Here is a 139,157-nt window from a genome sequence, read left to right as displayed (position 1 = left end):
CTTTTATTTAATATTATGATATATTAACCGATTTTTATGAAATTATATTTTTATATTCAGAATGGAAAGAAATTGAGTCCGAAAAGAGAAGGTGGTTATTGTATTAAGTGTGAGAATGGAAAGGGAGGAGGACACACTGATCAGCTTACCCAACAGAGTGCTATGTCACATTCTGTCCTTCCTCCCAAATACTAACGCCATCGCCACAAGCTAGCCTTCTCTCGAAGTGCTGGCGGGCAGGCGGTGCGGCTCTCCGTCCTCGACCTCGACGACAACCTTACTCCTCCTTCCTTAACTGAGCATGCCCAAGTTGCTGAGGGCAGATATATATTTGTCATAACGATGGCTTCGAGATTTCTCTCAAGGTGGTGTGTAATGTGAAGTATCTGTGGTTCTACTTAACAGTGACGAATCCTAAATCCTAAGTCAATGGATACAAATTATAAAAAATAAAATCAGTGAATTCAATTATATAAATATAAATGAAATAAAATATAAAAATATAAGATTTTATTTACAAATTTGATAAATTTTAAAAAATGAGGGGATGCAAGTGCACACCCTCACATGACTGGAGGTCCGCCAGTGTTACTTAGAGGTTTGCTGATTTGTTTTCTTTTTTTAGATAAACAAGTACTAAAATATTGCCTGAATATTCATGTTGTCTTTACAACTTTTGCAGCGTCACCAATAGTGTTTTCCTGTGTTTCATAATTTGATTCGTTTGGAGCTCAACTTTAGGAGCAATATTATATGGAATTTGATGTTTGAAATGCTACAGCATTGCCCCAAGCTTCAAACTTTTGTTCTTAATAAGCTTTTGTCTTTGCACTCGTCTCGTCCGAAGATTTGGGCTTGCCCACAATATGTTCCTAAATGCATTGCTACGAGACTTAAAAGGTGCACTATTAAGAATTATGAAGGCAAGGAATGAGAGCTGCAATTTGCAAAATATATAATGCAGAATTCAAGAGCTTTACAGATCATGACAGTCTACAAGAGATATTCCTCAAATCGACGATACAACCTTGAAATGCTACAAAAATTGGCCATGTGCCAGAGTGGCAATTCGACTTTCAAACTTTTATTTGAATGATGGTAATTGATAGGCTTGTAGGTAGTGCAATTGTTTCCGGATGATTACATTTTTTATTGGCTTCTACATAAAATGCGACTCATGGTTTTGGAGGATTGGTAGTATATTGTTATGAACTTGTGATATAGTATATTACATATTAAATCTAATTTTGGTTACACATATTTGTGTTTGTGTGTACAATATAGGTTAACTCATTTAGTGTCTATTTTGCTATTCATCTGTTTCATTTTGTATTTAATCTGTTTGTTATTCAGTACATAGGACTGGATTTATAGCTCTGAACTTTGAGTATGCTTCAGCATGTCTACAATGTGGATCATTAAATTAACCTCAAAATATTTTTGAACTCATTACCACTGAGGCTGACCTAAGATACAAACTGCTTAGAATATGTTATTTTCTTGTGGCTCCTCAACCCCCTTCTCCTCTCCCACTTCTATTGAAATTTCAGTTAGGTGCGACTAGCTAGCATGTATGTTTGACACAAAAGGTTATGCATTTGCTTTTGAAGTTAGCGATTGACTTGGAACTTAGCGGAGTGCTCATTCAAGAAAGTTGTGTTTAAAAGATATAAGGGAAGATAAAGTAAACTAAGAATACTATATGGTTAATTTTGTTTTTAGTTTGTTGGTAATTTCCTCTGCACATATTTTCAACTTTCCAGTGGCACAAGAAAATATAGCACCATGGTTTTTATGCCCCTCTCCTGTAAAAATATGTTTTTTTTTCTTTTGGTAGGGGACAGGATAATTGCTTTTTTAGGTTTAGCATTTGATTTTTCCTCCAAATTGTACTAGGAGATAATTCCATGCTTTGTATTTGAACTCAACCATTATTGTTTTCTTGCACGCAATTGATTTGTTTACATTTCCTAGTATGTTATATGTTGGTTAAATTAATTATTTAGTCATTTAATTTATTTTTTGGGTTTGGTTCTTTAATTTATTTTTTATTCAATTTAGTTTTTTAATTTTTCAAATCAATTTAATTTAGTCTTTTAGTTTAAATTATAAGAAATCATATTTTGTGATATTCAAAATCACTAGCAAGTAATTTTAAACTGTCATAAAATTCACATTAAAAAAAAATCAAATTTAAAAATTAAAGGATTAAAATCAACCAAAAATGTCAATTTATTATTTTTTTTAATGTTGAATGTAATGTCTTCCATGAAAATAATTATTTGGAGCCACTTTAAAAATAGGGTAAATAAATAAAGAATTAAACTTAATTTTTTTAAGATGATAGATCAATCTAAAAAGATAAAATAAGAGTAAAAGTAAAATTTAACCTTAAAAGTATTAATTAACTGTTTGAGATACGATCAAAATATTCACAAAAAAAGATCAAGATATCATTATTTATTTATTTATTTATTAAACTATATAAGATAAGATGTCCAAAAAAAAAATCATCTTATTGGATAGAATTTAATAATATATCATAAGTGATTTTAATGAAATTGTACTTTATTTTCACAAGACAAAAAAAAAAAAAATGGTTATAAAAAAACATCAAAGAAGAAGAAGAAAGAGAAGGTAGTTATTCTACTCTACCTTTCTCAGCGCGCCTTCCCCTGAATCGCAGAATGGGAGAGGAGGACAAGCTGAGCGCGTTGGACGACGACGACCTCGACCTCGACGACAAAGCCTTTCTCCAAAACGACAAACCCTACTCCTCCTTCTTTACGTTCGCCGACACCGCCATTCACTCACTCATCCCCTCACGCGCTTCTGCTTCAACTCCAGCATGTTCTGAGACCGCAACGACCTCTCTTACTCCCACATAGAGTCATGGCTAAACGTCGTCGTTCAGCAGCCTCGAATTTCCGAGCAGCGTCTTCAACTGCACAACGCTCGTCGTCCAGGTACACCACCATTGGGTCCATTCACCTGCCCGCGCTCAAAACGCTACATTTCGATTCTATTTTTGCCAATAATTGGGATTTATGCTGTGTTTATTTATCACTGCTCGTCGTCCAGGTACACCACCGCGATTAACGAACTTTGTTTTTAGTTCCTCTGTGGTTTCCACTGCACATATATATTATCAACTTTACAGTGGCATAAGAAAGTAGTACTACGGTTTTTATGGCCCTCTCATGTAAAAAAAAAAATTCGCCACAGGAATGGATAATGGCTTTTTTTTTAGGTTTAACATTTGATTTTGGTACAACTGGTAGTCATGATATATACATTAAAAACCAACTACTGCAGTCTTATTTATCTATTTGTAATGATGACAGATAGAAGGTGATAATTCCATACGTTGTATGTGAACTCAATATCGTGTTCTTGTATGTAAAATGGATGGTTTACATTTCTTATTATGTTAGATGTTATATGTCCTTTTCTTTTTTAGTTAAGTGTATGAGATGTGATTTGCTTTAGTGTTAATTTGTAGCATGCTTCCTTTCATTTTGATGAGTTTTTGTTCTGCTGTTCTTGAATTTTATTAGAAAGAAATTCTGATAAGTATAAAAAGGTCATTTGTAGGTCTGGATGGATTGATATCAACATTTTTTATTTACAAAGACAAATAGTCTAAATGATGCCATGGACTCTTTAGATTTTGTTTTTTGAATTAATTTAGTTTTTATACTAGGAATGGTAAGAATGTCCCTTTTAATATGATGAATTGTTCTGATGTTCATAGTGCTTAGTTTACTAGATAATCCTTTATTTGCCTAAGATAACACCATTGGATTTGAGAATAACACTTATATCCTCTGAACTACTAGGCTAGGCATCTATACACCATGGCTATATTGGTGGTTGTTTTGTATATTTTTAAAACTGTAGAATCTAATGACAGGAATGCTTAATCATTGGGTTGTTTGTTCGCCTTCTTTTGAAATTTCTGTTATATGTGAGGATCATAACTATATTACTTGTTCGTTAATTTTTTTTATCTTATTTAATTGTGGTCCATTCTAAGTTCATGGGAATATATTAGTTAATCTCAGCCAGTCAAAAAACAAATATTAGTTAATCTCAGGATCCAATTGCAAGGTAAAAAACTTGATATCCATCGGGGTAGGTACTGATATTTTTAGTGGCATGAGCGAACTGAAAAATTATACCCTCATAATCATTTAAATTTTATTTTGCATTTTTGTGACAAAATCAATAATAATTTGTGGATAATCAATTTTGAAATAATCATATTCAATAGAAATCAAAACAAGTTTCTTTAATCTACCTTGAGTCATAGTTTCAAATAGGATTTTAACAATTTTAAATTTGACAAATTAACTTCTTTTGGTGTATGCAATAGTAGCAAAAATAGTTAATATTATTTTGTAAATTGTTCATGCATTAGGAAAACAATTAAATATTTTTAAATAACTCAATATCATAAAGTTTGATTTTAATTTGTTGTTGAAGTTTGAATCATAATCATTATAATTTTTTCTTCAAGAACTTTGTTTATATAATTAAGTTAAAAAGCTAATAACAATGGAAGGAAATAATATGTCATATCCTTCTTCTCTTTTACTATGGTGGAGTTTAAGTAGAAGTAGTAGCAGGTCATAGGGGTTGAAATTGAATTTAGTTACATGGTTTGTAGAATTAGTTTTTTTTTTTTTTTAAATTTGAGGGGAGTTTGTAGAATTAGTTAAGGGACAAAAACAACTAAACAAATGTGAAGATCAAATTACGCTATTGCGTTTATTAATGTTATAGATTATAAATGAATATTTATCTTAAATGAGTATTTATAGGAACTAATCTTGAATAAGAGCATTTTTATAGGGTTTTTTTAGAGCAGTGTTATTTCCTCCGAAAGTTGGAGGCCTAACAGTCCGTTGAACCTTTAAAAAATGGACACCTGTCAGACAGTTTTATTACAAAAAAATTATTGAATTTAACATTTTAACTAAAATTTGTCTCTTTCCAAAACTGCTATGAGTCTGACCCATGACCAAAAAAAGTTTGACCCAAATGAATTTCACATGCTGATCAAAATAGTGCAGTTTTATTAGCGGACGCCTAGAAGTATCTTTCCTTAGGATCTAGTTTTTTTTTCATACAGAATAAGAAAAATGATTTTCACATATTAGTTTTGAAATTATTATTTTATTCAAACTAAAAAATTTATAATTAAGTCCTCTCAAGTTATTATTAATTTTTTCGTCTAGCTACTAGCTCAATAAGTTGATAGTTTGTGAACGATATTGAAGTCCAAATAATTTCCATTACAAAAATTCTTATTCCTCTATCATGACCCAAATTACATACATCGTGGTATCACTTTTGACATGCCAGTCATTACATCTGAACATGGTGAAAAAATGAAAATTTTAATGGTGAAAAAACAGAAGGAAAAAAAAGAGGAACTTATATTGCAGATTAGTATGATAAGAACCATTTACTGTATGTTTCATTCAAAAACTAGCATGAAGTTGTACAATGCAATCTTCCAAGCTAAGCTGCCATATGTCTTTTGTTCACAAAAAGGATAACCTAAAATTTTTCTAGCTCTGGTCTTCTAGGAATGCAAGGTGATTGGTTTACATATTGCACTCATCTAATCGGCTTTTATGCAGCTGAAACGCAGGGTTAACCCAGGCTCCACAGCTGCACTGCATACCGGCCCAGTTGAAGTTACCCAAACGAGCATTACAACCCATACAGAGAAGTTTATCCTCCACATGACCTTCGTGTACTTCAAATCCAATCCATATCCAGTGTTAGTGTGAAGTTTGACAAAATATTTTATGGCAAATAAAATATGAGGGGAATTTTACAAGTACCTGCTTGCATCCATTTCATGGGCTCAACAAATACTGAGGTGCAATCAACTGATTGCTTTTCCGTTTCCCAGGATTGACTGCTTCTCTTTTTCCACTTGAAGCTTGATTCTCCTTTCCCGTGCTCATGGGAAACTATATTTTCCACTGAAGCAACAATTCTTCTGCATTTCTTACACCGGTATATAAGTTGAGGAGGTTTGGTCGTTGTCTCCGTCTGAGAGCTACCAGCTTCAGCCATTTGTATTAAATGATCAAATGATATTGTGATTGATGCACTGCAAATTTATAAGCAAAAGAATATGGAGAAAATCTTATCTTCATAAGAACTCATCTAGGCATAAAATTATAGTTGGAGGAAAAATAAATTTAAAGAATCAGAAAGCATAATTAATGAAAGAATTTGATGTCCAAAATTCACAGGCAATTAAAATTGCAATTAGCATGTAGAGTCATATAACAATTTTCACCAGAGCAATCTTCTCTCAGGTAGAGCACATTAACTGGATTTGCATCTGGCCATAATTATTTCTGAAGTTCAGAACAGACATACCAAGAAACCCACAGTTCATATAGGTTTTAGATTTTATTTCCATTGTGTGCATTATAAAAACACCTATGAATTAATTGTGATGCAAATTATATACTGGATGTGGAAGCAAAAATAATCAGGTAGCAGTGTAGCACTGTTAATATTAATGACTGTTGAGTCTAGAGGTACCTCTAAACACACAAGTAAAACAATGAAGATACAACATCTATATCCATTGTCTGAGCAAGCACATGCAAGGAAATGAACTTAAACTGCTAAGTGTTCATCTGAAGGAAATAACAAAACAGTGCTGAATAAGTGATAGAAGCCTTGAAATATATCTCTTGGTATGAATTTATAGAGATTTTGTTTAATGAACATTAACTCACATAAACCAGCTCAGACAAGGCCATAACGCTGACCTGCAGCATAACATGGATCCCACCAAAATTACCCATTCAAATGTTTTCTCACTTGCTTTATTCCCTTCCTTATTCATGCACAATATTCTCTTTGTTATGTAACTTTGACCCACACACAACACAGTACTGTAGTTATTCTAAGTTGAAGTTGGAGAAAGAAGGGAAATAAAACTATATGCTCATGAGAATAACCAGACGAAAATTTCACAAAAATGAAAGTTTCAACAGCCATTCCTATTCTAGATACACAGATTCACTTCGATGAATCAGCAAGCTATGGCAAGATGAGATGGAAAATAGGACCAAACATTAATCACCAGAGTCATATTGCAAAATGCACTGAAACGGATCTAACCAATTACAAAACCAAACATAAAAATTATGGGAGTAAACATCATACAAGAATGATGGTAAAAGTTTTGATTAAAAAACAAACCCATATTTACTACTGGTAATTAATCACCTAACTAACCAAATTCGTACTCAAATAGCTTATGAAAAATACTACCAAAATTCTGTTTGTACAGTGCAATAGAGAACACACCAATAATAATACAGACAAATCAACTTATGTAAAGGATCTGTTAAAATCACAAATGCAAAATTGTGGGGAAAAACACTTCCATTTAAAGTCATAACCAATTTACAACATATCATACACCTCTTAACCCACCAGTTATCAAATAATGTTGTCTAAACTACCAAGATGCTATCCTAGGTCAGTGTGACTTGCTTCAAACATATTCGCACAAACCATAAGGCAACCAGCATCCATGATGCATCTCAAACCGAATCAGAAGATTAAAATGAACAACTCGCAAGACAAACAGAAAGTACTAAAATGTTCTAAAGTCAACTTAATAACACTAAAGAAAAGGCTACCCTACTGTTATGTAATCAGCACAGGTTCAAACCAAAGGGGGCCCACAACGAAGCAATATCCAAAACCAAGAGAGATGGACGAAATGTAATACAAAGTAAAGAGAGCGAAAACTCAGAGTTTGTGAATAATAATAACTTTGATCTTTTAACTCAAGAATGCTTAAACCAAAGTACATAAACCAAGTAATACAACTCAACGAGTAACAAACTTATAACTAACTAACTCTCGTTCCTAACACGCAAATAAACATATTCACATTGCAAACGATCACCTAAAGTTGGCATTTTATCAAACACTTAATACACAACTACCATCACGTTATAAATCAAATTTAAATTCACGATATTGACAGGGGCGTTCAACTCAGATTCACAAAAATTTAAATTCCGTTCCCACACAGAGGCCATTTGCGAGTCATAGATGAATAAGAACAAAGCATCAGAGAAATTAAGAAAGATAAAAACAACAAACTTATCTGATATCTCTATAATTTATACAAAACAGAAAGGAAAAATGGGTTACCATTAACAATGAATGCTTTCCTCTGAGGGAAGGAAAATTGAGTGTCTAGAGAAGAGAAGAGAAGAGAGTGAGGACGACGTTGTTTGGCATGAGAGTTCATTGAATCAGTTTGTTTAAATTAAAAAAAAAACTAAAATAAATGATTTTTATATAAGTATTTTTTTAATAAAAAATACTTTAAACAAACACATTAGAAATTATAATTAAAAAAATAAACTTAAATAAATTTTTTGTAAAGTCCTGTTTAATCATAAAAAATATTGGTATAACGAGTTTTAATTTGTGTTTGGATTAAAATTATTAAACTTAAATTTGGAAGAGTATTTCAATTTTCAAGTTTCGTTAATTGAGTTTTAAAGATAAAAATTTATTTTCAAATATATGTTTAGGTAACGAAACTCCGCACATTATCCTAAATTAATCTTACTCTCAAACATTTGAAATGCTCCGATCGAAAATCAAAACATATTATTCTTTATATATTTCCTCCATCCTAATATAATTATTGTGTATGAGAAAAAAATAATAATTATTTTATTTTTAATGTAACACTAAAATACTAATTTTTGAGTTTTAGTTTTTTATATTTTCTTTTATTTTTATTTTTAATATATTTACCCAATTTTTTTATTATCTTCTTAAAAATAAATTATAATTTTATCATTTTATCTCATTTTACACTTTTCAACTATTTCAATAATTATTTTTTTAACACTTAAATTTACCCTCTACTTTCCCATTTATAAGATATTTTCAACCAATTTATGTCTCAAGAAGTAGTTAAGTAATTAATTTAATTAATCATATTAAATCTGTTAATTATTTGTATCAACATTATAAAATTATTCTTTTTTTATCTCTTTATATATCTACTTAATTGATTTTCATTAATGTTTGAAAAAAAAATTAAATATGAAGAAAAAAATAATTAATACATCTAAAAATTAAAAAATAATTTTATAAAAAAGACCAAATAAATTTGTGAAAATAATTTTATCATTAGGAACAAAGGGAGTAATAAATTAACTTTTCAACTAATTTTATCTAACATCATCAAACTATTCCATTGTTAACAAAATAAAATTAGACATTTCAAATGTTAAACACCTCTTGAGAGAAAGAAAAAAAATAATATAAATATGATATACCATATAAAAAGACAAAAAGATATAAGAAGTGTTCACCATATGTTTACAAAATAAAATGTGTAAAAATCATTCCTTTATTGGTGATGGTATCGTGAATTAGTGTTTGATGTAGAGCACATGGTTGGAAAAGATGATGCATTTATCAAATATTATTTTGTGCTTGAAGCATAGTGTTCAACAATACTGATGAAAATGATGTGAAGCAAATCTAGAGTTCCAAAACAAAAGTTCAACCATAACCATTAACATCAACCATGGATATTCTTTTGTTTGAGGGATTGAACAAGGGCAGTGAGATTATTATAAGAGGAGCCACCCTTTTGAATAGCTTTATGTGCTTTTTCTTGCATATCTTTGGCTCGTTTTCTAAGTGACCCTCCTTCATCCTTCATCACCCTCTCCACAGCATTCTTAATTAGTTCCCAACCAACCACCTTACTCCCTGCATCATAAGAAGATATGCTCCACTCACACTCCCCCACCTCAACCCCAATTTTGTGCACTTCAGTCACCAACTTCTCATTCAAAAACTGCTCAGCGAATCTTGGCATGGTTATCAGTGGCACCCCAGCACTAATCCCTTCTGTCACTGAATTCCACCCACACTGCGTTAGGAACCCTCCAATCGCAACATGCTTCAATATTAACTCTTGATGGACCCACCCTCTCACTACCATTCCTCTGTTATTTTCCTTAGTCCTTTCTTCAAAACCATGTGGCAACCATTCTTCAACCTCAACATGCATATTTTTAGGAAACACCCAGAGGAACTCGTGCCCTGAGGCTTCAACCCCATGTGCTATCTCCAATTGTTGCTCTTTATTGTGACGACACAAGGTCCCAAAGCATATCTACAATACTGAATTGGGTTCCTTGGAGTTAAGCCAATTGAGGCACTCCTCGCTAATCTAAAAGGGAGGAGTTAGATAAAGAAAAATAATTAGAGTAGGCAAATTAAAACATGACAATGGATTGATAAATATGAAAAAAAAAGTTAAATTAATTATTTAGAGGTTGAAATGATCATAAGATGTGTGTGCTAAGAAGGTGTTCATCACAATCCGTCGCAAAGGAGAAATCTCCAACGTTGCTGCAATGTTGGTGCTCATAACCAATATGAACCATTACCAACTATATTTCTTGATAGTTAAGAAAGAATGTATCGATCGATAAGAACCCTTTTGTATTTATAAAGGTAGTATAGGACTAAAACTCATTTTGTTTTTTTCTTCAGAATAATTTTTAAAACAGTATATAAGGATCAAATAATTAATTTTAGTCGCAACATTGCTGGGTGTCAACCAATTAATCAACTACAGCTTAACAGTGTTAACAAAGATGTAATGGCAAGGATCAATCGTGAACAAAAAAATGCAGGTATAAGGACTAAAACTTACGTTTCTAATATTTAAAGTAGCATCAAATGTATATAGGAAATAAATGGATAATTTAACCCAAGAAAAATTTAGATGAATTAATGGCACAAATGATTAACATCACTGAGGAAGTGTCAATAAATGTCATTTGCCCATTACTTTGTAGAGTTATGCAAGTGTCAATAGTAAAACTCTAATTCAAATCAAAACAATTATTAACATTAATAAAAGTCTGACGAAGAAAGCCATTAAGAATATTAGGAAAAAAAATCAGTTACTAATGTTTCATATACAATAAAAGTACGACATGCTTGCCCATCACTGAAACTAATTTTAAGAAATTATAAATGAAAGCTATTAAAAATGTTTATTACATGAAAATAATATTTCTTAATAAAATATTTTATTTTTAAGTACTTAAAATGAATTAAGGAACATAATATATCCTACAAAACCAAGTAACTAAATTTGGAATAGCTAATCAAAATGAGAAATTTTGTCACTACCTTTATTTTTATTGTACATCCACATATTTCTTGATAAAAATCATGTGTGAAAAAATTAAACTTGAGTGTCTTACATTACTTTTTTGTTTTATAAAAAAGAATTATAATCGTCCCACTAAGAGTTGCCATCAAATGTTCACCTAAGACACTTAACCACTTATACGTCAAACCAATTTATAATTATTAGACATTTCAATAATCCCAGTGTGCTACTAATATTACTCATGAGACAGTTTTTTAATCATATGTTGGAATGAAGTCTTGCCTATCAAAAGCAACAATATTTTTTTGTCGGAGACTTTAAATATATACAAGATAGATATTTTTCTTTCAATATAAATTATTTCATACTAAAAAGCCATCACAATTCTATACTCATGAGGCATTTAATCATTAGAGTCAAAAGTATATATCGATAATTATATACACATATTCATTTATTCTAAACTATTTATGAGACAAAGTTATTTGTCATTAAATTATTTCAAAAATTTCATGACATTATTACGAATATGTTCAGATAAACTTCTATATAATCAGGAAAAGAATACAAAAAAAATGGAAGAAATTTTTTCATAAGTTCAAATTAATTTATGCATAAATTAAAAATAAACTTTTTGAAAAAAATCAGGATGAGAAAGCTTATATAAATCAGTTTATACATAAGTTAAAATTTTAATTTGTGAAAATTTATTTTATTTATTCTTATTATTTTTATAAGTGTTTGTGATTTGGAGAAATTTATTCAAATATATTTAAATATAAGGACTCTAACATCTTGATTTTTGACTTTTTGATTACTCACATTCCATTGTGAAGATAATTATTATAGGTCATTAATTTCATGATTACTCCAAATCAATAATATATAATTAAAATTCTTAAATAATAGACTATTAAAAAAGTAGATACATCTCCTTATCCAAATAATATTAATTAATTTTTTAGGTCACTCTTTAACTATATATCTAATATTTCTCTTATTCTGATTTAATTCAATTAGGACGTAACAAGAACCACAAGTATAAATTCATAATTATATATATACTTTTATTATAAGAGATGAGATGATTAAATAATAGTCTTTAAATCAAAATAGAAGATTAATATTATATATGCATGAGAGAATCAATATTAAATGTTAAATAGAGAATCAATATTAAATGCACCTGGGTCCATATCATTTACCAGCAATGCTTGGGTTCGGTATGGAAATGTAACACGACAATAATGCAGATGAAGATAAGACTAAATTAAATATATGATTTGACATGGAACAATCCATTACTCGATTTGATTTTTATTAGATTTGTCTCCCGGTGCTAAGATAAAAAGGATAAGTTATACCCATAAAATGGATATGCCACAAGAAGACTAACAATTAATATAATGAAAAAAGTTAGAATAAAACACTCAGTTTTCATTTTTCATGAAATAACACCAACTCTCCTTGCTTTTCATAAATATTTTTTTTAGAACATATGCAATTAATATACACGCAGGCACCCGCATACCTGATCCTTTTGTGATGTGCATGCCCTTTTCTTGGTAAAATTGAGCATGAGTGAAGTCATGCCAACGTGCCACACTTTAACGCCGGTGAGTTTTTGGTAACACTGCGTATACCCATCTTCGAGCTCCTCAAAGGAGTTGACAATAATACCATGTGTGTTGTTATGCTTGGTGTGCAGAAAAAGCTGAGCCAAAGCATCAAACCCGGGTGCTGATGATGGGTTGAAATCAAAGGTGATAGTGTGTGGGAGAACAGCAGGGACAACAAAAGGAACAACCGAAGGCAACACTTGGGGATGGCTATAAATGGCCTAAAAAACGCAATCAACGAAGATGGGCATGGGGGTGAAGAGCAGCGTGGGGACTCCCAGTTTCGAACTCCATCTAAACATGAAGTCTGAGATCAAAACATGAGGAGGGTTTTGCTGCACTAGGGTTTCTATTTGTGGTTTCAGAAGCAGCGCGGCCTTCAGAATCTTGTGGGCGGTTACGCTGTCTCCGGCGGAGGCTGCGTTTTCGAGGCCGGAAGGGAGACCAACTTGGTCGGAGGGGAAATCAAAGGTGTGGACATTGAGGTTGTTTGGGAGGACTTGAGCGTTGGAGGGAGTGGTGAGGATGGTGATGTGGTGCCCTTTTAAGGCCAAAATTTGAGCCAGGTTAATGAGCGGGATCGTGTGTCCTGGCGAAGGGAAAGGGAGGACATACATTTTTAGAGCCTCTGACCCTTCCATCTCTAATTGATTTTCCATGCCACTCCTGTTTATATACACACAGATCAACTTGTGTAAAGCATCTATTAGTCATTTCCAATTCAAAACGGATACAAAAATTTTATGTTGTCAGAAGAATATTTATTTATATAAATTTGTGAATGCAATATTTATATTATAGATTGATTTTTTAAACTAAAATTATGGGAAGACATTATATTATATTAAAAAGAACTTGAAAACTAGTAGTGATATCAAACATTGTTATCGGTGCGGCTTGACTTGCTTCAAAATACATAAGACAAACAAATAGCATCCACAATATTCTGATCTAAAGCTAAAATAATTAAAATTTGAGTTTTAGACCTATTCGGTCTGAGATCAAAGGCAACAGCAACTAAAACCAAAAGAATCTACCTTACCATCATCTAGCAACTCTGAAGGAGTTTGTGAAACATACATAATTTCGATATTATAAAATCATAACATAAATTCCTTTCTCCTACAGAGCAATGCAAGTAAGAAAAATAACAGAAAGGAATAGTGGTTTTACAAATGAAACCTTTTTCCTAAGAGATCAAAAAGAGGCCGAACCTGATAGATATCTCTGTCTTCTGATTCGTCTTTTCCCTTCTTTGTGTATTGTTATAATTTTTGTTGAGAGTGGGGTTATATATACCTATAACTTACTGCATCAGTGATCAATCTCCACCTACCCACGGTAAACCATCTTATTCTTTTAAACATATTTTTAATACACGTGGAAAGCATGGGAATTAATCACAGGACTAATACTGATCAATATTTAGTTGAAAGACTTTAAAAAAAAATATAAACACTCATTTTATCTTAACCCTCATTATTCCATTTACCCGTCAATAATGTAACGAGACTATGAGAGAAATAAGGAATCTGGGTGGTCCCATTCAATTTAAAATTAATTAACGTGCCGAATCATTATTTCTGTATGCTATAACAAACAGAGCCTTAGGGATGAATTTGCTGCTTCAATATTCATCAATCGATCTTTCAAAATTTAGAAGAAAGCAACGGACATTGATGCATAAGGATTAATACCTTTCCACACTTCCTTGTTTTATGTGAAATAATTCTCTATGATCTGATAAATGAGTCTGGACGCTTTTGCAACTTCTTTCATTTTTTGGACTCAATTCAATTGTGTGCATCAAGTCAAGTGCTAGTCCAAATCTCCAATAATAAGTTTTGTTTTGTCCCTTAGTGTGGGTCTAGGGTTTTTCTTATTAGTATGGAGGGGTTGCTATCCTTTACAATTCATTGCTTAATATCACATTTTTTTTTATTATATTGTGTTGAGTAGATCTATTTTCTCAAGTTAATTTTTCTTATGAGATTTTGGCTTATAAAAAAATTCTAAAAAATTATAGGTATTTGATGTGAAAAAACCCTAATGCATATGTATACTTCTAATTTCATTTTTTTACCTCACTAATCGCATGCATTAAAACATAACAATTGTACTAAAAAGATTAATTAAAACAAGAAAATACATCAATTCATTTTGATGTGTATATTTAAATTAAAAATAATATAATTTTATCATTCAATGTAGAAAATACATTGGATAGAGAAAACAAATAAAAGAAAAGAAAGACAAAAAAAAAACAAAGTATTAGGATACAAAAAAAAAACATCTAAGAAAAATAGAAAAATTAAGAAAAGTTCACTAAGTAGTATTGGAAGTGAAAATAAATTAATAGTAAATGAAAAGAAAGAAAATGACTTGCTGACACAAGTTATAATAATATGTGTTTATTAATCAGAGAACGAAATAAATCAAATTAAGAATAAAATATCTACATGTGCTAACGATAAAAAAAATATTGAAAAAGTTACTTAATTTTAAACTTTATTATAGATTTTTTTAAGACGCCTTTTATTATACATACCATTATTTTTAAGGTAAAATTATAAATTTGGTCTCCCACTTTGTCTTTAATTTTGAATTTGATTTCCCAGTAAATTAATTCACAAATTTTGTTCTCCTATTTTCTAAAATCATGCAATGTTGATCCCCAGACCACAATTAGACGTTGACAATTAGTAAGTGATGTTGACTACCATGTGTTACGTTCTTATTGGATAACGACTCTCACGTGCCATGTTATGATTATTAGATGCCAACTTCATGAAAAATGAGATGCATTGTTGTTTTCATTGACCATTCAAAATATGACACGTGACAGTCGTCATCCAATAAGAACGTGACATGTGATAGTCAATTTCACTTGCTAACGCTCAACGTCCAATCGTGTTCTGGGGACCAACATTATATGATTTTAAAAAATAGGAGGACAAAATTTGTAAATTAATTTACCGGGGAACCAAATTCGAAATTAGAGACAAAATAAAAGACCAAAAATACAATTTTACCTATTTTTAAGGATAACATTAAATTATATGAAACAAATCTAGGGTTTCAAACCAAAAGTTCAATAACAAAACAAACTAATGAAGCATTATCTTTAATAATGATGATGAAATTATATGAAACGAGTTCCAAATCAAAAGTTCATTAAAAAAACAAACTAATGAAGCATTATCTTTAATAACCATGATGAAATTATATGAAACAAATCTAGAGTTCCAAACCAGAAGTTGATTAAAAAAAGAAACTAATGAAGCATTAACATCAACCATGAACATTCATCATCCGTCTGAGTGATTGAACAAGGGTAGTAACATTGTCGTAAGAGTTTCCACCCTCTTGAACAACTTCATGTGCTTTCTCCTTCATTTCCTTGACTCGTTTGTTGAGTAAGCCTCCTTCATCCTTCATCACCTTCCTCACAGCATTCTCAATTCGTTCCCAACCCACCACCTCCTTCCTCGCATCATAAGGAGACATGCTCCACTCAGACACACCCAACTCCACCCCAAGCCCAAGCACCTCAGTCGCTTGCTTCTCACACAAAAAATGGTCACCAAACCTAGGCATGGTGATCAAAGGCACCCCTTCACAAATCGCCTCCACCACCGAATTAGCACCACAATGCGTTAAGAACCCTCCAATGGCATCATGCTTCAATATTAGACCTTGCGGGACCCACCCTCTCACTACCATTCCTCTCTTCTTTTCCCTCATCCTTTCTTCAAAACCATGTGGCAGCAACAATTCTTCTTCTTTCACGTCGTCATCTTTCGTGTTCTTGGGCAACACCCAAAGGAATTTGTGCCCAGAGGCCTCGATTCCACGTGCTATCTCAAAATTTTGCTCCTTGTTGAGACGGGCCAAGCTCCCAAAGCATATGTACACCACTGAGTTGGACTCCTTGGTGTTAAGCCATTTGAGGCACTCGTCGTCGACCTACAATTAAAGGGTAGGGTCAGATAAAGAAAAATTAGTATAGTAAGCAAATTATAACTTGAGAAAAGATAGATATACCTAAAATTGGTAAGTGGTCTTTTTGTCCGTGTAACATTCATGTGGTGTTTATCTTCATGTTTTAAAAGATTTGAATATATTTTTTATTCTTTAATTTAATGTTTTTTCTTTCATTTTTCTCTTTAAAAAAATCGTTTTAATTCTTACAAAATTGATTTTTTTATCTGTAAAACACTTTAAATAATATTTTTTTTTACTTATTAGAACATTTTTTTAATGTTCAAAGTATTATTTAAAATATTTTAAGAATAAAAAATAAAATATACCTATTTTATATGAAATAATTTTTTTAATTAAAAAAGCACTAAATTAGTGTCAACGAAAAAAGATATTTAATCATTTTGAAATAACTGATTTTAATTCCCACTTTTTGAAATGCAATGAAATTAATTAATCATGGTCTTGGACAGAGATACCATAAAAAAAATCCATGCCCTCGATACTCTTAACATGTTTGCTAGCCTGGCACGACTGACACGCAATTTGACACAGAGTATTTGAGCAAGTTACTAATATTCCTCATATATATACAAGGTAGGCTCAAGGAGTTAGGAGTTAAGAGATAAATTTAAAAATGAAATATTTTATTTATTTATAAAATAATTTATTAAAATTATTATTGTTTTATTTAAAATTAAATTTTCAAATTTGTTGTGATATAAAATGATCAATTAAATATAATTTTATAATATATTTTTTTGAGATATATTAATATCAAAAAAAAATTGGGACCTTTTTTTTGAAGGGTCTAAAGCTTTTGTTTGGGCTGTTTGGGCCTTAAACCTATCCTACATACAAGAGTATGCTAGAGTTTGTGGTCTTAGCTCCTTTGTCCCACATCGCTTGGTTTGTAAAACTTGTGTGGTCTTAGTTCCACATCGCTTGGTTTGTAAAAACTTGTGTCCCATTAGTGTTATATATAGAGACTTCTTGTAAGCTTTTATGTGCAAGTAATAAAGAGTTCTCCTAGTGTAGCCGTGGACGTAGGCACATACATTGTGTGTTGAACCACGTTAAACTTTGTGTCTTTTTCTTTCTTCCCTTTATTCCTTTCTCTTCTTTTATTGCTCTATACTAACAACTGGTATCAGAGCCGATGGTTCAAGTTGGTGACTGGCTCAGACGAGTATGCAAGTACCGCAGGTGGCCAGAATGGCTAACGGCACAGCGTGTTCCGCAGGTGGAGCGGGGTGGCCAGAATGGCTAGCGGATAGGGCAAGTACCGCAGGTAGCCATGACTATACTCGTGGATGATAAAGACTTCCGTTCGAGGGGGAGACTACCATGTGGAAGAGACTCACACTTGAGGGGGAGATGTGTTGGGTTACAAGTGTGAGGTGAAGTCCCACATCGGGTAGAAGTGGAAAGGTTGAGCACCATATAAGTGAGGAGAAGACCCATAAACCTGAGCCTTAAGGTTTTGGGTTAGAGTGTGGTGTCAGGTTTCCTTATGTGGTGACTCGTGGTCCACAGATGTACCCCTCGAATCTCCCCAACAACTGGTATCAAGAGCTTTTGATTACTCCACGGGATTTCCATAGTTTAAAGGAATTAGTGAGAGTCTTCTCAGTTTAGAGGAGGCAGTGGGAGCAATGACATTAAAAGAGGGGAAGGTGAAGATCGAGAAGTTCGATGGCAGAGATTTCAGCTTTTGGAAGATGCAGATAGAGGATTATCTATATCAGAAGAAGCTGTATCAGCCCTTATCAGGGGTTAAGCCAGAAGACATGAAGCAAGAAGAATGGAACTTGCTAGATCGACAGACTCTTGGCGTGATCAGATTGACATTAACCAAGAACGTCGCGTTCAACATCGTGAACGAGAAGACTACTGCAGGCTTAATGAAGGCGTTGTCAGATATGTACGAGAAGCCGTCGGCAGCCAACAAAGTATACTTGATGCGCCGGTTGTTCAACCTCAGGATGGGAGAAGGTATCTCTGTAACTGATCATATTAATGAATTTAATATTATTCTTGCCTAGTTGGAATCAGTGCAGATTAAATTTGAGGATGAGGTGAACGCATTGATTCTATTGTCATCACTACCGGATAATTGGGCTGCAACTGTTATTGCAGTTAGTAGTTCTACAAGGGAGAACACATTAAAGCTTAGTGACATCCGTGACTTGATCTTAAGCGAAGATGTTCGCAAGAGAGATTCAGGAGAATCTTCTAGTCATGTTTCCAATTCAACATTGAATACTGAAGGCAGGGGAAGGACTACCTAGAAGGGTCAGAATGGTCGAGGCAGATCAAAGTCAAGAGGGAAAGGTCAGAGAAAATTTCAAAGTGACGTTACTTGCTGGAATTGTGACAAGAGAGGTCACTTTAGCAATCAGTGCAAGGCACCAAAGAAGAACAAGTTGCACAAAAACAAGAAGCGCGATGATGATGAATCCGCAAATGCAGCAACCGATGAACTTGATGATGCATTAATTTGCAGTTTGGATAGTCCTGTTGATTCATGGATCATGGACTCAGGTGCGTAGTTCCACACTACTCCCTCTAAAGATTTATTGTCTAACTATGTTTCTGGAAGATTTGGAAAAGTTTACCTTGCAGATGGAAAATCTATTGACATTGTCGGAAGAGGTGATATCAACATCAAGACCTCCAGTGGATCCCTATGGACATTGCACAATGTCAGACATATTCCTACCTTAAAGAGAAATTTAATATCTATAGGGCAGTTGGATGATGAGGGACATCACACCATTTTTGGAGATGGAGCTTGGAAGGTAACAAAAGGCAATCTCATTGTGGCTCATGGAAAGAAGCGAGGATCTCTTTACATGATTGCAGATGAGGATATGATAGCAGTTATTGAGGCTGTCAATAATTCAACCATGTGACATCAAAGACTTGGACACATGAGTGAAAAAGGAATGAAGCTTATGGCGGCAAAGGGTAAGCTATCAAGCCTCAAGCATGTTGATGTTGGTGCTTGTGAACATTGTATCCTTGGAAAGCAGAAAAAGGTTAGTTTCTCAAGGGCAGGGAAGACTCTTAAAGCTGAAAAGCTAGAATTGGTGTACACAGATGTTTGGGGGCCAACCCCAGTGAAATCTGTTGGAAACTCACGCTATTATGTCACCTTTATCGACGACTCTACCAAAAAGGTATGGATTTATTTTCTTAAAAATAAATCTGATGTGTTTTCTGTGTTTAAAAGGTGGAAAACAAAAGTTGAAAATCAGACAGGTCTAAAGGTTAAAAGTCTGAAATCTGACAATGGCGGGGAGTATGATAGTCAGGAGTTTAAAGACTTCTGTTTAGAACTTGGGATCAGAATGATCAAGACAATACCAGGAACACCTGAGCAAAACGGTGTTGCAGAAAGGATGAATAGAACCTTGAACGAGAGAGCAAGGTGTATGCGGATCCAATCTGGCTTGCCTAAAGCATTCTAGGCAGAAGTAATAAACACAACAGCATATCTCATCAATAGAGGACCATCAGTTCCTTTGAATTATCAGTTGCCCGAAGAAGTATGGTCTGGAAAGGAGGTAAAACTTTCACATTTGAGAATTTTTGGTTGTGTTTCATATATACTGACAGACTCTAATAGTAGAGATAAATTGGATCCAAAGGCGAGGAAGTGTTATTTTATTAGTTATGGATCTGACATGTATGGCTACAGGTTTTGGGATGACCAAACCAAGAAAGTTATCAGAAGCAGAAATGTTACTTTTAATGAGAACTTATTTTATAAGGACAAATTTTTTGCAGAATCTACATGTGCAGGTAAACTGTCAGAAATTTCTGAGAAAGCAACACTTGAAGAAATTTCAAAAAGTGATGCAGCCAACAGAAACCAGAGTACAGGCGTAGAGGTTGAGTCAGAACCAGAACCATCAACTCCTCCAAGAAAATCTAGCAGAATTTCAGTACCACCAGATAGGTATTCCCCTTCATTGCATTATTTGTTGTTAACTGATGCTAGTGAGCCAGAATGTTTCAGTGAGGCTACACAGGGGAATGACACTATTGAGTGGGAGCTAGCGATGAAAGATGAGATGACATCCCTTCAGAAGAATAAGACGTGGTCTTTAACTAAATTGCCAGAAGGAAAGAAAGCGTTACAGAATAGGTGGGTCTATAGGCTAAAGGAAGAATCTGACGGTAGAAGAAGATACAAGGCGAGACTTGTGGTGAAAGGGTTTCAGCAGAAACAAGGAATTGATTTCACAGAGATCTTCTCTCTAGTTGTAAAGATGACTACCATCAGAGTTATTCTGAGCATGGTAGCTGCAGAGAATCTTCACTTGGAGCAGTTAGATGTTAAAACTGCATTCTTGCATGGGGATTTAGAGGAAGACATCTATATGACCCAACCAGAAGGTTTTGAAGTGCCAGTCAAGGAGAATCTTGTATGCAAGCTTCACAAAAGTTTATATGACTTGAAACAAGCACCGAGGCAGTGGTACAAGAAGTTTAATGAGTTTATGAGCAACTCAGGATTCAAAAGATGTGACATGGACCATTGCTGCTATGTTAAGAAATATACTAATAGTTATGTTATCCTTGTCGTGAATGTTGATGACATGTTGATTGTAGGATCTAGTATGACAGAAATTAACAAGTTGAAGCAGCAGCTGGCAGAAAACTTTGAAATGAAGGATCTTGGTCCAGCTAAACAAATCCTTGGTATGAGAATTCTTAGAAACAGATCAGAAGGAATCTTGAAGCTATCTCAGGAAAAATATATACACAAATTGCTTGACAGGTTTTACCTTAGAGATTCTAAGACCAAGAATACCCCTTTGGGATCTCATTTGAAGTTTTCAAAGAAGCAATCTTTGCAGACAGATGAAGAAAAATGTTACATGTCAAGAGTACCATATGCATCAACAGTTGGGAGTTTGATGTATGCTATTGTGTGTACCAGACCTGACATAGCACATGCAGTGGGAGTTGTCAGTAGGTTCCTATCAAATCCAACAAAGGAGCATTGGGAAGGCGTAAAGTGGATACTCAGATATCTGAAGGGTACTTCAGAGATGTGTTTGTGTTTCACAAAAGGCAATCTCACTTTACAGGGATTTTCAGATGCAGACTTGGGAGGAGATTTTGATACCAAGAAAAGCACCACAGGCTACATTTTTACCTTGGGAGGTACTGCTGTGAGTTGGAAGTCTAAACTTCAAGATAGAGTTGCTCTCTCAACCACGGAAGCCGAGTACATAGCTATCTCAAAAGCAGCTAAGGAGATGATTTGGCTAAAGAATTTTCTCAATGAATTAGGGAAAGAACAAGATGATGCTCCAATGTTTAGTGACAGTCAAAGTGCTATAAGTCTTGCTAAGAATCCAGTCTTTCATTCTAGATGCAAGCATATTCAATTAAGATACCATTTTATTAGGGAGTTGATAAATGATAGAGACTTATCTTTATTGAAGATCTTAGGATCAGAGAATCCAGCAAATATGTTGACTAAAGTTGTTACAACTGACAAACTGAGGCTTTGCATTGCCTCAGTTGGCCTTCAAGGATAATTGAAGATGAAGGCGCTACACTAGGTAAAGAGTCGATGGACTCATTGCTTACAAGGAACTGCTAGAGTTTGGAACTTAGACCCCAAGTGGGAGAATTGTTAGAGTTTGTGATCTTAGTTCCTTTGTCCCACATCGCTTGGTCTGTAAAACTTGTGTCTCATTAGTGTTATATATAGAGACACCTAGTAAGCTTTTATGTGCAAGTAATAAAAAGTTCTCCTAGTGTAGCCGTGGACGTAGGCACATACATTGTGTGCTGAACCACGTTAAACTTTGTGTCTTTTTCTTTCTTCCCTTTATTCCTTTCTCTTCTTTTATTGCTCTATACTAACAGAGTATATATTGTATATATCAAGAGAAGTATTTGTATAAGATGTAAAAAAAAAAAAGGAAGAGTAAATTTAAATTTTACAACTATACATGAATAATTTTCATTTAAAATTACTTAATTTTAATCCTTTTATTATAGATTATCTTAAAGGCTATAATCCACCACCCTCACTAATCTTATGCTTACTCCGATACCTGATCCTCTTGTGGCTTGCCTCTTTTGTCGAAATAATCCACCATAAGTGAGAGCATGCCAAGGTGCCAGACTTTAACACGGGTGAGTTTCTCGTAGTACTGAGTGTACCCATCTTCGAGCTCTGGAAATGTGTTCACAATAACACCATGTTTGTTATTTTCCTTGGCGTGTAGCAAAGTACGAGCCATATTATCAAAGCTAGTTGATGAGGGGTTAAAATTAAGCGTGACATTGTGGGGGAGACCACCAGGGACAACATAAGGAAGTGAAGAATCAGAAGCCAAAGTTTGAGGATGGCGATTGATGGCTTCAACAACGCAAAGAGCGAAGACGGGCATGGGGCTGTAAACAAACGTGGGGATGCTATTGTTAAGTGTGGATCTCCATGTATACATGATGTCTATGATCAAAGCGTGAGGAGGGTTATGATTTAAGAAGTTTTCGATTTCGGGTTTGAGAAGCTTTGAGGCCTTCCATATCTTGTAGGCAGTGTTGTTGTCTTTGGCCAAGGAGATATTCTCAAGGCCTGAAGGGAGACCCACTTCCTCGGAGGGGAAGTTCAAGATGTGGACATTGAGATGTTTTGGGATGAGTTTAGCATTGGAAGGAGTGGTAAGAATAGTAACATGGTGGCCACGAAAGGCAAAAACTTGAGCAAGGTTAATTTGTGGGATCATGTGTCCCGGAGCAAGAAAAGGGAGCAAGTAGAGTTTTAGAGGACTTGAGTCATCTGGTTTTGAATCTGATATCTTTGCTTCTAAGTCTTCCATCTTCGGATTTCTCTTTCTAAATTGCTTTTTCAGTCCTGTTTATGTCGCACAAAAACCAGAACACGCCAATTACAACACAGACAAATTAATCAACTTATGCAAAGATCTGCTAAAAGCACAAATGCATGGTTGAGGGAAGAAAACAATTACTTTTAAGTCATTTCCAATTCAAAACGGATACAAAAAAATTTATGTTGTGAGAAGAATATTTATTTATATAAATTTGTGAATGCAATATTTATATTATAGATTGATTTTTTAAACTAAAATTATGGGAAGACATTATATTATATTAAAAAGAACTTGAAAACTAGTAGTGATATCAAACATTGTTATCGGTGCGGCTTGACTTGCTTCAAAATACATAAGACAAACAAATAGCATCCACAATATTCAGATCTAAAGCTAAAATAATTAAAATTTGAGTTTTAGACCTATTCGGTCTGAGATCAAAGGCAACAGCAACTAAAACCAAAAGAATCTACCTTACCATCATCTAGCAACTCTGAAGGAGTTTGTGAAAAATACATAATTTCGATATTATAAAATCATAACATAAATTCCTTTCTCCTACAGAGCAATGCAAGTGTCCTATAATATATAAGAACAAATCCTAAGAAAAATAACAGAAAGGAATAGTGGTTTTACAAATGAAACCTTTTTCCTAAGAGATCGAAAAGAGGCCGAACCTGATAGATATCTCTGTCTTCTGATTCGTCTTTTCCCTTCTTTGTGTATTGTTATAATTTTTGTTGAGCTTTGTGAATACAGGTGACAGTGGGGTGTGAGATGAGAAGAAGATTTGAATTCAGGGAAAGCTAATATGTAGTACTTAATAATACTATGTTATCTATTTGCTCAGTATTATAAAATTATATATGCCTATAATTGCATCAGTGATCATTCTCCACGTACGCACGGTAAACCATCTTATTCTTTTAAACATTTTCTTAATATATGTGGAAAGCATGGAAAGCATGGGTATTAAATAATGGAAAGCACGGGAATTAAATAATGAACATTGTTATTTCAAAAAAATAATAATATACAAACATCTTATTCTTTTAAATATTTTTTATCACATTATAAATGGAATAATACGGATGCATGTTTATAACAAAATGGGTGTTTTATGCAATATTTTTCTACCAGGAAACACACGAAATCTCGAATGCATGTTTAGAAGTGAAAATCCGGGCAGGCTTTTTTACACATCAGAGATACAAAAAAATGGATAGATTTTTAAAAAATTATGTAACAAAAAAGTTAAAGTGATGTTTTTAAACGAGACTTTGATAAGCCATGAATTAAAATAGGGCCAGAATAGAGGAAAGGCTCAAGAGAGAAAAGAAGATACCAGATAAATGCATAGATTTTGTGTTAAAAAGAAATTAAAGGAGAGTTCTCTAGAGGTTTATAGTTGTTTAGAGGTTTAGAGTAGTGTTGAGAGCTGGTTTTTAGACCGTTGGGTTGCAGACACCCGACTTGTTCTTTTGTTTGTAATTGGACAAGTATTTAAAGACTTGTTTCCGTTTTCACAAAATTATCAAAGTTCCAAGTTAGTCTTTTGCAAAAAATTTCACATGTGTTTTCATCCCTCTAAAATTATAAAGTGTCATTGTTTGCACAATTTATGAGAATTATAAATTACCACAAATTACATTAACACATTACCAAGATGATAATTTGTAACAGTTTTTAATTCTCATCAATTATATTTTAAAATTTAAAATTAAATAAAAATGTCACATAGGCCATCCTCATTCATTCAGGAAAAAAAAACAATATATTGTAATTTTAGACCGATAGAAAACAGATAAAAAAATTTGTTGGGAATAAAAAACATGTATTTTAGCTTTTAAAAAGTCCCCATTCTCTTCTTCTTCTTCATTCAGGCGCGCTCCCTTTCTCTCCGATCAATCCAAACCCTTTTCTTGTTCTTCACAATTCCAATTCTCTGGCGATGTCAACGGCGGCGGCGGGCGGCGACGTGGAGGCAGGGTTCGCGAAGCTCCAGGGTGAGGACTTCGAGTACTACATGCAGACCTACTCCATCGTCCTTGGCCGCAACTCCAAGAAGTCCACGGTCGATGTCGACCTCTCCAGCCTCGGTGGCGGCATGAACATCTCCCGCCACCATGCCCGCATCTTCTACGACTTCGCCCGCCGCCGCTTCGCCCTCGAGGTCCTCGGCAAAAACGGCTGCCTCGTGGAGGGCGTCCTCCACCTCCCCGGCAACCCCCCCGTCAAGCTCGATTCCCAAGATCTCCTCCAGATTGGGGACAAGGAGTTCTACTTTCTCCTGCCCGTTCGCAGCATCCTTGTTGGGCCCGTCGGCCCGAGGCATTACCCTAACCACGCCGCACCCGGGCCCGTCGTGCCGCACTATAATAATTACCATTTGGGCCCCGGCCCGGTGAAGAAGGCGCCGCGACGGGAGTACTACGAGGAAGAGTTTGATGATGAGGATGATGTTGGTGGGAGGAAGATGCGGAGGGATGGGTATGATGGATATGGCTACGCTGGTGGCAAGTCTTCGCTGTCCGCACCTATGGGTATGTTATTGTTTTCTGGAATTTTCGCTTCGGTTGATTGTTTTTGTTGTTGTATGTATTGGTTGTAACTTGTAAGTCTAATTGGAATTCTAATTGTTAACTTAGGGTTTGTTTTTCTGCAATCAAAATTGGAATTTTTCGCTGATAACCTATGCTGAGTTTTAATGCAAGCCTTTATTATGTGAATTATCTTGGTGAAATTGTGATTCTGATTCTGATTTGAGAAGAGCACAATAAACATCTAAGGAACTACGTCTAAGTTTTGTTGTTTGTGTTTTTGTTAATATAGTGTATGCAGGTTTTATGGTGAATCGTATACATGACGTGTGCTTAATTTTATCTGCTGCTGAATTTGGTCTGATTCTTTGGTTATTTACCGATTGCCTTATTGGATGTAGTGAATGTGGTAGGATATGTACACTGTTTCTGTTTGCTATCCATCTTGCTACTAAATTTGCTAAAGGGGGATACAAGTCTTTTTATCTTTAGGGAAGGGCATGTATGTGTGTCTGCTTTTTAGTTAATTCTTCGGGTTTAGTCCATGAAATTTAGTGCGGGTGTGAAGTTGAGGTCTTACATTTTCAACTTGCTTTTATATTGTGGAGCCTGTTATAGTCTTATATTTGAAATTTTTGGTGTGATTTTGAGTATAGTGTGAAATGTAACTTTGTTATGATTTTTGAAATTGTGTTCCATGAGGGTCATCAGTTTTGCAAGGTTCGATTGTTGTTATCTCTTGTTGTAGTGGCCACTTGCCATTATATTTGGTTGTGCCTCTGGTTGGTATTATTTGCAGTGACTAGATTTAAGATCTACATGGAATTTTCCAGAACATCAATCCCCCGGGGAGATGAGTGGCAATGAGGACTAACTGGGGTCTTCCAATTAAGTTGGTGGGGATGCTAAAGAGAGCATGCTGGTCATGGGAGTCTTTAGAATTTCAATTTCTAGAAAATTATTATGCGTCTTTTAATGATATTGCAAATTGTAATCAATCTCCTTTCTAACATTTCAGTGAGCAAGTATTTGTCTGCAAAGGAAACTTTGTTCAGTTTTCATGTTTATATTATTTCTATTGTAATACAACCTCCGTCTTCACATTTTATAACTTATACCATGCTCAATTTCTAGATTTATTATCACTGATCAAACATTTTTTGGTTTGTTAATTGTGTCATCAACTGGAATATTGGATTAATAAGCATAGTATGTTATAGGTTGAAATTGTAAATGTCTCTCTCCTATAAGATTATTGCTGCACAATTTAAAATCAAACAATCTTCTCTTTATATTATTTCTTGTAACTAATGTTTGGACTACCCACCAATACATATAGTCTGGAATATAAAGTTTAGCATATACTTCTGGTAGTGTAGATACTATAAATTCTACATCATATTCTAGCATAGTGCTGTGATGATAACATATCTTCATCCCCACCATCTATAGTCATAATTGATCTTCACAGTTATGATGAGTTTGAACCTGGGTTGATGCCTGGCATTTTTCTGTATTCTATGATCTACATTGTGGATGCTAGGGATTAGATGATGATAATAAAATAAATATAACTGTCAATAGCCCAATTGCAAGCAGAGTTTTAAATAGCACCTTTATAGTGGCATAGCAGAGCAGAGTGGCCCCTGGCTGCTACTGTAGTCTGGGGCTGCTGTACTGGAAAAGTTTAGTGTAGTGGTCGTACTATAGACCAAATAGAGGCTGAATAGGAGCCATAGCGGCTGGGATAGCAGTGCTATGTGTTGATTCCAAAAAATCTCTCTTAACAGAGAGGTTTGTGGCTTTTTATGGGGCTATTTTTGGGATTTCAAATTCCAAAAATGAAATCTACAGCTGTAATAGTAGTGAAAATGATAGAGAAAACTGCATGTTTAATTCAATAGATAGATAGTGGTGAACATGCAGATCATAGTTCACAAAAGTGCAAGCAGTTTTGTGACTTCTGTCAAAACTGCATGTTTAATTAATGTAAACTAGTTTGGGAAATGGTTATTTGAACTCCACCTGGTTATTGGGAACGAAAAAAATGATAATAGATGAGAGCATATTATATGGCTTTTTAGTTTCTTTAAAGTTTATATTAAGAAAATACCTTGAAGTTGAACCCAACTTGTATACCAAATATACTTGTGAATATTATGTGACCATAGCAACGTACTTTGTATCTGTACCGATTACCGAAGAGTATAGTGTAGCAAGTGATCATGGCCCATATTCGTAACTGATATGGGATCTTAACATACCTGATTGCCTGAACCAATTAGGTTAGGTATAAGTTAAAGCAGAAATTATAACTTTATAAGCTAGCCCATTAGGTGGGGATTACCCAAAACCTTTATAAGCTCTACTTTGGCCATATCTTGAGTTGACGTGGGATCGCAATACACCTCCCTTCACATAATGGGACATCTAACATGTGGAAATTGTATGAGTGTTATATATATATATATATATATATATATATATAGAGAGAGAGAGAGAGAGAGAGAGGGCATATCTTATGAGAGGAAACATCTTATATGTGAGTGAGAGGATTAAATATGGATTATATAACCATAAATGGAGGGTTGGGATTTAATGTAAAAAATTCACATGACTTTTTAAAAAACTCGCATGATTTTTCATCAGAAATACAACGAAGCTGCCCAAATTAGTAAATAGGAAATCCATTCGTTTTATTTTTATCCAGCTTGTATATTTCTCTATTGGTGTTACCCCAGCTCCTATTTTACATGAATAGTCTCAGAATTTGTAATGTCACTGCAATGGTTTGGTTCCTGCAGATAAGAAGTCTGAAGGTAGATCCCGAGTAGATCGAGATGCTGATAATCTTCAGCTTCAGCAGCTGGAAGAAAAAGATGTAGTATCATCTGTAGCTACTGTTCTTTCTGATCTCTGTGGTCCTGGAGAGTGGATGCCTATGGAGAAACTTCATACGGAGGTTAGTTCTGATCATTTTGTTTTAAGTTGCTTTTGCTACAGAACTTTTGTGATTTTATAAAGTTCCAAAAGTACGGGAACCTTTCATATATGTTTTAGAATTCTACATAGAAGGTTATATGTTGTAGTCGTAGGACCCATTAGAACATTGGATGAATATTGACAATGCACTCTTCAACGTACTTTTTCTTGTAAGGTAAAATTCACATTACACTAAATAGTGGGGGTCCAGAATATTTCGTGTAACTAGCATTTTTCCATCACTATGAATCAACGTTAACTCTTAAGGTTATGTGTGGAATCTTCAAAAATTGAAAATGAATTGATTTAGAAATCAATTTTCATTTTGCAACACATCATTAACAAGGAGGTTTTGATTGATTTACAATTAAATATTCATGTTCAGATGTAGTTATCAATCCCAAATAGCAGCCAACTCTGAAACTTCTGTAGTGGGTTAGGGTTACCAGTCTTGCCCACAATTGCTAAGAAATTGTATGATTTCTGGCATTACTGTGGCTGGATGCCCACAACATTAAAATGCAATGCGAATCTCGGAATTTCCCTCCAATAAAACCCAAAGTTCACAGTATTATGAGGGTAATAGGTTTCCAACCCTTATGGTTTATGGTTACCAGTCACACCAGCAATTGCTGAGAAATTGTACGATTTCGAGCACTATATTGGCTGAAATGGCCATGACACATACCTCACCACTATAGCCACACTACAGCACGTGATTGACTACTTTGGAACACATTACAGTTATCAATCTTAAATAGCGGTGCATGGTGAACAATCACAAAAACATTGCAGAATTGCACATAGCAGCATAGGTGCTATTCTGAAATTTTTTACTCATGGTGTAATTTATAATTTATAATATATAATACATATATACATATGAATGCTCAATTTTTAAAAAAAAAATACTCTATTCATGTCATATTCATAATTAACAATGAAAAATAACATGTCTAAAACTAAACATACAGGTAAATAACAATGAAAGTAGATGAAAAAAACAAGTATAAAAAAACTTCGTACCCCATTGCCCGGAGGCTCTTCGCTATGCGAAGGTATGGGGGAGGGATGTTGTACGCAGCCTTACCTTTGCATATGCAAAGAGGCTGTTTCCGGATTCGAACCCATGACCAACAAGTCACCAAGTCACCAAGGCACAACAAGTCACCAAGTCACCAAGTATAAGCCTCTAAATCTCTAACTCTAAGGGTAACAGTGAGGAGGATAAAAAAAAGGTTATTGAGTTTGGGTCTATGGGAGACAGATGACTCACACAAAATCTCAGACTAGAGAAAAAAAAAATGGAACAGAAAGTCAGAAACCAAAAACACAAAATGAGAAGGAAATAAAAAAGAGAATGAAGAGAAAAGCAACAACCTGTGGGACAGTGAGAACAAAAGGCTAAACAGATGATCTGGCCAAAAACATGCAGAGTCAGTGGAGAGAGAGCATGTGGTCACTGAACAAAACCAGGTCATGGCCAGAAAATAGACAGGGAGCAATTGGTTGATGGATCAAACAGTAGCAGAGAATTGGATCAAAGAGAGAACACGAAAATGAGAAGAGGTGTGAAATGTTTTATCCCAAAATCAATTTCAATGCTAAAAGCCCAAAATACCCTCAACAAAAACTTGCCTCTGTAATGCTAAAAATTTGGGGCATATTTGTGTTTTTGAATTGAATGCTTTCAGGATAGCCAGCAAGGTATTCTTATACGCCTAGGTATGCGTGAAACACCCATGGATTTTGTTGGTATAGCAGCCACAACAGCCATTACAATAAAACACAATACAACTAACTCAGAATAGTGACCAGCTGCCAGTATGTGATGCGATGCTGCTATGGTGGCTCTATAGTGTGCTATTCACAACCTAGACAGATTTTTGAACAGAATTAACTTTATTATCCTTAGAAGAATTAAATGACTTAACAAATGAGGGGGAAATGTCAATCAGAACAATCACATCAATTGAAACTTAAATCAAATCAACTCAAATCCAACCAGATTTGAGTGCTTTCATGATATGATACTAATATTTGGTACAATTTGAGCAACTGGCGATATAAATCGTTTTAGTGCTTGAAATGCACCATGAATCACTTGAATTGGACTTGAATGCAAGAATTGCGATCTGGGGAAGAATTGGACGATTCCTGCACAAGTTCTAACGAGGCCTCAGAAGGAGTCATAGCACCCTGCCACACCTCCAAGGGCCGGCCTGGCCAAATGGCACTTTTCGCTTTCAAAATTGCAGAACATTATGGCTGGAGTGGGCACATCACGCCACACTGCGTTGCATTACGCCGCTCATGGCTGCGGTTGCATCGAGCGGGTCAGAGCGAAGAGATGACCTAATTCCCAATCTCCTAAACTTAGAAGGCCTAAACAACAGCGTATTGTTTATTTTTGAACTCTAGCAACTTTTGTGCAAGATAGAACGTGTTTGAACTTTGGACTGTCAACTTAAACTTACTATTGACCTGATATTTAAGTACTGTCTAATCTCTAATATCTAGTACCAAATAAAATATATTTCTTATAATTTTTTTATTTCAAATCACTTTATCATAAATAAAATCCATTATAAAACTTAGTAAAATCATTATAATTTTTCAAATACAAATATTTATATAATATATAATAAATTTAATAGTAGAATATATTATAAATTTTAATATATAATAATTTTAATAGTAGAATATTTATAATAAATTTTCATATATAATAACTTTAATAGCAGAATATTTATTATAAATTTTAATATTATTCTATTATAGCAAATTTTAACAGAACTCCTGCATCTCATGCTCCTAGAGTTATATTTTTAGTTTTTGGTTATGAAATATGTGTTTTAATGTCTTCGTTAGTTGTATGTGCTATATTTTATTATTGATCACGAATCGTACAATTCACTATACAATTCGATTCCTGATTTGGAAAATGGGCCTTCAGAATCATGATTTGTATCCCGATTCAACTACCTTGTTTTAAGACAACTGAAGTAAAAATGGAATTCCATTTCGAAACATTATATTTTATAAATTTCTGAACAAAATATTTTATTAAGAAATATTCCTGTAATCATTGATTCCAAACCTACTCTTAAAGTCTCAAGCTCATAGGCGTATACAAATGTTGTTTTTTATTGGCACAGTCATTCATCTGGCATATGATGGTAGGATTTGGATTTCCCGGGTTGGGTAAACTGTTACATTGTAGTTGCCCATGTTTCTTCAAATCACAATTGTTGTCCAAGAATAAGCTGTTTTCTGAGAGTGCCTACAATGTATCATTGATGCTTTTGTAACAATTGCTTGCCTAGTAATATGATGCTTTTCCATGTGTTATATGGTTTCAGTTTTTAACACCTACATTGGGGAAAACCATTGGATCGTTTCATCCTTTCTTTTTGCTTATACTTGTACACAGCGGCACCAACAGGGTGCTTGATAACATTCTAATAGGTGAACAATGTGAATGTGGAAAATAATGGTTCTAATAACTCTGGGTAGGTAGACTGGAATGACTTGTAATTACCCTAATATAAGCTTAAAATGCATTATTATGCATCTAAAACATGTCTGGTAAGATACAGAAACTCATTCGTTTAATTCTGAGTGCGTAACTTATCTTTTTCATTTTTGTTTAGCTGTTGGAGCAATATAGCAGTGTTTGGCACCACAACAGAGTGAGGAGGTATCTTACATCAGAAGATTGGCCTGGTCCTGAATCCAAAGGGAAGCCTTGGTATGGCTTGCTTATGCTGTTAAGGAAGTACCCTGAGCATTTTGTCATCAACACAAGGTCCAAGGGCCGTGTCACCCTCGAGTTTGTTTCTCTTGTCTCTCTGATATCGTGACCTCATTGCCCCCGGCCCCCAAAAATCTCAAACTGGAAAGGAAACAGCTATAAGCCGTTGGTATGGTTTAGCTCCTAGAAATCTGTATAAAATCACTTCTGTTGTTTTTGGTAAATACTTTGTCTTGTTACTGGGTAAATATGTTCCCCCTCCCCTCCCCCTAGTGCTCTGAGAGCAGAAAGAACTATTTATTTTCTTTCTTTTTCATGGATTTAGAAAATGGGAAGTTAGACTTCAAAATTACTGAGTTGGCTATGTCTAGTTGATTCACCCCATAAATAGGTCCTCAGGGATATTAACTGCCTGTGGTTGAGATGCATGCACCATTATGTTTACATTACAAGCACCTTGAGTGGTATTTCAAAATTAATGGTCCAAACAAGAATCCAACATGTGATTTTCAAGTTATTAACACAATGCTCCAATCAATTGAACTAATAAGCTAATTTATGTTATAAAATAAATAATGTTGTTATATATAATACTAAACTTTTTAATATATATTTAATGCGCATGTGAATTTGAATGATAAATTTTGTGACAATTAATTTTAATATAACTCATATGAACTATTTAATTTATATATTTTTTTTATAAATAAAAAATATTTACTATTAAAAAATTTAATATATTAATAAATTAAAAAAACATCTTTGAAAAAAAAAATACTTACGGATCATGTAATCCGTATGAGTTACTCATATGGATTAATCGTATGAGTAACTCATATGGATTATGTGATCTGTATGAGTCATACGAATTAATTTATACAGATTACGTAATTTATGAGTTAATTCGTATGATTCATACAGATGATATAATTTGTAAGTGTTTTTTTTAATTTTTTTTAAAAATGTTTTTTTGATTTATTAATATATTAAATTTTTTAATAGTGAATATTTTTTATTTATAAAAAATATATAAATTAAATGATTCGTATGAGTTATATTAAAATTAATTGTCACAATTTATTATTTAAATTCACATGCACATTAAATATACATTCGAAAATTTAGTATTATGTATAGTTGAATGAATTTAAATGAATGGGTGAAACCATAGTATTTCTATTTGAAAAAAAAAATTGAATAGACACGACTGTTCATGACAGAACATAATTAAACCATTATGACCTTAGGTAAGTATATGTTTTTAGATTTACAGTAAAATCTTTTATCTTAAATGCATACTTGTTATCGACTTTGAGAAAGGAAAGGAAAATGTTATCCTATTATGAAATTATTTTAGAAATATTTTAAGGCATTCAAATTAATGGAGAAATAACTACATTAATAGATAAATAACCTTTCATCTTTGCCTTTTAAAATAAAAGGATAAATAATTAGTCTTTCTTAATTATTTTGATGCATGCCACAATTCATTCAATTATGATCTGATTAATTATTCATATTTCATAAATTTAACATATATCATATAAAAAAATATTTATATGCTAAAAAGGTGTCTATTTATTTATTTACAATTCTAGATTATAAACAAAAGACTCAGTCAAGTAAATATAAAACCAGTTTTTTTATATAAAATGATGTTTCCCTTTAGGTGGTTATAGGGATACATTTCCTGCATCAATCAATTGTATTAAGACGATTAATCAGTTGTTCTTAGTTCTCGATAACAATTCATTTATTATTTCATTTTTAAAAGAATTTTATGAAGAAAAATAAATCAATGTTGAATAATATCTTTTTACAATAATATACAATTATACACATTTGTCTCTAAATTATTAAATAACTTCCATATAAATAATTTGACAAACTAAAATAGCTAGCATCAACAATGATGTTTTCTTTGTTAGTCTTTTTTCGAGAGAAACTTTATTTATTATTTTCCACATTTAGTATCTTGAAGCCCATTTTTTGTATAAGCACTTAAGCTTATAGTAGTATTTATGCACATAAGCTTAGTTCTAACTCTGGTACTTAAGCTTCATCTGAACAAGGAAAGAAATTCTTACATGTACAGTACAATCTTTGCATTGAGAATTTTTTTGGAGAACTATTTAATACGTGACAAGGAAAGTAAAAGTATTATCATTACAGCATATAGAGAAAGTTATAGTCTATTATTATCACTATTTTTATTCTTATTGTTATTACAAGACAAATCCATTCTTAAACTAATTTTAACAAGATAGAAAATAAAAAATATATGATTAATAATTACATTTGTTTCTAAAGTATGAGATACTAATAAATTGATCATTGAAAGATATAAAATTTAAATTTAATCTTTTAACATACAAAATATATGACGAATTAGTCTTACATATAATTTAATAATAAATTGATCTATAAATTTTGTAACTTAATATCAAATTAATCATAAAAAATATAATTTATTGTCAAATTTATCCTTAAACATTATAATTTGATGATAAAATGATCTTACAAAAATTTATAGTCAGACTAATTTATCTCACTTTTTATACCATTAAATTTTTTTCAAGAAATTAATTTATGAGTACATCACAGTCACACGATGAATTTGATTATTTAACGAATTTTATTTTAAACGGTCGTGGTCTATTTGAGTGTTTGAAGAAGGGCACTTGAACAGCTTCATGTGCTTTCTCCTTCATTTCCTTCTCCACTCACACAGCCTCAGTCACCTGCTTCTGGCCACTGAATTAGCCCTACAATGAGTTAGGAACCCTCCAATGGCAACATGCTTCAATATCAAACCTTGTAGGACCCACCCTCTCATTTCCACATCATCATTCATAATATTCTTGGGCAACACCCAAAGCAAATTGTAACCCAAGAAAAGATAAATATACGTAAAAAAAATGGTAAATGGTCTTTTTGCACATGTAAAAAATTCGGTGTTATTCCTATATTTTGAAATAAGTGGTCTTAATCCCTACTTTTTTAAAATGCAAAATGAAACTAATCTTTATGTTAGATCGAGTTATCCTCTCTTTTCTAAAAAAACTTTCCCAAAAAAAAAAATGAAACCTATGTCTATCCTCGATAGTCAATACTATTAATTTGTTTGATAATCCTGGTAATACTATTATTAGAGGATATACTTTTCATCTTTAATTATAAGATTATTTTCAGAAATTTATTTATCTTTTTTTATAAGATTTTTTTTTAATTTTTGGATGTATTAATTATTTTTTTCCTATATACTTTTAGTTAATTATTTTCTCTTTAAAGATTGATGAAAAATAATTAAGTTGATAGAAAAATATGAAAAAATAATTTTGAAATAATAATACAAATAATTGACATTTTAAATTTGATTAACTAAATTAACTGATCTTTGTTAAGAGATACGAATGAATTGAAAGACAGGAGAAAGTAAAAATTAGTAAGAGAAGTGTTTGTACAAGAAGGTAAGAAAAAGAATAGTAAATCAAACTTTACAACTATGCATGAATAATCAAAATTATTTCTATAATCTCATGCTCGCAATTTCCTTGAGGGAAAAAAGGAAAGAAATAGAAAAGAAAAATGAGTCTACTTTATTAAAAAAATTATCTTTTATTTCTTTATTTTTTATTTCTATTATTTATCCAAACAACACACTCACACGAAAGTGCAAAACACACAGAAATGACAGCAAGGAGTTTGTGAATTATATACAACATTGATATTATAACTTAAGTAACAATGAATCCTTTCCTAACAGAAAAGATGCAGATCCTCACAGAAAATATGGAAATAATATTAGAGAATTTTTGTACTTTTTATGGGATTTATATCTTTTTACATTTCATTTTAATTTAAAATTTTATCTTTTATTTATTTCATTATCCTTATTTTCATCCGTTAAATCAAACACACCTTAAGGATTCATTTGTTTTTCTTTTTCTTTTTCTTTCTGATGAATGGCAAGGCTTCTTTGTACTTATATTTTTTTAAAAAAAAAATTGTATTCTTCTCAAATACTATTATTTAAATTTAATCAATTTTATTTTTTATTCAAAATTCGATTGATCATATCAAATTATAGATTTAGGAATTATATGTCTTAATTCAAATAATTTATTTTCATAATTTGTTCCTCAGTTTCAAATTTATTATCTCTTTCATTTATTCCAATCTAAAAAAATAAAATTTCCATTGTTAAATATGAAGACATATCCCAACCTCATTGTTTAACGAGGATAATATTTTTATTTCTCATATATTTTTTTAATTTTATTATTAAAGTTTACTAAAAGTTAATGACACTCATGCGACGTATGAGAAATTTATTACTTACATATATCATTATGTTTTTTCAACTTAAAAATGTCTTTAAAAAAAAGCTTAAAATGTCTAAAAGGTTTAAGATAATTAGATAAATAAAAAATATAATCCAAAAAAATTATTTCTGTTTCACAAGTTAGGAAATAGTAGCTTTTGAAAAACATAAAAAAAAATAATATTAAAAACACTTTTAAAAAACTTATTAAAAAATCAAAAGCATCTTATATATATGTTTTTCTTGCACCGTACACTGAAATTTGTTGAGAAGGAATATAGAAAAAATATTTTTAGAAATAAATCGTCGTATCAATTTATTTACTAAAAGTATGAGATAATCTACCGACAAAACTAAAGATTTTCTTGTAAGTATAGGTTTACATCAAAATTCAACCTTGAATCTTACTTGTTTATGAAAGATTATTTCCATATGCATGTTTTTTTGGATGATATAGTTTTAATTGAAGAATTGTGAGAAAATGTTAACTATAAACTTGAGCATTGGAGATAAACATTAGAATCAAAAGATTTTCACTTTAGTAAGAATGAGATAGTGTATATGCATTATAATTTTAACAAAAAATAAGAGAAAAATTACTTGCAGGAAAAAATTGAAAAAAAAAAAACAATGTCATATACCACGTTTCTAACTTTAAGTATCTAGAATCAATATTACGAAATGATGAAAATATAAATAAAGATATCATACACAGAGGATACAAGCTGAGATTAAAATAGAAAAATGTATTAAAAGTTACTCGTGACTTGAAGTACCTACCAAACTAAAAAATAATGTTTACAACATTTATACTCTATGTAGTGAATGTTGGATTTTAAAGAGATAACAAATAGAAAAAAATGAATATTAAAATAAAAATATTAAGATGAACATGTAATCATACAAGAAGTGATTGAATATGAAATGATTAATATATAAAAAGATAATACTATAACACCTATTATTAAGGAAAAGATAACAAAAATCATCGGTTAGACATAAGAAAAAAAGGCGAAGAAAAAAGTGTAGATTGTATAATTTTCAACCCTATGAAGAGGTAGAGGGAAACAAAAATGGACTTGAGCAGAAATGATTAAAAATGATCTCTTAATAAATAATGCCCTTGAAATTTTGGTTTTTAATCATGTTCAATAACACCGTGTGATCCATGCACCTAGTGGAATCAAACTATGGTTGCTGTTATAGCAATTTACTTAATATACAAATAGCATATGTGTAACCATCAACTCAGACATGAATTGTTACCATCAAGACCTACCCTTACCTTTCAAGTTTCAACCTTTCACTTAACCATGCAGGTAGAATATATTTATATTCATAGTTTATAAATTAAATATTTAAACATTATGAATATGGACAATGTAAGTTGAAAAAACAATTCAATTAACTGCTTGAGAAAAATTCATATATTCCCACCAAGTGGAAGAAGAAAATGGCGTTGCACTAGTTTGATGAAACTGATATAGAGTTCAACAGTTGGTAGTTGACACGTCTAACATTGAATGGACTCTTTATTGGGTTTAGGTATAGCAATTTGCATAAATTAAGGATAATCAATTCTATCAAGGTCTGACATAATGCTGCATTTTTCTACAATAAAAATGGATCTAGCATGATATTAGAGTTGAAGTGTTAGGACTAGAGGCTTTCCATCTTCACTCTTGGGTTATTTCCAGAATCATAATTTTCACGACACTGATGTTTCCTGCTCTGCATCTTCAATCACTCCTTGCTTAGTGTCCCAATCATCTTTGGACAGTGGAAGCATATCATGACTATTACCTGGTCCGGGACTAAGCCTTCTCTTGTGTTCTGCAAAAATGTGTGTGCAACTGTTAAAATATCAGGAAAAAGAAATCTTGGAAGACATAGGAAACGGTTCAAAGAGAAACATTACTTTTGCGTGTGATTGCTTGGCGAGTCATGGCCAAGAATTCGTCCCATTTAAATTTGCTCAAATCCCGCTTCTCTTCCTCGGGAAGCTCAAAATTGGGCTCTCTTCCACACATGAAAGCAGCCCTACAGATAAATAAAGGGATATAATCATACTAAGGTCATGGCTGACATGATATAGTAAATGAGAACTTGACCATTACAGTGCCAAATCTCTCACATTCTGCAATGGCAGGACACATTCTATGCCTTACAGATTTATAGTCCTTTTCATCAAGTCATTCAATTACTAACAATATTTTCTTTGAGCATTTTACCAGGGTTTTATGGTAGCTAGCCTGCACAATGAACTTTGCTAGAGTAGAAAAGTTAATGCAAAATAAGCTATGTGGACCACATTCAAAGCGACTATATGATCTTGCACAGTTTAATAATATACATGCATGTATAGAAAAATGTAAATGCATTCATCATGTACGGCATGCTCATTCAAACATTGTCAAAGTGGATAGAAAAAATAAAATTAACATGAACCTACCACAACAAACAAGTCCTTACATATAGATCAATCACCACCACTGGGAACCATGCACATACATGCAATCAAAATAGTAGAAGATTATAAGTAGCTTCCCTACTTTCTACGAAATAAAATCAAACAGTATAACACTGGAACACCAAAGAATGTTTGTCCGGAGGGAGTGTTCTTATCTCAAACCTAACACTCAGGGAATAAAAATAATGTGCTCAAAATTCAAACTAGGCCTTTTCTTTTTCAGCTACTGAATTCAATTCAGTTGGATTGCAGTAACTAAGAACTCCAAAAATAAATGATTATGAAGTGGAAAAAAAAGATCATATGTTAGGATATGGAATAGAGAAGGAATAGGGAACAGACAGTAAAAAAGCATCACTCCAAACTATACAAAGTATAAGATTGTTAGCACTCAAACAATGAGAACAGAACCAGGTAAACTGGCAGCTCATCAATTACAATTGAAAAGGCTTGCATATTCTCACTGTGACTTTGAGGCATCAAAAGGGACTGCTGTTAGTAATAAATATTCTATAATTATCAAATTCAAAGTACTACCTATCATATAAGTGAGCAGCTTCTTCTTGTGACCCGAGAGTCCCTAGATGGATCTGTTTCTTGTCCACCTTTATTGCTGCCTGCCACTTCATATTTTTGAAGTAGACACCCCTCATTATGCATTGTTCTTGATTGTGCAAATTCTTTCTTCTATGTCGCTTTCTGCGTTTAATAGGAGGTCCTGCTAAATCAGGGTAAAAGAGGTAATGGACATTACAGACATAAATAAAAAGGTCAACAGAAAATTTAATGATACCCTAAAAGAATGAGAAAAGTAAAATAGAGTTATTTTGCTTGAGAAATATTTTCTATGTACATTGCTTGTTTTCAATAATAATTACAAAAATATCACTATTTTTTCACTTTATTTATTGTGTAGGAAATGGTGAAATTAGCATTCTATTAGTTTCACCATTTCCAATGCAAATCTTTGAAATAAGGTAGTGAAAACAAAGTGGCAATTTTGTAATTATTATCAACAAGGAATGAAAGCAGAAAATATTTTCTCAAATTAAATAGACCCTAAATGTGTCTTTGTTGAATTGAAATATGCCCCCAATCAAACTAACGTCCATCATAAACTTTTTTACATTCAGTTTCTTTCTGGCAATTTAACCATGATGTACTGCATGATAGCAAGGATCATGGAAATAGATAGGGAGCACAAGGTCCAAGGTCACATGCCAGCAGGTCATAACCCATAGCTTTAGTTAGTCACACATACTGAATATATACAGGATGTGCACTAGAGAATTGATTACTCATTCTTTATTGCTGATTCTAATTGTTAAGAGTTTTGTGTAAAATGATATACCAAAACAACGCATTTCAGTGAATATTCATCGTACTAATGAAATGATTAGACAATGGATCAATGAAGCACTTGTTGATGACCAACTGTTGATACCTAGAATAGAATATATGGAAACTTCTGAAAATTTCTACTACTAACATCAAATTAGGTAGGCTTTTCCTCAAGATACATGAAACATTAATGAAAACAATAGCACAAGTCCTTCTCACCTAATCAAGTGTAATCATTTGTTTTTTTATATACTTAAATTTAGGAGGAGGGGGTGGCGCCCCAATCCAAGGCCCAAAGCCTCTTGGCTTATATTTACCTCAGCAGGTTTTGTCAGTGTAATCATGCGTAATCTATGAATACAGTTTTTAACCACCATATAGGCCCTCCACCATGCATCATCAAAGTTTTGTATGAGAGGTTCTAAAAAAAAAGTTTTGTATGAGTATAGTGCACAATGTTGTTCATACATAACTTTGATCTGTGGGAAAGCTCCCACAAATTAATTGGGTAAGCTGACTTGAACAGGCCTAAAGTGATTCCATTAAGACTAAGATTTTTACTTCATACCAAACTCTGTTGTTATATTTTCATGTCATGTTAGTTTAATTATCATTATGTCAACTTTGTTTGATGTATAAATTTTTTCAGGTTGTTAAGCTAAAAGACAATAGCTGTAATAGTATATTTGGAGCTACATATTTTAGGTATTGATTTGATTTGATTTTGAAAATACAATCTTATCTAAGTATATTAAAAGGAGTCAAATATGTTAGGAATTGAATGTGTTTTGATTTTAGTTTCAATTGTTCGAGTTGACATTTTTTCCCTTATTAGTTAAGGCATTTAACTTATTTTAAGGGTGATAAGGTAAATTATTAATATAAAGTCAATTCAATTCATCTTTTCTGTGTTCCAAACAATAAATTTGATTGGTAAATCAATTGAAATCCTATTCTTTTATAATGAGCTCCAAACATGAAAATTGATTTCTAATTCAAAACAATGAAAATCACATCAAATCATTTCGAATTTAATAATTCCAAGCATATCCACAAGGAAATATTATCATTTTACTAAAATCAGTTTAGTCATTATAAACTGAACCAGACATAAACAAAAAACATGAAAAAATTAGCCTCTTACGTGACAAACCTGTAATTTGTTGAATAAGCTGCTCTTTCGATGAGCTAGAACCAGAAGCATTTGATGATCCCGGTTCTTCTTGCACAACATTATTCTGGTAAAAATAAAACAGTTTATTGTAAGTTCTATGCTATCTATGATTTAAATAACAGATAGATGGTACCAAGGGCAAAACTTTCTAATTTTATCAACTTAGTAAAAATCTATTTGAATCGCATATTCACATGTACTCCACAAATGCTAATTCATCAACCTGTTCATGGAAATCAATCTAAAATCTTCTTGATTCTAGCATTGAAACATAGAGCCCTGTGGTATCAATTGATCAATGTAGCTACCCCACAAATTGGGATAAGGCTTCATGACAGTGGTGTTCATTGTTGTTGATCCAAGCAAAAGCAGATCACAACACAATAATAATTATCCTGGGGAGAAATGGGAATACTTATGCAACCAGAAATGGGAGAGAAGGAAAAATATATCTTTCGTTTAGTCAATGGTTTTTCAGTCACAAGGAACATTGATTCTGCAAGCTACAGACATGTCCTAATCTTTCCTGAAAATCAGAGGAGTCTAGTTAGACTCACATACCTTGCTATTTTCAAACTCAAATGAAATATTGGCCAACCATTTTATCCAATATGTAACAACAGTTGGGACTGGTAACTTCTACCTTCTACGTTCTTTTTTATTAATGTTTTTTTAATATACAAAGAATTTACAAAGAAAAGGAGAGATGCAAATGCAAGAGGACAAGCAATCCTCAAAAAATACACCAAGAACGAAAGGAAACAAAAAAAAACTATGAACATGAAATATGTAATACAACATGTCAATCTCTCTGTATATCTACCAAAGACACTCCCAAAAAGGACCATTAGCAGGACACCACAAATTGATCCCAAATTAACTCAAGAGGCAACAATCAACCAGTAAAAATTGTAGCATTTCTTTCCAACTAGATACACCAAATAACTGCAAATTGAGAACAGCACTAAAGCCTTTGAGAATCTCTATTGGTTCCACGTCCTCTAAAATTAACAATTGAAAAGTATTTTCAGAATCAGTCAGCGCATTACACAATAATTAGGAGATAAAGCATTTAGACGTCTTTGAGTCGCTGGTATTAATCTGGTTTAGAAAGAATCACCACTGGGAGATGAAGTGAGAAACTGGAAGATTTGAAGAAAATAAACCCAAGATAAATTTGAATAGTTGGACCATCAGGTTTATCCAACTAATTAGCCAAAATGTCAGAGAAAAGAAAAAAGAAAGGGAATTGCCAACCACTTAGCTATTGGGCATACCCATGCTGAAGAAATGGAGATAATAACACATAAAGATGAATGTTTATGATCAGAACAAATCATTATTTGAAAGCTGTTATTGAAATTGAATTGAGCAACTCTCATTGGTCGAATTCTCAATTATTGAAACATTTTCAAAGGAAATAGACAATGGCAAAACAGATGTCAAAGTTTTTTGCCGACCTGTTCTTTCAATTGAATTTTCAGTAATGTAACAAAAACAAAATATAGTAAAAGTTCATTATCATTTTCAAGAATAAATGTTTGAATGATTCTGATATATAGTTCATTGAAATGGAATGCTAAATACTAAAAGATTCCCTAAACAGATACCAAGACCAAAAACCTCAGAAGTACTTTTATAGGAAAAATAAATGAAGCATAAAAAAAGCATGTATATAATTATTTATCACTATTAATCTTGTTCATACACTGTCCGGGTTGGTTGCATCATCAGAAAGCGCAGGCTGTTCACTCTTAGGTTTAGCTTGCTGGTTTGAATTTTCAAAACCAGAAAGATTCTCACAATATAGAGGAAGTGGTGTGACAAAGGAACTGTTTCCTGAAATAGGAAAATATATTGGAAAACAATGTCAGTTGAGTTTAAGATACAATTCACATCAATATTCTCCATACCAATGGATAGAAACATGTTTACCAACCACCATTTACCTGAGCACAGTCCCAAAAGTCTGCGCCTTCTCAAACTTACCATTGTCAGTTCAAGTTTTCTTACCAAGTCATCAAAGCACAGTGATTAACTTCCTATGATACCAACTTTTTCCATCAATTTAGCAGGAAGAGTACCTACAAATAGAATAGTTTAAGGCAATGAGAATGACAAGTTAGACCTATAACTATAAGGGAAGAAGACAGTTCCAAAATCAGTTCCATATTGTGAAACCGAATAATATCATGTCAGATATCCAAATATTTACTATCAAGTCAAAAAAATAATTTGCAGCCAATGAGTAAAAGACAAAAGGTGTGTTAGAAGGATGCACATGACTATTTATGCTACAAAAGGAAATGATCTGTTCCTAGTTCTGGACCAGAAATAAATAGATAATCATCAGAAGTTATCAGTAAAGAAGGAAAACACTGATTACACATTCAGAACTAGATCCTAACAATACAAGATTTAGCTAATCATCCTGCTTTGACTTTTATGCAGTGCAAACAAAGTGATCTTGCTATTCATGCTAGGACCACCTTAGCCAAACTCATCCATAAACAAACATACACAAATGCAGAGAAACCTTGATCATGATGATACAATTTCAACCACTGTTGCCGACAACAAACCTTATAAACAATTGTTTAAATCAGCAATCCGATTTTATCATAACAACGTATCACCAACCCCTTCAAAGCTGAAAGATGATAAACCATTTCAAAGAAAAAAAAAATTTAAAACAAAGTTGATAATATCATGGTTTTCACAAGAAAACTCCCCCACAGGGCCACAACATTAAATGGAATCCAATTTTGGAAACAAAAATCACGAAAATAAGCCAAGTCTTTCTCCTCGGGTGGAAGTCAACCACATCAACCTACCACCTTTCTTGGAAGGGGGTGGTGACAGAGAAGACAAACCCATTTGACCACACACATACACAAGAAAATTCAAGACACCCAGAAAAGCCAACAAGAGATAAAGACCAAGTCTTTGGCCTCTAGACCAGTCAACTGAAAATGCCCATGACCAGAAATCTCATCATCACACACCAAAGAGGAAAAACTGAAGGACCCTCCAGAAAGACATAGGCAAGAACAGACAAAAAAAAAAGGCATAGAAAGATGAACAACAAGCCATTGTTGTTGACAAATATACCTGAAAAGGGTGGGAACACAGAAGAGAGAAGGGGTGAGAAATCTGAGGGAAAAGGCAAGAGAAGGAGAATTATGTGAATTTTGGGGAATACAAGGTGGTGAGTGTGGTAAGAGATAATGTGTGTTGTGTTGTGGCTCATGCATCTACCACCTTTTGATTTTGTTTTTGTTTTCTCCCTCTTTCTTTCCTGTGTGTGTATAAAAGAGAGAAGGGAAGGGTGGTAAGGTATAATGGTATGATGGTTGTGGACAGAGAAAGTCTTTGTAGAGAGAGAAAGAGAGGGTTGAAAAATTAGAATGAGAACGTAACTACTAGCTGCTGAGTACTTTATTAAGCGTTCAATGTCAATGCTACCCTTTAAAGAGCCAACAAATACCACTGGGTTAGTTACGTTTGAGACATTGCTCTTTTCCCATATTGCCCTCACACCTATATTACCTATTTATTTCCATTATTGTACAACAACACTTCACTGAGCTTGTACTGTAGTGGCTGTTTTTTTGGTGTTTTTCCGAACTTTACTCCACCTTAACGAGTAGTACTCGTTGACTAGTCAATGATTATCAAAATTCAAAACTCACCACACTCTTAACAAAACAAAAATGAATAAATGTTGGCGTCTTGCAAAGGAATGTTAAGATATCTGATTGAGCATTTATTTATTAAATGAGTGTAACTTAATTGATGGAATAAAATATGTGAATTGTTATAAAAAAAATTATATTTATCTTTGATTTTTATTGATAAAAAAATTATAAGTGAAATTGAATCCAAAGTTCTTACCTAAAACATTAATGTTAACCTTCTAATTCTAAATGAAATTAAAAACAAGAGAGACATTATTAAACCTAACTAATAAGATTTTTTACAAACATCAGTTATTAATAAAAATGACAGATATTTTATACTTGTAACTTTTACAAAAGAGATATTTCATATTTATAACATGATTAGCTTAAAATTTGACTATTTGTTTTCTTGTTATTTTTAATATTTTTATGATAAAAAATAAGTTTTAACAAATGCACTGCATATTCTAAAATGTGAAAAATAAAGGTTTTGTTGTTATAATTATTAAAGGAAAGACGGAAACTAATACAGGATTAATGATATTGGAATATTTAATTTGTATGTTGTAACTTGTATCATAGGGATTAGATTATTATGGGCATGATTTTTATTTTCCTATACCACAATTAAATAATCAAGAGTTTGTATATAATATTTATATTATATTTATAGAGTTTAATGTCTATGTATTTACAGTGTAAAATAATTTTATATTATTATTTAATCATAAATTATCATTTAAATGACTTTAAAATAATTATTTTAAAAGTCAACAAACTTATCATACATGATAAGTTGTAATTGGATGATTGTATAAAAAAAAAAACTTATCATACATGATAGTACCCATGAGATTGTAGGAATAAATTTGGAAGAAATGTTTTTTTTAGATTATATAAAAAGTTATATTAACAATTTTATTAATTTTTTTATATTATTGAAAAAATAAATAAAATCAATTCACATGTTTATAATAAAGAACTTATTTATTAATTAGAAATAACAAAAGATAATTGAAAGTGATTAGTTTTAAATAAAACTATAAAATAAAATTTGACAATATTATTCTCCCAAAGCCAAAGAAGTTTATCCCCAATCAATTAATAATATTATTAATTTCTTATATTATTGAAAATAGATAAAATCAATTAAAATGTCTACAATATATAACTTATTTATTAATATGAAATAATAGAATATAATTGAATTGAATACTTTTTAAATACAATTATAAAATTAATTTTGACAATATTATTCTTTTAGAGTCAAAGAAGTTTGTATAAACAAATAAACTGCCCAACAAACCCCAATTTTCTTTTATCAAAATAACTAATATAGATTATTCCATTATAATCACTTTTATGAATATCAATAATTTTACATTCTATACAAAAAAATGATTGATAACAAAATTAAATAAATGTAAATCTAATTATCACATACTTAAATGATTAAAAAGTCAACATAATATTATATTCACGTTTATTTGTGTCAAATTTAATCAGATATCACATTATCTGATAAAAAATTTTTTAAACAATGTACGTTAGTAAATATAAATTTAATTATTTGATTTCAAATATTCTTAATTTCAGTAATACATTTATAACATCTTTTAAAAGTTGATAACAATTTTTAAATAATTAAAATCCTTTAATTTGAAATTACTAATTTACACGCAACTATTCTTAATTTTAAAAATGTATATATAGTGTTTTTAAAATTTTAAGAAAGTGTTTATAATAATTTTTAGATAATTGAAATTATCATTTTGAATTCTAACTATTCTCAATTTCAAGGAACCTGTCATAACATAATATAAAATTTTGAATTTCAACAAAGTATTTTTATGGTCATTATAAATAATTCAAATAAGTAAACTTAAAATTATTAATTTAACCCATAACATTTTAAATTTCAATAAAATATTTATAAAATTATTAAATTCAATTTAACTATTTCATCTTAATAATTTTTAGTTTCAAAAGGCATTTATTAAAAAAATATAATTTTAGGAAAGGATTTATAAAGTTTCAAATAATTAAAGTTAATAAATATAAAATACTATTTTCAGTTTTTGTATATATAAAAATTAAATCTTACTTTTGATTGTATCTTAAAATGCATATAAAACTTGTTTTTTATAATAAAATAAATAATGAATAAAAATACTTTTATTATTTGAAAAATAAATAATACAAATTACACAATAAATTTAATCCACAATTTATATTTATGGGACTATATTAACATTCAATCGATAAAATATGGTAAACATAAATAAAATAAAGTAAAAAGTCACCTGCATAAGTTATTTATCTAAGTGTTTTTTTTTCTTATTTTTTTGTCTTTTTCAATCTAGATAAACTAACTACGTACAATTAGTTTTAAATTATGTCACCTATTTTAAATATTTCATAGATTAATTTTTTGTAAAAAAAATACTATTTGACTTCTTTAAAATAAATTAATTTAAAATAAACTAACAAGATATGTAAAATAAAATTTTCTTTTTTATAAATTAATATAAAAAACAAATAATTGTGTTAAAAAAACTGGTTCAAGAGAACCGATTTCATAATTGTGTTAAAAAAAACAAAGAAATGTTTAAAAATCGGTTGCTATAATATTTTTTTGATGTATTATTTGAATAAATAAATAACTGACCAAAGTCAGTTGAGTCATTTTAAAACCTAAGTCTGTTAATTTATTTTGAACTCTGATATTTATTAGTTTGTTTGAAAAATAAGTTGTCTCAATCTATTTATTTATAAATTCTGACATAAAAAATAAGCGGTGAAACTATTACACTATTACACAAGAAATGAGATTCCATTATAATTTGGATGACAAGGATAAAAAGTGAGGCATGGTAGGAATCCACATTTACGATTCATTATCAGTCTTATTTTCAAAAGGAAACAACAATTAAGGCGCAGACTACCTTGCACAGATCTGCGGTGTACCACCGCCATACACGACTTTATCGGCACCAATTCCTCTTCTCAGACTATGCATGCACCAAACTTTGTTGTTCACATCAGATCTGGAACCCTCGTTTTACCCTTGTTGTCGATTAATGAGCACCACCACGCGCAGGGGTTGTGTTGTTGTCGTACGTCATTGTCGATTAACATTCTTTTAGTTGTTCAGAAATCAAAGCACCGACGGCTTCCGATGACTGTAGGGAAATGACGGCTTCCACCATAAAAGTCATCTTCGCCTATAGACTTTTTCAAAACTTAAAAGAAAGTTTCGTTCAAGATGTTTTGTTAGTTCTATTTGTCTCTGATCTTGTCTTCAAATCTTTGTATAGGATTCAAGTGAGTTATGTTGGTTGTGAGATAATTACTACTTTTTTCTTTTTTTACAGGAGGGAGAAAAGGTAAGTGTCTTTTCTTTCCCAAAAAGGTTTTGACACTCTCTGAAACGTGTTATGCTACTATGCTTACACCAACTTCAATCTTCTCCTTGTACTAGACCTTGATTTGAAGTTTGTTTTTGATCCAGGGTTATACTTACACTTTGAAAATCCTTGCTTTTCATTAAATGCTTGAAATTAAATTCAAACAATAGAGCTTATTCGAAAAATACAAGGAATATCATAGTAAGGTTATACGAGAAAAAGTATAAGTAGTTAACCTTAACATTCAAACTTTATAGAATAATTAAAGAGCTCAAGCGAGTGCTCGGTTTGGAGGAAGAAAAACTATTGAAAATATAAATATTTAAGTGTCAGTTTTCTTAAGAAGTGTTGGACGAAAACAACGTGTTGAAAGTGGAATATTTTATGAAAAGCTTTAGACAGACACATCTTTTTCATATAGGGCTTTGGACGCTTAGCATTTTATAAAATCCACTTTAGGGCATTAGATGCTAGCTATTTAAAACAAGTTTTTCGCGTCTAAGGTAAGAATGATTATACCTGTAACGCTGTTGGATGCGTGTTTTTCCTACATAGTTCAATAAACCTTATTAGTTCATCAAAGTTTTATGTCTTTTGTTATGATCAAAACTATGAGATTTGTAGGGGTTAGACATTATCCAAGTTTTTCATTCCAACACTACACTCAGTGACTTGGGCATAGAAGTGTTTGTGTAGGTGTAATTGCAGGCTTCACTTCTTACTAAAGGTCCTTGCCTTTTGTTGGAATTTTCTCCACCACATGACATATCCACCATGTCTAACGGCCCCAAAATCCCTTTGAACATACATTCCCGACAATCATTGACTTGGGCATGGGCGTGTTTGTGCAAATCTTTGTAGGTTTCACTTCTCACCAAAGGTCTCAATCGTTTGCTAGAATTTTCTTTGTATGTCTTTATTAGTGCTCAGTGATAGACTTTTTAGAGAGTCGTCTCTAACTCTAATTTGCTTTGGACCCCTTTTAAAATTGCTTTATTAACAAGTTGATGCCAAATTCTAGCACAAACCACTGACTTTGGGGCAACTGTTTGGTACTCCTATTGGACTTTCCACGTGACCTGTGACCTATATTAACTATCCAACCGGTTCACCTACAAAATACTATTTTGGCTAGTGATAGAGACATGAGAAGTGGAACTTACAAACACTTGTAAGACATTGTCTTGTAACAATACTTGACACTTGAAATAATTAGGAAATTATTGAGTCATGGACGGCATGAAAAACACAAAGGGAGTCCAAAAAATATTATTGATATATACTAAAGGAATTTCTAATAAGTAATTAAGTATGTACTAAAATAAATACATTGTTATTACAAACTTATTTTTTTTCCTCAACTAAAATCACGCACTAGCTTCTACACAACTACTAAATATGCTTGTGCAACAAGCTGAGGGTCAATTATGCGATTTCAGCATTAATTTGAAAGAAAAGGGAATGAGGACAGAATGGTCATTGTGGAGATTGGGGAGGGCAAGACAAGGAGTTAGGGGAATTATTAATAGTATGAGTTGGTTGGTAGCAAACTAAGGGCACCGACGAAATGCTGATTGGATGGGTGGCCTGGCATATAAAAGCCTTCCTTCGGATAATGTCCCGCCAACAACGTCAACCCTTTGTTAAACCTTAATTAACCTTAATCTTTCTAATCAGCGACTTATTCCTTTGTTTCGATCATAATAAGGTCACTAAATTGTTTACCTTACCCTAATAAAATAACGCAATATGACCCATGGGTTGTACTTTTTTTTTAGGAAATAAATAAACTCTTACTTTGTTCTAGGTAGCCCGCAAGTCAGTTATATGATAATTATTATTCAAACCTAAATTGAAAGTGAGGATCATTGGATCAACATCCAAACATCAAAGTCTGCCATAATTTATATGAACGAATTCATAATATAATGCATTGTACAAAAGTAAAATAAAATTATAGGTAATGGCCCAACATGTTAATATTTTATATTGAATATATACATAGTTTAATTTCTCTGTATTATTAATCAAAATAGTTTTACAGTTCTAACTAATTAAAAATCATAATTAGTATGACTTTAATTAAAGATATAATATATATAAAAATTTATAAATTTAACATGCATAGTTTATTATTAAATGACACAATGAAAATCTTTTATCTTATCATTGTTTATACTATTTACTTATAAATATATAATAAAAAACAATTTCTTATCATGTTCGTTAATATGATAAAATGGACATGGATTACGCATGTTTGTTATACTGTTAAAAGAACGAAACGCTTTTTATTATTATTATTATACATGAAGTCTCTTTTTAATTTATATATTTAGTTTAAAATAAATAATCATAATTAATAGAGTACTTATTGAATTTTGGAAATTTTAATTCATTGAAATAAATTATATATAACTTAAATTACATAATATCACCTGAATATCTCTCTCTCACACTAGTGTGAACAATATATTTAATAGAAGAAATGTGTTTAATTCTTATCGTATATAAATTTTTTTTGAGATAATGATAAATATATATCACAAATAAAAATTAATCTCTAACTCGATGAGATATATGTCTCTTTGAAAGAAAAAAAAGACACATATAAAGTAGTATTATATTGCATAAGATAGGTCAACCACTCAGCTTCCTTCCATTATTTTTATGGTAGCTTCCTTCCATTCATAGTAAATTATACGCGTTACTCTTTAGCGATGTTACCATATGGCTACCTAAATGTGGCCCATTAATATTGAATATTGAAATAAGTGTGACCCACGTATCTCATTTTTTTTTTTTTTTTGACATTCTTCGGGTACCAAGTGGTTTTTGAAAAATTTGCATGTACCAAGTGCATATTATCCTAGAGGGTGGCTAAGGTGGACTAACTTGTCAAATGGGTTATAATGGACTAATATATAGTAATTGTTGGAATTATTAATTAAATTTTAAAGGATAGTGATGCATTATTGCCCGGTGACCTTTACTATCAATTTTCTAGTCATTAAAGAGAGAGAGAAAAAAAACACCGAAAAAAAATATCATCATGCTCTCATTCACATTGTTATCAGAGATAATTTTTTGTGACGATCCACTTCACTCTATCTTTCCTTCTTATGTTTCCTCTTTTATCTTTTTCTCTCAACAATCCCATGACTAATTTATCTCTCTCTCTTTCCCCCTCTCCTGCTACACTAGACGGTTGTACCGCTGCAAGGGCAAACAGACCCCACCATCATGGTACCAGGACTTTCATTCTTGTAAGTTCAACAGTGATGTATTAGATTTTCTCGACTTAGGAGGATGAAGTTCTTGGTGAGTTTCTCGATCTTTTAGCGTGGCACATGATGATCACTCACCTTGCACTGTTCTTGTTCACTTTCAATTTTATAGATTTGTATAATAATCAACACCCTTATGTTGTTGGGTTGTGGTGACCTATTTTGACTAGTCCAATAACTTTTTTTTAGTTTTCTATTTTGTGGTGACAAGTTAGTGGTATCTAAAGGCTCATCACCCTTTCGAGCTTCTCGATGAATCACAAAACAATAATTTGCTCATTCACAAAATCTTTGGCCGGCAATATCGTATGCACTGAGAGGGCTTAACGCAAACGCGAGTATGTTGTTGGCGTACTCGACTTGGCCTCCAAGTCAGGAAGGAGTAAGGGTAGCTGTTGTGCCCTAGATCGACTAAGAATAGTAGTGGTAGAAGTTGATAAGTTGTTGGCCCGTGCTGCATGTGGGTTATTGGGACGTGTGAATATTATATATAAATTCTAAGGGCTACTAAGTGACTCAACTCTATGAAACATCATTCAACTTTTGGTCAAAACTCTTCGTAAATAATTATTTATGAGACATCCAAAATTAACTCTCATGCGATAGAAAGAGCTGTAAAGAGAGGTGGGAAAATGGTTCAATGTGTAAGATGCACAATTTTATTGTAGGCCTAAGATGAATCTAACAACTATTAAACATGGTCCACGGTAAACCACTACTGAAATTGGTATAATACTCGCACTCACTTTTCAACAAGAAGAAGCACAATAGCAACCTACAACTTTTTAATTTGACAAAATAACCATTGTTCCTTAATTTAGACCGGCACAAATAATAAAGGTAGTGATGTAACTTCACTTCATTTTTTTTTATAAATAAAATTCCTTTTTTCTATCTTCTATGACACGAGCACGTTGTCTTTGTTGTACGCAGCGTTCGCTACATCCTATTACTCACGTAATGCCACCACACTGATTCCTCCAACGAGAATAACAATTTTAAAGCATCCTACACACACATATATTTCACGAATAACTCTAAATGACTTATTCCACTTTCTTATTAATCATATTTTTTTGAATTTAATGATTAAGATTAATTATTTATTATAACCATTAGATCTAAAAAATAAATGAAAAGGATATAATCCATTTAAAGTTATTAGAATAATTAGAACTCTATAAGCCCAAACTAATTACTTAATAATAAAATTATTTGAGCGCAACTGCTTATTGAAAAACCAACAACACCTTGAGGTAGAAAGATATTTGCAGCACAAAATTGATGTCTATAAGCCCACACTCTTCATACCTTCTTAAAAAGCAGCTGTCGTATACACTTTCCCTTTATATTAATACACTTCCCATTCTCATTTTTTCCATTAAACTATCCTGCAAAAGACACTCCTCTTCCCTTTCTCCCGAATTTAACTCTTTTCCAGAAAGCTTCCACCCCCTTCCCCCCTCCAGTTCCCAAACTGTAGAATCACATAAAGGGATAAAACCACATTTGATCATTTTACACGCAATACATATATACAAAATAATAAAGTCAGTTAATTGATATGAATATATATTACTTCTCGTTTGTTTTTAAAAAAGCAAGTGCAACATAAAATTGGCAATGAAGAAAATTTCCTAGTCTACTAAAGATTAAAAGGTGGAATTTACCTTCAAATTAATAAAAGTTGCAGCCTGCATGGTCTGTGATTCTTGATCAAGATTTGTCATATTCCATGTTATCGCCTTTAATCCAGGCACAATATTCTGAATATAATACAGTTTAAATATTTGTTCTCAAATTAAAGTACCCAATTGAGCTCACATACACAATCAATGAATTTCAACGGGATTCATGTTGACAACACCGAGAATGTCTATCAGAGTGAACAATTAATTTGTGACGTCGAACAACATTGTGATGTCAATTATTTTGTCAAATGTGTTGCATTATCAAGAGAGGTGTGTAGGGGGAGTGTTTCTTTTTTCTTTTCTTTTTTTTTTATAAAGAAGAGAATTATATGAGAGGGAGAAAGAGATGAGAGGAGTGTTTGGTGGGCAGTTGGGGATAAAAAAATGAAAAGGGGGGGTGCACTAGTAAAAGGGGAGTGTAAATATTAACAGCCTTTTAAAAAAATGCAGTCATTAATATGGGCCTAACAAGCAAGATATGAACGGTTGACCCAAAACAAAACCGGCGCCGTTTAGGGGCTCTGGAACAAGAATAAATTTTCGAAAAGTTGAAGCAGAAGCGGTGTAGCGCAGAGAAAGAACTAGAACTAGGGTTTCATCTTTGCCATCAGTAAACGACAATGATTTACGACGTTAACTCTCCTCTTTTCCGATCCTTCCTCAGCCAGAAGGGAGGCTCCTCTGATAAGAGGTTTTCCCCCCCTCTATTTCTCTCTTGTCAATCGTTGGGGTATTCGAATTCGAATGCGATTATTTTGAAGTTTTAATCTTTAGTTATCTGCCTTTGATTTTACGGCTTACCCATTTTGCTTGTTTGTGTAATTTCTTTGTAGGGAAATTTATGATTGCTTTTTTTTTAATATACTTTTTTTATCTGCAGCCGCTAAGGGTTGTAGTATTTGTATCTGGCTATAGGTTTTAGATAACTAGGTTAAATTTGGAATATGTCATCCACTAAAGGATGTTTTCTTTGGCTGTTTGAAGTATTTTAAGATACCGAACAACATTTTGTAAAGGTTAATTTTGAATTATGGATTGGTTAAATAGACGTGTAAACGAAGATGAATAACCTTTTTTTTCTTTCTGGGTGTATGCAACTAGTTTGGTTTTTGTGGTCTTGAAGTTTGGGTTTCATTGCCAGGGAAAAAGGAGTTATAGACTTGTAATCATGGAAATTATTGAAATCCTGTTGTGCTATTGGTGTCACAATATGATGTCTGTAAGATTGTCACAATCATGGAAGTTTGGGTATTCTGTCAAACAGTTTTCACAATAATTTTGTGGTTTTTATTATGTTAATGTTGACCAGCACAAATTCATCTTGCTAATAACTTGTTGTTTGCCTTTAGAATCAGTATTTTTTTCATTTTTATTAGGGGGCGGTATATAAATTTGCTATATGGTTGGGAGCTTTATTTGTATTTCAAAACAACTATTGTTGTTATAAAAGAAAAAAGAAATGACTTAAGCATCTTATATTATTACTTTGTTTGATTTTGCTGTTCTTCATGCATGCACTTTTTTTGAAGAAGAAAACACGCCATTTGGTTCTAAAAATTTGTCATTTTAGTATCGATGATTCCTAGGTTGCAAAATGAAGTATTCTTTATTCAATAATAAAATGTTAGTGTTATCGAATAGGAACTTGTGAGAAAAAGAAAGTTTTGAAGAATATTACCATCAAAACACTTTATCCATTACAAACTTCATGTCTGAAACTACATGCTTCCAATTTTTATAAAATCTCATATTTTTTCGTGTGTGAATGACTTCTTGAAGTTGTGGTTAATGATTCTCATGTATAGATGTGCCTTAATGTTTCCTGAACTTAATTCTGTTTTGTAGTGGCATTTTGGAATTTTTTTCCCTTAGTATATAATGTTGGTCCTGTTATGTTGTTATGGTTATTAATGAAATTGTTCTTTTTTGTCTCAGGAAATCGGACGAACAGAAGCCAAAAGAGCAGAAACCCAAAGCCAGCGAGAACAAACCTATAATGACTGAGTGATAACAGCTGAGCTGCATTCAGTTGTAGAATGAAAATAGGTGGTAGGTATTGTATTTGGTGCTAAACTAAGATCTTTTTGGCTGTGTTCTGAAGTATATGCCGGCGATGTTGGTCTTTGTTATTGTAATGGTTTGATTTTGGATATGGTTATAACGAAAACTTATAATGGACACAAGTTGAACTTGATGCACGCATGACACATGCAATGAAGTCACTCGTTTAAAAGTTGTTTGAAATACTTTTCCATTACTTCGTCACCAGCTTAAATACTCATGTTCTGATGGTAACTTTTACTATTGGCATATTGGATTTCGTCAGGTTGGCTTTTGTTGGAACTAAAAACATATGAATCGTTTGACTCATAAAAAGAGTTAATAAAGTTTGAAATATATTGATAATTATGTTAAGTGCAGAAAAATGATCCACAAAACATAAGGTATAACATTCTATCTTGACTTATCCAATGTTTTTGAAAAATAAAAAGGCGTCCAACATGCCATTTGTAAAAAAGCGCCCAATCTAAAAGCTTTCATTGCTCTTTTCTCGAGCTATTCATATATGATAAGGTTTCATATATGTTGAATGGATTATTAGACATCTCTCATATATTCTCTTTTATGCTTTAACATGTAGGTTAAATTGTAATTTTGGTTTTCATTGTTTCGCAAATCAGCAATTTTTATCCTTTTGTTTTTAATTGTAAAATTAAGTCTGGCCTGTTTCCAAAGCTGACATTTTTTTTTCGTACTTTCATCCGTTTGTCTTAGTTGATTGTTTGTCTATTAACATTGACCAATTAAATTGGTGAGGTGACACATGCTTATGAGTTACTTAGTAGTGAGTAGTGATTAGTGGGATCAAATTAAAATCTATCCTTCACATAAAAAATCATTCTTTGAAACAATGTTCTTCAAGTAGGCCACAAAATCGATCATTGGAATCTTCTCAACCTTAACAGCGTCAAAAAACCACTTTGACTCTATAGTGGTTGAATCCTCCCCATTCTCCTTCCCTTACCCTAATCTTCTCCCCATACACCAAACTTTCATTCCTCTTCGATTAAACCCACGACACTACTTCAACCCAATGCTCTTCCCTCTCATCGTCATCGTCAGACCTAAACAAAAGAGAAAATGAAAGTTGAACCCATGACACCTTTGTGTTTTGAGTGTTCGAGGGATTTCAACGATGAACTTTACTAGTCATAGTGATCTCTCTAGCGACTGATCAACTCTGATTTTTTTTTTTTAATTCAGTACTTTCAAAAACACCAGATTTAAACAAAAGCCTGTTCTCTTAAAGAAGAAAATGTACTTGGTACTCCAAGTATGTCCACTTCCACCAAAAAACATTGGGTAAAAGGAACTTTGGGTTTTCAAACAAAAAATGAAATGACGTCATTTATTTAGCATCCTATGTTGAAAAGGCATTTTTTTTACGCACATGATGAAAAGAAGACATTTTCATTTGCGTGCCAACATGACTGACATTGGTTAAGCTTAAGGACCGTGGGATTTTATTTTATTTTTTGGCTAGAAATTAATGTATTGAGTTGTTTTTATGGATAAATTTAATAAGATTAAAATATGTTTTTTCATTCCTATATATATAGAAAGATTTCAAATTTATTCTTATAAAATTTTTGATGTGTTTTTTTGTTCATAAAACTAAAATGTATAATTTTTTGTCTGAATATAAGTTTGAGTAAATTCAAGTCTATATATCATTTTTTTCATTTAAAATTTTTAATTTATGATTTATGACGATTAAAAATCATCACAAATGAAAAAAAAAATGCAAGAATCTGCACCACCTTCACCCACCACCATCATACACCATAACCACCACACTTTAACCAAACAGCCACCGCACCTCCAACCTGATGATCATTTTCTCTCTCTCTCCCACACAGGCATCAAAACTTTGCAGGCTTATGTGCACAGTTGTAAACATGTTTATCCACTCTAAAACAATAACACATTTTGATTTTGTCGATCAGGATGAAAAAAATATTAAAATTTTTATAGGAATAGATTTTAAGTATTTTTATATTAATTGGGACAAAAAAAATATTTTAACCATTTAATAATATACTTTTTATTCTTTATTTTTTGTTTCTTTTCTTGATGGTAAGAGTGCCTACAAGATGGGTTATACTTATTCCTTGTCTCGATCTTATTATTTTTCTTATCCAATTTTTTAGATCTAAATTTGTTCCTAAACATGAAGAAATTTAGTGATTTATGTTCAATTAAAATTGAGCCAAAGTAGAATAGGATTGATTGGCCAAAATTGAAATGTTTAATAAAATAAAATAACAATATAAACATGTGTTATTAATTGTTTGACTTAAATTTCAAAATATCGATTAATAATCAATTAACTGTGGAAATGAAAAGAATTACCACAAAACGATTTCAAATGTCGGTGAGTAACCAATTAATTGTGGAAATAATATTTTTTTTTTTAACAGAAAAAGATTTTATAAGCCTTCCTCAATCTCTAAAAGATAACAAAGGACCGCAAAGTAATGAAAACGAAGTGAACAAGGGAAGGGGACATGTATAAACAAGGAAGGAGGGAATTTGAGAAAAGGGGTGATGCAAAAACCTATGTCAAGCAAGTGTATTTATTTTCAACAAGTAAATAGAGTACGAAAAGATGAGTAATAATTTATTTGAACGTAATTAAAAATATATATTATGTACATGTTGGCCCATATGGCCATATCACTCAGATATTGATTTGAATTCATCTTGATAACAAGATTCTAAGTTAGAACTCGAAACAATGAAAAGATTTTCTAGGGACATGGTAAAAGTACATATATAGGTTTGGATTGAGTTGAAGCCTGAAGAATACGATTTGATCCTCAATATCCCTATTTGTTTACATAGTTGTTTGATTAATTGTAAGAACTGCGAACCTTTTGAAAATTTCAGTTTCTTAGATTTTACAGCATTAAGAATGCAAAACATATATAATTTCAATGAAATTCATAATTGTTTCTAGCCGTAACCAACTTTCTCTCTACGCTTTATCATATTATACTGGCCTATTGTTAATATAGTAGATAATAACATTGTTATTTATTTTTTAAAAGCATTTTGTTATGTTTGTAATTTGATCCCATTCTAGCTTAGTAATATGACCAAATACTTTTTAGAATAAATAATCATTTTTGTCTCTAAATGTGTAATTTGTTGATAAATACGTAACTAAAATATGAAAATATAAAATTTAGTTCTCGAAAGTGTAAAAAGTACAAATATATTCAACCGTTAACTTTTGTCAGTCACGGTTAATAAAATAACCTACGTGATACAAAAGGACGAATTTGTCACTAAAATGACGATTAACGTGATCATGCTGACTAGATTGGACAAAAATGTCACTAAGATACGTAAATGTCACTAATTTTTTGTTAGACGAAAATGTCAATATTTTTTTATTGGAGAAAAATGTTAATAATTTTTTTGTACTTAAATGTCAGTACGTTCCATTGGACACAAAATGTTAATAAATTATCATTATTAGATGAAAATGTCAGTAATTTTTTTATTGAACCTAAACCCAAAATTTCGTTTCATTTAAGGGTAAAATATAATTTTAGGATAATTTTTTATCATTTTTTTATCGTTACAAGCATAACATTACAATAATTACTTTTAAAAAATATATTGACAAACATAATTTTAAACAAACATAATAATAACGATAATATTGATTATCAACTATAAATTGTCTGACACAATAGAAATTATCCAAAATAAACATCATATCAGTCTATCAAAATAAAACATTGTAATAATATATCAACCATTACAAATTTTTCTAAATTATCCTAAAAGATAAATATATTTCATATTTCACTTCTTCAAATCTTGGCTATTTTATTAATAGTAACAATTGAAAGTTAACGACCAGATATATTTGTTATACTTTCGGATACTAAATTTTGTATTTTCATATTTTAGGAACGAATTTGTCACTGAATTACACATTCAGGGACAAAAGTGACTATTTACCCATTCATATTCCTAGAGAGTAAGAAGATGAAAAGTTAAGAAAATATTATATGAGAAATATGTCTATATGTTGACAACTAGAGATGACTATGTTGACAATCATTTCAGTGATAAATTCGTCTCTCTGTGTCATGTGGGTTATTTTATTTATGGTGACGGAAAAAAGTTAACGATTGGATACATTTGTTATACTTTTTACACTTTTGGGATTAAATTTTGTATTTTCATATTTCAAGAACATATTTGTGTCAGCGAATTACAAGTTCAGAGACAAAAATGACTATTTATCCTACTTTTTATATATTTTTTTTGATGAAATACTTTATATATACTAATTAATACTACTATTAACACATTTTCATGATGGAAGTTTGTTTTTCCAGCTCTAGAAATGGAAAAGGTTACATTAATTAGGATTCCATTTATTATCCTAACCAACTTAGTTGGCTAACCCAGCACACTTGGTGCATTAGTTTTGGAATGGAAAGTGTAACTTCCATTATTATTTGTCACAATTGCATGCATTTCAAGTGATGCCAGGTGTGCGGTAGCTATGTCTATTTTTATTTGTTACCTGTGCATTATCTAGCTAATTAATAGGATTTCACTCCTTTAAATAATTGGTATACTTCAGAGACAAAAAGATAAAACTATTTCTGAATGAAAAAAAGAGTTAATTAAAAATTAAAAGTTTTAATTGGATCAACTCGCACAAAATTGGTGATTTTAAATTTGAATCCAGTATATGCAGATGCATTGAATATTGAGAAAGAATCAGTTGTCCAGTGATCTTACAAGGTTGGAGAAGAATTGTCTTCCACAAAATATATTATTATGAATATTTATATATTTTATTGCAATTTCAACTGTTATTACTTGTTTTCTTAATTGGCTTTCTTTAGATAACAATACTGCTTGAAATTTGTAAAAGCTTTAGTGATAGAATGCGTCAGTTGCGGTGGTTAATTTATGATGTGGTGTGAAGTTATTTAATGGTAGTGCGTTGGTCCTTTCGAAGTGTGCTTTTTGTTAGTAATTTGCATGGGTTGAAACTCGGGGTGTAATTGGCACTTTCTCTATCGGTTGATGAGTGTTTCATTTATGTTTCTGTTCTGTCGGGCTAAAAGCTTATTAAAGGCAATAATTTTCATTTGTTGGAGGTTGACATTTGCTACGTTTAAGGGCCCTTTATATCATTACTTTCTCCAACGCCCAGAGCCTTCTTCCTCTCTATTATTATTTAATTACTTGCTTCTTCTTCTTTGGTTTTATGACTTGGTGTTTGATCTGCTAAATTTGGTGATATATTGCATCAGTCCCTTTCTTGGACATTTTATTTTGCTATGAATTACGGATTTGCAATCATATATGAAGAGCTCAGCAGCATCTACTGCTATGAGCCTTTGATGATTGTTTAATTCAGGTTAGTTTGATTGAAATTAAAGGTGAAAAAAGTAATGAGAATATTAAGTGTTTTTTCCACACTAGATATAAACAATAAATAATTAGAGACTTAAAGTTTACATATTGTAAAAGTGAATTTTATCCATTTCAATAATGTCTTATATATTCCATTTTCTGTATGTGTACAGTTAATCAAATCCTTTTGTACATTCTTAAAAGGACCATTATCTATATACATTTGATTCTTATAAACCAAACATTAATATTAATATAGTAAATAATTAAATTATTGATATTTGTTAGTCTACCCATTCTTATTATTGGATGTGTAAATTAACTAAGGTGAATTCTTATTATTGGATGTGTAAATTAACTAACATGAGGATGTTTAATTTTAACTAATAATCTTGAGTTTAAGTATTAAAAATACAACTGCATAACATACTTTGAAATAGAGTATTGTCTCTCACTAATTTTACATACTCAAGCACGATTGTCTTATACAAAAGATAACTATTGTATGTAAAAATAAAAAAAAGAAGCAATTTGTTGACTCAAGATTGTCTTATACAAAAGATAACTATTGTATGTTAAAAAAAAAAGCAAATTGTTAACTTTTGAAGACCCTCATCTTATTTATAAATCTAAATATTTTTGAGACATTTGATAAAAATATACAAAGTAAATCCTCATTTTTGCCCCTAAAGCTGAGAATTTGGACTCGTGAAGGAAAATAGTCCTGAAAGTTTATTGCATAACTAAAGGAATAATTAAGTTTAATACATAACAATAAATCTGATTATCTTACATTCTCACATTATTGTCATAAGGTTATGAATATTATCATAGTCACTGCACCACCAGCTAATTTTAAAAACTTAAAAAAATGCAGTAAAAAAAACTTTTAAAAAAGAATGAACAATCATCTTAGACTGCATCTAAGATAATAGTAGAAGTCAAACTAATTATTAATATTTCTGAAAATCACGACAATAGAAAAAATATTACTAAAAAAGTATTGATTATTTACATTAAAATAGACCAAAGTATATTTTTTTAAAGAAAGTAAAGTGTAACTTTTTAAAATTAAAGATATGTTTGATTTAGAGGATGAAAATAGAAAAATGTTTTTAATTAAAATAGAGTATAAAAAATATGACTTCCACGTAAAAAAATACAAAAAAAAATTTAGAATATTATTTTCATCCTTCAAAACAAATACCACCTAAGAGAGAAACTAATTTAGTTTAACATCTTTCAGTGTATAAAAATATAATTTATTCTTACAAGAAGATGATGACCATATCTTGTCATCTATCCATTAATTTACAGTGCTAAATATTCTAATATTCTGACAACTCGCATTCTCAAACAAAAAAGTGTATAAAAAGAAATATAATAACTTATATATCTGAATATATAACTCAAATTCTGAAACATGAATAATTTTTCTATCATTAGTCGCCATTTAATTCTTAAAATTCGCGAGATCTCCCTGTATATTCCACACATATTCATTTCATCAAATTGTGATTTCACTTTCTGATAACAAAAGGATCTTATTGTTTCTTTTGCTTTAGAAAGGAACCATAATCACTGGTCTATACCAAGGGGAAACAAAGACAAATAATTACCGGTCAAACAATAATAAAAAGAAAAAGAAAAGGAAAAGGTAAATAAAAAATGTATGTGAAGACTTAGATATATAAAGTAAATTAAAGTGTAACCACAAACATATGGGCCATTGTAAGGAGAAAAGTTTTCTAGGAGGGAAGGGAGCATGCATAGCATACACATGAGTAGCCATGAGTAGTTTCCCATGTGCAATATTCATCCATATCCCAAACCCCTTACTCACCTTCTATTATATAACTGGCCCTGTATATGAACTAAACCACACCCTTCTCCTTTTCTTTTTCTTGTTTCCTCAGAATCTCTACGTGTTTTCTTTGACCCTTTCTTAGATTCGGATCATTCATTATGCTCACTACTAGAAAAAAACTGAATTAGAGTATCTAAAATTGAAAATTTTCGTCTCTAAATAAAACAGATATAAGATTAGAGACGAATATGCATCTGACTATGGATTGTAGAAATTTGTATCATCTATAGGATTAGAGGTATCATCTCCTTTTTATACTATACTTTACAATGTAACTAAGCAACACATAAACCTCATTTTTAGTACTTGAGATTGTAAACGGCTCGTTCCTTTAATATTTCATTTTATAAAACCCTTATTTAAGTTCATAACTTTATAAAGTGTCATACATTTTAAAAGAAGTAAAATTTAAGGATGAATTGAGACAAGTTAAAGTTTAGGATGTCTATTTGCAAGAAGAAGTAAAATTTATGGGGGGATTAATGATCTTTTCCCAAAAATAAAGCACTAATTCTTCAACATGGAATTATTGGAAATCTGTATATTTCACAGGGGCTCACTGTTTTTCTCGGCATCATATCTAAGTGTAGAGCTTATTTTAACAGTTTACAAAATTCAGTGGAGAGTTTCATTAAGAGACAAGTCAATCATGTAACCCACACCTTAATTAGGATTGCATGATATTATGTTAGCATCCATGATTTTGATTATATTCTACATTGTATTTTTTTCTCTTATTATGAACGAAGTTCAGTAAGTTTCCTCCTTAAAAAAATGGAACAAAGTCTGACAAATCCTTATTTGCATATAGTTTTGTTCTCTTATTGGTCTAAACAATCATGATTATCATTAATGAGTTGTTACATAAATGAACAATTCATTGCTTCCGTTTTCCACTCTTCAATGGAAACATATTATTGGGTTTAATAGTAAGGTATTTCGTTCCTCTACTCTGTATTAGAACGAGTAAGGCATTTTGACTTAATTTAGGGTACATCTTTCTTTATATATGTATTAGAGCGAAACAAAATATAACATATGAATTTTATTTTATGTTTAACATAAACAGAAAAACAAAACAAAATTCATTATTAAAAAATAATACATTAAAATTATGGATAACATAACACAACATTAGGTTTCATTATGCTCTGTCCAAACACCAAATATAACCTAATAATGCATTTATATATTTAATAGAATAGAGGAAATTTGGAAGAACTTATTTGATTTTATGAAAATATTTTTATTTTTTTCATAAACTCTTCTTAATATTGTTCTGCACCGATCATTTGCCGATCGGTCCATGACTTCTCTCATATAGTATTTGTCGATTGGTAATCGATATTGTACCAATAACGATAATCATCCTTATAATTTCCTTTAGAATTGTAATTATTACTCAAAAAATATCGTTACAAGATACCCATAATAATGATTTACGAGGAGTTAAAGGTTGGGGTGACCATTACAAAGCAAAGAGGAAGGCTCCAAAAATAATAATCTGGAGGACATGACTAAGCTAGAAGATAGATCACACTTGTCTCATTTGAATACTTTTGGACTAAGTATGTTAAACTTTAGGTACCATCTAGTTACACAAACAAATATATTTTAGTAATTAAGTTATACATTTAAATTTACGAACAAATTATTTTTAAAGAGTTTATGTCTACCCAATTATGTTCAAAGTCCACGTTTGAATTAACTTATTTTTTTTTAATAAAAATATTATTATTTTTAAAAAAAAATCTCAGTTCAACTTTTATTATAAGATATCATTACGAATAAAAATAAACTAATTCAAACATACCTTATATTATTTTGTATATAGAATTCAACGAAAACACGTTTCATGATTGTAAATGTGTGTTTGAATCTCTGGCGATTTTACTGTAACATGAAGTATGAGGCAAATTCAACATACAAGCAAGGAAGAAAATGCTTCCTGAAAACGGAGGTTGGCGCAAACGGAGGTTGATACCAACAATCCAAACACGCTCTAAATAAGATTCTTTTTGTGTGTCCAAGAGCACTAATCTATATGATCTTTGAATTGAATCTGACCCAGTTCATTTTGTCGAGTTCTTACATCAAATTATGTACAGCTTCCTTTATTATTATTTATTGACCAACTATCTGTGATTAAGTATCAAATATTTATTGCATTAGTACACTCATATGTGAGCTCTCTTTGTGTTTTAATCGTCCTAGTTACCTTCCCGTTAATAGTGATTGTACAATTAAAAAAAAAAAAAAGAGAGGTGGGTAGACAAGAAAAGAAAGAAGAAAAGTTTCTAAAGCTGCTTTTTTCTTCATAAATCGAAGTGTTCCTTACTCTTCATCAGTTATTGCTCTCTCTCACCAATCTCTTCCCCTATATTCACGCCGTGCTCACTTCCAACTTCACACTTTCTTCTCTATTTCCAAAAGCAACATCATCACACAATCCACACACAACGCAACACAACATCATGCTTAGTTTTTTCTATTAAACCAAACCATTTGTTCTCTTTCTCTCTTCTTCTTTGGTCACAAGAAAAAAAAAAAAACATGACTGAGTTATCTTTCTCAAACAAGAAGAATGAGTTATCTAGTAACCTCTTCTCTATCTTCTTCCACTTCTGTTTCTCCATTTTTTCTCACCCTTTATACTTCTCCTACTTCATCTTCTTCTCCCCTTACCTCCTCAGGATCCTGTCTTTCCTCTCCCCTTTGTTCATCACCACAACTCTTCTCCTTGTGGCCCTTCTCACTTTCACTCCCAACAATCTTGATCAGGAAAAGGGTGGTTCTGAGCTTTCTGAGTCCAAATGGGGCATTCTGCTTTCTGTTTTGCAATCTTTTCTAGCATGGCTTCATTCCAAAGCTGATGAGATAGATGAGGAAATGGGGCTCCTAGGTGAGGTTGAGGCATATCTTGTCATGTTCCAGGCATCAATCTTTGAAGTGGTTGATCCTAAGTCACTGCAAGATTGCTCAGAAGGCTTTGAAGCAGTTGATGTTGAGTGCTCAGTTGAAGGAAGAGAAGATTCTCGTCCAATGGAAGAGCCAAAGCCTAGTGTCAACTTGGACGAAAACCTTTCCTCACAACAACGTGGTGAACCAATGTTGGAATATTCGTCAGAAGTGTCCGCATTCAGTGTTGGACAGTATCTCGAACAAGATTGTCTAGAAAAGAGGATAGTCGTGGATGAAATCCTTCACTCACAACCAAAGTTCGAATCCCCGTCCGAAGAGGTGCCTATATTTAGTGCCCGGCAGAGCTTCGAAAAAGATTGCCCCCACAGGAAGATACTAGTGGAGAACCAAATAAACTGGGATGAAAACCCAGTTGAGAAGGTTGATAAAGTGGAAGCCCCTATCTCCATTGTAGAAGTCAAGAGCCTAGAGAGCTTGTTCCAAGAGAATCAAGAGTTAGAAGATTTGTCCTGTCAAAAGGAACACAAGGAAGTGAAGCCACTGATTGCTGAGTTCAATAAAGTTGAAGAAAGCAAAGAGAAATGGCCCTTGAGAAGTGGATCCAAAGTGGTGATGGGTAATAGAGACAATAAAGTGAGTACTAACAGTGATGGGGAATTTGCTTTTGCTGCATCAGGGAGGGTCAAGTCCTTATCACAAAGGCTAGAAGCAAATATTGGGAGTCCAGAAAGCAACTGGGTGTACAGTGGAAAAGGCATGGGGAATAATAATCAAGCACTTGGTAGTTTTGGTTCAATGAGAGTGGAGAAAGAGTGGAGGAGGACATTGGCTTGCAAGCTTTTTGAGGAGAGGCACAATGCAGATGGGAGTGAAGGAATGGACATGCTTTGGGAGACATATGAGACAGAGTCCAACAAAATTCTGAAGAAGAGCAACACCAAGAGAGGGAAGAAGAAAGGTGAGGTTGAGAATAGTGAGGATGATGAGGAAGAGGAAGAAGAGGACATGGAGGGTAAGTTGTGCTGCTTGCAGGCCTTGAAATTCTCCACAGGGAAGATGAATTTAGGAATGGGGAGGCCTAACCTTCTCAAATTCTCCAAGGCACTCAAAGGAATTGGATGGTTGCACAATGTTGGAAAGAATGGCAGAAAGAGTAACCATTGAAATTAGATTTTGCTTTTTTCTTTTTCTTTTTGTGACTTTGATGAGACAGAAATTGTGCATTTCTTTGATGAGAAGTAAATATTTTGTATGTCAATATAATGCCTATTTTTCTTTTTTGATTTTAAATAATCAAGGAAGCTTCATTATGGAGTTAATTACAATTTGGTCTCTGAAATGACAATGTGTGCTGCTTTGATTCCAACAACTACATGTCTATACAAGTTGTTAACTTGTAAACAATTTCATCTCTCAAGAGTGTGAAGGGGAGGAAGAGGAGGGTGATCGAATGATTTATTTTTAAAATCATGACAGTTATATAATGCTAATAAAATGAAACAAAACTCTAACATATTATTGGATTTACACTAATTTATTATTTTGCATACAAGGAGATATCAATGTATATTTATTGGAAAAAAAAAAGGGATAGAAAATCAGTTGAGATGTTTTAGACGAATATAAAGAAAATCACGGTTGTGGTTTTTAGTTTGAAAAGGGAAAGAGAAAGATGGTGAATTTTTTTGGAAAAAGTCCATAAGAGAAATATCACCGTGAATAATATTTTTGAAGATTTGATCTTTAATGTTGGAAATAATTTAAGTCTCACATCGACTAAAAATAATCCCACATAAAAATATATAAGTGAGAGACAACCCTTACCTCTTAGACTACTTTATAGGTTGAAATAACATTGTATGATGTATATAAGCAACTTCACTCAATAGAATAAATTTTTGTTTTTTTTTAATTATTAATTTAAAAATATTTATTGAAAATAAAAAAATCGGTTTCCCTTGCTTTCTCCTCCAAAACTTAACTCTCAAAACATACCTTAAACGACTAAATTATATAGGCCAAAACAATTTCAAGGACTACAACTTTACAACACAGGTTGTAACTTCGAGGAGTGAAATTGTATATTCACTCTTCATTTATCTAAACACACTCATGCTTCAACCAAGACAGTGGCAAAATCTTGCTTGAAGACTCTGTTTCAAGCAACCAGAGTAATCAATCAAGAGATATGCTTTAGCATTTGCACTGTTAAAAGAAATATATCATTATAACATCCATGCTTTTGCTAATAATGGTTTGGGGAGTGAGGACCCTGCATGTATGCTATCTCCCACATGCTATGCTGTAATGCGAGAGTGGTAGATAGTGGTTGCATCCAACACTATGTTGATTTGAAAAATCTTTATCAAACTTGTTTTTTTAGTACATTAATTCATGCATCCAATGCGTGAAAACGGTTAAGGTGTCATTTCGTTCTATCAAAAAATTTAAATGATGTGAATTATGAGGTAGGGTATGAGCAAAGTAGCATGAAGTAGTTGTTATCGTTCTCACTCTTTCACTTTGTCAAGGATCTCAATCATGATGTAAGTCAATGTCATTGCTAAACACTAGTTGGTTAGGGCGAAAAGGAATTGGGTTTTTTAGAGAATATTTGAGAGTTGGATTTTGAAGAAAAACGGCAAATTTTTATTTTTAATAAACATGATCTAATTTGATAATTTTTTAAAATAGAGGAAATAAACTGATAAATTGATATAAATTTAATATGTTGTTTATTATCATAAGCAGAATATAACTTAATTTAAAAATAAATTCTTTTTCTTTTTCTTCTTTTTTCTAAAACTATACTCTCAAATATATCTTTAAGTACATGGTTTGGAGTTTACTTTTTAAAATTTGAGTACTAAAAAATACTGTTCAGAGAGGTTCCACTTCAGTGGGCAAAGGTATTCGACTTTCACTTACCTAATTGATATATACTTTCAAAAAAGAAATCATGAAGGACATCTCTTGGTTGACACTGGAAATTAACTTTTTTGAGATATAGAGATAACCAAAAAACAATATTATTTCTTTTAATAAAAATTTTCTTTTAAGATTCATTTAAGAGACAAAACTATTTATTAACTATGTCACACTACATTGGTTTAGAGTATAATAATGCATGAATAATTAGAAGACTTAGAGAAATTCATGTCAGAAAATTTTGCAGCTGGCAAAGAATTATCCGAGTGGAGCAGTTGAATTTAACGTTTTTCCAAATATATATTTTTCCTTTTGTTTCTGCCATGAAATGTTTTGAATTGAAATTGATTTGATCTTGACGTATTTGTAAAACCAATTTCTAAGTCAAAAGCCACCAACAAATACCAAATAGAATGGATTTGAGCTTTAACTTAAACTGGACTTTAACTTGCCTGTATAAAATAATGGAAAGAGGAAACAGAAACCCAAATTGGTTTTAACTTCTAAGTTAAAACTCACCGACAATTGATATAAATAACTGAGGCTGCAAAATTTTCCTTTTCTTTTGATCCAATCTTTTACATATTGTCATATTGACCTGATTCATCTGAATTGCAAGATAGATAATGGTAATCAAAAGTTAAGGAAGACAAAGTCTACTACTCCATTTCAAGGCCAAGTTCCCGCTAAGTCTAAGTAATAATTTACAATAGACATTTACAGTAACAAAATGAAAGCAATATTAAATATATTTTATTAAAAACTAGTATTTTTAGTTTATGCATAATAAATATTTATTTTGTATAACTAAAATTCATAATGAATAAATATATTTGAATGTATAAATTATATATAATTAAAATTCGTTTAGATTTACGATAAATAACTTACATTGTGATATAATGTTACTTTTAATTATTGATAATTTATATTTAAAATAATAACATTCAATTTAAAAACAAAAATAATATATTTAAAGAGATAAGATATTAAAAAAATCCTAAAAACATTCTTATTATAAAATAACTTCTAAGAATACTCTCGTTTAACATAATTGATCCAACTCATATAAAGAGAGATTATCATGGTGCAATTCGATGTGTCCTCCGGTGTTTCCTCGTTTGATCTCTTTATTTTGTGTTTAATTATGTTTATTTCAAAATTAATACTGGGAGGATAAAAAACATGTGTAATAGTATAATCTAATTTTCTCAAATATTATAATATTGACGAAGGTGACAGGATCTCGAGCAATCAATTCAAGTTTAATAGTAAACCTTTCCTTAATTAGTGCTGATTAATTCTGTGAGTACCCCCTACATCTAGACTCTAGAGGGTCTTATTGCATAATGAAGTGAAAGAAAACTAAATTTTCCATCTACTTTGAGTAGCAATTACATTTTCTGGTATAACTGCTGGAAGTTTTGATTGTAAACATGTTACTTACTTGGCTCATACCTGATGCCTAACCTATGTCCTATGTGTCAGAGTATATTGAGGTATGAGGAATATGCTGAAAGCCCTTTGGAAAATTTCTCCAACGATGTAATTCTCTATATGAATTTTAGACCTTGTATATATAATTGCTCCATTTTGGATATCGCATATTTAAGTTGCCGAGATTGTATTTAATTCGAGAGATTCATTGAACCATATATATTTATTTTTAATATGAGGCATTGTCTTAATCAAATATCAGTAAGTGCAGGCATTGAACTTTTCTTAGTGGGTGATCTGTCCTTTGGTCAAGTGTCTAGATTTGGAACTTAATTCAACCACTGTGAACTGTTTTATGATGTTCTAAGAAGCAAACCAAAATAAATGAGATTCATTTATGATCATAGATCATAGAATCAGATTTAGCTCTGCTAATGTAAAGATATGTGTGAAGTGAAAAAAATAAAATAAAAAGAGTACTTGAATCCATTGTTAATTTAAAATGGATTATGTTTACAAGAATCCATTAATATTCTTATACAAGATAGGTAATTCACCACTGAACATCTTAGAATAGTAAACTCTTCTAATTTCATCTTATTCAACTGTTAGTGCTGGATTGTTTGTGTTATGATATCATGTTAAAATGAATAATGTGAAAGACCTAATTCAACCCCAAAAAACTAACTCAAGAGATGAGGAATGTTCCTTATTTATACATTCTAATGTGATTTTATTTTTAGATGATGTGGGACTTAAGTATTTTCTAATAATTTTGATGTCTCTTTTTTACTTGATCAATAAAATTATAACTAGTGTGTTTTGATGTCACATTTTAAAATAAATAGATAAGTAGTGGAAAAAAAAATCAATTTAACACTAAAATTTGGAAGAATGAAGTCATTTTATTTTTCTGTAACTTTTTAGTGATCATTAATTGGATGATAAAATTTGAAAAAAAAAAGCTTAGATGATAATATTTGTAAAATAATAAATTAAATGATAAAATATACCGTTAAACCTTTTAATTACATATGAACATGGTTGTTTATAGCATATGATTGTATGTTATCCAGCTTATACCAAATAATTCCCCTTATTATATCATTCCTTCCAAATTTTTGTTATGAGCATTACCCACACAAAAGTTCTTCCGGTTCACCTCGTATAATTGAGAGTGAGGATAAATTTTTTAAATTAACATGACTAAATTTCCTCTCGAAAGTGTGAAGAAAAAGATAAAAATAAAAAATATTGAGTTCCAGCCTTTCTTCTTCGGTCCGAAAGATGATTGTACCAACAACGATAATAATAGTAATTTTTTCTTTCTTTTCATAAATCAATGATCTCAAAAATTTAACTTTCACTCTGTTTCTCTTCTTTTTTTTTTCAATCAAACAATTTCATCTCCATCCTATTTTTCACTGAAACAATCTCTATTTCCATCTATTTTCATTTATTTTTTCTTTTCTCTTTTTACCTACTTACTGTCTCTCATTCTTTTGTGTTGAACACACCCTTAGGAAAGGAAGAAAAAGCAAGCAATTGAGAAAAAAATGAGGAAAGTCCAATTCAACAAAAGTCGTTCAACCAGGAGGGTTTTTGGGTCTTCCACTTGGGCCTGGTGAGCCCATGGTATCAGTCTCTGATGAATGGGGGTGGGTCACAAGGCCCAATATTATATATAACTTACAATTTTTCCTTTTAATAAGGATACAGGAGCCATTCAGTAGACATATGACGTCAGTAATAGAAAATTTCAGTACCTCACACTCTCTGATACTGATATCCTGCTAAATTCTGCCTAATCTTAAACTGGGATGATACTACTTGCTCTCAGATTTGTTGTCCCAAGGTTTCATCTTAATGATCTTATGCATAATTCATGGTTTCATCTTATGCATAAAAAATTGATTTGGGTTTTAAGTTGAGTTGGTATCTGTTATGATCAAAAGGACTATTATGTGATTTATGTGTATAGAAATATAAAAACTAACCTCTGCCACGAGTTATTTATTGGTGCAGTATCAGTATGGGCTCATTTTTCTTTATAATATTTTTCCCTTCACCCTCTCTCTCTCTCTTAAGGTGCAATCATGTTAATTAAATTTATAAACAATTTAAATTTGTAATGATCTTTTATATTTTTTTCATTTGCAGTATAGTTTTATTTTAGAAGAACAATATTTTACATGGATGTTACCATTTTGATTTCTAATTCAATTTCAAAACATTGCACACAATGTGACAATGTTTATTTTTATGCAGCTGAGTTTTGAGGTTTTGGTTACATTGCTGCTACACCGGATTTGAGTAACGCGGAGGAATTTCAGATAGTTTAGGCAGAAACACATTTTTGCTTGCATGCCAAATTGCCAATTGGTGATAATATGCCAACCCAAAAAGTCAAAAATAACGGTCAAATGAAAAGACAAACGAGATTGATAGCGTGCCAAAAATAATATGCCAACCCATAATGAGACTTTTGTTAAGATTAATCAAGTTAAAACTAAGATAATAAGTTAAGAAATTGTTGAATTTTTGGTTATGAATTATTTTTTAGCAAGAAAATTGTAACTTTATATTTTAGGGTTTAGTAAGTTTTTGGTCCTCAATTTTTTGTGATTTTTTAAACTCTCATAAATTTTTGACTTGTCTTAGTCATTAAAAAGAATCATATTTAGTTCTTAAAAAAATTTGTTCCATTTTTATTCTCTAAAAAAACTTTACATCAAGGGCACAAATGGAATAATATGTCTTTTTTAGAAACAAAATTTTATGAGAAACTTAAAACGAAAAAATACAAAAGATAAGAGAAAAAAAATAACAAACCCTATATTTATTTGTGAAGTATGCTGCCAACTAATCAACTGCAAAACAAAATGCATCCTCTCTTGAGAAATTAGTAAAAGAACACAGCATTTGGGAGGTGACGGGCAACTGGAGATAAAAGTAACGCGGGATTGAAAGCAAGGAAGTGATGGTGGGAAAGTGGAGCCGGAAACACCGGAGATCACAGGTTGAAGTCCACTGTCGGCAGAGTATAGAATATGAAAAAAAAGAAAGATAAATAGACTTTATTTAGTTAATCAATTATGCATGATAATTTAATTTCAATATTTTCAAAAATAATTTATTTAATTTATAAATATGTAGATGTTGTGACAATTTAATCAAACTATTTATTATAAGTTATATATATGTTATAAACTAATTTATCCGTAAACATATAGTTATTGGATCTTTGACATTAAGTGTCATATTTAAAAAAATTATTAGTATTTGTTAATGGTTGGATAAATTTATCTTGCTAACGAATGAATAATTCATATTAAATAGACTATTTCTCCAAAAAAAATTATCTTATCCCTTCAAGCCTTAAAAACATATTCAAATAGTCAAATTCTTTATTTGTAATTTTTTTATTTCTATTATCATAAGAATGCATCTCTATAATTTTAATTTAATTTATGAACATGTAAAATTTAATTGTATACTTTTTTCTGTGTAAATCATGTTAACAAGTTAGTTCACTAACCAAAATGATTTATAAAAAAAAATGAGTAATTTAAGAGAAGCGGGGAATTATTTAGTATCAACTCAATAATCATTAGATAAGAGTCGTTTAAGTTAAATTGCGATAAGTAATATTTTAACAAATAATAATATAATGTGTATATCAATTATCAACCACCCGTTCAAAAAAAAATCAATTATCAACCAACGTAAAAGTTTTCACAATTAAACCATAAAATATAGACAATTTTTTTTTATTAAAAAAATTATTTTTATTCTTTTTTACTTAATAAACTTAAGTGAAGGTAACATGAAATAAAAGAGATATGATTTAGATCAAACTAACTTATAAGTTAGTAAAAAAAAATTATAAACTACCATAATAATACCTTACCAAAACACACTTAACCAACTTGATTCAATCAAGATTTATTGGTCATATTTAGTTTTTTAATTTCTTCCTTCACATATTTCTTTTTAACAACAACATCTTGCTGCAAATTAATTATTTAAATTTCTTATCAATAGGCTGATACCCTTCACATATGCTAAACCACTTTAAAAAAAAGCTTAAACAGTATAAATTTAACATATCTTATTAAAAAAACAAAACAAAGGTACTATTAATTATTTCTCAATAATACATATATATATATATATATAAATTAACGTTGTAAATATTTTTCATATTGATATTCAATGAACAAAACGTCATATGTAATAATATTATTATTCTTATTATAATTACTTTAAAAATAATTTCTAGTTCATTATTAATTATTTAATCAAGATTCTTACCATTTAAAACTTATTAAATATAACTACTCACTAATAAGTAATAAATGCTTAACTTCTTCAATAAAAAAATAAATAAATACTACACGCTTAAGATTTTTGTTTTTTCAAACAGTAATACTAATAATTTAAGCTAGACACACTATAAGATGTCAAATCTGTGCCTTCCTTTCTGTCGTCTCTCTTTGCGAAGAAGAGAGTGAAAGAGAATATCTGAGACTCTGATTCTGAGAGTCGAGACGAGTGAGTGAGTGCTGCTTCTTCTTCTGAATCAAATCATTCATCACTCTCTGGTTCTGATTTTTCTGACACCAAAATGGTGAATCCTCGAATTCCACGTTCAAGGATCCCAACTTTCACACTTTTCACTTCTGCTATCTCCATCGTTCTGTGCATTTTCTTCGTTCTCTCTTTTCTCTTCACTGCCCATTCTTATTCCTCCCATCAACACCACAACGCGGTAAGCTTATACTTTTACTTAATTTTCAACCTTTTTTATGTTTTCTCCCTTCTGTGATTTTTCCCGGAGAACAAAAAAACTTTTATTTTTTGCAATTTCTTGATTTCTGGCTTTTTGATTTATTGGGTTAGTTTAATTCGAAGAAAAATTTGGTGGGATGGGTTTAGATTTGGATCTTATTGTGTAGGTTCAAATGCGTCGGATCTGATTCTCTCCTGATCCAGTGAGGGTTTGATTCGTGCTTATTTTCATGGCAATGTTACTAGAAATGGAAAAAGATTGTGTTTTCTATTCTGGGAAAGTACAGAGATTTGATTAAGCCAGGTTATTAATCTGTTCTTGTGCTTTGGAACTAGGATTGATTTGTTTTAATATTCCTGGCAAACAAACAGGGTATGATTTGTCTTGTAGGCTGGGAAAATTTCGATGAAAATGTCACTGCTAGAAAGGGAAAGTTTGTTATTTTGTTTCCTGAGAAAGGAACAATATTGCTGTTGTGCTTTTGAAATAGGCTTGATGCGAGCTAATTTTCTTAGGAAACAAACAGGGTTTGTTTTGTTTTAATTTGATTTGTGCTTGTGGTGTGGAAATTTTTCAAAGGAAATGTTACTGCTAGAAAGTGGAAAAGTTTGTTATTTTCTTCAAACTGTTTTCATTTTCTGAGAAGAAAAAAAGATTTGATGATGTTAGGTTACTAATCTGTTGTTGTGGTGGTGAACTAGGGTTCTGACGGTGGTGTTGCACATGGATTTGAGTCGATTAGGAGATCCGTCCTAGCTCTGAAAACAGATCCTCTCAAGCCTCGGTTGGACCAGATTCGTAAACTAACCGATGATCATCGCTCTTTGGCTCTCGTGTATTCTTCCTATGCACGCAAGCTCAAGCTTGAGAGCTCAAAGCTTGTTAGGATTTTCGCAGAGCTATCACGCAACTTCTCGGATCTAATGAACAAGCCGCAGTACAGGACTCTTTTCAGCAATGATGCATCCCCGGTTGATGAATCAGCGCTTCGCCAATTGGAGAAGGAAGTGAAGGAGCGCATTAAGACCACCCGCCAGGTGATTGGTGATGCCAAGGAGTCCTTTGATAACCAGCTCAAGATTCAAAAGTTGAAGGATACAATCTTCGCTGTGAATGAGCAGTTAACCAAGGCGAAGAAGCAGGGTGCTTTCTCCAGCCTCATAGCTGCCAAGTCGATTCCAAAGAGCTTGCATTGTCTCTCAATGAGGTTGATGGAAGAGAGGATTGCCCATCCTGAGAAGTATTCAACTGAGGGGAAGCCGGTTCCTCCAGAAGTTGAAGATCCTAACCTGTACCACTATGCCTTGTTCTCTGATAATGTTGTTGCCGCATCTGTTGTGGTCAATTCAGCAACAAAGAATGCAAAGGAGCCGTGGAAGCATGTGTTTCATGTTGTGACCGATAAGATGAACCTTGGAGCAATGCAAGTGATGTTTAAGTTGAAAAATTATCATGGTGCACACATTGAGGTTAAGGCTGTGGAGGATTACAAGTTCCTGAATTCATCTTATGTGCCAGTCCTAAAACAATTGGAGTCTGCTAACCTTCAGAGATTTTACTTCGAGAACAAGCTTGAAAATGCTACAAAGGACACAAATAATATGAAGTTCAGGAACCCCAAATATTTGTCAATATTGAACCATTTGAGGTTCTACTTGCCAGAAATGTATCCAAAGCTGCATAAAATTTTGTTTTTGGATGATGACATAGTGGTTCAGAAGGACCTAACTGGGCTATGGAAGATTGATATGGATGGCAAGGTGAATGGAGCTGTAGAAACATGTTTTGGGTCATTCCATAGATATGCACAGTACATGAATTTCTCGCACCCCTTGATTAAAGCAAAGTTTAATCCAAAGGCTTGTGCATGGGCTTATGGAATGAATTTCTTTGATTTGGATGCTTGGAGAAGGGAAAAATGCACAGAAGAATATCATTACTGGCAGAATCTGGTAAGACCTTAATCTTTATTCTCTTATTATTTCACCGCAACTTTTTAGCCCTTCATTATTATACAACCCAAGGTTTTAGCTGTTATTAATCCTATTTAATATTGTTTTATACCTGTTGATGTTATTAAATTCCATGTGATGCTGATCATTGCATCACTAGCATTGATGGTAGAGGCTGCATATTTAGAAACTAGAATAGAAACAATATAGCTCATATATGTTATGGTCTCATTCATCAATTCATTTCATATCCAATCATTTGTAACCAGTCATGTTGAGACTATATCATATCATGTGTAACGCGACATGCTCATGCTACTGCAGAATGAGAACCGGACATTATGGAAATTAGGGACATTGCCACCAGGTCTAATCACATACTACGCAACAACAAAGCCACTGGACAAGTCATGGCATGTTCTGGGACTTGGCTATAACCCAAGCATCAGCATGGATGAGATTAACAATGCAGCAGTTGTGCACTTCAATGGCAATATGAAACCATGGCTCGACATTGCAATGACTCAGTTCAAGCCACTTTGGACAAAGTATGTTGACTATGAATTAGATTTCGTTCAGGCCTGCAATTTTGGTATCTAAATGGTCAAGTTTCTTGTCACTTGGTGATGCTGTGTCAGGTGCCGCTGCAGTTTAGTTTTGATACATAATGGTTATACGTTTAACAGAGTTCCCTGCTGGTGCAAGAAAAAATCCTGCTTCTTTCAATTGTAAAATACTATAGTATAGTTATTCTCTCATGTCTTCCTCTTATTTATTCATAACGTTTAGGCAATAATGTTATTTAAAGATGTGGTTTAATGCTGAACAATATTACTGAATTAAGTCTTGTGCCTTTCACTTTGGCTTTAGCTGTTTATTTATGTTTCATTAAGAACTTTCACATCGTACATTGTTTGGTTGATAGATACGAACTGCTAAGGGGAAAAGAATTTGGCCTTCCAATCCAACTGTTACAAGGATTTTTTTTTTTCTTATTCTAATAATTCTACTCAACGCCCGTTTATGCACCTGTTTATTTGGAGCATTTTAGAACATAATTGATCCCTAATTAGTCAATTACTGCACCAAAGACCAGTTTTTATGCATTGGTAACTTGTGTTGTGTCCCAATATTTTACTATTGTGATAACATATGTAAGTATATTTGCTTCCGCCAAAACAGTTAGACCAATTGAGAAGGATAGCCAAATACTGCTTGATGTTATTTTAACTCTAAATCAATTTTGAACTAAAAAAAATCTTTAACATAAACCAAATATATAAAACATTTACTTAAAATCACATTAATTAATGTTTCAACGTGATACACTTTGTGATAATAATTTTAACTGAAAAATAATATCACAAACACTTAAAAACAATGACAATTAAGTTTGTCCAAAAGAATAACAAAATAGTTAGTACAAAGGATGATAAGTTAGTATAGTAGCTGGTGAAGGAAGGTTGCGTGGTTGTGACAGTCAAATTGTTTTGAAATTTAGGAAGAGAAAGTTGTCAATTTCATCATCTTGTGCTGGGAGACAGAATGGACGCGCATAAACTTGTCGTGTTTTTAATTAACAATTATAATGATAAGAAATTTGAATATTCAATCCGGAAAATATTTTTATGCGCGTAGAAGCTAAAACTTGTGCACAATAAATGCCTATCAAAGTTTTAGTTTATTGTCAAGTTGGAAAGCGAGACTTTAATTAGCTATATCGGTAGTAGGATCCATATGGTGTCAAGCTTGTCGTTTGTAATTTTTTTATGACAGAAAATCTGAAACCGAATCAAAGTTTGGTTAAATATTAACAATTGAAGAGGATTTGAGCCTAAAATTATCCACTATGCAGAACCTTCAAGTCAATCACATTTTTTTTTCTTTAATTTGAGAGAAAATAATGTTTCTTTTAACAGTGGCACTACTTAACCAAATCCAACTATTTAGCCTATTACGTACATATTCAATCTTGTCAGCTGAAAAGTTGAACTTAATTTTGTGCGCTTTTAACAAATTATACGTTCAGATAGAGTGAACAAGTTTGGTATTTTCTATAAATTGGTGAACGAGTTCGGCACTTTCCATCAAAGTGGTAGTTGTCACTTACATTCAGAAAAATTAATTTAGGCATAAAAGCACATGTCTAAATCATGAAGTTTGTGGTGGTTCATTCGCAAATATGTTTCTTATTTTCTTCCTCAAGGTTTCAGGTACAAAGACATTAAACAATTGCCAATTTATTTATTTTATCATGTTAAATGGATCTTGGCCAGAAATTAGATATTCATTTGGAATTTTAAGCTCTTTCTACACCAATTTACTATGGGCACTGAAAACAAACTTAAACATATAGCCAGTTACTATGGAAGTAGATAAATCTCAGATTTTCATAACGAGTTTACTGTTGGAAATGTAACAAGTTCGTCTGTGGTTTACCTTTCTCGTAAATTAAGCTTTCGAAATCAAGTGATTTTTAAATCTTTCACGGACAACAACTAACAACTAATATGAACCCGATAATAATAAAAAAAGTTAATATTTTATCCTTATCAATTTAGATAAATCTCAAATTTTTATAACGACTTTCACCAATCGATGATGGCTCGCATACTATGTTATGGTTGTCGAGTTGGCTCATGTGATGTAATGTCACAACTCAACGCGCCACACCCTCTGACACTCTCTACCTCGACATACATATTTATATAATATCATACATGAAAATGCGGAATTTATTAAAGAAATTTTATTCAATAAATCGGTAAAAGGTTCACACTCACGTTAATCATCAAATTAAAAATTTATTAAATAAGGGTATGAAAACATCTCCGGCCCCAGAACAAGACCATTAGATTTTTTTTAACTAAAGGAAACAAGTTAAGTAACAAAATAACATAAAGTAAAATGACATGTTTGGAAGCGCACACACACATACATTTACATCATTTTACTACTCATTGCGTAACATCACTTGTACTAATGATTTAATCACAAAATCACATTCACATTAATCACGTGTTCAAAATAACACATTTCAAGAACAACACAACATCTCACACTCACAATTCATTACACACCATCAAGTAACACAGGCGTTATGCAACAGATAGATTAAGACTCAATCTTATATGCAATGTGGTACCATGTCAGTGAAAAACCTCGTCGGACGCTTAGGAGTACATGACAAGACAGACCGCGCACTGGTAAGTCAGGTCACTCTCACTAGGTAAAATCATAGGGAGACCAGTCAGGGTAACACTATTTTGCGAGAATACTCCAACCATGTGGGATCGGCACAAGATTAAAGGAACACTCAAACCGAGTGTATTTACCCCTAAGACCTAGACTCCGAAGAGTCCGTTAGGACATCTCCCTCTTGATTCAGGTCCAACGCAGAAAATATTTTAGCACGCAGAGTCTATCTATGAATTGTACAAAATACATAACTCTTCAATTTTGCTCAAAATAATTTTAACTCATTGTGTCTCAAAGTGATTAAACTTGTCGAGTTCTCACAGTAGTTTCCATCACAATATTGGTCATGCATTAATCCATCGCCTTTAAAGGATCTTACAGTCTTGTGATTGTTATGTTCATGACTCACAACTTCATGCACACAACATCTCAATACGCATGCATCTTATAATTCAACATGTACTCAATTTATTACTTACACCTAATCTCAATCACAATGTTATAATCCCAAAACAATATGTTATCATATCTCATGAATCATATACACGTCATACAATATTAATATATACATGGCACAAAACACAAACTTTACTTATGAACTATGCAATACACACAACTACTCAATTTTTTCAAAATTATTTTAACTCATCACGCCTCAAAGTGATTCAACTTGTCAGGTTCCCACAATGGATCTCATCACAATACTCATCGCGTAAAAACTTGTCGCCCTTAAAGGGTCTTACAATTGTGTGATTGCACAATTCATAACTCACAACTCAATATATACAATATCTCAATACACATATATCTCACAATTCATCACGTATCCAATTTATTACTTACACACAAATTTCAGTCACAATTTCATAATTCAAATGTAACAATTTATCACATTAATCTAATAAATCTTGTCCAAAATACAAAAAAATTATACAAAAATGCTTCTCATAACATAGAGAGTAAAATCCCTCAAACAATTTTGCATAATCATATCAAAATCATAGGTAAAAAAACACGAAAACACCAGGAGCACTCAATTTTATCAATTAATTCGCATCATGACATCAAGTAGTCTGTCAAACACAACAATCTTGTAATTATAATCATAAAGGAAATATTAAAATACAATAAACATTCCAAAATAAATTTTAACTTGATCCTCTAGGGATTCTTACACATGTTCATTTTAATCCCAATTACGATAAACTCATACATTACCTCTAAGTGGGCTCACATGAGTAGTCTGGCAGCGATAGTGGTGTCTCTAATGGTTCCCTAAGATTCCTTAAGTTTTTCCTTTGATTGATCTACTAGAGTTTCCAAACATTAGAGAGAAAGAGAAGAGATTGAAGCCTCAATTTCAGTCTTTGTATAAGGGTAATTTTTCTCTCTCTACAAATAATATTTCGCAAATCTCAAGGGTGGAAATGTCTGAAAATGAGTTGCAAAGGTGGTGTCCAAATTTTACGACAATCCAACGGTTAACGAGTCCAAAATCATAATTTTACTGGTATGTATACGAAAAAAAAGTATGAGAGAAGAAAAAGGAGAAAAGAAGTTCAGAGTAACAGGGAGTAAAGATTTATGATAAATGTCAAACCAGACTTAATATGAACCCATTATTTATTCTATTTTTTATTTTATAAAAAACAATTTTATTTTATTCTTTTGTTGATAAATAACCAATTAAAACATCCTTTATTCTTTTTAAAATATCATTTTACTCTATTTATTTTCTAATATTATGAAACTCTTATTTTAATTAACAAATTTTTTTCTCTCATTTATTTAATATCTAAAAAATTTATTAATTTTTAAATAAAACTGTTTTTATTTAATTGACCAAAAATAGGATGTTACACACCCATACCATCACACCATGCAATCATCTCTTAGATATCAATTTGTGGTCATTTGTTGCTTTGAGGAATGACTCCTCTAGAACATTCCCCATTGAAATTGTCCCATAGATCATGATGGTTTTCGTGGTCACGACACAAGACAACGCTTTGACATATCACATATCCTTTCACAACAATCTCCTCTCCAAAAACAATCACGGTTGCTTCATCACAAAAGCGCCTCTCACAAGCAAATGCAAATACACACTCCACAAGTCCACGACCATGCATCACATGTGCTTCAATTCTCGATCGGCGTGCATCATCCTATTAATGTTCTCCATCCTCGTCAATCATGTACGTACAACCCCATTACGAAAGGTTCGCCTTCCAACAATTCTCACAGTCGAAAGAAAATAATAAGATAGACATTCACAAACACATTTCCCATCGCAAACCCACTTTGTGACTCCATAATTTATTCGTCTTCAACCATAAAAACACCCAAAACAATTCATGAGGCACGAAAATCACATGACCTATGATGGCAGTGCATGAAACTCCCCATAACTCTTGTAAAATGAGAGAATGAGGTAAAAATCACAAAAAACGTAACCAACTTGAATCCACCCCTATCCTTGAAATTGAAGGGGGAAAAAACCAGTCCTTCCCTTAGCTCTAGGGCCGACACACCATTAGTGAGGTCGGGGTCCTATTTTTGTGATTATATAGGGCCCCCAATCCCTAGGGGCCATTGTGTAATTTAAAAAAAACTTTGAGTCGAATAAAATTTGAAGTGATAATGTAAATATATTAAAAGTTTTTTTTAAATTAATTTTCTCATAGGACAAAAAAAGCATGTAAAACATTTTGTTATGCTTTTAATCCCTATATTCACATAAGTCAATGTTTGCATGGTCCCATTTTGCTTAGGGTTTATTCCTTTACATGATCTTGTCGGAATCTTCTTTAGTTCTTGTTTGAACTTAACCCATCTATTTTGAATTAATTCATTGTCTATCCACGATGGTTGGCACTCCAAGGAGACCTCATCACGTACAAGTGTGTGCCATCAGAGCACATCAACCAAAAGGAAGAGGAAAGAGAATATCTATCTATCTATATATATATATATAAAACATTGAACTTTGAACTTCTTAAATTAAGAAAATTTCATACAGAGCAAAAACCAAATGGACTGGGAACAGTTTCTTACGCGCGACCACTGCAAATCTGATTAGAACAACACTTGAAAATAAAAATCTTAAATGAGAAATTTGGAAAAGGTAAAAAAAGAACGAGGGAATCAATAGAGCTTAGTAGCTTACAAATGTAGAATTCGAGAAAAGAAAGGAGAAGAAACGATGCAGTACAAAAATGTGTTGATTAGTCCACAACCACAGTGATTGTGTGTGACCAAGTTTTATTTTCTTGTGTTTGATTTTCATTTTACGGTTATATATTAGCACAAATAATGTTACAAAAATGGATGCCCAGAGACAATATTTGACTGAGAAGAAACTAGAGAACTTACCTAGACAATGAGAGATTGGATATCTTTGTTTACTTGATCAAGGAAATCACAGTTGTCTTGCTCATGGATCTAGCAGAAACAAGACCAACCAAAACAATTTTAGAAACAAGAAAAGATGCCAACAAGTCAAAAGCAAACAGCAGTATACATATTAAGAATACCGTACCGATCTGAGTAGAAAGAAACTACAACAGATGTATATTTTCTTCTTTCAAGTATATGTTTTGACAGGAGAGTTTGTAAGTGTGCTCAGTCGTTGAGAGGATGAGAAGTGAATCTACCTTTGTCTACTTTTTTTAGTGTTTGAGCAAAAGGCCACAACTATTTACTTATAAATTCCAGCCCTCACCACTGCCTCACGACAGAATCCAACCCTGTCATGAAATAATTTTGTAAACACAATTTTTATAGGCCATTGGATACAATACAACTGAACACGTACGGTGGTGCAATTATTTGGGATGTTGTGTTTGGTCTCTTCAGATTTCTATTTCATGCTTTATATTGCCTGTGTGTGTTGCATGGCTCTTCTTTCAAGTCATACCCTTTCTTTTTCACTTTCAACTTATCTGCTTCTCACTTCTTAATTTTCTTTTTAGCAAGGCAGAATACCTATATTTCATAGGTAAAACAATGAAATTTCTGATTAAACTCACAACAAAGTCGTTAAAGGTATAAGGATTCCGTGAGAACATGTTTATTTAGAAGGTAGGGAAAGGATGTGCATTAGAAAAAGTATTAGAGATAAAAATTAGTTTAATTGGTTACAAGTTAGTTATAGATTTAGTTTGTTATAATTTAGTTTAGTTAGTTACAAGTTTAGTTATATAAGACTTAATGTATTCATGTAAAAATTAATTTACTCATTTTGAGCATTATTCAAAATAATATTCAATTTCTCTTTTCTCTTCTTTTCATTTCTCTATCTTGAATTTTATCATGGTATCAGAACAAACGAAAATACATTTTTTTTTCTTTCTTTCTCTCACACTCACCACTCATCATTTTCTTGCTTACGAAAGATCAAAGGTGTTAATCGTTGACTCTTACAATCACCAATGACAGCCATAATCGATTGCTCCTCTTCTCCTTTTCGACACTTCCAACTCAACACAAATCCCAAGTCGAGGTTATCGCAGTTTGTCAACAAGCAAAGTGTTGCTCACGTGACCATTTTTTATCAAGACAAATCATATGGACATATACTTGGAGTACCAAAGTTAAGAGCAACCAGAACAGTTTTTGTGAAGATAAAGGATATTAGTGGGAAGCGGGAGAGGAACCAAAACAGTTTCCATTTGCATGGCTAGAGTAAGTTTCTTCATGTCTAGCACTATTCAATTTTTGCCTACAAGGTGTTTGATTAAATACTTCTGAAGATTTTGGCTTATTGTATGGCTTGTTTTGATGATTTTAGCTTTTGTCATGTGTGGTGGTTAAGCATTGTTCATTTGTTAGCTTCTGTCATGAGTGGTTAAGCCTTGGTTATTGTTGGTTCACAAAGTGTTTGTAAAAAGTCCTTATAAAAGACAGATTTTGTGATTTTTCTATTTTGATGATGTAAGCTTATGTCCGTAGTGATTAAGCATTGTTTAAGCTTTTGCCAGGGATGGTTAAGCAATGAATTATTGTTTTGTTTTTGCTCTTGATGGTTAAGCCTCGTTGCTTCTATCAAGAGGTTAAACTTTGAGGTATAGTTTCTGCTTGGATAGTTTCATGGATTAATTAATAATAATTTGAGCTTCTGCCAAATGGTCTTGCTGTTGATTTCGCTTGATAGTTTAGCTTTGATGCTTGCTTTGGATTCTTGAAAGAAGATTGAGAAAGCTGAAGTTGGTCGAAGATTTCTAGAAGTTTTTGTGTTGTCCGATGTATTTCCGGCTTGTTTAGCTATATTCTAAGTTTTCAAACTTATTTTCATTTCCTTTGATGTTGATGTATTGTCTTTTCCAAGCTGGAAGTGTTTTGCAACACCTTCAACCTTGCGGGGATATTAGAGATAAAAATTAGTTTAATTGGTCACAAGTTAGTCAAAGATTAGTTTAGTTGGTTACAAGTTAGTTATTAGTTTAGTTGGTTACAAGTTAATTATTAGTTTAGTTTGTTACAAATTAGTTACAAGTTTAACTATATAAGACTTAATGTATTCATATAAAAATTGATTTGCTCATTTTGAACATTATCGAAAGTAATATTCAATCTTTTTTTTCTCTTCCTTCTATCTCTTTACCTTAAATTTTATAAAAAAAAAAAAAACAAAAAAACAAAAAGAGTGAGCAATCAGTATTGCGGCATTGCAAACCAGGGTTTGTTCATTTCCTTAGCAGTTATTAGTCACAAAGGAAAAAGAAGCAAAAGGAGAGTTTGACTTTGTTTGATTGATTTTCAATTCAATTTTTACCAGTCATCCTTTATTAATAAACATTCATTAAGAATGGTGATGACTGATATGACTCATGTGCCTGTAAAATAATTTATTTACACATGCAATGCTTATTAAATATGAAAAAATAGGACAATGTTTCGTGCAGGACAACAAAAGTGAGCTCACTTGTAATAAAGACTTAGATGGAAAAAGCTCTCCTATCGTGTTGCTGGGAAAGGGAAGTGCAAATTTAGAATGAGGTCAGGTGTAACAAGATCGTTTTAGTTTTAGCTTTACCTTCAGCTTATAATTTAAGCTTTTGAAATCAAGTGGTCAATATGTTATCCCTATCAGTGGAAATGGTTTTGTATCTCATACAGATCTTGTTTTAAGACTTGGTCTGACCTGACAAAAGTTTAGTGTGACCTAAAAATGTTTGCATAACCATTTGATACAAAACCACGACAAGAAAAGAACAAAAGGACATGGAAATTTTTATAATAGTGTATCATATTCATAGGCTCGAGTGCTCAGACGTTTCTTATCTGCTGAGCTTTCTAGTTGCTACCTTTTGATTAATATTAAGTTTTTAGATCTATGTTCATCTTTGCTCCCATATTGTGCAGCATAGCCTCCCCTTCTGGAATTATGTGTTGTCCCTCGATAATTGTTCCATATTTGTTCAATAAAACCTTTTGATCTTTACTTTGGCTGTACTATCCTCCTTGGATAGCTCAATAATTTTCTTTGCAGGCTTCAGAGCTTTCGGGCTGAGATTGAACCATCACTTTGTCTCATAAAAAAGGAAGGAGCAGGAAAATTTACAACAGTTAAAAGGAAACCAGTTATGATAGAAAGGAGAAACAAGCTCACATTTACTAATGCATTCAATTTGTCTAAATCAGCTGAATTTTCATTCCTTGAATCCAAACCAATGTAAACTGAATCTTTCCTGAAACCACATAATTTAAATGAAATAATTGTTATTTCATTGCCATTAACAATGATGAAATATCAATTCACGTGTAATTCATGAGTAAGACCTAAGTAGTAGTCATTCTTGTATCTTTGAGCTGTAAGAAGAGATGTGTTGTATGTTGTCACAACCATCTGCAAACACCCGCCTGGGCAACATCACAGGAGTAAAATCAGAGTTAGGAGCTGTAAAAAAAGTTCTCTAGCATAATGTCATATACATTATACAACATATCACTTTGATGAAAGAAAATTATTTGCTCCCAGATATACAATATATTATCTCACATATATAGTGGCATAATAGCATATATGTTGGACTATTGGCAAGTATAACAAATTGTTGCAAATAGTAAAGTTAAAATGAAAATTTGAGTGTTGAATTCACATGAATTTTGTTTGTATTTAAGTTGGTGAATATATAATTTTTCAAGTAATAAATAAATTGGTTTAAAAAGTTATGAAGAAAGAAGTAAAATAAATTGGCAAAAATTAAATTAAAATAATCAAGAAAGAAAAACAAACATAAAAGGGAATTAATTAATTAAAACAGAAAAGATGAGAGAAGCCAATAATATTGAAGAAGTTAGTTCAGAAGATAAGAATGTTGGAGGCTTAGTCTACTAGAGTTCTTCTTGATGTAATGTTAATGATTTTTCTCTATTTATGTTTATTCTTATTTTCATCTATATATACTCATATACTCTAAGTGAAAATAGCTTAATTTATTTATTTTATCTCCTAAATTTCTTTGTAGAGATAAAACAATACATCTCATTTAAGAATAAAGATGTATAACAAGCTAAACAAAATCAACGTATCCCTAGTGATGAATTATTTAGATCATTTTTTCTAGTTCTATTAGAGTAATGTTTTCCAACGCTATCCCTAAAACCTATCATACAAATGAATCAATAAAAATAAGCACAGAAAAGAATAATGAAAAAATAATATTCATAAATAGATAACAAGAGGAATGACTCTAATGATTGATTCTCTAACTTCTTCTTTGCCTTCTATAAGGAATTGAATTCTATTGAAATTTTTGTGTGTCTTTTCCTTTTTTCTTCTCTTTTTTTATAGGTGCAGTTCAATTTAGTTTTCACGCAACCTTCGCACTAAGCGCGCTTGTCGCACTTAGCAAAAATGGTGGTATTCTCGCTCTCAGCACACGACTCGCGCTAAGCACGCCTTCGCAATCTAGACTTCTCCATGCTTCCTAGCGCTAAGTCTACGTTGTCCACTAAGCGCCTTCATTGCGTTGGGCGTTTGAGACGCGCTGAGCGTGCTTCAGGTCTTTAATTTTTCTTCTTTGGACTTTATTTTTCTACACCAAGTATGATAAATTCACAACTTTATCACTTTATGCACTTAAATGATGTAAAACTTTTCATTATTCACATAAAAAAAATAAATGAAAAAAATTAACAATTCCTACATAATTTAATCTCAAAATATATCTATACATAACAATTATCAATATATAATATAAAGGGGAAAGAAGATGAAAACCTGGTACATACTCCATAGTCAACACCTTTAAAGAAATGGAGATGTGATCAAAATTCAAAATTTTGGCTAGACTTAAAAAATATATACAGGTTGCAATCGGATGTTAGTGTTGCAGCAAGAAACCTACAGGTATTTGAACCCACTTTATGTTACTAAAATCTCGGCCAAACCAGTCAGCATACAAAATAAAAAAGAGATACAAATATAAAATTATAAAAAAAGGAAGAAAATCAAATAAAAGAAATAAGTATGGGAATATACATTGTAGATACAATAGTTTAGCTATATCGCTTGCGGTGTAATAATAAATTCATTCCTTGTACTTTTTGCCTTTTCTACACTTCCCATTCCATCAAAAGAGCCGTTAGACCCTCCTGCTTGGCCTTCTGGAGTCCATGACCCATTTGCTCTAACCTTCACAAAGTTGAGCTAGTATCCTCAAAACCACCAAAACTTAGGGTCCTCATAACCCAACAATAAGGTCTCTCCTCATTTAGCCCATAAACAGAAGCCACACAATCACAGTCTGACAAGCAAGCATTCCCACATTTGGACACATTAGAAATAGTTAGCTATTACTGAAAATTCAGAAAAATAATAGTTGGTCTGCTGCACCAATGAAATCCTAAACTGTGATCTCAGGTTTTCATGCTTGCCATTGCATTTTCCAACAAGAGATGAATTCTCATAGCACTGACCATTGATACAACCGCAGATTGCCATTCTTTTCCAGTGTCAATATCCTGAGAACAGTCAATGGTGCAGATTGATGAACTGCAGAAGCCAAGTCTGCATCATTACCATCATTCTTGTAAACATAAACTGCTCCATCAGATGAGTCTCCATACACAATTCCAAAGCTCCCAGCTTGGTCTAAAATCGCTAGAACTTCCTCGGTCACCTAAATAGTAGAAACTTGGACAAGAAAATATTGCTCTTGTGAGTCTCATAAACAGGCAAAGTAAAAAGGAGCCAATCACTGAACTGTACAAGACCTCTATCAGAAAAAGAAAAAAAAATGATTCAATACTTTATTGATTCACTTGTTCCCGCATTAGCAGCTTTGACAATTTTGTCCTGGTTTTATACACACAAACAAAAAGTTATATCATAACAATAACAAATTTCATATAAAAAATTAAACTTGTTATTAACTCACTCTTCTCATTTTATTAAATCTTAAATAGTTGATATGTAACCTGAAATCATTCATATTTTTTTTTCTTTTTTGGGAATCTCATCATATGTCTTACACGAGGATGAACTTCATTTTCCTCCTCATCCCCCTCCTCTTCCTCATCACCATTACCTACAAAATCAAATGATCTCTAGTAATGATTTCATATGAAATAAAATTATAGTAAAATAACAATTATTAAGTACTGAATAAGGAATTATAAATTAATAGAAAACATTGCAAATGATCGTTTACCTACATCAAGTTTTCCTCCTGAAGAGGTGAGAGATCTGCTTGGCTAAACAATATAATACCTATTGTGAAAAACTAACAATAAAATTAATAATGAAAAAAATGGCTTAAATTAAAGCACAATAAGTGAGCAAGTCAAGTCCCACAAAGAGCTTGATATAGCCCAACACTTCATTGACAGAGGTCGACACTCTGAATCCATATATATATATATATTAACAGTGATAAAAAAAAGTAACACAAAAGAGGAAGAAAATGTCAAAAAATTAGAAATGGATGCCCAGAGACATCTGCTTAAAAGAAATTAGAGAACTTACGTAGATAGCATTGATCATTAAAAAATTGGAGTGTTGGACATCTTTATTTAATTAATCAAGGAAATCACAGTAGTGGTCGTTGAATGGGGTAATGTATGTTGCCTCGGTCACGGATCTAGCATAAACAAGAGCAACTGCAGCAATTTTAGAAACAAGAAAAGAGGCCAACAACACAAAAGCAATTAGTAGTATGTATGTGTGTGCGTGTATATATATGTATATTACCGATCTGAGTAGAAAGAAACTAAAACAGATGCATTATTTCTTCTTCTTTCAACTGCATGTTTTGTGGGTGTCTTCTTGTTCTTGTGGCTCTTTTCCCGGGAGAGCTTGTAACTGTGCTTTGAGGTTGTGGTCATGGCCACTAAAGAAACAAAGGAAAATGCATAGAAGGGAAGTGAGTCTAGTTTTTGTGTGTTGGAACAAAAGGCCACTATAAGTGCTTGCCCTCATAGTTCAGAGTCAAAAGCCCACCATTAAAATGTTTAGATTGTTTTATAAAATAAAATAATTTTGTACACACAATTTTACAGGCCATTGGAACAATACAACACAGTACACAGTGCATTTATTTGGGATTGCTGTGTTGTGTTGAGCCACTTCAGAGTTCTATTTATTGCCTGTGTGTTGCATGGCTCTTCTTTCACGTCATTCCCTTTTAAGATCAACTAATTAATAACTTGCCAACAATTGCAATAAACTAATGAAGCAATAAGAAAATAATAATTCCAAGCGACCAATAAAATGATAAGTTGACTTCTTGATTCTGGAATGTTACAAGAGGGGAAAGAAACACACACTCTTATTCCTGACCGCTTCATCTATTGATAAGAAATTCATAAAGACAGTGTAGTCATTTAAGTCCCTAAATTTTTTGGAAGGGGGTGTAAGACAGCATGATACTTGTTATTAGGCAACTAACAAGATACTTGCTGTTGTTGGTTTATCTACTTCTCACTGATAATTTGTGTTTACTAGGCACTCTCTCATTATCTCAAAATATCATTTTCCTTCACGGGATGCTATTCCTCCATCAGTAAGTAATTATCAATAGGTACTAGAAGGTTGGATTTATTATTTTCTAACTTCTTTACTAGCTTACCAATATAAAGTTTATAATAAATTCCTCTCCTTAGGTAAAAGTCCTTTTGTGAAGGTTCTTGTGACAGATGATAATGGTGTTATGAATAGTTAGGCAATTTAAATGAAAAAAGGTAAATTTATTGTTCAAGTCTAATCTTAACCGAGGGTACTGACTGAGAAATGAGGTGGTTTTTCTTTTTAAGTGATTGAGAATCTTCTAGCACATTGTAATCTGCATCATTTGTCTCTGATGCCTGATTTTAGACATAAAATGCATAAATAGGGAACAATTACAGTAGATGAACAAATAAACCACATAATGGAGGCTCATGTCTTATTTTTTTAATGAATGTTTCAGCAAAAAAAAAAAATTAATTCCATCAAGCTCGAAAACTTTGCTATATTTGTTGTTTTGTAAAGTGCAATAGTAAGATCTGCAATTGGTGTATCTGTTTGTTTAATCTTTTTAAATGCTTAACAAAATAGTCTTGTTTCTCCATCCCTGTTTTGAAACGTGATTAGTTGTTATAATTTTCTGTGTTTTCTCTCTCTAGTTATTAAGATTAAGGCATGGGCCGATTGGTTTATTTCATTTTCGTCAAAAAATTTATACAAAAATTTGTAACGTGTAGCAGTGCTCTTATTCACCAGCCTGCTCGGCTTATGTTGGTTCTTAAAGTTGAGCAACTTTAGAATTGTTTGGATACAAGATAGAAGTGCTTTTGAGAACTTCTCTATCAAAAAAAGTTCTATATTTCTAATAGAAAAGATCTCAAAAGTACTTGTGGCTTGTATCCAAACAATTCTTTAGAGTTCTCTGTTCTAATAAAAGAACCATTGCTTTTATAAGCAACTATAAGTAAGGTTTCTTAACCATTAAAAAAAAAATTTCAAAGGGACGTGGAAGTGTGTTGGATTTTTGTATCGGATTGAGTCTGATCTGATTATTGTGTTAGTGCTTAAGTGTGGTAGAATTAAAAACAAACAAAAAATTATTTAAATTAATTGATTAAATTCTGCTTAAATTTAAAATATTTTATCAACAAATTTCAATTGAAGAAGAATCAGAATCTCAATTCACCATAGATAGGCACTGCACCGTCCAAGTCTACTTTCCATTCGATTTTCCTTTTCAAGTGTTAGAGTAAAAGGGTTATTGTCACAACTGTTGGACTTATAAATGCCCTCACCAGTCACCACCTACTGCTTCATAGACACAACTCAAGCATTAGTTAATTTTCTTGTATTTTTATTTTATTTTTTATTCATTTGTATATTTTAATTTTCCAAAAATTAATTTTTCAGCTATGATTAAAATTATAATTTTAAATTTTTTTGATGAATTCCATACATATTACTATGTGTATGTAAATTTAAAAATATAAAAATAAAGTACAAAACAACATACTTTAAAGTGCAAATTTTGTTTACCTCCTTTTCAGATAATTTGCGTGAGGGTGGTATTTTTTTTAATTAAGAGAGAATCACATGTTCCTTCTCTAATGTACTGTCTCTCCAAATTTCCATTTTCCTGTTTTATACTGTGTGTTTGGGTGGCAATTCTTGCACGCCATTCTATTATCGTGCCTCTCTCTCAGACCACAGTAGTACACTCTACAGTCCCAAAAGTTGCCTTAGCTTTGGAAAAAGCGTCGTAGTGCTAGCATGGTCATAAGGCTAGACTGCCCTTTCTTTTTACTCATTTTTTGTTTATTTTATTATTCAGCAGGTAAATTTTGCCTCATGATATTTAATTCTAGTTAATTAAACAAGTGTTTAAGACAAGAGATTCATTTAAATGCACTATGACTTTTGCACTCTTTAATTTATTTTTTTATTTTTCCCTTGTTTGGCAAATTTTTTTCACTTTACAACGGTTATTCCCATCTAATATAACGAAGCAATAATTTTACCCATACACAATAAAAAAAATAGGGTTGAATTAAAAATGAAAACTCTCCAGGGAGAATTTTAAGTATCTGCAAAAGGTGCCAAGTTTTTTATTTAAAAGAGAAAGTAATACTATATTATAGTTTACAAAAACTCCGCTGCAATTTCTAATTCCAGCCGTTAATTGAATTCCGAACGACCAATGCAGGCAAATTGATCATTCTAGATTTCATTTATAAACTATTTCCTAATAAGGGTTCATTTTAAAACATATTATGCGGGTCTGTTTTGATAAATATTTTACTAGCATAATCAACAAATCCATCCACATGATAGTTTAGAATGCATTGTTATTGGGATTGACAAAACAGTCAGCATTTTTTTTATTGAGATTGGCAAATATCATATTTATTAACAGAGATTTGATTAAAAATCTTTTTCAATTATAAAATAAAATATAATTAATACTAAAAATAGTAAATATATTTATTAGCATCATTAGCACCAATTATATCATAATTATAAATAATTTTTAATCTTTCTAAATTTGTTATCATAATTAATTTTTTTTATCATGATTTCATCATTTTCATTGACAAAATTTCATCATTTTCATTGACGAAATTGATGTTGAAATTGCTTAATCTATTTATTAGCATTAATTAAAAAATTTGATTAAAAATCCTTTTTAATTATAAAAAAATATTAATTGATGCTAAAAAAAATAATTGTATTTATTAGCATCAATTAAAAGATTTGATTAAACAATTCTAGTATCAATTATACTATAAAAATCTTATAATTATAAATAATTTTTTAATCTTTTCAAATTTGTTTCACTAACACGATACGCACAGTATGTTTCTAAATAGACCCTTATCGGAAAATAATTTATAAATAAAACCCAAGTGTGATCAATTTGCCACCAATGCATATCACAGCCGAAAAAAAATAAACCACCATATCCAGTCCGCATCCGACAAGACCAAATTGAAGAAACACCTTTTACTTGTATTATTAACTACACGCAATTTTCATGATGTTACCGCACCATACCCCAATTAAAAAACAAAACACGGCCAGTAATAAAAACCAGATTTAACACTAACTCTAGATTTTACAAAATCATTTCCGCAAATTCATGCTGATAACAACCTCTCATGTCGCAACTATTAACTAGTCAAAGTACCCAAAAAATAAATGAGGTATCCCCAAATATATATATTTATATTCATAAAAAAATGGGGAAACACAAAAACTACCACTAAGACATTATAATGAACAGAAATTGTAAAACTACCTTAAACAAGACCACCAATATCAAAAAATGATTTTTAAAAAAAGACCTTATGAAACTTGAGAGTAGCTCTTCCAAAAAAAGGCTCGCCCCTTAATTCTCCAACTGCTTGATTCACAGCAAATTGAAATACACTTTCAATCAGAGTTCAGCCAGACTCCTTAAGCTAGTTCCTCAAGCAGAGGCAGGAACTCAAACACCGGCAGTCTTGACTGCTGGATTAACAGCCGACCCACCTGCTCGATTCATGCGGCCACCGCCGGTACCCATATGATCATTTCTCTGATACCCATCACCTCCACGGCTTGAAAACCCTCCCCGATTGCCATTCCTATAACCATATTCTCCCCTGCCATTAAAGTCACCACCACGGCCATAGCTTCGGCCATTTCCGTAATTTCCACGCCCTCTTGCACCTTCACCCCTGAAGCTAGGAGCCCTGCCAGATGAGAAACGTCCTCTACCTGTAAAGAGAAAGCAAAAAAACTGACTTCTAAATGCAACATAATTAAAAACAAGGCCAAAAAGGATGATGATGTTCTTCAAAAGAAAATATAGAAGCTGGTACTAAAAAAATTGTTGCATCCACTTGTATGCTTTCTCCCTAGCTGGGATCTTAGCACTATACAACACAAAAAACAGGAAAATTTGTATCCTGTCCCCTAATGAGCCAGACATCGTGTGAACCTTTCTTGCTAAAAAGAATATAGCCATGAATTGATAAACTAAGAATCAGAAATAACAAAATAACACATTTGAATTTTGAATAACCATATATCTTCCTCAAGCAGCCAAGAGTTTGATTCACACCAAATTGAAAATGCAAACAAAGTTGAAACACATAAATAGAATGCTCTTGGAGGTTCCCTATAATTATAACTCATGATAGACACAAACTTCATTGAACTTAATGCTTCAATTAGATCACATGCATCATTCTCAAATGGATGTCGATATGTGCATAAGCAATCTATCTGCAATTCACCAAAAACAAAAGCAATCCATCTACAAATCATTGCAAGTAAAAACAGATGAGTATATCCAAAAGCAGAGTGCCTCGGTACATGGGCTCAACAAATTCAGGGTTATCATATACACAAACTGCAAATTGGGCCACTAAATGTGATGACCAAGATTCAACATCAAAAAAGCACTTGCCTCGATTAGTTGATCTCTTCTCTTCTACAACGACGAGACGGCCATTAATCGAAATTGGAGAAGCCTGAAATTACAATGCAAATGCAGATTAAAAAAATGCACAAATCTAGAGCAGTTAACCAAGACAAAAATCACGAGCTTGCATTCAGAACATTCCTTAACCCAGAACAAGATAATAATGAAAGGAAAATCAGTCAAAAACTAGAAATAAACATTGCAAAATTTAGAACACAAAAACTGAAGCACATCTCAGTTAAAGAGCCAAACACATTGCCAGAAAATTAACATATGCCTATGTACTTAAGCATAGTAAACTTGAATGATAAATTTGTTAATATCAATTTGAAATCATGCAATTTGATATATCAAGGGAACTGAATATGATTCCATGGTTGGTGATTGATCCATTGAAGAATTTGATGATTTAAATTTTGAATCCAAAAAATTCTCTCTGTATATTAGACCAAGATTAACTAAGCATACTAAGATATCTTATGTAATATTAAGGTACATTTAATAAATACCTCAAGTGCACTTTGCGCAGCACTTGCCACTTCAAACTCCACAAAGCCATAGGAAAATCCCTGTTCAAACCATTAATGTGCCAAAACATATTAGCTAGCAGTTCGAATTTTTTTATAAAAAAAAAAAAAGGCAATTAACAACAAAATACCTTTTGGCTCCTAACTTGGATGCCACCACTCTTAATAGGTCCAAACTTCTTAAACTCATTCTCCAAGACTGCAGGCGTAGCAGTTGGTGGCAGACCTTTCACATAAATAGAATAGCCCTCGGCTGTCCAAAAGCAACTAAACATGTTAATGCATCTCATTAAGTTAGACACAATGAAACTTGAGCCATTAAATTAAGTATCTGACAAGGGGCACCACACCTTCAGCTTCTTGAATGTTTCCAACTTCATTAGTATTTATAACAGAACCATTTGTCTCTGATATGCTAGATGGTGGAGGTGCAGCAATACCCTGCTGTTCTTGACTCTTGTGGGCAGATTTCACTGGAACAGGTGTCACAGTGGAAGACGGCATGGCACCCTCTTTCATGACCTTCACCTAAAAAAGACCAACAATTAGAAAGGACAGGAAAATAAAAGTATTATTCTGGTCAATTTCCAGCATTTCACTCTATATTATAGAATCAAAGATTATAAGAAGAAGCGTGTACAATTGCAACTAAGTATGAGCAGGGAATGACCAAAAAGGAAGAGGGTATTTTAGAATGGAGACTAACAATATAAGCATAAGACTTCTTTGGAACTTCTTCAATTTGAGATGCCAATCCAGCTACCATCTGAGAATCATCAGGAATTTCATCAAGAACCTCAGGTACAGGTGCTTCCTCTTCTTCAATTGCAGCTTGACCATTTTCTGGATTGTAGACTACCTCTTCATCACCATCCTCAGCTGTCACAGATATTTGCTCGGAAACTTGTGTCTCCAGCACAGAAGGATTGGAAACTGAAAGGTTGGGAACGGGTCATCTCAAGAGGACAAACAACAGGAACTAAAAAAATAATGCAATCACAAATTATACAACTACCAGTGTCCGGAGGGGCAGGAGATCCAATATCATGAGCAGACCCTTGGATTCCATTTTCATCAACATATCTAAAAACATCATTCAAAACAAAGTAGCCTTTCTCTTGAGGAGCAAGGAAAAAACATTGAGTAAATTTCTGCTTAATGTCATCCTTTCCTATCATAAACCCAGTGACCAAGACAATGACTCCCCCGTCATAAGATTCTTGTGCATCCACTGATACGATCTCTGCACTGAGTTCCCCATAACCCAATGATAGTATTTTCTTGTTAATATCCTGCCCGATAAAAATTAAAAAGCATGCACTAAAATTAGAATACTAGTATTAACAGCATTTTATTATGAAAGAAAACCTTCATATTTTATGCAGTTGGACTTCATAAATCTGATAATGGAAATGGACGACAATATAGTAATTAAATGAAGAGGCATCAGCAATTAATCACATCTGGTCAGTTACTGGTCTAATACTCTAATCTTAAAACATCTTTTCTGAATGCACATAGTGCAAAGTTGGAGGTTTAAAGGAAAAAATAAATTATGACGATACATTGGAGGAGTGGAGAAAGGGCTAGGACTGGGAGTGTTATACTCACATGCATAATACCAATACACCAAATGTCAAAAATGAAAAAGAATCTATAAAAATGTATCACAGATATGAATACAGATACAGAAATATGAAGCAAGTTGGGTGAACACTACAAGGCATATACAGGGGTAAGGAGACAGAAATAAAGAGGATTAGAGAAAACTCACAAGCATTGTGGTTGTAATACCCATTATGCCATTCTGCTCAGGACGGCCAAGTTTACTGACATCTTGGTAAAACCTATGCACCAGCTCAGGGCTTTCATGCAACATATGGTAGTATTGATCAACAAAAGCATTGCCAACCTATAAATTGTAGGTATATTCAAAACCCGGTCAGTTGTGTGAACATTAACACTAACAGGGACAACGTATCACAATAAAATGTAGATATACTCATATACATACAATATCAGCTGCAGGAGTTTTGGGAGGGACTTGCTGCTCTGAAGTTGCCATTATAATTGTTTCCAAAAGCTAGTCGAACTGCCAATTAAAATCACCAACTTATCATGATATAATCAACAAAATGAACTTAAATATGTCAAGACAACCTTTGAATGAGGGGAAAAAGAACTTGAAAACCTAAGCCTCCATTTTTTTTCCAATAGCAATCAAAAACTAAGGCACAACCTAGATGATAAAATTTTTTTCTCCCACAAAACATTTCAATAGAAGCAATTCATCAAACAAAGTGAAAAATAATAAATTTATTTGTTAGTTCCCTCGCATTCCTTACTCTTTTACAAAATGTGTGCAACTTCACTCAAAGTATATATCAATAACCACGCAAATAACAATAAATAATGTGAAACTCTTCAGCATGATAGTATCATGTTTTTAGCCAGTGAACGAAACGATTAAACTTCTCCAAAAACGAAAAAAAATCCGTTATAAGAAATAAAAAACGAAAAACAAAAAGTTCTATATTCACTGTGGATTCATGAACCAGTACGGCAAGCAACTTTCGGCGCAGAATTTTCACATTCAAGACCAACATTTTAGAAAAACCTAAACATCTACGGTAAAGTTCAACGCGAAAACTATTTGAAATATTTAAAAAACGAAAACGAAAAAAAAAGTGAAGGAAAAAACGAAGCGAACGGTGCGAGAGGGTTTTGGTTCTACCTGGATCGGAAGAAGCGAGGGTGGTGGTTGTGAAGGTGCGTGTTGTTGTTGTTCTTCTCGGCTCCCTCTGCGGTAGGGGTTTGCTAGGGTTTGGGGTGCGGATCTTGCAGAGAGGAGTGAGAGAGAAACACTCCAAACGTTGGATTTAGAGAGAGAATGCAAAAGGCACACGCTCTCACAATTCCCTTCAAGCACCTTTGTTTTCTACAATATATAATATATAAAAAGGGGACAGAATCCTCTGTGACGTGAGACCCATAGAACTCAATGAAGTCTCTAGAAATTATTGATATTTTTAATATCAATTTTTATTAATGGCCTTAGGTTTAAGTTTAAAAAAGGTAGTATTTTAATGAATATTTTTAATTACATAAATTACATTATAATTAAAATTTTATAATAAATAAATAACTTTGAATATATGAACTTTTGTAAGTTTATATTGAATGATAAAATGTGATGTAAGATATTTTTATCTTAAAGAAAAAGGATGAATTTATATAAGAGTAACTCTGTAGAAATATTATATTTTACAAAATAAATGATAAAATGTGATGTAAGATATTATAATTATTATATTTTACAAAATAAATAATAAAAATGAAGAAAGAGTTATTTTTTGTGTAAGTTTATCATTAATAATTTTTAATTGTTTATAATTTTTTATCATTTAGCTAGAAAAATACAAGAGGATAAACTAAAATGTGTAAGTAGTTAGGAAAGTAAGTAGGTAAAAAAAATAATTTCGGATAGTTGAGAGAAATTTTTATATTAATTAGAGTTTACAAAAATAATATATGAAATGCACATAAGAGTTCGTTTGTTTCGGGGTTTTTTTTTTGTCTGATAAGTTTTTTTTAAGTTAAAGTTGAAAATTTTAAAAAATAAGCAAAGATGTTTGTTAATTTTCAATCTTTTTATTTTAAAAGCTAATTATTTTGTCTAATGAAGTAATATATTATAAAAAATAAATAAAAATAAAATATACATATTTAAAACTTTTATTTTTAAAATGTTAAAAATTACTTTAACTATTAAATTTACTTGAAATATTGTTAACAAATGATAAAATATTAACTTATTGTATATTGTTGTTCAATAGTATTTAAATAACACAATTTATTTGAACATGATTGAATAACATCAAACTATATTTTTCTTTAGAGAATAAAACCAAACTATATTAGAAGGTGTTTAATAAATAATTCATAACTAATAATACTTAAATGATGAGTAACAAATAAGTAAATTATTTCTCTTGTAAAAAAAGTCAATATTATTCATATTTTTCATCAATACAATTGCTATTTGATTTTGCACTCCATTCATACAGGCACCATCTACTACTCGTCTAGGATTACATAAACTCATTTCTTCATCAGGATTTCTTTCTTCTCCGCACTCAATATATATATATATATATATATATATATATATATATATATTCTTATCACATTTACTAAATTCCTCATCTTCAACACCGCACATCTGAATGAAGTTATGTAAGGCTGTTGTTGCAACTGTGATCTTTTGTTGTTTAATTAATGGATATGGTCTTGTGTCACATAAAAATGTCACTTTTTCTTCTAAACTCCAATTGTTCTTATTTCAATGACATTTATTAGTGAAGAATGTGTATGATTAAATACTTTTTTGTAAACTTTCTGCTTGCTCCCATATCTAAAATTAGGAATATGATATCTTTCACCCTTGTATGGTGCCAAATATCCTTTACATGTTTAGATATATTACTATGTTATAAGAATTTTTTTAAAAGATATATAAATGACAAATTATATTGAAAAAATATATATTTATATACTTTCACGAGGATGGGGAAACACATTTTTCATTTTTCGATCATAGATGGAAAAAATATGTGTCATGTGCAGTACCAGGCCAAATAACAACAACAAAAGTAAATAACATATAAAAGTTATATACTAACATCACATTTTGAGTTGGATATTTCTTTCTTCCGTAATAGCACCAATGCATCCATCAAAATATGGTGAATATCTAGGATCATCCTTAATTTTTTATGGAACATAAACAAAGTTGAAATCGGCCTTACAATTTTTTGAGCCAATAAACATAAATCGTCTAAAACTTCAGCAAACCTCATGCTCACTGTTTCTCCTGATTTTCCAAATTTATTTTGAATATTTTGATTTGTGACTATGTGCACAACTCCAAAGAAACATAACACTTGTCTCCAACGATGTCATTTCCTTATATGGATGGCTACATCCTTTATTGACCAATATATTTTATAATTTCAATATAGCATGAGCTTCCATCCTAAACATGTTGTAACTTTCACCTGGCCTGGAGTGTTCAGAGTTTGTTTAACCCAATTCCATCCTTGAGAATGAAGAAATCTATTACCTTGTTTAGTCAAATACTTCATGTTTTATTCAAATGCAATGCGTATGATAATTTGAAAAGCAAAGAATTAATAATACTATAAAATGCAAGTACACATTGGTATCAATAATTCAAATAAATTAAAAAAATCAAATTCATAAACTTAAATGTCAATGCAAAGCTGCAATATTCAACATGTCGATAACATAAAAAACCAAATGCTAACTTAATCACTACTTTTTTTGCCTCTAAGTCATACTTGTATAGAATTCATTCTACTAACTCATCCATTGTATCTAGTAAGGACTTGAGAATTCTTCTATTTTGAGGGTCTTTAATCAATTCTAAAGTAAAGCTAAATTGTGGACCACTCAAAAGTTATTGCTTCTTTAGACTCTTCAAGACCGCAATGCATTCCGACATACAATATTCTTCAGGGATATTAGATTAGGATTCATTTTCATTTTTCTCAGCTTCATTATGAGTTTCAGTGCTTGAACTAATGTTCAAAAGTATTTCTCATAGTCGTTCTAGTCCCAACTTTTCCCTTACTTTTTGCCACTTTGTCTCTCCTATCTTGTGATATTTTTTTTTTCTTTGTGGTTTGGGATTTTTCCACAGGGATAAACGTCATAATCAAGATAGACTTTCTTGCTATCAAATTCAATAATTTCATGTGTCACATTTGAAGTAATATTTCTGCCACTTGACTCATGTGGTACACCCATAGTCGGTGTCCATGCATCTTCACTTGTTGCCACTGTCTCTCCAAATATTAATTCCAATTCATCACAAAATTTCAATCCATAATATCAAAATTTTCCATACTTTGCATTCTCCTGTAAAAGCAAAAAAAAAAAACTTTTACTAATTGAAACGATCAGCATACTTCGCAGTAAAAAAAAATCAACATACTAAAAAAATTTAACTGGTCAAAACCATGTATAAGTTTCTCAAAATATATAAGCAAAGTCACACATAATGATAATAAAAAAGCAAATCTATATTGCTTCCTCAAAATCATGTATAATCAAATGTCACTATATATATCAACTTTTATTTTGACAAAATTGTCTCATAATATATAGTACCATAGAAATTTTCAATGTTTATAAACATAGGAAAATACAAGGATAAAAAAACCTTATCTGACTCATGCTCAGGATGAGACAGACTTTTGCAGATACAAGCGTGTGTTTGTTTGAGTCATAAAGTGAAAAAACAATATATAACACGATAAAGTGACGCCCTAAAACGTCTGCACAGGGATTCGAATATACGGGACTTCAGAAAAAAAGAGAAGCTCCATATAGGATATCTCATCTAGCTTTTCTAAAAGCTGCCTTTTTTTTATGATTTTGTTCTTTAAAAATAAGCTGCTTTTTATTTTTAGAGCTTTTATTAATTTGTGCTTGGTCCCGCTTTTACTTATAAATTAACAAAAAATAAGCAAATAAAAAGTCGGGCCAAACAGACCCTAATAAAGAGAAGATTTTTTTTTTATTATTCCTATTTAATAAAGAGAAGAAGGAGGGTATTGAAAGTGTTTAATAAAGGGAAGAGGAAAAATTTCACCCTTAAGTTGTGCATTTTAATTGGTAGTATAGAGATAATTTATTTTATATTATAATGCAAGTATTTTTTAAGATTTTAATTGAAACAAATTTTTAATCGTATGATTATATTATAAAAAGTTTATCAATGAATTTATTGATTGAACAGATATGTAAGTTATAAACTCTTTGATACATGTATTCAATTTTCACGGATTAAAAATAATAAAAAGTTTTATTTTGAAAATTGATTATCATATTACTTAAAATAAAAAATCCATAATTATAACATATACTTGTTGTAATCATTTTAATTACTATAATTATGTATTTTATGAATTAAAAAAAAACATTTTGACAGGAAGAAAATAAATATACTATTGTCACATGACATCGATCTGCTTGTATTGCAAAAATTTCTTTTATGGTATGTAATAATAATGATAATGGATTGATATTGAATACACAATAAATGGAAAAAAAATCCTTTATTAGTTAAATTAGATACACTGGGAAACTTTTTCCCTCAAAATAGTCTGCCCAAACTCTTTATATTCACAAAAATGAGTAATTTATTAGCTTGTGAGTACTTTAATAAATGGCTTAAACATTTTGTTTTAAACTCTTTGTGAATACAGAAAAAATGTCTTTTGAATTTCATCTTACTTTCTCATTAAATGCGTTTGAAACCCCTATGGGACAATTGGTTCTTGAGGTGTTGTTTTATTTGAAACAATGTTGCCAATACTAGCAATTATATTATCACTTATTTAAATGGAATCCCTTGCCTCTGTCACTATTATTTTTCATCGGTTCCCCTTTCTCAATCAAATCTAAGAATGTTTTAGTGTCAAATTACATGATTCAAGAATCTCTTGTACCATTTAGCAGCAGTTGTTGGTTGACGCATGAGATCATGTTTAAAATCAACATGAATAAGCCCCCAATTTTGAGAAAACCCCGCTCGAAATTCAAAGGTGTCAAATGCAGCCCACACAAAGTAACCACGAACTCTTACGCCATTGCTGTAAATAAAAACATTTCAAAACATGAAAAATACACATGTGAGAGTAAGTTATAGCACACTCTTTCATTTTAAGAATACTCCAATACCCAGTTTCTTTTTAAAGTAAATTCATCTTAATTGGAACATTAAGTTGTTTGCTGTCATAATATTTGACAAGCTTTAGATATCTATTGTCAATGTCCATAGCTGAGATAAAATATTTAATGGGCTTTGTTTTTTGAAGGTTAACAATTAACTTTAAACATGAATATCAATTAACAGATCAACAATATATAGTCATCAAAAGTTATTAAATTTCACTCAATTAACGTTTTAACTTATAATTATAATCTTATACTTTAAAAAATGTACCAAAAGTCAAGAACATATTTAACAACTTGTCAAATATATCTAAGAATACTCAAGTTTCCAACTAATTTTCCTCTTATCGAATAAAAATGTATTAACCAATAGAGACACCATAACGTTACATAAAGAAAAATATAAACAAAATTAATAGACCACATGCAAAAAGGAGTAAAAGATGGTTTTATTTTAATGGGCAAGTTTGTTTAAAATTATAAAAAAAAATTAATAAGCATCTTTTATATTTTTTTTTTAAGAATCAAATAAGATTTGTTTGATATTTTTTATAAAAAAAAACTACTTATTTTAGAAGAATTTTTTTTAGACAAACACATCAGAAATTATAAAATTACTTATTTTATTTTAAAAAACTTATCTTTTTTTAAAAAATAAGCTTAGGCAAACTAGTCCAATATTTATATGTAGTAAGTCTTACAATAATAAAATATTTATATATTTTTCTAGTATAATTTAATATACTTGTATATTAACAAGAAAAAAAAGGTTCTATTCCTAAAAAGATAATGGTTATTGTTTCATATATCTCTATAATATTAGCAGTTATGCATCCACATAAAGCTATGATAGATCACTTACTCAATTGCTGCTTTGGTGGAGTTTAAATGTGTGGCCAAATATTTGATTCGGTGTGTGTCTTTCAATGGATTCGTGATGTTGAATGAAGCAATACCTATAAGAAGGAAGGTTCCAACAAAGGTAGAATAATCTTTTTTTAGTAGAAATTAAAGATATAACTATATTAGTTATAAATGTGAAAACTAGTGAAGGATCGTTTTGCGAACCATTCTCAGTGATGTAGATGTTGGGATTTTGGTACTTTTTCTTAATGTGTTGTAAGACATCATATAATCCTTTAGGATAGACAAAATTGCCTCCATATTTATCCTACAAAATATGAACATTGAAAAAAATGTAAAAAATTAATAGTTATACAAATAACTTACAACATTCTTTTAATGATTGTCTCACCAAGTAACCAAGGGTTTTTCCTTCTGCATTAAAATCTATAATAATGAAGAAAAAAAGGAGCAAAAGTTAGTGATATGATAGATCATTATGTCTTCTTATCCAATTAGTAAAATGTAGTTTGAAGAAAAACTTACCTACTGATATTCCTAAGGCATCATAATTGTCTGATAAAATCATATTTGTTTTGTTTGTTTCATGTTTAGCAAAATGAGAAGTATAATAATTGATCCCAATGAAGTCTGTGCTTCCTGCAACAAAATTTTTCTCCTCTTCTGTGAAATTGGGTAGCCTATTCCCTACTAAGTCTCTCATGATTTTTGGATAATCGCCATAGACCACTGGATCTAAAATCCTATTTGTTGAAACGTACCAATAGGTCCAAACAAATTTAGTTTTATACATTATCAGTTAAAACAAATAGAACTAAGACACTAAACAAGGAAAACACAAAAGGGAGTATGATATGAAGGCTGAAGGCTTAATTAATTGAACTAACCATCCCATAAAGAAATCCATAAGTCTTTTAGCAGCAGCCACATCTTCTGATTTTGAACTGTAAGGTTCAAAACTTTGAGATCCAAGAACAAGTCCAATTTCTCCTCCTTGGGTTTCCTTCATCAGAGTAGCAAATTCTTAATTTAAAAAAATAACATTGTGCTTCAAACTTTATGCATAAAACTTAATCTAGTTTTTATAGTTGTCAATGCCATTTTTTATGACCTTTACATGTATGACGATTAATTTTTATGACTTTAATATGTTTTTACTTCTTATAATATACTATTTTTTTGTTCTAAAAAATATGTTTTTTTGAAATAGTGCTGGTAAATTCTTCTTTTTGTTTTGGTCATTATTATTTTATTTTAATTCTTATAATTAATATGTTTTTTTATATTTTAGTTCATATAATATTTTATTCATTTTGAATAATTAATTACTTTGAGAAATATTTGACATAGACTAAAAGCTAAAAGCAAATGATCTACATATTAGAGGGACAAAAAAAAAAAAAAAGATATATGACAAATATTAAAATAAAATAACAAGCACAAAAAGGAATTTAACAACAATCATTTAAAAAGTATATATAAGGACCAAAATCCAAAAATAAATACCACATGAATCAAAAATATATTTAACACTTTTATTATTGTCAGAAGATATTGATTTGATATTACCTATGAAATTGGTTAAAGTATTTATAATGCATCGACATAATATTGAATGTTGCCATAAAAAAAGACTTTTAAAATTAAACTACACACATATTTGGAACCAATATAACACACAAAACTAATTAAAAAAGATACCATACATAGAATTTTTCTCTGTATAGTTTCACTGCTGCAGCATGGCAAAGGATGTAATTATGAACTACAATATATGCTTGTTTGCATAGCTTGGTAGTTTGGCATGGTTCAGGATCATCATTATCATAGGCGTGCATGTAAGTAAATAAACCTACAACTTGAGGCTCATTAACTGTAGTCCAATGCTTGACTCGATCTCCATATGTTTTAAAAAGGAGTTCGCAATAATCCTTGTAATAATTGCTGGAAAAATCATTTTTTTAATAATCATAATTAGCATGATACGAAATTCTATATCATTTGGTGTGGACTAATTCCATGAAAACAAATTGTCTACAAGAGATTGTGTAGAAAGTTATTTACACAATGGAGCTATTCAAGAAGCCGCCAGTGTTTTTGTGAATAGCAAGAGGATAGTCAAAGTGCAAGATCGTCACGAAGGGTGTAATGCCTACATGTAAATATATAATGCTAAGCAAATTAAAAACAAAAAAATCTATGTAATTTTAACAAAGCTTTTTCTATGTCTAATCATTTAAAAAAAAAACATTCATTATATCGTACCATTTGCAAGTAATTCATCGATCAAAAGGTTGTAAAAGTCAACACCCTCTTGATTTATACCTCCTTTTATGGTTCCATCTATATTTTGTAGTTTGAAAAAGAAGAGAATGATAAGTAAGTATTATTGCCATCATCACTATCTCTTTATGTACTTTTCATATATATAAATCAAATATATATATATATATATATATATGTATATGATTTGCTAACCTAATTTCAGTTTTTTTTTTCAGTTGGAGTAAATTAGCAGCCTATACCAAATATTTTGAACCGAAAAACCAATCCATTTGTGTTTGTTAGTTGCTTTATTTCAAGGACATAATAGTAACCTAATCATTAATTAAATGAAAATATATATACTTCTTTCTCTTCTATATTAATTTTTCCAAGTTCTCCTTCAACTAGTCCAACTTGGACTCCATGGTTGATCAGATTGAACATTGACCAAGATCCCTTCCAACCATTTTGATTCTTCGCCTCTGGTACCACAATGATCCGTCCAAACCTGAGTTGTTTTATACGTTTTTCTTCTTCGACCTAAACCCAAACATCGCTTAGACCCGATCCAACTGGAATGTGTTCCACCGTAGGTGGGTTTTGATGAAAGAAGAAATATATTGTAATGACTTTCGATCGGGATTAATCATATGCTCATGAAATTAATGGTGGTGACACGAGAGAGGAGAGATAAATGAATTTTATGTTTCCTTAATTAAAGATTAAATTACAATATGTCCTTGAAATAAAGGACTAACAAACAAAAAATGATTGAGTTTTTGGTTCAAAAAATTTGGTATAAGCTGCTAACTTACTCCAACGGAAAAAAAAATGAGAATATATTAGCAAAACCCGGGTATATATATATATATATATATATATATATATATATATATATATATATATATATATATATATATATATATATATATATATTAAATTACTTGATTTTGAAAATTTTACCAGGTAAAAGTCTACTCCATGAAATGGACATTCTGTAAGAATTTATTCCAAGATTCTTCAAATGTTGAACGTCTTCCTACAAAATCATTAAAAATAAATTAAGTAGAATATAAAAATAAAACACAATATCAAACACGTGTTTGTACACAATCTTATATCTTATATTTGTGTAACTCATTCCCACTCACCTTGTATCGCCTATAATGCTGAATCATTGTAGGAAACTTATCACCGTCTATAAACGCTCCTGGTTATTAAAGAAGAAAGAAAAGTAACTAAAGATTGTTAGAAAAAAATGATGATAAAATAAAATAACATATATTGAGAGTTTAATATATTTCCATTAATTATATCTTAAAAAGCATTTATATGTTATAGTGAACCTTTATTACGGTTAACTCTATCATCCCAGACACTTGGTCCTCTTCCTCCTTCACTAGCTGCTCCTTCAACCTATATTAAGATATTACGTAATAACTTGTTAATAATAAACTACCTTAATACTAAGATATTATGTTAGCCTAAAATTTTTTAGTACCTGTAAAGCAGATGTTCCTGCTCCAAACAAGAAGTCAGATGGAAATGATGATCCTGGTTTTGGAAAGTGAGAACGGCTTTGTAAATCTACCAAAGAAGAATAAACAGTTTTGAAATAAAAACAAAAGTGAATAGTTTTAAAATCGATATACTAATACAAATATGGTTAAATAAAAACAAGTAATACAAATTGAATTTCAACAATTCATGAATGCATAAAATAAATAGATTTATGGAAAAATAGTGTTTATGCATCTATAGTACAATTCGTAAATTTTTCATGATACAAATTAGCACTGAAAAATGGTGCAATGTTCAAACCTTGAGCTTTAGTTGATACGTTGTAAAGCAAAACAACAGACAAGATTGTCAGAATAATTTTACAAATTCTAGAAGATGACAAAATCTCCATTTTTAATGTCCGAAAATAACTCTTGAATTCCAAAGGGAAGCCAAAATTATATGGGTAATAAGAAAAGACGCATTTCCTATAGTATATATAGGGGAGATGAAATCACCCTTTTATGCTAATGACAACCTATAATGCGATATTTTTTCTACTTTCTAATGGGATTTAATGTTCCAACAAAAAATCTACAAATTTATTGTTTAAGATTTGTACTTAGATAGATACAATTATGAGATATTATATTATATATATAATATAAGATCATATTAGAATTTTAATTTTCTATAGTTTTATTTGTATGTTAAGTCTTCATCGGTTACATGGAGACCATTTATCATGTGAGAGAGGTTAGTAATATGGAATCTTTTAATGTCGTTTTTTAGTCACTTTAATTATTGCTCAATGAAGTTTATTTTTTGAAGGACCCAATGGAGTTATTTTAAACAACGAGTTAATTAATTTTATAAAGTTGTTGGATTTAATAACAATTAAATTGTGGTCTTGGTTTTTTAAAATACCTTAATGGAACCATTTATTAAGTGTGCTAGGTATACATCAGTTACAAGGAAGCCTTAGTTATAGGTATAAAAATAAGGCTAGGTAGAGGTATATCTAACTCACATCACCATTTCTACATAATACGATGTTGGTTTGAGGTCAAGTTTCGTAAAGGGGAGAATGAAACAATTTAAATTCAACTTATTTCGTTGGAATTAAGGAAACTTTTGAAGAACTCGCCTCATCTTCTTTCTTTTAAAAAAATTATTACTTACATATTTTTAAATAAATCATATATTAAATTATTAATTTCATTTTAATTCAAATGATATATATATATATATATAATAATAATAAACAAGAACCTTAAAATAAAATTATTAGTAACTAAGTTATAACTTTAGTAAAATCTATAATTTTAACTATTATTTAATTTTTGTTATAATTTAAACTATTTTACAATTATAAAAAATAATATATATTTTCAATAATTATAAAAATGAGAGTATCAAAATAAAATATTCTTGCTCTCTCTCTCTCTCACACACGATCAATAATAGTAAGTGTTAAAATTTTATACTTACATTACTTAATAACTTTTTTGTAGAATATCTCTTAAAAAACTATTTGTAGAATATGAATTTAACTAATCAAATTATTAAATAATTTATTGTTATGGTTTTGATTATCATGTAGATAATTTTTTGGCTTTTTGATCAAATGGAAGTTATTTTAAAAAATAATTATCAAATAGGAGCAAATTTTAAAAAATGAGGTATGTCATAAAAGTGAGATACAATTTTAAGGGGATATTTGTTTTATGAAATCATCTTGCGCTCTCGGGATCACATCCCCATGAATATTGTAGCTATAAACGTTATTCGTTGGCTATATATAAAAAATTGTGTTTGGTTAATTTTAACATTCATTGGAATATTTTTTTAGTTTTAAAATAATAAATAAAAGTAAAAATGGGAGTTACAGTGTAGTTAGAAAATAATTCATCACATTCCCAGTTAATGTAACTTTCTCACTCCATATTAGCATGCGAATAAAAATTGCGTAGACATAAAAAATGCAACATTCCTGGGAATATAGGATACTCGAGAATATTTTATGATAATCTCCTAACAAATATGAGAGCAAACATTCTCACATTCATATTCCTAAGAAATGCAAGATAATTATGTAAAAACAGATGTCTCCTAAAGTTAAAAGTTGTATGTATTCTCATGATTTTCTGAATTCTTCTGTTTTTCCCATTGTCCAAAGTACATGTTTTAAGTTTTTTTAAAGTTATTTCATAGTTTATTACACACTATTCTAAGTCTGTCTACATCACACATTTATCATTGTTGCAACTAAAAAATTAAATATTAAAAAAATTAAAATTGATCTTGAAAGGTGTTGAAATATATTCCATGCATTCTTTAGTATGTAAAGAGATCACAATGTGTAAAGACAAATTATAAAATTTAATATTTTTTTAATAAAGACTAAATTATGTTAGTCAATTATCGACTCATTTATTCAATTAATGATTCGTACCTTGATCAAGTTAATCACGGATTGGGTTTTTAAAACTATGATTGGGAGGTAAACAACTAAATGAGGAGTTATCTAAGCATTGCATCAACACGCTACCATAATGAAAAAAAAAGATCTTTAGTGAATTCCTATGACTTTAGTGCTCCATTTGTTTTGACTTTCAATAAAGGAAGTCACATTGAAATGATATATGGAAATGTTAGTTTACAAACTTTAGTCTTCAATGTTATTTTTTCAACCACATCAAGTCCTAAAAATTGCTTTAACAATGCATATTCAACCTCATGTTGAAGCAATAGCTCTCCTGATGAACGATCCATTTCATATACAACAAATGATAATCTCTTCCAATGCACATGAATAAATCACAATAGGAATATATCCATACATGTTGAACCTCACAAGTTTGCATGCACTGGGTAGTCTATGATTAGATCCATTTCATATACAACAGATGATAATCTCTTCCAATGCACATGAATAAACCACAATAGGAATATATCCATACATGTTGAACCTCACAAGTTTGCATGCACTAGGTAGTCTATGATTAGTTCATAAAAGCAAAATCTTTGTTAGATAAAATGACTTGAGGCAAGACATCATCTTTTACAGGTGATCTAGTTAACTTTTCCAATGCTCATGTAAAGTTATCAATTCAATTAGATTCCAAATAAGCAGACACTATAAGCAAATGAATGCCCATAACCACTAACCAAAAGGTAGATGACCCATTTATTTTTTAGTTGTCTCCTCATCACGCAATTTACACGTTTTCAATTGATGATCAAGAGCCTCACAACCATATCAGAACTTGCATAGTCCAACATCACTCTCACACATTGATTTCCTAATCCTGTTTTCATCTAATGAGTCCTAATCAATAAATCCCCCAATGCTCCAACAATACACGTCGTCACTTCTTTTGTACGAAGCCCTAACAACAGATCATAAAACTATAAAAATATTACTTTGTGTAGATTAATTGGAGTAATTTTATTTTATTTTAACCAATGATCTTCAGCATTGTTCAAAGACTTTTTTTTTTTATTAAACTAGATAGTTTTGTAAAATCATATACCAGACTAGACTAGGTGATTTTGGAAACTATTTGTTAAAGATGAGTGACTTTGATTTTGTACATAAGTTATAATTACAACTCATATCAAAAGTAAAAATCATCCATCTTTAGTAAATAATTTCCAAAATTACCTAGTTTGGTATATAATTTTGCGAAATCAACTAATTTGATAAAAAAAAAATAATTGTTCAAATTGTACTGCTTTGTGAAAAAGAAAAAGTTGATAGTGTAAAATTATCAATTTTTTTTTTACAGATATTGAATTGTCAGACTTCTTTTAGAGTGTGTTTGGATGAGGGAATTTAAAATTCTGAAAAATTTTAAATTCTAAGAATTTCAAATACTTCAATTGAAATTCTTTTATTTTCAAAATTTTGTGTTTGGACAAAAAAAAATTAAAATTGTGAGAGTGAAAGAAAATGAATGCAAAGAGAAAAGAAGATATGGTTGGTGTGCTTCCTAAGAGAAGAATATTGATGCAGCATGGGAAGTTGCAGGAGAATCAAGAACATGAAGACGTACACCATTACACCTGACCACAACATTTAGTCAACGACTCAAGGCATGATCTAGACCCTCCGCACGGACAAACACCTCCACCGCGTGATGGATAACGACGACTGCTCCCTTAATTGGTGGGTGCAGTTCTACGTGTCCCCCTACGCCCACACCCGATCGATGCTCCACGAGTTCATACAATGTTTTTTGAAGAAGAGAATCATCGACGTGAGGGAAGAGTCATGAGTTCGAGAACGAAATTTCGAGAACTTTCAGGTGAGAAAGATGACGAAAGTTTGAAAGATATGAAGATAATTTTAAAAAAACATCTAAACAATGAATTTTAAATTACCAAAATTTAAATTCTCTAATAAATTACTTTCTTCGGTTAAAATTCTTTATCCAAACGCTTTATTACGATTTTTTTTTTTACGGTTTTTTTTTTTCCTAGCATTTTAAGAACTAGTGCCGGTTAAAATAAAACGATTCTGTATCAGGTCATCTACGTTCAATAGTTTTTTTTTTTTTTTATGCTAGTCCGTAATTTTTTCAGTATACTCCTGATTGTATTCATGGTTTTATTTTGAATGAAATGAGATAAACATCTTCCATTAAAAAAATATAATAATTAATATAAAATTTTAAAAAATTAAATTAAAAATAATTTTAAAGCAAGTGGAAAAATCGGGACCATTAGATTAATCTAATGGTCCAAAATTAGGGAAAGTCACTGAATCCGTTACCGTGAATGTCCTGCTCCTTCCCCTTTGTGCGCACACTTCAAATTCACCGCCACTTCTGCCGCCCTCCATAAGCTCCATCGCGCCTCTTTTCCTCTCCGTCTCCGACCTCCGATCCTCCCTCGCCGAGACATCCTCCGACGGTGGCAGAATCGTAATTTTCCGCGGCACCGTCGACACACCTCGAAAACCTTGAGACCCGGTGTCTTGGTTTCTCGCAAGTCCAGCGATAACAGCGTCGTTCTTCAAAGAACTCAAACGGTAACCTTTCTTTCTTTCTTTTGCTTGAATTATTGAATTTATTGAGATTAGTGTGCGATTGAACAGAGGGATTATGCTTGTTTGTTCAAAATTCACCATTGTTAGGGTTTGATTCGAAATTTTGGGACGTCTGTTAATGCGTAATTTGAATTTAGGTTTTTATGGTTTAATGTGAGTAGTGGGAAGTTAAAAAGTGGAAATTCTGAAATGAAAATCACTTCACACTTGATTCAGAACAAAAATACGTTAATGTGGAAAGTGAATAAGGGAGGTTTATTTAACAGTTGCCAAACGAGAAATGTAACGCGCGAAATCAACTAGGATCACAGACTGGTGGTTTCTTCACTAACTCTGTTCTTATGTTTTGTTCTTAATGTACGTGTTACTCTCTCTCTCCACAACCAACACCAAAGTGAAATTCCACCTTGTCTTTTTTTTATAAGTCCAATGTTTTCTTTTTATGTTTATTTATTCATTTAATAATTTTTTTTATAGTCTTTTGTAGTTTAATAAAGATTTTAAGTTATGATTTGCTGTACCCACTTTCTTTTTTTTTTAGGAGAGCTGTACCCACTTTCTTGTATTGTCAAATTTAGTACTACTTAATTATGCCCTTCATTATGAATTTTCATATATAAGATTTTGAAATTTGATACTTAATCCTTCGATCTATGGTTGCACGGTTGAGTATTTTAGCTCTCACCCTTTATGTTTTGTGCAATTCTCATTCATTTCCCATCATTAATAAAAAGGTAGAACATCTAATTTTGGATCAATATTTAATGGGGTCCATTTTTTTTTTTTAAAAAAAATGGGTTTGCTTCACTTTGCATCTGCAGTGTTTGTCCACTGTTTTCTGCTTCCTATTTGGCAGAGTTTTTATCTGATCTCTGGAGAAATATGGCTGCCAATTTCTGGACATCATCTCATTAGTATGTTTAATCTTTCTTTTCCCATTCATGATTCCTTCTTTCTGTCTTTGCGTGCATTTGTGTTCTGATTTGGGTTTCATGGGGTTATGCATCTTGCAGCAAGCATCTTCTGGATCAGGAAGATGTGGATGTGGTGAATACACTCGACAAGGAAAAGGGTATTACACTGGAGGATTTTAAGCTTATTAAGATGCACATGGCTAATTGTAATATCTCTTTTTATATCTTTTTTCAATCTCTACCATACACTTATTTATGCACCTTATGCCACTGCTTTGTTCTCTAACCTTTACTTTTTTGGTTGTTGCTTGTAACTATCATTCATATGCTTCTTGATGTCGTGTCTGGTTCTGAATTTGTAGTTGCTACTGACATCCTTAGGCTTGTGTGCCAGGGATTGGTTTCAAAGGGAAATTCTTATACTGATCATTCATTGCTCTCTTAGTTAGCTCTTATTATGCTTTTATGGAATTTTTTTGCTTGCTCTTTGTATTTAAGAAATTGCAAACGATGTTTATAAAAGTAAATCATAAGGGCTATCACTTTTGATGTCTTTTGTTTGCTATAGAAGTGTTTGATTCTTATTATTTATCTTTACTGAATTTCTGCATTTTCCTTTCTTGCTTGTGCAGATATTTTGAAATTGGCTCAACAAGTAAAAGTGAGGCAGAGGTGTGAACTGAACTTATTGAGTATTTCTTGAATATGCACAATTCATCTCTTTTGTGTTTATAATATGTTACATCTTAATGTTGGAAGGGTGGGAGGAGGGGTATACAATGAAAAATAAATTGAATTACTAGAGAAAGATTTGTATATTAGATTGATATTGCTGGCTTAAACTGAGTAGTCTGCATGGAAATTTATCCAATTAACATACTTCATAAATTCCAGTATATGAAAATTTTACTTCTTTGTAAAACGTAAATACCTGTCTGACATGTTTAATGTATGGCTGCATTTTGATTCCCCAATAAACAAGTCTTGACCTTCAAGCTTGTATGACATGGGATGTACTATTATTTTGTACACAGTTTTCAACATTAGGAAGTTTTGAAAATAAGCTGAATAATTAGGATAAGTAGGCCAGTATGTCAATCTCTCTTTCTGAACAAGGTGCTATTTCTTTAAATCTTGTCTGCCATTTAGGTTTATGCATGTACTTATACACCCAATTTCTAGAGATTCTGCACTACCATGACTAAGAAAACATAAACCAATAACCCCTCCCAAATGCTATGACTGCATAGCTATGCCATGTAAATTTACAATGTAATTGTTGGATTTCCTTTTTAAAGTTATTAGTTTAATTTATGCATTTATTTTTGTTTATAGGAAGTTGTGTATTTATGTAAAATTGGGATATTATATGATATTGATGCGTGGAATACATTTGTAATTTCATAAATCTCTGTTGATTTCATTTGATCTATTTTGGATGGATCAAACTAGACTTTTAGTGATAATCATTTACATTTGAAAAGGAACTGTAAAATGAGAGAAAATATAGAGGGATAATAGCTAAAACCGTGTGTCAGAGTACACAGCGGATGAGTGTTTATATAGCATAATTACATTAATTATACTTAAATAGAGGATATTCTGTTTCCTCTCAATCAAAGATAATATCCCTATAAACTGTAATTAATACTAGAATCAGAATATTAATTCTGATTTCCAACAGGAACTATACCTGTATTGCCACAAGTAATAAGGCTTCCTTACCTTTCCCCAGTAATAAGTGTAGATGAACATGTAAAAGAGTTAAATTAGGAGTCAACTCAACCATTAGTGACACCAGTTATGTATCTCAATGGATTTGTAAAGTATCAAGTCTTTGTCCTAAATTTTTGTGGTCAAAGAATGATAAGAAAATTTTCATCATTTTTATCAAAACTTTTAACGTCTTTTGCCATTTATTTTGTGTTAAATGCCATGACGATTTCTAATATGTTTGTCAATCTTTCAGGGTTGTGGCCACAGCAGTTACATACATGAGGCGTGTTTACACCAGGTATGTGTCGTGAACTTGTAAACCTCTAGTGCAGGGAAGAAGTTGATCCGGAAATGGTTGGAACTTCCTGTCTTGGTTTTAAATTGGGGACAGCTTCTACATTATGCAGTATTTATGAAGTTTGGAGTCAGTAATGCAAGTTTACAGTAGTATAACTATATATCATAATTTTGTTTTTCCTTTTGATGTCCTGATTTATTGTAGACACAGACTCTTTTTTTTTTGTTTGATTAAATTCAATGTCCATATTAGTACTACCATCTACTATCTAGGTTAATGTTCTCCAATTAATAACCAAAAACTCTCTCATTATGGGACTGGAACTTCCTCATTAATTGTGGTAAAATATATGTTGAGTTTATACTAATAAGGGCCACTAACTTTCGTTTTTCTATAGAACCCACATCATGCACAATCTTTTCCCCCCTCAAAATGTCACTATAAGAAGACAACTGCTGCTGATAGTATATTTGAAAAAGTAACATGTTGATCTTTATCATAGAAATTGAAAATTCATCTCCAATATCCAATTCTTTTTTTTATCAAACAAGGGGAATAAACAAAAGTGTAAAACAAAAGAGTAGTTGATCCTATCTCCTGCATCTTTTTTTTGTTGAATTTGATCAAATTTGTTTGATTTCTTGGTTGCTGCTAAATTGAATACCACTCCTTTCCTGAACAACTTATGTTTTTAGCAGTTGTTATCATTGTTGATTCTATTTTTTTTTAAAAATAAAAGTTGAATTTATGTGCTTGTCTTAACTGAATGTCCAGGCTGTTGTCTGGTTCATTATACTATCTTCGTCTGACCCTGAACGTAGTAGTATATGCCTAATAAACTTCCCTTAACAAGTGTCAACTGATGACTATCTTCATTTTTTCATTTGAAGGAAGAGTATGGCTGAATATGATCCACGCTTGGTAGCTCCAACATGCTTGTACCTGGCATCAAAAGCAGAAGAAAGCACAGTGCAGGCTCGGCTTCTTGTATTTTACATTAAAAAATTATGTAAGCTGTTAGCTTATAATTTTTTCTTAATTTGCTTCGTGTTGACTTTTGATCTTAAAAGTGAATAATTTGTTTCCAAATTTGTCTCATGCTATTATATTTCATTATTTCCTTTCTATGCTGAAAGCACAGTGATTTTGAATGCAGACAGTGATGACAAGTATAGATATGAAATCAAGGACATACTTGAAATGGAAATGAAGATTTTAGAAGCTCTTAATTATTACCTGGTTGTATACCATCCATACCGTTCACTATCTCCGTAAGTGTTTAATAAAGATTGTTTTCTCACTGTTCAGTTTTTGCACACAAGAGTGTTCAAATTATGAAAAAACAATTTTATTTGTTCATACTTTTCTGAGGGCAGAAAGTTTGCAACTTTAAGGGTATTGTCCACACAGCTTTGACCAATCTAATCACGTAAAAGAGGAATTAAAGACAGAATAAAAACTGAATCACCTAGTTTAGGAATCCGATTTGCTTTTTTTTTTCTTTCTAAATGACAGATTGAACTAATTAAAAGGTAATAAGATATACAAAAAAAAAACACTTAAACATGTGACTAACAACAAAAATGCACAAGTATTCATTGTTCCTTTATTTCTCATTCTCCACATTTCCCAACTGTCAGCAATTCAAACAAATACCAATGATGAACATTTTAGCTAATTGAATCCTGTCTAAGTTAAATGTTGGTGATGGAAGAACTGGTCAAGATTCTTGCAATTTAGATTATATTCATTTATGATTTCTGTCATTATAATGATAATTCTCCAGGTTGCTTCAGGATGCAGGTCTGAATGATCTAAACATGACTCAACTAACTTGGTAAGAGTTCTTCTTGTTGAATAGATGAAACAAGTTTCTAAAGAGGTTTTCCTTTCTTTTGTTCTTGTTTTGTAATTTTATAATTCCCACTTTATCTCTTTGTCCCCCTTTATTATACGCTTAAGTTTTTGCTCTGTGTTTAGTGTTTACTATCTAACCTTACATAATTTTGAATAAAGAAAATGCCTTGGACCCTTGCATTAGAATTTCTCTTATTGGAAGGAAATAAAGATCAAATTAGCTTAGTGGAGGACCAGGAACCAACCCCAGCAACTTTGCACTTCCTTTATCTCTTGAGGAATTATTTTCTTTAAGGAAAAGAGGAAAAATATACAGTATAGCTTATTGTGTTTGTCTGGTTTTGTAAGCTTTTAAGCAGGGAGGTGACACTTGTACTTGTCCCCGTTTAAGTTATTATAGAGTGTCTTTGGTTATCCTAAATGGTTAGCACATATCCTTTATCATACTCAAGTGCTACCCCTTCTACTGGCATCAACTAAGTGCTTCATGTTGATTCTTGACATTTTTTTTTGTTTTTGACAATGATTCTTGACATGTTACATAACTGTCATATTAATTGTCATTTGTTTGCATATAAATCATGGCATTTTCTTAAAAAAGGCTGAAAACTTCTGGCCAGTATCATCCCTTTTTGACAAAATTTTATTAACTTGTGTATATTTTTATGAAATTTAACTAGAGTGACTCTGATAAATATATTTTTTATATATCTGTTTAGATATTAAATGCAGACAACAGAAGCCACTCCAAAATATGTTGCTTAAAACAACCTTTTTATTGTACCTGAAATTGAAGAAGTCTCAGTATTCCTTGACTATGGGCACTACATTTATCCTTTTTTGGTCATGAGCTTCAAAGTTTAGATTAGTTACTTGTTTATCATTTAATGCATATGGTCACTATAACACTGATAATAGATGATGATTCATTGTTTTTGACATGTCTAATTATGGAAGAAATAACTGTTTCATTCTAAGGAGCTTAAATATCATTGTCATAAAAAGTTGTGGGAACTGTTCCAACTTTACTGTTGCTATGTTAGAGTCTTCTCTCATTTGCTTTTGAATGTGAAGTATCCTCCAAGAAAGTTGCATCAGTGATGCAGGTAGCTGAATCTATTTATTTAGAAAGATCATATTTTTTCGCATCACTATTTACTATGGTTTTCTGTTGAGCTAACAGCTATCTTGCTAATATTGTTGGAATTGCAATTTCTATTTATTAGTAGTTTTGTTGGATTAAATTTACGAGAAAGAACATGAATCATGCTGGCAGGGGGCTTGTAAATGACACATACAAGATGGACCTAATTCTTGTACATCCTCCGCATTTGATTGCTTTAGCTTGCATATACATTGCTAGTGTGCTCAGGGAGAAAGACACCACTGCTTGGTTTGAAGAACTTCGTGTTGATATGAATGTGGTGAGTATTCCACTGTATTTCTAAGCACTTGTTTGTTGCATCTTAAATTAAGTTTCTTACACTGTCACTTTCTCCTCTCTCTCTCTCTTTTTTTTTTTCTGTTTACTTCTTTCAGAATTTCTTGTTAAATTTGACAACAATCATAAATTGCTACCTAAAACCTGAATGGTGATAGCCTGCTATGAATGCTGCGGAAGGTGGGCGCCCTCTATAATCTATAGGATTAATTGGACAATCTTAAAATGAGAAAAATTGTTAGGAACCAAGAGGTTTCAATATTAAAGGTCTATTCTAGGAGGCAAAGGAACTGATGAGATGTAATGGGTGACTTATTACTGGGAAGCCCAGTTAGTAAAATAGGTGGTTAGAGTAGTTAGAGAGGTCTGTTTGACAGTTAGGGAGTTAAGAGGAGAGGGGCTTATATATATCACTATTAATTGAATAAAGGGGTCATTCTTGGGAATTGTAATAAACTGTTTTCACAGTTGGAGAAGGGGTTTTCCCTTGGCAGAACAGAATAATAGAATTTTCTCTGATTCACTTCTCCCTCATTTCTCTTTCTTTCTCTCAATTCTGTCTTGATCTTTAAGGATGTATCACAAATTTACACGGTTTGGCTTTAGGTGAAGATGGTAAATAAGTTTGCTAAATGAACAAACAAAGAATACAAATGTGGTTTAGTTCCATTTTATATCCAAAAAAGGGAAAAGGAAAAGAGTTGCTTAATTCCACATTCTGAAATACACCGAAAATACCTCCCATCATTATATCCCATGATTGTGGGATCTCACAATAATATCTGAAATATCTTACTTAAAGGCACACACCTCACTGCCCAAATCTCTATTGTGATACATCTCTCATTCTCGAAAGACCAACACTAAATGAGATCTGAGGATGTCTTGTAAAGTTACATGAACAGCCTTTATGCTTACTGCCCCTTAGCGAAACCACTGGCTTGTCTTAAAGCCAAATAATCCTATATTATTTGTCCAATTCCTATACAATTGTGAAGAGATAAACTAAAAAAACGTGGCCTTCCAATCTTCTGCAGCCAATAAATTAGCTAATTACCTTCACCTGAGGACTGCTAGTCCCTTCAAGTGTTTAACCATTAAGAGGCAGTCAAAACAGGGTCTGCATATTCAACAATGCAATACACATTGTAACTCTGGCATTTCTGCTTGAAATCTCATCTCCATAAAAGAGCGAGCTAATCATTGTATTGTACAGTATTCGGACCGTAACACAGTTCCAGTGTCATGTTACATGAACTTCATGTTACAGAGATCAACTATTAATCAAGTATGAGCTGAAAAACATTTTGATGTTTGTGAACTACACAAAACAGGGTGTGATTTGTTATGTTTCAGTTTCATCTATGTTCTGGCATGAAATGATTAGATGTATATTGTATAGTATTAGTAGTAGTAGTAGTACTGCTGGAAAACAGCAGGAATGCAGTATGTTGGGACAGTTGAGATAAATAAATTTTGGCATGCCAGTCTTTTTTTTTTTCTTCCATCTTTTAGGATTTGGGGAGAGATGTGCATATTTAGGGTCTAACAGTATCTTGAATAGGATTGCCTCCAAAGGAGGATACCTATGGAGAACAAAAAATAAGGGGAATTGGGGCTTGTTGAGGGTAGGTTGGACAGAAAGGTGCATAGCTTTTTCTGTTGCCCAGGATTGTTTAATAGGGGATTGCATTATGGGCTGGCTGTTAGTTGATTATTCATAATTAAATGGCTGTATTTATTGGATTGAGTGGCATCTTTCTCTTATGAACTCTACTGCTCCACTTGAATATGGAATTGATATTAGAATTTACTACGGGGTAATCTTGAAACTGAGTTTCCTGCATTATGCCTTTATGACTAAGCACTGATTATAGTAACTTGTGCTACTTTGCATGCTATACACAATACTTAGTCAATATAACTCTTTAAGATGAAGTATGTTTTGATAGAGGTCCAAAATGCATTAGTTATGTTGCTGCCTCACCAGTTTAAAATCCCTTTGTTGCAAAAGTCCTGAACATGCACTAGACTTGAGTTCTACTCATGTGAGTGGTAAAGAAAAAAATCTCTTCGATAATTGTTTGTTATTTTGACAGGTTAAAAACATATCAATGGAGATACTTGATTTTTATGAAAGCAATAGAATGTTCACTGATGAGAGAATCAATGCTGCTCTTCAGAAGCTGAGCCTGAGACCCTAGAACTTACTGTAGATGACTCAACGCTGAATATGTGGAATGAAGTTAATGCTATGGTGATTTGTCTGAATGATTTTTCTGGGTCAATGACATGTTTTACGGTAGAACACTATCTAAATGTATCCAAAAGTAAGGGCACGTAATATTGGGGGTCAATTCAAAGTGTCCTATTAAAGAGCAAAAGGAGGATGAAAAAAGGTGATTCTCGGTGAGGACCAGATAGACTCCCACCTGATTCATAGAATCTTTTGTTTTTATCTATTTATTGTCATAAATCAAAGTGTCTACAATTTTTTTAAAACTTTTTACCGTTATTTAGTGTGATGAACAATTTATAATTGTTTTATCGGTCTTAATTCCTCTGTAAGGGATCGATTTACGCTACTTAACGTGGCGTTATTAGATATTTTCACATTTTGTTTATCTTGCAAGCATATACTATTCTTTTACTCCTATATGATAGTTTATGGTGTGGTGAATAATACTTTTACTATCTAAGCATACTTTCTTATACATTACTTTGCATTTGCATAGTTTTAACCCGATGACAAAAGAAAGTAAGGATGAAAAATCAAGCAGACTAATTGGATTATCCAAAAAAGTTAATAAACTAGTCACGTGTTTGATCAATTCATTCCACAAAAAACCAACTGAGCAAAAAAAAAAAAAATATGGATAAAAAAGATCGAAAAATTCAAAATCAAGAATTTTTAACTCAAGCAAAAATATTTTTTAAGTCAAATAAAATCTTAATGCCAATTAACAAAGTCAGGCTTGCATCTCCCCTCTCAACTTTTATATATGATGTATGCTTTGATGGTTCAAATGTTATGTAATTTATATTGATGGAAGGATCATTTTAGTTATTTTTTAAAACATAAATAATTAAAATTAATTTTTTAAAAGATAAAGAATTAAATTGAATAAAAAAATAAGATGAAAGATCAAATAGGTTATTTTATCTCTATTTATTTTTTTTTCATTTTTTCTTCTAATTAATTCCCTGCTATTTTTTAGAGTTTTGTTTTCTCCGTTTTATTTATTTATTTATTTATTTTTTCGTATTAATTCCCTGCCATTTTTTCTCCGTTTTAATAGGTTGATTAGAATTTTTATTAATATACCCAATGTGATTAACAGGGACAGAGCCTGAGTAGATATATAGAGGGTAGTTATAAATTTTTTCATTCTTTTATTATTTAACCAGTAATCATAGTCATAAAAATATAATTTTTTTGTATTATTAAACAAATAGAAATCAACAATCACAACATTTTTTATTACAAAATGTTTTGAATAGTACCACCACAGTCCAAAATTCATTAAAGAATATTTTTTTTGAATACATGTTTTGTGAACTCACAGGTGTCTCTGTGCATAGACTTAAGATTCGAGTTCATAATTTTATATGTGGCCATGTGTTGTGGGGTATTTTTGTTGTCTTTCAACACTACAACCTACTTCATTGTTTATGACACATTGGATTCTTATTGGGGTATTTGTACACGTATATACTTTAGGTGCCTGGACAATACACTTGTACCCATTTTAGCACTTCTTGTGCGGTTAATGAAATTTCAATGCTTAAAAAATAAGTATTTTTTTTTTATTTCTGAACCTTACAAATAAGTATTTTTAGGATATTGATTAAGAAATTAAATATAAAAATATTTATTATAAAAATTATAAAAAAATATACAAAAACATATAAAAGCCTTTTTTCTTTTAAGTTCTTAAACCAATTTTGTAAAAGTATCTATTAACATTTATCTTTATTTATTATCATACTTTATGTGATGATTAATCTCCTTGGTCTCCATAGTAATACGTTTTATTTACTTTTCATTAGACAAAGAAAAGTGGCATCTTTCTGGATGCACCTAATGAAATAAAATTTGGAGAAATGTTAATAATATATTATTTAATATATTTTTTTGATATATATTTTTATAATTAATTAAAATTGATTTGAAACTATATTTTTTTAGGTCTCATTTTTTATTTAATATTTTTTTTATTTTATAGTTTTTAATAAATTTTAACCAAAGAAATGTGTTTTAAGAGGAGTGTGTTATTTGATATTTCTTTTGGTCTAATTATAAGCATTAATTTTTTTTATCTTTTTTAAATATGAATAAATTTCACTTACTTATGTCTTATTTAATAAAAAAAATTATAAAATACTCTTCATTTAATAAGATTAATAATTTTTTATGTTTAATCCCAAGTTTCAATAAAAAATAATTTAAGAAAATTATTTATTTTAAATTAAAAATAACATCATTTAATGAAATTAATTAATGTTCTACGAAATATGTTTTCGCATGTGTGTCCCCACCTAAGCACTTTTGATTTATTCTTAGCATTCACCAAACTAACCAACCCCTTCCATTTTTATTTATATACTTATTTTCTTCTTCTTCTAATTACTCACCCACTCCACTCGTATTATTTCTTGGTTGGTCATTATTATAATCCCCACTATGTATGCCATCTCCTGACACCGATCTCTGCCACCCTTTTGCATTTTCATGCCCTTCTTCCGATTTGTGATTATTTATAACAATTCAAGGAAACTGGGTTGTTTGAAGATTTGGATTTGTTGTTGAAAAGTTGAGCACTTTTTGTGTCACAAGTTTGGTTTTTTTTTTTTTTTTTTGGGGGGGGGGGGGGGGGGTATTGAGAAGGTTGTGTATTGTTTTTATAATTCTTCTTTTTTGTTGCGGTGTTTGAATGGGGTGTTTGGGTGATGGGCGTTTCGCTGTTGAGATTCGAAATGGAGTGAGCAATGGTTGTGGTGAAGTTGAGGATGCTGTGAAGGTTTTGTTGGAGGGTCTAGGGGAAGATGTGAACAGGGAAGGTCTTAGAAAGACACCACTTCGTGTTGCCAAGGCCCTTCGTGAAGGAACCAGAGGTGAGTGACTTGCTTTTCTTTGATTTAAAAATGTGTTTTTTTTTTCTTTTCTTCTCTTGCTTGATTTGCTAAAGAATACTTGAATTTTGAATGGTGAGGAGTGTTATAGTTTTTCACCTTTGCTGTGTTGTGTTGTGTGAGTAATGAATATATTTATTGAGTAGTGATTAAGGATTTAAGGTACACCCCATAAATTTTGGGGTGTACTAGATGGATAGAAGAGACAAATAAGAAGAAAAAAAAAGAAGGAAAAGAGAGAAAGTGCTGTAATAGGAAAGGAAGAAAATGAGATGGAAGAGAAAGTGAGTGTATGAGTATAACTATTGATATTTTTTTTTGCGGCATGATGTCACAATTTGGATGAATGGATCTAAGGCCATTCATGTTAGTTATGAAATATGGAGAATTTCTTTTATTCATCTGTCTTTTATTATTTGATGACTACTACATTTGGTGTATTCTATGAGAACCTTTTGGAAAGTTTGTCTTAGTTTGTATCAATTACTTTTTTTTTAACAAAAATATCCTTAAGTAGAGATGTATTATTTCATTCGTTGGGAAAAGATTAAGAGAATGATATTCCTATGGTTTAAGGGTAGTTCTGGACGAATAATACAAATTTCACTAACTAATTTAACTAAAATTCTTAATTCTTATGAAGTAATTAAAAGGGTTTTATATATAGGACAAGATGTAGTGTGATTGCTTTTGCATTTGAAACTCGCACATGCTATAATTTTTGCATCAAGTGAATAAAAAGACGCTGAAGCTACACTATGTAGCATCTGGCTGTTGAGAATCCATGCATTTCAAACACATGGCCAAACAAACGGGTAGTATTTGTTATTTTTCTAAAGGCTTTCTGCATTCTGAATTAATTTTTACAGTACACTGTTTTTCCTTGTGAGTAGGATTGCCCTGCTGATGAAAGGGATAGGCATAGTCACATAGGAACTGAGTAGTATTAAGTATTGATTCATCTTGTCAGCCTCCAGCTTAATATTTCCCTTTTGGAAATAGAATACCATAGTGAATTTATAATTTCTGTCTTCTGTTTTTTTTTACTGTCAATAAACTCTAGGAGCAACTGCATCACAAAGTTTCAGACAGTCAATGATTGATCTCCTGTGACCTTCACTCAGTTACATATTCTGGAGAAGATATTGGTTGATTTTGGTTATTTCTTTATCTTTATCGTCCTTAAACATTTCCAGCAAGACACATGGTTGGGCAATCCAACACAGCTTTTGGAGATGGACAACAATTAGTTTATTGAAAAATGTTGAGGTGTTGCTATTAAGCCAGTCTCTTCACTGCAACAAAGTATTTGACATACTTTTCTTAGTGAAGTTTTCGAATTACTTGAATTCATTTTTTCTTTCAGATACATTGCTTATCCTTTTTTTGTTTATGTGCTTCTGTGAATGTCATGGCCTTGGTTTGGTAACCATTGTTATGTAAATAATATCATTTTCAAACTTGAAAGTAGATTTGCTTTTGGTCATTCTTCTTTTTCTCAAGATAGAATTACCAAAGAGATAATTATTTATTTCATTCATGAATCATGACGATGTGCCAAGTACTGGTCTGAGCATGCTTTTCATGGAAACTATTCATATGTCCATCTATTTTGAAGGACTAATATTTGGTCAAAAAGGTATCTTGAATACCATGGATGCAGTTGCTAGATGCATTTTCTGTGTCTCTCTTGTGCTCACCTTTTGCACGTCTTCTTCCTCCCTGCTGCTGTTGGCCTTTATTATCCACTGACATTGCATATTACAGTTATCTAAGTATGCATAGACTGATACACATTTATAGGAGAGATGGAAAGTTTTGGAATACTGTTTCAATTTTTTTTTATGCATTACATAATCTCCCAACCGGAAACAGCCTCTTTGCATCTGCAAGGGTAAGGCTGCGTACAATATCCCTCCCCCATACCTTCGCATAGCGAAGAGTCTCTGGATAATGGGGTACGAAGTATTACATAATCTCCCAAGAATAATGATTTTATTCCATAACAATGTTTTGCGTCCTTAATGCACTTGCTGTAAATGAGAAGTGTATTTCTTCCTCCATTTTTGGTTTGTTGCTTTATATGCTTTGCCTTTCTCCATAGTTTCCTACATGAGTATGTCCCTTTAGCATTGTATTAAATTAATAATTTTATCATATTTTCTTGAATAGTATCATTACTAATCCTAAGGAGATTTATTTTCTTCCAGGTTACAGACAAAAGGTGAAGGACATTGTTCAAGGTGCTTTATTCCCCGAAGCTGGTCTAGATAATAGAGTTGGTCATGCAGGGGGAGCAGGTGGACTCGTGATTGTTCGAGATCTTGACTTGTTTTCCTATTGTGAGTCCTGCTTGCTTCCATTCCCGGTCAAGTGTCATGTGGGTTATGTCCCCTCTGGTGAAAGAGTTGTTGGTTTAAGCAAGCTCTCTCGTGTTGCTGATGTATTTGCGAAACGACTTCAAGAGCCTCAGCGTCTGGCAGATGAGGTATGCTCTGCTTTACATCGGGGAATAAAGCCGGCAGGTGTTGCTATCATACTTCAATGTACACATATCCACTTTCCAGACATAGAACCAGTCTTTCTTGACTCAAACCATCAAGGGTGGGTGAAGATACTTGTTTCCTCAGGTTCTGGGGTTTTTGAGAACAAAAATGCAGATGTATGGGATGATTTCTTTGGTCTTCTTAAATTTAGAGGCATCAATATGGATAAAATTCATTTGAGAGGATCATCTGATCCATGCTGGTGTCCTTCTCAGTCTTCTCTATCTGCCAAAGTTTCCTCGAAAATAGGACCAGTCAATCCTGTAATGGTTACTGCAGTAGCTTCAATTATTGAATCTTTGGGAGAAGATCCTTTGAGGAAAGAGCTTATAGGGACTCCAAGTAGGTTTGTGAAATGGTTGATGAACTTTCAAAACAGTAACTTTGATATGAAGTTGAATGGTTTTCTTTGTGATGGGATAGATTCTTTGAATGCCAATGAGGAGGTTAACGTCAACCAAAAAATAACCTCTGAGCTGAACATACCTTTTTGGTCACAATGTGAGCATCATTTGCTTCCCTTTCATGGTGTTGTTCACATAGGATACCTCATGTCTGATGGATTCAATCCTATGGGAAAATTGCTTTTACAATCAATAGTACATTTTTATGGTTTCAAGCTCCAAGTTCAGGAAAGGCTTACCAGGCAGATAGCTGAAACCATTGCCCCACTGTTAGGCGGAGATGTGATAGTAGTTGTAGAGGCAAGCCACACATGTATGATTTCGAGGGGAATTGAGAAGTTTGGAAGTAGTACGGCTACTATTGCAGTGTTAGGACATTTTTCAACCAACCCTACTGCAAGGGCATCATTCTTGGAGAGTATTCCACGTCCTACATCATCTGGGGAGCAATGACTCTTGTGTTTGAGCTCACTTGAAATAATTTAGCACTAGTTCAGGTCATTCTCTGCACTTTGAAATTTCAGTGTCAGCAGTTCAGCTACCCAAGCATGGATAAGTTCAGAAGATATCCTTTAATGGATAATCTTTATGTTTTTCAGTTCCTCGAATTTTTGTTTCAGTATGAGATTTATGGTCAGAATTTGTCTGAGGATTGATAGTCACATCATTATCTTTCTGTCTTCTTGAGTCTTTTGCATGATCCCTCAAGAAAAATAGAGGGAATTCATTCAGTCCAGATTAACATAATGGTAGACTCTCCCCCTAGAATGTCAACGATGTTAGTCACTCAGTCACATCATTATCAGTTCCTCGAAGTTATTCTTGATGTTCACAAAGGGAAGGATTTAAACTGGTTGTTTTGCATGCAAATGCTTTGGTGCTTTCAGGCTGTTGATTTGCAGATAGATTCCGAAGCAGTGTTTTTTTTTAATGGTATTTTTGGAGATTCTGAAGGTATTGTTATGGGGTGGAGGTTGGACAATTCTGGTTGGAGGATAAGGATTTCTCATGTACATCGAGAAGCAAATGCTTGTGCGGATGCTTTGGCCAATTTGTCTTATGGCTTGCAGTTGGGTTTTATGATGTATGAGCAACCTCCTGCTATCAGTCAACTGTTGCTTGCTGACAGTAGAGGAGTTGTTTCTCCTCGCATTATTTCTTTGTAGTTTCCTTTGGGCTTTTGCTCTGTTTAATACCAAAACAAAAAAAGCTTTGCTGCTTTTATTCTAGTGGTGCATTGTGTAGATCAATTGATACCATGGCAAGGGCAATTGCTTCCTTCACCCGTTTACATTCCAGATTAGCCATTCTGGAATGTAAAAATTTATATTCCGGATTACTTTCTGGATTTAGGCTGTTCGGATGGAGGTTCTCAAATTTGAACGCTATAAACTGAGTTAAAACATTTTTTTTTAGAATGAAGATTGCAAAGCAATTTGAAGTGGAAATGGGTTTAACGATGCAAAAATGATTTTTCTCAAATTATCCTCTTTTCTCTTTAACATGACTCAATTCAAATACCTCACCTTCACTAACAATTGAATCCACTAACCAAACTAAGGTTCAATTCCTCGACTCATTAACCTTTTAACCTTACAATTTCAATTTCTTAATTCTTTCAAATTATGACAAGTATTATAGTTCAAGAATTTATCAATACCAATACTACTTGCATATTATCCATTTCCAACCCAATTACAAATTTTTCAACTGTATAATTGAATATAAAATCATCAATGAGTGATCAATTATATGCATATTAGGGTAAAGAATGTCATATAACTCTAACAGTGATGACATCACATTCACATCTTGAAACAACTCACGGGACATATTAAATTTTATTTAATTTTTTTTATGCTTTGAAATGTAAAACTGTTTATTAAATTATTGTAATTAATCTTAGGCTTAAATAATTGGTTCCTATAAAATTAGGTGATTTTGATTTTAGTTATTCAAAGTTTTTTAGCCCTTTAAAAATTTAAACTTTATGATTTTAATCCCCAACTTTGAAACCAATTGATAAACAGCCAAGCATTTGGAAACCTTTCTTAAAAACTAGTTGTTAATGTGGGAGAACTCTAAGCACTCAAATACTTCACCAAACATCCCATAATACTTTACCCAAGCCCCTATCATATGTTTAAGCGTGTTTGACTGGGTCACAAAAGTTGTACTTCAGATAAACCAAAAAATCTAGGAAAGGAATAATTGACACATTTCAAGGCAATAAAATGCTAATGGTGATTCCATGAGCAAGAACTATGCCCCAAATTTCATACATGTATAATCATCATTTACGAGATAGACAGTACATAACATGATTCTTTTCAAATGGACTGAGATCAATTCAATTGTTACAGTATCAAGGGCACAACAAATGATATGCGACTCATGTCATACCAAAGTAAAACTGCAAGGTATCCCTGAATCAATTCACATAATAAAGTGTATTCAGTTTATGGAGCATATCTAGAACTCAATAATTATCTTCCCAGTTGCATGACCATCAATACTCTTAGCCCAGGCATCTTCAGCCTTGGTTAAAGGATATTTGGAGTCTACAACTGTTTTAAGCTTTCCTTCCTTGACTAAATCAATAAGATACTGAAGGTCCTCACCCTTAGGAATTAAAAGCAGAGGCACAAGTTGCTTTTTGGAGAAGGTAAGTTTCTTCAGAGCAAATGTCAGCATTGAAGCAGAGCTTGGACTTATGTCTACAACCTTTCCATTCATGGTCAAGTTAGGCTCAAAGGTGGACCACGGAAAACCCACTACACAGTGAATCACAGCATCATATTTCTTGCCAGATGGACTCTTCAAAGCAGCACCATCTGGGGTCTTGTAGTCAATTACCTCATCAGCCCCTAAACTTTTCACCAATTCAATGTTGCGAGCTCCACACGTTGCTGTCACATGAGTGTTTCCCAGCTTTGCCAGTTGGACTGCGTAGTGTCCTACACCACCTGATGCAGCAGTGACCAAAATGTTTTTCCGTTCACCACTCCCATCAAGTTTGATCCCTATGGATTTGGTGAGTGCTTGAAGAGCTGTCAGACCTGCTACAGGTAAGCCAGCACATTCAGATGCTGAGGATTCTGATGGTCTTGATGCAGTGATGCTCTCCTTAGCAACAGCAAACTCAGCTAGTCCTCCACCACTCTAGCATTATAAAATTTCATTATTCATAAAACATGTCTTTTGTTTGATGAGGCTGGTTGATATTGGTAACATCTTTGTATTATTCCATCATGTGTAATCAAGTCAAATGTAGGAATAAGATACCTTAAATACAAATATGTATGTTTTTTTTCTTCCAATTATATATTAAAAATAAGACAAGATACAAGAGGGTGAGTATAGATTTAAATTAGGATAACTTCTGCAATAAATCATTTTTTTCTGCCACAAAATACCAGAATTCAACATACACTTTATGCTCATAGATATTTTTTGGCAAACACCTCCCTCAGAAGTCAAAAGTAAAATAAGGAAGATTTCATCGTAAAGTGGAAGATCTAAAATTTCTTGAGAATTCCATTTCAGAGTAAAGTCATCAAAGAAATTATCTATTTATAAAAGAGATTAGATATTGCTAGTATTATTTTCAAGTGGACAGGAGCAAGAAAAATATAATACTCATGATAACTTACAAAGGGGTTAACAAAGGCTACAACTTTGTCACCAGGTTTGAACTTTCGGACACCTTGACCAACCTCCATGACCTCTCCAACTATATCAGTGCCTATAACAGAATGTAGTGTCTTCAGCATCATACCCTTGAAATATTTGGAAAACATAAGATAAAATAAAACAGTAGATGAATGTAAACTATATTGTACAATTATAATTAAAATCGTGTTTCAACATCAGTAGACTTAAGTATCGAGTTCAAGTTCAATGTGTAGTATGTAATTGAATTAAAAAAAGGCTTCATGTATTTTTGCTCTTGATTCCAGATCTTTTAGTTGAATAGTGCAATTGCAAAATGAGATCTATAGCAATTTTACATAGCTAAGAAAGCTACTGTATGAGTAAATGTTTCAACTATGGACTATGAGATCGAGAGGAAGACATTGCTACTTCAGTAATATACAGTATTTTCAGAGAACATAAGATCATGTAAGAACTGGTATCAGTAATTATGAAATAAAAGAAGAATGCCATTGAATATTGAGGAATAGAACCCATACCGATGAAGTATCTAGCTCCTCCCCTACTGTGTGTTATTCACAAACAGAAAGGAAATGTATACAAGGCTCACTAGGTATTCAGAGACCTAGTTCTCTCCCAACAGTCTATTCCTACAATTCTCCGAGACCCCTCTCAGCAACTCACCCTCCCTATATTCCCCTCATCCAATCCATAACAGAACCAATATTTCCTACTCTAACCTTGCCACTTGGCAAGCTAGTTACAAATCCCACTGCTCACACTCAGGTCACATGTCGCACCCATGTCATTCCTGTTTTTCTTATTCTTTCTCACATACACCTTAGCATAGGGTGAAACTCTATTGCTTACTTTACCATTTACTGCCTCACTATTTACTGGGGTCCTAACAGATCATCACATACAAATTTTATTCATATCTGAAGAGACAGATATTCATCTGATTCTTGTCAAAGAAAATTGCTTCAATTGAAAATATTACTATCAGAAATTGCCATATATTTCTGTAAGTGAACAAACCCTGCTTAATTGTGAGATACTGAAATGTCTATGATAAAGATGAATATCTAAACAACAGAGAGAGAAAGAAAAGGAAAGGAAGCTACCAGGTATATATGGGAACTTGCAAGGAAAAAGTGGCCACAACATGCGTTTCTGTACTTTCCAATCAAATGGATTTAGACCAGCTGCTTCAACCTTAATCAAAACCTCATCTTTGCTGGGAGTAGGTAAGGGAACTTCAACATGCTGAAATAAGTATAAATTATAAGCAGCATTCTTAATATACCAATACTTTTTATGTCATTGGTGCTTTCTAGTTTCTAAGCACAGAAGTTAAAATAAAATGCATTTCCCACATCAGATTGAACTTTTTCTCAGGTAACATTAAGGCCATACAGATAAATTTTATACAATGCTAGTTAAAGATAAATCCGCAGAGAAAGAATCTCATGGACGAGGGGCAAAAGTGCCACTGAAGATTTATCCAAGTTAGTAGTTTATATCACAAAAGTTTATTCTTATCCTTAATAAAGATGGGGAGTTTATGAAAGAGGGGAAAAGGGTATAAGTCTCTTCTCTTCCAAATTAACGATCATTAACTTACTGCATTTGATCAATTAGTAGAGGCAGGCAAAACATGCACATTCTTATAAAAAGAAGGGACATCATATAAAAAATCTGGGATTCTTACCAACTTCCTAAAGGGGCATGATATAAATTTGCAGTAAAATTTTGATAACAAAGTAGGTTATTAGATTTCAATGGACTCCGTATGTCATAGTTTTGTCCATGATTATGAAGTCGTTCCCTCTTTCACACACCCATAAGTAGAAAACAGAAAAAAGAAGAAGGGTTAAGGCATTGCAACACCTTTTTTGGCAGTAATCACTCAACACAATATAAAACTTAATAAAATGCAACGACAGGAAGATATTATAAACACCTATATATCAGAGAGAGAACCTTTAATCCAGCAGGTCCTCCACCGTAGCTATCGTACTGAACCGCATGCATGAGCTTCTTCCCCATATCCACAGTTGAGAAAGTGGGTGTAGAGGGTCTTATTGTGAAGTAGAAAGTAGAGAGTGGGGGAGAAAGAGAAATAAACTTGCCTAAGGCTGAGGTGTGGATAGGAAGAAGACAAGTGGTGGCATATTTGCCGCGACAAACCAAGGGTCGTCCCACGTTGCATAGGTTATGCCGTGATTATGACCAATATTTTGTACCTTACAAATTTTACATTTCTCTTAAGCATGCATTCTGTACTATAATACAATTTCCGTTCAACAATTACTTACGTTATCTTCTAAAGACGAGTTGAGCTAGATTCAACAATTTGTTCTTTAACAAGGTAACTCAAATCACGGTCATTAATTGGCATGATTTCAGACATATTAATTAAGCTCTTTCGATAATCAATTAATTAGGTGTACTGATAAATTGTAATCCGTGTTGCTTTACTACCAATAGTAATTAAAATCATGTCAAGAACAGCAATTAAAGAGAAACTTAAAAGAAATAGAAAATGGTAAAATATACGACTTTGTTCTTTAGTTTGAAGGTAGTAATTAACCTTAATTACTCAAAATAGAAATAGAAACTTCTTAAAAGAAATTCAATAGAGACTTTTTACATAAAAATATGAATAAACAGGGTAATTAAATTGGAACGGTTGATGAAACATGCCATCTTTCCGGGTTCCTATGATATTTTGAATCAGCAAATCAAAAGATTGCTCCTTTTTTGAGATAACTCCTCACTTGCCTTCTTTCTTTCCCGGCGACTTCATCATCATCATCTCTTCTCTTGCAAATCTTGTTCGTCACGCATCCACTTGGCCTTCATAGTTTTCCAACTGATCTCAAAACCCTCACTGATCCTCCTTGCAGTTCTATGAACCTCACTCCTTTGAGGATATTGCAAAGCATAAGACAACACAAGCTTCACATCATCCACAAACTCATCAGTTTCGGAGTAATCCCAATTCTTCAACTTTGACTCAATATCCTCCAAACCCTTTGGCTTTCTTATGGCTTCAGACTTATGAAGAACGCACAATACCTTGGGATCAAGAATATCCTTTTTTAAAGCCCACGCATCTCTTCCCACCATTAAACGCTTCAACATAGCCCAACACTGCATCTTCTTGCAACGGTCCATCAATATTCGCTTCTTTTTGCACTCTACACGCACAGTTCTTGAATCTTCTGATAATGGGTTTGAAGAACTCGTTTTCCTCCTTTTCTCATCAGAGGGTGCTTCAGGATTTTCAGAACGTGGAGAGTAAACGACCTTTCGCTTCTTATCTGTGTTCTTGCACCCTACACGCACACCCTCCTTCTTGTTCTTCAACTCACACACTTCAGACCCGGTTCTTGAAATTCTTGAATCAGTGGCAGAAGATTCCGATGATGGGTTTTCAATGTTAACCCATGTTGCAGTCGCATAATAACCCTTCTTATTCTTCAGCTCACACACTTTCGACGCGCTTCTTGAATCGTTTGGAGTGTTGGTACCGTGAGATGGTGGGTTCGAAGAAGTGACGGTACTCCTCTTCTCACCGCAAGAATCAGAAACCTCAGAGGCGGCCTCATGCTTTTGGGAACGTGGAAAGTAAATCTTTATAATGAGTTTTCTCCGAGGATGTTCTGTTGTTGCCATTAGTGCCTAATTGATGTGAAAATTGGAGAAGAAGGAATCCTTAACTGAATTAATGTGAAAAACGGAGAGAGATGAAGCCATTGATCGCCAACGTAAGTAATTTAAAGATGTCCAAAATCAAGGTTGTGTTTGAAATTGGAAATTTTAGCGGGAAATTTATAGATATAGGAATTCTAATAATATAAGATGATAAAATCTAGCTAGCCGCTGCAAATTTGTAATTTGTTTGCAGGGTTTGTGAAATCGCGCCACTGAGTGCTAGGAATCAATCTTTTTTGGTTACACGATTAATTTGTTTTTTGACTTTGAAATTTAAAAGGAAAAAATTGATCGAATGAATGAATGGTGATGTTGTATGATGCTTGAAGCTTCGAGCGAATTACAGTGTGATTGGGTAGTTTGGTTGGATTGCACCCTTAAGTTATGCATTGTCAGCTACTATACTAATGTTGTATGTGATGACATGTTCAACTAATCATAAATCATGCATGCATGCATGCTAGGTGTCTCATAATATGAAAAAAAAAAATAACAATACTGAATTGAGTACATAATATAATTACATAAAATTTTCACATTTAAAAATATTTATCATTTTTATTCTTTGAATTTAGATTTTAGCTTTTAATTTTTTTGAATTCTTAATTACAATAATATATTTATGAAATAATTTTGAATTTTTTCAGTAAAGTATATATATTCACATTGTTGAATTTTATTGAATAAATTATTTTTATCTTCTAAAAATATTATTAAACAATAATATAGAAGTTTTTGAATATTTCAATAAAATATATCCCTTGTCCTTTCCCATGAACACTTCTGAAGGATTAGAAATTGCAACTATAAGAATTCAGACACTGGTAGTATTCTTGTATTCTTTTAAAGTGGACAAAGGGGTTAACAAGGGCTACAACTTTGTTTCCATCATATGAGTTTTCCCATATCCACTGTTGAGAGTCTGACCGTGCAGGACAAAGTATAAATGTAGAGACCGCCAGAAAGTTTTAAATTATTTTATATTTTCAAAACATTAAATCCTTTTACCTTTCATTCAATAGATAATAGTAACAAAGATATAACATTACTCATTTTTCGTTAATCATTACGTTGATATGTAGTATTTATTATTAAAAATAATATAATGATTAATTTTTGTTTGACACTATCAACATTTAAAGGTGAATATTTTATTTCTTTCCAATCATTCAGTTAAGAGACATAATTTATTATTATGTGTGTCAATCAACTAATATTGGTAAAAAAAAATAGTTCCATAAATTTAATTTATTTATTAAAAGAAAACAATTTAAGAAGTGTTTTGCAACCAATTATTTCAAAAGAATTAATACTTTCAAGAATTCGATCTTCTTAAAAGCCAATACGAAAGATAACTATTTAGAAAGAAAAAAATTAAATCAGTACACACCTAATGTTACAAAGGCCTTGATTGAACGCAAATGGTCAAGCCAAACGAAAACAAGATTAAAAGTTATAACATATCAAACAAAAGATGTGTATATATCTTCAAATTAGCTAGCTAAGTTCCCTGATTTCATTGTTCCTATAGCTAGATGAAAATAATATCAAGCAATATTCTCTTTAACATATCCCACAGCACCCTTGTAGTTGTCCCACAATTCTTTCACCATCTCTGACATCATATTTGAGAGTTCCTCAAATAGCTGTGGCACCTGTTTCAGAGACTCTTCAAGTGAAGTCTTCAGCTTCTCTGCAAGTTCTGCAGCCACGGATCCTGAAGCAGCCATTGACCCTGTAATGCTCTCTTTGAGAACATCAAACACCTTTGAGATTATAGAATTTATTGAGCTAATTATAATCTGAAGGATGAACTCGAAGCACCCCCTTATGCCCTCTGCAACTTGTTGAAAAATTCCAAGTGAGCCTTCACTTGATCCTTTGAGACCTTGGAGTAACAACACAATTGTGTAAGCAATTGTATTGAAGATTAAACGTGTTAGTAGACTCCATAATGTTACTACAACGAATGTAGCAGATTTTAGAAGAAGAACCAACATTAGAACAAAGGGTTGAATTTGATATGATGGAGTAAACTTAGTATAGAAGGCAAAAACAAAGATCTATGTACTATTATATAACATACACTTAGAAAGTTCCAAGGACTTTGAAACCTTCAAAGTCACTTTCTCCCTGTAATTTATGTAACAAGTAAACGCTTGAAGCTCATTGGTTAGAATAGTTTCAAGGAACAAGCTAAGGGATTAGTTAATGCTTTCTCACGCATTATGTTACTTTATATATTAGAAACTTGCAAGGAAGCACTTAAGTTACAATAAAATAAGAAGTACTAAATACTAAAAAATACTTGGTCATCACTTTAAAAAGAAGTTGTTTGATAGATGCTTTGAAGCAATTCCACTTTCATATGTGTTACCGACAAAAATCTTTGTTTATTGGAAATTATTAATGTCATCAATGTATGTGATTCAATTTGTGATTGCAATATATTAATATGACCAATGCCACACCATCCAGATGCGGAATCAAATGTCTAAAATTCTCCTCCGTATTTCACACACTTGCCTAAATTTCATTCAAAATATTTCATTAGATTGAACTTTTTTTATATAATTGAAGAGAGTAATTAATAAATATTTTTTAAGCAAAAAAAGTTTAAACAAACATAATGAAAGAATATAAAGTTTTTTATTTTATTAAAATAAATATTTTTTCAACAAATAAATTTAAATAAAGTGGCTTATTCTAAAGTTTAGCATTTATATACACTTGAAATAAAAATTATGTTTGCTATCCGATGATTGTCTTTGTACCAAATAGTACATTTTTTTCAAATAAAATGAACAGATCCGGGGCTCTATTTATTGGTGGATAATTGAATTGGGGATTTGCCAACAACCATATGGACTATGGTGTCGAAAATAACATTAGTTTTTAATTATTTAAATAAGTAAACTACTATATTAGTTTTGAAGGCATTGTTCATATAAATATATTGGCACAACATCAAAGCTGTTGACTTAGCATAGAGCTGTTGTGGAAGTAGTATATAATTTTTTAAAATATGATCAGCGACGACTTTGCCAGCCGAATGCTTGCGACTATCTCATGTTTAATCACTCATAAGAGATTTTATTTTAAAGAGGAATTAGGGTTATTCCTTTAATTTAAAAAAAAATGCACATACGAATTTTGTCAATTTTCAAATTAAGCATATACTAGATTGTCTAGTAGGC

The 139,157-nt window shown here is 31.8% G+C and overlaps 14 protein-coding genes and 1 long non-coding RNA gene across 26 annotated transcripts; 6 read left to right on the top strand and 9 right to left on the bottom strand.

Annotated features, from left to right (window-relative positions):
* Nucleotides 1–5,419: 5,419 nt before the first annotated feature.
* On the bottom strand, nucleotides 5,420–8,311 carry LOC114424317 (probable inactive dual specificity protein phosphatase-like At4g18593). The gene is made up of 3 exons (XM_028391161.1): nucleotides 8,212–8,311; nucleotides 5,856–6,130; nucleotides 5,420–5,767 (listed from the first exon to the last, which is right to left on the bottom strand). The coding sequence occupies exons 2-3, from the start codon at nucleotides 6,091–6,093 to the stop codon at nucleotides 5,613–5,615; spliced, it is 393 nt and encodes a 130-aa protein (XP_028246962.1). The 5' UTR covers nucleotides 6,094–6,130; nucleotides 8,212–8,311; the 3' UTR covers nucleotides 5,420–5,612.
* A 1,170-nt stretch (nucleotides 8,312–9,481) lies between these two features.
* LOC114423712 (UDP-glucose flavonoid 3-O-glucosyltransferase 7-like) lies at nucleotides 9,482–12,869 on the bottom strand. Its single transcript, XM_028390572.1, has 2 exons — nucleotides 12,756–12,869; nucleotides 9,482–10,267 (listed from the first exon to the last, which is right to left on the bottom strand). Exon 2 carries the CDS (start codon nucleotides 10,103–10,105, stop codon nucleotides 9,608–9,610), a length of 498 nt encoding a protein of 165 aa, XP_028246373.1. The 5' UTR covers nucleotides 10,106–10,267; nucleotides 12,756–12,869; the 3' UTR covers nucleotides 9,482–9,607.
* Nucleotides 12,870–15,954: 3,085 nt separating this feature from the next.
* On the bottom strand, nucleotides 15,955–24,522 carry LOC114423710 (UDP-glucose flavonoid 3-O-glucosyltransferase 7-like). The gene is made up of 3 exons (XM_028390570.1): nucleotides 24,368–24,522; nucleotides 22,908–23,713; nucleotides 15,955–16,809 (listed from the first exon to the last, which is right to left on the bottom strand). The coding sequence occupies exons 2-3, from the start codon at nucleotides 23,676–23,678 to the stop codon at nucleotides 16,135–16,137; spliced, it is 1,446 nt and encodes a 481-aa protein (XP_028246371.1). The 5' UTR covers nucleotides 23,679–23,713; nucleotides 24,368–24,522; the 3' UTR covers nucleotides 15,955–16,134.
* Nucleotides 24,523–25,529: 1,007 nt separating this feature from the next.
* LOC114423711 (FHA domain-containing protein FHA2-like) lies at nucleotides 25,530–33,421 on the top strand. Its single transcript, XM_028390571.1, has 3 exons — nucleotides 25,530–26,233; nucleotides 29,035–29,192; nucleotides 32,866–33,421. Exons 1-3 carry the CDS (start codon nucleotides 25,642–25,644, stop codon nucleotides 33,073–33,075), a joined length of 960 nt encoding a protein of 319 aa, XP_028246372.1. The 5' UTR covers nucleotides 25,530–25,641; the 3' UTR covers nucleotides 33,076–33,421.
* Nucleotides 33,422–38,677: 5,256 nt separating this feature from the next.
* Nucleotides 38,678–45,704, bottom strand: LOC114423708 (ethylene-responsive transcription factor-like protein At4g13040). 5 transcript variants are annotated; one of them, XM_028390564.1, is made up of 7 exons: nucleotides 45,387–45,704; nucleotides 44,225–44,359; nucleotides 43,984–44,114; nucleotides 42,246–42,339; nucleotides 40,298–40,481; nucleotides 39,209–39,330; nucleotides 38,678–39,123 (listed from the first exon to the last, which is right to left on the bottom strand). In XM_028390564.1, the coding sequence occupies exons 2-7, from the start codon at nucleotides 44,265–44,267 to the stop codon at nucleotides 38,999–39,001; spliced, it is 699 nt and encodes a 232-aa protein (XP_028246365.1). In that variant the 5' UTR covers nucleotides 44,268–44,359; nucleotides 45,387–45,704; the 3' UTR covers nucleotides 38,678–38,998. The 5 variants fall into 5 exon arrangements, with proteins under 5 accessions (XP_028246365.1, XP_028246367.1, XP_028246368.1 ...); XM_028390566.1 differs by having other exon boundaries at nucleotides 40,298–40,478; XM_028390567.1 differs by having other exon boundaries at nucleotides 42,255–42,339.
* Nucleotides 45,705–54,864: 9,160 nt separating this feature from the next.
* LOC114423707 (wound-induced basic protein-like) lies at nucleotides 54,865–56,586 on the top strand. 2 transcript variants are annotated; one of them, XM_028390563.1, is made up of 2 exons: nucleotides 54,865–55,031; nucleotides 56,276–56,586. In XM_028390563.1, exons 1-2 carry the CDS (start codon nucleotides 54,961–54,963, stop codon nucleotides 56,346–56,348), a joined length of 144 nt encoding a protein of 47 aa, XP_028246364.1. In that variant the 5' UTR covers nucleotides 54,865–54,960; the 3' UTR covers nucleotides 56,349–56,586. The 2 variants fall into 2 exon arrangements, 1 of the variants encoding a protein (XP_028246364.1); XR_003668889.1 differs by having other exon boundaries at nucleotides 54,931–55,070.
* A 9,422-nt stretch (nucleotides 56,587–66,008) lies between these two features.
* On the top strand, nucleotides 66,009–67,909 carry LOC114423705. Its single transcript, XM_028390561.1, has one exon. It carries the CDS (start codon nucleotides 66,216–66,218, stop codon nucleotides 67,746–67,748), a length of 1,533 nt encoding a protein of 510 aa, XP_028246362.1. The 5' UTR covers nucleotides 66,009–66,215; the 3' UTR covers nucleotides 67,749–67,909.
* A 7,509-nt stretch (nucleotides 67,910–75,418) lies between these two features.
* Nucleotides 75,419–78,570, top strand: LOC114423704 (galacturonosyltransferase 8-like). The gene is made up of 3 exons (XM_028390560.1): nucleotides 75,419–75,720; nucleotides 76,443–77,693; nucleotides 78,018–78,570. The coding sequence occupies exons 1-3, from the start codon at nucleotides 75,577–75,579 to the stop codon at nucleotides 78,291–78,293; spliced, it is 1,671 nt and encodes a 556-aa protein (XP_028246361.1). The 5' UTR covers nucleotides 75,419–75,576; the 3' UTR covers nucleotides 78,294–78,570.
* Nucleotides 78,571–86,922: 8,352 nt separating this feature from the next.
* On the bottom strand, nucleotides 86,923–91,431 carry LOC114424680. Of its 2 annotated transcripts, XR_003669054.1 has the most exons (9): nucleotides 91,090–91,431; nucleotides 90,865–90,979; nucleotides 90,555–90,609; nucleotides 90,318–90,427; nucleotides 90,149–90,195; nucleotides 89,817–90,033; nucleotides 87,675–87,755; nucleotides 87,505–87,583; nucleotides 86,923–87,401 (listed from the first exon to the last, which is right to left on the bottom strand). It is a non-coding gene; the product is annotated as an uncharacterized LOC114424680 (long non-coding RNA). The 2 variants fall into 2 exon arrangements; XR_003669053.1 differs by lacking the exon at nucleotides 90,865–90,979 and having other exon boundaries at nucleotides 90,149–90,427; nucleotides 90,551–90,609.
* A 3,489-nt stretch (nucleotides 91,432–94,920) lies between these two features.
* On the bottom strand, nucleotides 94,921–99,759 carry LOC114423703 (putative G3BP-like protein). 2 transcript variants are annotated; one of them, XM_028390558.1, is made up of 10 exons: nucleotides 99,569–99,759; nucleotides 98,849–98,926; nucleotides 98,609–98,746; nucleotides 97,847–98,126; nucleotides 97,541–97,767; nucleotides 97,185–97,362; nucleotides 96,966–97,087; nucleotides 96,817–96,876; nucleotides 96,293–96,356; nucleotides 94,921–95,598 (listed from the first exon to the last, which is right to left on the bottom strand). In XM_028390558.1, exons 2-10 carry the CDS (start codon nucleotides 98,897–98,899, stop codon nucleotides 95,327–95,329), a joined length of 1,392 nt encoding a protein of 463 aa, XP_028246359.1. In that variant the 5' UTR covers nucleotides 98,900–98,926; nucleotides 99,569–99,759; the 3' UTR covers nucleotides 94,921–95,326. The 2 variants fall into 2 exon arrangements, with proteins under 2 accessions (XP_028246359.1, XP_028246360.1); XM_028390559.1 differs by having other exon boundaries at nucleotides 97,850–98,126.
* Nucleotides 99,760–104,338: 4,579 nt separating this feature from the next.
* LOC114424247 (furostanol glycoside 26-O-beta-glucosidase-like) lies at nucleotides 104,339–109,636 on the bottom strand. Its single transcript, XM_028391090.1, has 14 exons — nucleotides 109,546–109,636; nucleotides 109,226–109,311; nucleotides 109,080–109,140; nucleotides 108,876–108,922; nucleotides 108,688–108,763; nucleotides 107,725–107,802; nucleotides 107,524–107,611; nucleotides 107,166–107,403; nucleotides 106,347–106,462; nucleotides 105,985–106,202; nucleotides 105,851–105,885; nucleotides 105,664–105,766; nucleotides 105,458–105,551; nucleotides 104,339–104,513 (listed from the first exon to the last, which is right to left on the bottom strand). The coding sequence occupies exons 1-14, from the start codon at nucleotides 109,634–109,636 to the stop codon at nucleotides 104,339–104,341; spliced, it is 1,506 nt and encodes a 501-aa protein (XP_028246891.1).
* Nucleotides 109,637–113,988: 4,352 nt separating this feature from the next.
* On the top strand, nucleotides 113,989–123,159 carry LOC114423702 (cyclin-C1-2-like). Of its 4 annotated transcripts, none has more exons than XM_028390556.1 (10): nucleotides 113,989–114,259; nucleotides 115,134–115,191; nucleotides 115,291–115,349; nucleotides 115,824–115,863; nucleotides 117,161–117,205; nucleotides 118,096–118,214; nucleotides 118,362–118,476; nucleotides 118,992–119,042; nucleotides 120,339–120,486; nucleotides 122,603–123,159. In XM_028390556.1, exons 2-10 carry the CDS (start codon nucleotides 115,160–115,162, stop codon nucleotides 122,705–122,707), a joined length of 714 nt encoding a protein of 237 aa, XP_028246357.1. In that variant the 5' UTR covers nucleotides 113,989–114,259; nucleotides 115,134–115,159; the 3' UTR covers nucleotides 122,708–123,159. The 4 variants fall into 4 exon arrangements, with proteins under 4 accessions (XP_028246357.1, XP_028246356.1, XP_028246354.1 ...); XM_028390555.1 differs by having other exon boundaries at nucleotides 115,099–115,191; XM_028390553.1 differs by having other exon boundaries at nucleotides 113,990–114,259; nucleotides 115,099–115,191; nucleotides 115,291–115,397.
* Nucleotides 123,160–125,097: 1,938 nt separating this feature from the next.
* On the top strand, nucleotides 125,098–129,830 carry LOC114423701 (GTP cyclohydrolase 1-like). Its single transcript, XM_028390552.1, has 2 exons — nucleotides 125,098–125,618; nucleotides 127,847–129,830. Exons 1-2 carry the CDS (start codon nucleotides 125,438–125,440, stop codon nucleotides 129,037–129,039), a joined length of 1,374 nt encoding a protein of 457 aa, XP_028246353.1. The 5' UTR covers nucleotides 125,098–125,437; the 3' UTR covers nucleotides 129,040–129,830.
* A 991-nt stretch (nucleotides 129,831–130,821) lies between these two features.
* On the bottom strand, nucleotides 130,822–134,374 carry LOC114423700 (chloroplast envelope quinone oxidoreductase homolog). Of its 2 annotated transcripts, none has more exons than XM_028390550.1 (4): nucleotides 134,224–134,374; nucleotides 133,365–133,506; nucleotides 132,240–132,331; nucleotides 130,822–131,748 (listed from the first exon to the last, which is right to left on the bottom strand). In XM_028390550.1, the coding sequence occupies exons 1-4, from the start codon at nucleotides 134,287–134,289 to the stop codon at nucleotides 131,059–131,061; spliced, it is 990 nt and encodes a 329-aa protein (XP_028246351.1). In that variant the 5' UTR covers nucleotides 134,290–134,374; the 3' UTR covers nucleotides 130,822–131,058. The 2 variants fall into 2 exon arrangements, with proteins under 2 accessions (XP_028246351.1, XP_028246352.1); XM_028390551.1 differs by having other exon boundaries at nucleotides 134,204–134,316.
* A 680-nt stretch (nucleotides 134,375–135,054) lies between these two features.
* On the bottom strand, nucleotides 135,055–135,921 carry LOC114424246 (chromatin structure-remodeling complex subunit rsc1-like). The gene has a single exon (XM_028391089.1). It carries the CDS (start codon nucleotides 135,919–135,921, stop codon nucleotides 135,055–135,057), a length of 867 nt encoding a protein of 288 aa, XP_028246890.1.
* Between the last annotated feature and the right edge of the window lie 3,236 nt (nucleotides 135,922–139,157).

This window comes from Glycine soja, chromosome 8 (genome assembly GCF_004193775.1).
Source record: "Glycine soja cultivar W05 chromosome 8, ASM419377v2, whole genome shotgun sequence".
NCBI classification, from domain to species: Eukaryota; Viridiplantae; Streptophyta; class Magnoliopsida; order Fabales; family Fabaceae; genus Glycine; species Glycine soja.
The sequence above is the reverse complement of the archived record's forward strand: the minus strand, read 5'-3'. Positions and strand labels throughout refer to the sequence as shown.

What these genes read in the sequence shown, in the direction of transcription:
- LOC114423711 (XM_028390571.1), top strand. Translation starts at nt 25,642, where the DNA reads ATGTCAACGGCGGCGGCGGGCGGCGACGTGGAGGCAGGGTTCGCGAAG. An exon ending in TTCGCTGTCCGCACCTATGG is followed by an intron (nt 26,234 to 29,034) that starts GTATGTTATTGT and finishes TGGTTCCTGCAG; the next exon opens with ATAAGAAGTCTGAAGGTAGA. An exon ending in TGGAGAAACTTCATACGGAG is followed by an intron (nt 29,193 to 32,865) that starts GTTAGTTCTGAT and finishes ATTTTTGTTTAG; the next exon opens with CTGTTGGAGCAATATAGCAG.
- LOC114423701 (XM_028390552.1), top strand. Translation starts at nt 125,438, where the DNA reads ATGGGGTGTTTGGGTGATGGGCGTTTCGCTGTTGAGATTCGAAATGGA. An exon ending in CCTTCGTGAAGGAACCAGAG is followed by an intron (nt 125,619 to 127,846) that starts GTGAGTGACTTG and finishes ATTTTCTTCCAG; the next exon opens with GTTACAGACAAAAGGTGAAG.
- LOC114423708 (XM_028390564.1), bottom strand. Translation starts at nt 44,267, where the DNA reads ATGGTAAGTTTGAGAAGGCGCAGACTTTTGGGACTGTGCTCAG. An exon ending in ACAAATTACAGGTTTGTCAC is followed by an intron (nt 40,482 to 42,245) that starts GTAAGAGGCTAA and finishes ACCCTGATTTAG; the next exon opens with CAGGACCTCCTATTAAACGC. An exon ending in GCTGCTCACTTATATGATAG is followed by an intron (nt 39,331 to 40,297) that starts GTAGTACTTTGA and finishes ATTTATCTGTAG; the next exon opens with GGCTGCTTTCATGTGTGGAA.
- LOC114423712 (XM_028390572.1), bottom strand. Translation starts at nt 10,105, where the DNA reads ATGCATGTTGAGGTTGAAGAATGGTTGCCACATGGTTTTGAAGAAAGG.
- LOC114423704 (XM_028390560.1), top strand. Translation starts at nt 75,577, where the DNA reads ATGGTGAATCCTCGAATTCCACGTTCAAGGATCCCAACTTTCACACTT. An exon ending in CCCATCAACACCACAACGCG is followed by an intron (nt 75,721 to 76,442) that starts GTAAGCTTATAC and finishes GTGGTGAACTAG; the next exon opens with GGTTCTGACGGTGGTGTTGC. An exon ending in ATCATTACTGGCAGAATCTG is followed by an intron (nt 77,694 to 78,017) that starts GTAAGACCTTAA and finishes ATGCTACTGCAG; the next exon opens with AATGAGAACCGGACATTATG.
- LOC114423705 (XM_028390561.1), top strand. Translation starts at nt 66,216, where the DNA reads ATGACTGAGTTATCTTTCTCAAACAAGAAGAATGAGTTATCTAGTAAC.
- LOC114423703 (XM_028390558.1), bottom strand. Translation starts at nt 98,899, where the DNA reads ATGGCAACTTCAGAGCAGCAAGTCCCTCCCAAAACTCCTGCAGCTGAT. An exon ending in GTATTACAACCACAATGCTT is followed by an intron (nt 98,127 to 98,608) that starts GTGAGTTTTCTC and finishes TTTATCGGGCAG; the next exon opens with GATATTAACAAGAAAATACT. An exon ending in TGCCCCTCCGGACACTGGTA is followed by an intron (nt 97,768 to 97,846) that starts GTTGTATAATTT and finishes CCAACCTTTCAG; the next exon opens with TTTCCAATCCTTCTGTGCTG.
- LOC114424247 (XM_028391090.1), bottom strand. Translation starts at nt 109,636, where the DNA reads ATGGAGATTTTGTCATCTTCTAGAATTTGTAAAATTATTCTGACAATC. An exon ending in TATACAGAGAAAAATTCTAT is followed by an intron (nt 106,463 to 107,165) that starts GTATGGTATCTT and finishes ACTCTGATGAAG; the next exon opens with GAAACCCAAGGAGGAGAAAT. An exon ending in ATGGATTTCTTTATGGGATG is followed by an intron (nt 106,203 to 106,346) that starts GTTAGTTCAATT and finishes TTCAACAAATAG; the next exon opens with GATTTTAGATCCAGTGGTCT.
- LOC114423700 (XM_028390550.1), bottom strand. Translation starts at nt 134,289, where the DNA reads ATGGGGAAGAAGCTCATGCATGCGGTTCAGTACGATAGCTACGGTGGA. An exon ending in GAGGACCTGCTGGATTAAAG is followed by an intron (nt 133,507 to 134,223) that starts GTTCTCTCTCTG and finishes TACTTATTTCAG; the next exon opens with CATGTTGAAGTTCCCTTACC. An exon ending in CAAGTTCCCATATATACCTG is followed by an intron (nt 132,332 to 133,364) that starts GTAGCTTCCTTT and finishes ATTCTGTTATAG; the next exon opens with GCACTGATATAGTTGGAGAG.
- LOC114424246 (XM_028391089.1), bottom strand. Translation starts at nt 135,921, where the DNA reads ATGGCAACAACAGAACATCCTCGGAGAAAACTCATTATAAAGATTTAC.
- LOC114424317 (XM_028391161.1), bottom strand. Translation starts at nt 6,093, where the DNA reads ATGGCTGAAGCTGGTAGCTCTCAGACGGAGACAACGACCAAACCTCCT. An exon ending in CATGAAATGGATGCAAGCAG is followed by an intron (nt 5,768 to 5,855) that starts GTACTTGTAAAA and finishes TTGGATTTGAAG; the next exon opens with TACACGAAGGTCATGTGGAG.
- LOC114423707 (XM_028390563.1), top strand. Translation starts at nt 54,961, where the DNA reads ATGATTTACGACGTTAACTCTCCTCTTTTCCGATCCTTCCTCAGCCAG. An exon ending in GGAGGCTCCTCTGATAAGAG is followed by an intron (nt 55,032 to 56,275) that starts GTTTTCCCCCCC and finishes TTTTTGTCTCAG; the next exon opens with GAAATCGGACGAACAGAAGC.
- LOC114423710 (XM_028390570.1), bottom strand. Translation starts at nt 23,678, where the DNA reads ATGGAAGACTTAGAAGCAAAGATATCAGATTCAAAACCAGATGACTCA. An exon ending in GCAAGCCACAAGAGGATCAG is followed by an intron (nt 16,810 to 22,907) that starts GTATCGGAGTAA and finishes CTTTAATTGTAG; the next exon opens with GTCGACGACGAGTGCCTCAA.
- LOC114423702 (XM_028390553.1), top strand. Translation starts at nt 115,160, where the DNA reads ATGGCTGCCAATTTCTGGACATCATCTCATTA. An exon ending in TAAGATGCACATGGCTAATT is followed by an intron (nt 115,398 to 115,823) that starts GTAATATCTCTT and finishes TTGCTTGTGCAG; the next exon opens with ATATTTTGAAATTGGCTCAA. An exon ending in ATTTTACATTAAAAAATTAT is followed by an intron (nt 118,215 to 118,361) that starts GTAAGCTGTTAG and finishes TTTTGAATGCAG; the next exon opens with ACAGTGATGACAAGTATAGA.